This window comes from Oncorhynchus mykiss, chromosome 23 (genome assembly GCF_013265735.2).
Source record: "Oncorhynchus mykiss isolate Arlee chromosome 23, USDA_OmykA_1.1, whole genome shotgun sequence".
Classification (NCBI taxonomy): Eukaryota; Metazoa; Chordata; class Actinopteri; order Salmoniformes; family Salmonidae; genus Oncorhynchus; species Oncorhynchus mykiss.
This window is the reverse complement of record NC_048587.1, coordinates 47,797,957-47,942,135: the sequence shown is the minus strand read 5'-3', so window position 1 is coordinate 47,942,135 and position 144,179 is coordinate 47,797,957. Positions and strand designations below refer to the sequence as shown.

Here is a 144,179-nt window from a genome sequence, read left to right as displayed (position 1 = left end):
CCCATGATCACTCTGGATGAACTGCAGAGATCTACAGCTGAGGTGGGAGACTCTGTCCATAGGACAACAATCAGTTGAATATTTCACAAATCTGGCCTTTATGGAAGAGTGGCAAGAAGAAAGCCATTTCTTAAAGATATCCATAAAAAGTGTTGTTTAAAGTTTGCCACAAGCCACCTGGGAGACACACCAAACATGTGGAAGAAGGTGCTCTGGTCAGGTGAAACCAAAATTGAACTTTTTTTGGCAACAATGCAAACCGTTATGTTTGGCGTAAAAGCAACACAGCTGAACACACCATCCCCACTGTCAAACATGGTGGTGGCAGCATCATGGTTTGGGCCTGCTTTTCTTCAGCAGGGACAGGGAAGATGGTTAAAATTGATGGGAAGATGGATGGAGCCAAATACAGGACCATTCTGGAAGAAAACCTGATGGAGTCTGCAAAAGACCTGAGACTGGGACCGAGATTTGTCTTCCAACAAGACAATGATCCAAAACATAAAGCAAAATCTACATTGGAATGGTTCAAAAATAAACATATCCAGGTGTTAGAATGGCCAAGTCAAAGTCCAGACCTGAATCCAATCGAGAATCTGTGGAAAGAACTGAAAACTGCTGTTCACAAATGCTCTCCATCCAACCTCACTGAGCTCGAGCTGTTTTGCAAGGAGGAATGGGAAAAAATTTCAGTCTCTCGATGTGCAAAACTGATAGAGACATACCCCAAGCGACTTACAGCTGTAATCGCAGCAAAAGGTGGCGCTACAAAGTATTAACTTAAGGGGGCTGAGTAAATTTGCACGCCCAATTTTTCAGTTTTTGATTTGTTAAAAAAGTTTGAAATATCCAATAAATGTCGTTCCACTTCATGATTGTGTCCCACTTGTTGTTGATTCTTCACAAAAAAATACAGTTTTATATCTTTATGTTTGAAGCCTGAAATGTGGCAAAAGGTCGCAAAGTTCAAGGGGGCTGAATACTTTCGCAAGGCACTGTAAATCACCATTTTACCACTCTCTAAAATCGTTGACAGGTGGCACCATTGACTCATGGTGTCAAGATGTCTCTTAAACTAAATAAATATTATGTAAACAAAATATCTGTAAAATAATTTGCATACAGGGAAATCTGGTCTCAAAGCAGACGTGGCTAGCGGACAGATAAGAGGCAAACTTTAATATCATTTGTAAATGCAATGGCTAATAGGTGGGCACATTTAGAATGTGGACAAGACCTGGACAAAGGATTCCAGGTATAAAAAGGGCTTTATATAACAAATACTCAATGTGGTCAAGTTGATTGAAGACATAAAAAAAAGTAGTGGGGAACATCACGTTCACAGACGGGACGTTGCTGTAAACTGTACTGAAGAGTCTTGTTTATCCCATTACAGTGTTTTAATTGCAGAGGTCGTCATGAGTTGTTGCTGTTGGCCCACCTATCACCACCATCAGGCCTTTTCAACAAGGACAACGACTGTGTTTTTCCTCAGGTTGTCATGATGATTTCTTCCTAGATCAGCTCTCCTACTTTGAGATGCTTCAGCGTTCAGTTCACTTGAACGTTTGCTACGTTGTGGAACGTTTGAACTAAACAAAACATTATTGTACATTCTTGAAAAGACTTTCAGGTATGTTTGATCCTGCTCGGTGGGCGTGGCGAGGTGTGGTTTGAAGCAATGAGTGAAGTATTTAAAGGGCAGTGGCCATGCTGACAGCACTCCCCAAACCCTCCCTATTTTTCAACTGGGCTGCATTCAGTACATACCAACTTAATAGAATGTTCAATTGAATAAAAATGATGCTGTACTGAATGACCAGTTGAGAAAGAGGGAAAGGTTGGGGTGTGGTTATTTGCTTAAAGTCACACCCTGGCACACCCACTAAATGGAGCAAACGCATCTCAAAGTCTGTTCAAGAACATACAAGAACGTTTTGGGAAAACATATCGCTCAGTACAAACCTTTTCGCAATGTAGCGAACGTTCAAGCAAATCTCCAGAACGTAAAAACTTACTGAATGCAGCCCGTTGTTCTGGTCCTAAGCGTGTCCCCTCCTCTGATTGGCTCAGGTAAAACCTGCTTTGATGGTTTGGTCCAGTAATTCTTGCATTCTGGGTCCATTCTTGCAAACATTAGAAAAAGTTTATGTTTAAGCAATAACGCCAGAGGGGGTATGATAAAATGGCAGCAGTTTTACGGGTGCCCAACCAATTGTGCTATTATGTGTTTTTTGTCGCATTATTTGTAAATTATTTTGTACATAATGTTTCTGCAACCGTATCTTACGGCAAAAAAGAGCTTCTGTATATCAGGACAGTGATCACTCACCTCGGATTAGACAAAGATTTTTTCTTCAACAAGGAGGACACACAAGATATTCTCCAAACACCCCACAGGCCAACATCCCTGTTATTTGCAAGAGGAAGCGTCGCAGGTACGGAGGACAAAGAGCCGGATGCCTGGTCAGGACCCGGAGAAGGAGAGTGGGTAAGCTGCTGTTACCACCAATACTACTCGCCAACGTGCAATCATTGGACAATAAATTAGATGAGATTACGATCACGAATATCCTACCAACGGGACATCAAAAACTGTAATATCCTATGTTTCACGGAATCGTGGCTGAATGACGACATGGATATTCAGCTAGCAGGATATACACTGCACAGGCAAGATAGAACAGCACACTCCAGTAAGACGAGGCGGGGCGGTCTGTGCATATTTGTAAACAACAGCAGGTGCACAAAATCTAAGGAAGTCTCTAGATTTTGCTCGCCTGAAGTATATTGTGATAAATTGCAGGCCACACTACTTGCCTAGAGAGTTTTCAGCTATACTTTTCGTGACTGTTTATTTACCACCACAGACAGATGCTGGTACTAAGATCGCACTCAGACAGCTGTATAAGGAAATAAGCTAACAGGAAAACACTCACCCAGAGGCAGCGCTCCTAGTGGCCGGAGACTTTAATGCAGGGAAACTTAAATCACCTGTACTCCACACACAGAGATGCGTACAAAGCTCTCCCTCGCCCTCCATTTGGTAAATCCGACCACAACTCTATCCTCCTGATTCCTGCTTACAAGCAACAATTAAAGCAGGAAGCACCAGTGACTCGGTCTATAAAAAAGTGATCAGATGAAGAAGATGCTAAACTACAGGACTGTTTTGCTATCACAGACTGGAACATGTTCCGGGATTCTTCTGATGGCATTGGCTTTATCAATAAGTGCATCGAAGACGTCGTCCCCACAATGACTATACGTACAAACCCCAACCAGAAGCCATGGATTACAGGTAACATTCACACTGAGCTAAAGGGTAGAGCTGCCGCTTTCAAGGTGCGGGACTCCAACCTGGAAGCTTACAAGAAATCCTGCTATGCCCTGCGACGAACCATCACACAGGCAAAGCGTCAATATAGGTCTAAGATTGAATCATATTACAACAGCTCTGACGATTGTCTTATGCGGCAAGGCTTGCAAACTATTACAGACTACAAAGGGAAGCACAGCCGCGAGCTGCCCAGTGACACGAGCCTACCAGATGAGCTGAATCACTTTCATGCTCGCTTCGAGGCAAGCAACACTGAGGCATGCATGAGAGCATCAGCTGTTCCGGACGACTGTGTGATCATGCTCTCCGTAGCCGATGTGAGTAAGACCTTAAAAACAGGTCAACATACATAAAGATGCGGGGCCAGACGGATAACCAGGACGTGTGCTCCGAGCATGTGCTGACCAACTGGCAGGTGTCTTCGCTGACATTTTCAACATGTCCCAGATTGAGTCTGTAATACCAACATGTTTCAAGCAGACCACCATAGTCCCTGTGCCCAAGAACACAAAGGCAACCTGCCTAAATGACTACAGACCCAAAGCACTCACGTCTGTAGCAATGAAGTGCTTTGAAAGGTTGGTAATGGCTCACATCAGCACCATTATCCCAGAAACCCTAGACCCACTCCAATTTGCATACCGCCCCAAATAGATCCACAGATGACACAATCTCTATTGCACTCCACACTGCCCCTTCCCACCTGGACAAAAGGAACACTTATGTGAGAATGCTCTTTATTGACTACAGCTTAGTGTTCAACACCATAGTGCCCTCAAAGCTCATCACTAAGCTAAGGATCCTGGGGCTGAACACCTCCCTCTGCAACTGGATCCTGGACTTCCTGACGGGCCGCCCCCAGGTGGTGAGGGTAGGTAGCAACACATCTGCAACACTGATCCTCAACACTGGAGCTCCCCAGGGGTGCATGCTCAGTCCCCTCCTGTACTCCCTGTTCACCCACGACTGCATGGCCAGGCACGACTCCAACACCATCATTAAGTTTGCAGATGACATAACAGTGGTAGGCCTGATCACCGACAACGACGAGACAGCCTATAGGGAGGAGGTCAGAGACCTGGCCGGGTGGTGCCAGAAAACAACCTATCCCTCAACATAACCAAGACTAAGGAAATTATTGTGGACTACAGTACAAGGAGGACCGAGCACGCCCCCATTCTCATCGACGGGCTGTAGTGGAGCAGATTGAGAGCTTCAAGTTCCTTGGTGTCCACATCAACTGCAAACTAGAATGGTCCAAACACACCAAGACAGTCGGGCACGACAAAGCCTATTCCCTCTCAGGAAACCAAAAAGATTTGGCATGGGTCCTGAGATCCTCAAAAGGTTCTACAGCTGCAACATCGAGAGCAACACTGCCTGGTACGGAAACTGCTCGGCCTCTGACCGCAAGGCACTACAGAGGATAGTGTGTATGGCCCAGTACATCACTGGGGTTAAGCTGCCTGCCATCTAGGACCCCTGCACCAGGCGGTGTCAGAAGAAGGCCCTAAAAATTGTCAGACCCCAGCCACCCCAGTCATAGACTGTTCTCTCTACTACCGCATAGCAAGTGGTACCAGAGTGCCAAGTCTAGGACAAAAAGGCTTCTCAACAGTTTTACCCTGAAGCCATAAGACTCCTAAACAGGTAATCAAATGGCTACCCGGACTATTTGCATTGTGTGCCTCCCCCCAACCCCTCTTTTTACCCTGCTGCTACTCTCTGTTTATCATATATGCATAGTCACTTTAACTATACATTCATGTACATACTACCTCAATTGGGCCGACCAACAAGTGCTCCCGCACATTGGCTAACCGCGCTATCTGCATTGTGTCCCGCCACCCACCACCCGCCAACCCCTCTTTTACGCTACTGCTACTCTCTGTTCATCATATATGCATAATCACTTTAACCATATCTACATGTACATACTACCTCAATCAGCCTGACTAACCGGTGTCTGTATGTATCCTCACTACTTGTATAGCCTCGCTACTTTTATAGCCTCGCTACAGTATATAGCCTGTCTTTTTACTGTTGTTTTATTTATTTACTTACCTATTGTTCACCTAAAACCTTTTTTGCACTTTAGGTTAGAGCCTGTAAGTAAGCATTTCACTGTAAGGTCTACATCTCTTGTATTCAGTGCACGTGACAAATAAGATTTGATTTGATTTATACGGCCAGTATACCACGGCTAAGAGCTATTCTTATGCACGATGCAATGCGGAGTGCCGGAGTGCCGGAGTGCCAGCCCTTAGCCATGGTATATTGGCCATATATCACATCCCCCTTAGGTGCCTTATTGCTATTATAAACTGGTTACCAATGTAATTAGAGCAGTAAAAATAAATGTTTCGTCATACCCGTGATATAGCACAGCTGTCATCCAATCAGCATTCAGGGCTCGAATCACCCAGTTTATAATTCAAATTTGATCCATCTCAAAATGCGCATCAGCCAATTAAAATAGTTGACATAGTTGCACGTGATAAAACACTGCATGTTAGCTGTTACCATTACCTAAACTGGCACATTTAGTCCTATTCTAACCTGACCAGGTGGCAGTGATTTATATCCGGTAACAAATGCTGCATCAGCCAATTAAAAGAAACAAAGAGATCTTCTGTTGAATCTAACAATTAATCTTAATGGTTGTACAGTCGTCTCAAATAAAACTGTGAAGGACCTCGGCGTTACTCTGGACCCTGATCTCTCTTTTGAAGAACATATCAAGACCATTTCAAGGACAGCTTTTTTCCATCTACCTAACATTGCAAAAATCAGAAACTTTCTGTCCAAAAATGATGCAGAAAAATTAATCCATGCTTTTGTCACTTCTAGGTTAGACTACTGCAATGCTCTACTTTCCGGCTACCCGGATAAAGCACTAAATAAACTTCAGTTAGTGCTAAATACGGCTGCTAGAATCTTGACTAGAACCCCAAAATGTGATCATATTACTCCAGTGCTAGCCTCCCTACACTGGCTTCCTGTCAAAGCAAGGGCTGATTTCAAGGTTTTACTGCTAACCTACAAAGCATTACATGGGCTTGCTCCTACCTATCTCTCTGATTTGGTCTGACCGTACATACCTACACGTACGCTACGATCACAAGACGCAGGCCTCCTAATTGTCCCTAGAATTTCTAAGCAAACAGCTGGAGGCAGGGCTTTCTCCTATAGAGCTCCATTTTTATGGAACGGTCTGCCTACCCATGTCAGAGACGCAAACTCGGTCTCAACCTTTAAGTCTTTACTGAAGACTCATCTCTTCAGTGGGTCATATGATTGAGTGTAGTCTGGCCCAGGAGTGGGAAGGTGAACGGAAAGGCTCTGGAGCAACGAATCGCCCTTGCTGTCTCTTCCTGGCCGGTTCCCATCTTTCCACTGGGATTCTCTGCCTCTAACACTATTACAGGGGCTGAGTCACTGGCTTACTGGGGCTCTCTCATGCCGTCCCTTGAGGGGGTGCGTCACCTGAGTGGGTTGATTCACTGATGTGGTCATCCTGTCTGGGTTGGCGCCCCCCCCCCCCCCCTTGGGTTGTGCCGTGGCGGAGGTCTTTGTGGGCTATACTCAGCCTTGTCTCAGGATGGTAAGTTGGTGGTTGAAGATATCCCTCTACTGTTGTGTGGGCTGTGCTTTGGCAAAGTGGGTGGGGTTATATCCTTCCTGTTTGGCCCTGTCCGGGGGTGTCCTCGGATGGGGCCACAGTGTCTCCTGACCCCTCCTGTCTCAGCCTCCAGTATTTATGCTGCAGTAGTTCATGTGTCGGGGGGCTAGGGTCAGTTTGTAATATCTGGAGTACTTCTCCTGTCCTATTCGGTGTCCTGTGTGAATTTAAGTGTGCTCTCTCTAATTCTCTCTTTCTCTCTTTCTTTCTCTCTCTCGGAGGACCTGAGCCCTAGGACCATGCCCCAGGACTAACTGACATGATGACTCCTTGCTGTCCCCAGTCCACCTGGCCGTGCTGCTGCTCCAGTTTCAACTGACCTGAGCCCTAGGATCATGCCCCAGGACTACCTGACATGATGACTCCTTGCTGTCCCCAGTCCACCTGACTGTGCTGCTGCTCCAGTTTCAACTGTTCTGCCTTATTATTATTCGACCATGCTGGTCATTTATGAACATTTGAACATCTTGGCCATGTTCTGTTATAATCTCCACCCGGCACAGCCAGAAGAGGACTGGCAACCCCACATAGCCTGGTTCCTCTCTAGGTTTCTTCCTAGGTTTTGGCCTTTCTAGGGAGTTTTTCCTAGCCACCGTGCTTCTACACCTGCATTGCTTGCTGTTTGGGGTTTTAGGCTGGGTTTCTGTACAGCACTTTGAGATATCAGCTGATGTACGAAGGGCTATATAATACATTTGATTTGATTTGATTTGTCGTAGATGGACGTGATAGAACAGGCAGAAATACATCCGGTATGAAGGGTTTTGCTTCATACCGGCTGTATTTTTGCCTGCTTGAACGGCAATAGCTCAGATACACATGGAATTACCCCGGGAATAGATAGAACATCAGTCAGAGATGCACAAAAACGATATAACATTCTGAATTGATGAATCTCTCCTTTAACAGAAGTCATACTGCAACATCCGCTAATCAAAGTCACTAAAATACATGCACAATTACAACTGGACCAATATTCAGTAATAGTAATTTACTACCTTTGCGGAAAGTTCGAAACCCAGGTGAGATACGTTTGTTCCTCTGAAATGTAGAATTATATTTATTGTAGTGTTGCAAAGGGAAGTGCAGCCAAAACCTTGTAAATTAAGATTGCATATATTTAATTAGGAGCTTCTTTCAGTCCCTCTAGCAGACCTAGTGGGGTCCCCACTTCTCAGAATGGTGCTCATTTAATAAAGTTTATATCAAAGCTGAATCAATGTCTTACAAGATCACTTAATGATTCATTAGTATTCTACATAGGCCTAACATAGCGAATATGATAGCATAGTATAACATTACTGCTAGACCAAAAACACCACGTAATTTCTTATGTAGCCTACACTTACATGTACAACGTTTTATAGGAATTATTATAATCATCCACTCCGTCACATATACGTTTTTTGAATAGAGCATCGAGGACCAGCAGTGAACAGTTTTATCCTTAACAAAAAAGCTTGAAGGGGCCTCAAACCCACAGTTGCAGTACCCAGAAGATCCAGTCAACTACCTAGCAGCGATGGTACTAGATGTACATGACAGCTGTTTGACAAAATCATAAGGCTCTTCGACTTTTTGTTTTCACAATGTATGATCAAATTAAAATGTTGTATATACCTATCTTTTTCCGTGAACGTACGTGGATGTGTGTGAAACTGATAAGCAAAAACGTGTGATTTTGTCATATGCGAAAACATGCCTTATGAATTTTGTCTTAAAATCTTTGATAGGCTGATGTGGGATTTTTTACAGGAAATCATCACTGCCACCTTGTCAGGTTAGCATAGGGCTAAATGGGCTAGATTATGTGATGTGAACAGCTAACATGTAGCGTTGTATCACGTGCAACTAGAGTTGACAATTTTAATTGGCTAAGGCGCATTTTAAGATGCAGAAAAACTTGTTCGCAAGGATGGACCCGATGTGTTTAGGGGGTCTGGGACACAGACCGGCCTGATCAATAGACACACAGTATAAGACCTCTATTGGGAGGGGATGGGTAGGTGCACTGAGGAGAGGAAGGTGCAAAACAGTTTGTGTAGCTCTTATGGACAGATGATCAACAATTCAGCAACATCACTTACATAATCATTGCAATAGTTTAAATCAATGTTTATTCATTTAAAAAAAACAACAGAACATGACATTTAGTTGTAGTGCGACTAAAGAAACTAAACTAATGGAATCCTCCTGACCATACCCCAACTTAAGTACTAAATCAATTCACAAATCTAATATAACAAATTCTCAATGAGGTCAAGAAGATATCAAATACATAGTAGGGAACATCACATTCACAGACAGGATGTTGCTGTAAACTGAAGAGTTGTTGATCCCATTACAGTGTTTTCATTGCAGAGGTCATCATGTTGTTGTTGGCCCACCCATCACCACCATCAGGCCTGTTCAACGAGGACAACTGCTGTTGCCATGACAATTTGTTGCGTCAAGGATTGGGTGAGTGGGGTTGAAAATATTCATACAGGGCAACAGAGAGTCGTTTCAGGGCTATAGAGTCATACTAGTACCCGTTGTCAGTAAAGACATTCAGTGCTGCTGCAACTTGACTAGACAAACATTATTCCCCCCAAGCTTGATATAAAAAAGACATGACTAAAACAGGACATGCTCATTGGATTAGTTTGCACAATGAGTGTTACAGACAGTGTCTTTGTAGACCTTAGAGATAGTCATAACTAGGATATTCTTGACAAGAGTAACTTATGACAACAGCAGAACAGATGTTTTTCTTCTTCTCTGGAGTAAGGTAAATCCAGCACATTCTGCGACTGATGACCTTGTACAATACAATGGGTTGGTGCTTATTCACAGTAGACTACAGGTCTTAAGATGATTGACAGACTTCCTCTCCACCGTCTGGTGTTCTGAGCCTGTATTAAGAGTCAGAGTAGCAGTACTGATGTAGGATCAGTTTAGCCTTTTAAATCATAAGGAATAAAAAGAGGGACCTAGATCAGCACTTCTCTCCTGAGATGCTTCATGAATCAGGCCCTGGTATTCTGTTCCTGTGTGTCCCCTCTTCTCTGATTGGCTCAGGCCTGCAGTAGTTTCCTGAGGTCCTCGTCCATGCCCCGCCCACTGAGCTGCTCCAGGCTGTGGTAGCGATGGATGACCTGGTCGGCGGTCACTACCACCACCCTGACCCCGTGGGTGTCCTCTCCCAGCTGGCAGCCTATAGCGGAGCTCACCACCATGTCCAGGCCATTGTGGAACCCCCCCGCATTACGGTGGTAGTGGCCGGAGAACACCGCCTTCACTCCTACACAACACACAGCAAGAGAGAGAGTGTGAGGAGGAGGCTTACAACAACACAATACGAGAGAGAAGGAGTAAGAGGAGGAGTAAGAGGAGGAGTAAGAAGAGGAGTAAGAGGAGGAGAAAGAGGAGGAGTAAGAGGAGGAGTAAGAAGAGGAGTAAGAGGAGTAAGAGGAGGAGTAAGAGGAGGAGTAAGAAGAGGAGTAAGAGGAGGAGAAAGAGGAGGAGTAAGAGGAGGAGTAAGAAGAGGAGTAAGAGGAGTAAGAGGAGGAGTAAGAGGAGGAGTAAGAAGAGGAGTAAGAGGAGGAGTAAGAGGAGGAGTAAGAGGAGGAGTAAGAAGAGGGTTATCAAAGCTTTTTGACTCACCAGACCCATTACAGTGCCTTGCGAAAGTATTCGGCCCCCTTGAACTTTGCGACCTTTTGCCACATTTCAGGCTTCAAACATAAAGATATAAAACTGTATTTTTTTGTGAAGAATAAACAACAAGTGGGACACAATCATGAAATGGAACGACATTTATTGGATATTTCAAACTTTTTTAACAAATCAAAAACTGAAAAATTGGGCGTGCAAAATTATTCAGCCCCTTTACTTTCAGTGCAGCAAACTCTCTCCAGAAGTTCAGTGAGGATCTCTGAATGATCCAATGTTGACCTAAATGACTAATGATGATAAATACAATCCACCTGTGTGTAATCAAGTCTCCGTATAAATGCACCTGCACTGTGATAGTCTCAGAGGTCCGTCAAAAGCGCAGAGAGTATCATGAAGAACAAGGAACACACCAGGCAGGTCCGAGATACTGTTGTGAAGAAGTTTAAAGCCGGATTTGGATACAAAAAGATTTCCCAAGCTTTAAACATCCCAAGGAGCACTGTGCAAGCGATAATATTGAAATGGAAGGAGTATCAGACCACTGCAAATCTACCAAGACCTGGCCGTCCCTCTAAACTTTCAGCTCATACAAGGAGAAGACTGATCAGAGATGCAGCCAAGAGGCCCATGATCACTCTGGATGAACTGCAGAGATCTACAGCTGAGGTGGGAGACTCTGTCCATAGGACAACAATCAGTCGTATATTGCACAAATCTGGCCTTTATGGAAGAGTGGCAAGAAGAAAGCCATTTCTTAAAGATATCCATAAAAAGTGTTGTTTAAAGTTTGCCACAAGCCACCTGGGAGACACACCAAACATGTGGAAGAAGGTGCTCTGGTCAGATGAAACCAAAATTGAACTTTTTGGCAACAATGCAAACCGTTATGTTTGGCGTAAAAGCAACACAGCTGAACACACCATCCCCACTGTCAAACATGGTGGTGGCAGCATCATGGTTTGGGCCTGCTTTTCTTCAGCAGGGACAGGGAAGATGGTTAAAATTGATGGGAAGATGGATGGAGCCAAATACAGGACCATTCTGGAAGAAAACCTGATGGGGTCTGAAAAAGACTGAGATTGGGACGGAGATTTGTCTTCCAACAAGACAATGATCCAAAACATAAAGCAAAATCTACAATGGAATGGTTCAAAAATAAACATATCCAGGTGTTAGAATGGCCAAGTCAAAGTCCAGACCTGAATCCAATCGAGAATCTGTGGAAAGAACTGAAAACTGCTGTTCACAAATGCTCTCCATCCAACCTCACTGAGCTCGAGCTGTTTTGCAAGGAGGAATGGGAAAAAATGTCAGTCTCTCGATGTGCAAAACTGATAGAGACATACCCCAAGCGACTTACAGCTGTAATCGCAGCAAAAGGTGGCGCTACAAAGTATTAACTTACGGGGGCTGAATAATTTTGCACGCCCAATTTTTCAGTTTTTGATTTGTTAAAAAAGTTTGAAATATCCAATAAATGTCGTTCCACTTCATGATTGTGTCCCACTTGTTGTTGATTCTTCACAAGAAAATACAGTTTTATATCTTTATTTTTGAAGCCTGAAATGTGGCAAAAGGTCGCAAAGTTCAAGGGGGCCGAATACTTTCGCAAGGCACTGTATGTCCAGCCACAATATTGGGGTTTCGTCCCAAAAAACAGCAACCCCAGAAAGTGACGGTATTGTAATAATCAATTTGTATTGATTAACCTTAAGTGACATGTGACCATATGGTGTCGGTGTCTGTTGGGTTTGTTGGAGAAAGACGGTTCTGTTTTCTACACAGCTCCAGTCTGCATATACAGAGCTAAATGTAACATAGGCAAACTGTCCCTGATCTGCATACAACAGCAATATATTCATATTAGCTCAATATAATTGCATAATGAGATCATTGCCATATCTGTCAGATAGACTGAAAACAAAAGCCTGAGGGAGGGGGGAGGAGAGAAAAATGAGAGGGAGATAGATGGGAATGAGAGAAACTGAACTCATTTTTTGAATAGTTTGTAAAAATGTAGAAACTTTTCAGGGGCTTTTTACTTTTCAATTTCTTTTCCATCACAATCGTTGTGTAATAACATATTAACACATGTAATAACGCATTCACTGACTGTTGTCTGCCTGTGGCCTAACCATGCAATTTTTGCTTGAAATCTGTGTCCTAACCTCCCCCTCTCCCTGTTTCTTGTATATACTAACTGCACTGGAAACCGCCCCGCACAGGTGGCTGACTAAGATAACATACACACTGAAACTCATAAACAGACACACACTCAAACCATCTTTGGGATGGGCTCCAAAGACAAAGAACTCTGTCGAGAACCAATGGGATACTGACACCAGGCTGGAGGGGACTGTCTATCACCTACAAGCAACCTACCAGAAGCCAGGACTACCAGAATCTACCTACGTCATTTCAATGTATAAAATGAACTGCACATCATGTGTCAGGTCTCTTCTTCCGATAGTTCCCTAAGAGCTAGAGGAACGGGGCCGTGCAGCACGCTTTGCCAGATATCATTACTCTTGAATAAACGGCCTTTACTATACCTTATCCGCCTTGTCCAGAGTCTCAACTTGGTCACGTTTCTCATGTATCTATTCATCAACAATTGATTTCTATCGGTGTTTCTGCAGGGCTCGGTTTCTCCTGAGAAATAGAAGGCACTGAACTGATTTCACACTCACACTGGTTGGCCAAGCAAGCCCCTGAATGAGAAGTGCAAATTAGTAATTATCCTTTTGCGGATGTGTGTGCGTGTTCCACTGTGAGTTCACTCTAGGTTTTGGCAGACAGAGGAAGTAAGATGTTTCGTTTCTAACAGTAGCGGGGTAGTTAGACTTCTACCCGCTTGCTGCCATTCCTCAATACACAACACATGCCAAGGGTATAATTAAAACGGGCAAAAGCTGGCAACGAAGAAACTAAATTCCTGTCCACAGTACACATGAACACGACTCATGTCCTGGAAATCCATCCAATCCTCAACACTAAAATAACATCAAGAAACCCCTGGAGTTGCTTTTCAAGAAAACCCTTTTTCGCCCCCTGATCAGCAACATTCAGATTCTACACATAATGGGTGCACCATTGAATAATTAATCTAATATAGATGGAAGTTGATAAACATTTTTTTGCAGGCTAAATTAATTTGCTATCAAAACCCAGAGGCTATTCTACTAGCGTTACATAGTTATGCCAATGCACTCATCAACATATCAACCAGCAAACTCATTTTCACGTGGATACATTTTACACTTCATACTAACTATGTTATTTATTTAAAAGTTTAAATTCGTTAGTCCGTCGAGCCCTCTCCCGCTAGAATAAACGACATGCATCTTCTAGCGATCTATTGATCACAAAGTGAGCGATGACAGGGCAACGCAGCAAAGAGGAAGAGGCGAAGTGAGAAGTTTCACTCTCGCCAAAATCTGTCCAAAAACGCTCTATTAGTTTCTATTACGTATTTTAGACCTAAGCTTGTCGCCTGCCTTCCCGCCTTTGGGACGACTCCCATTGTAAGGGCGGATACATGAGTATCTTCTAATTATATACAGATCTCGGATTGCAGTGGAATTTCTTTTCGGAGGGAAAGAACATAATGCTCGTAAATTTGCACGTCCATGTAATGTAAAGAAAAACACAATTCCTAGGTTTCCTGTCGGGGCCAGGCAGTGATGCCAAAGTGAGTGACTCGTCTCATCAGTTAATAGGCAGGTTTCCATTGACTCAGGTTTTTTCAACATTTTTTGCAAACATTTTTTTTATTGCGACCGATGTAATGGAAACGACAGACATATGAGACATTTTCTAAAGATCCACAACATTTTTATCCATTGATTTGTCTTTTGTCAAATAATTGATTGTGATAAATGAAGATTGCTGAATAATTTTGAAAGTACGCAGCCAGGCACGTGATGTAATCACGTTCCAAATGTAATTACATTTTTTCCAACTATAATCATTGTTTCTTTGCAGGACAAGGACTTTCAAAAATTCCTGAATTGCTTCGCTGGTTGGCTGGTAAGTTTCATCATCCAAGTGGCGCAGCGGCCTAAAACACTGTATCTCGGTGCTTGAAGCGCCATTACAGACACCCTAGTTCGAATCCAGGCTGTATCACAACCGGCCATAATGGGAGTCCCATAGGGTGGTGCACAATTTGCCCTGCGTCGTCTGGGGTTGGCCGGTGTAGGCCGTCATTGTAAATAAGAATTTGTTCTTAACTGACTTGCCTAGTTAAATAAAAAAAACATCCGATCTACATGAGTGCAAATGTATGTAAATACAGTGCATTCAAAAAGTATTCAGACTTCTTCCACATTGTTACTTTACAGCCTTATTATAAAATTGATTAAATGACCCCCCCCCCCCCCCCCCCCCCCTCAATCTACACATAATGACAAAACAAAAACTGGTTTTTAGAAATGTTTGCAAATGTATAAAAAATATATATATAAAACTGAAATATTATATTTACATAGGTATTCAGACCCTTTACTCAGTACTTTGTTTAAGCACCTTCTTCAGGATGTCTTCTTCAGGATGACACTGCAAGCTTGGCACACCTGTATTTGGGGAGTTTCTCCCATTCTTCTCTGCGGATCCTCTCAAGCTCTGTCAGGTTGGATGGGGAGCGTCTCTGCACAACTATTTTCAGGTCTCTCCAGAGATGTTCAATCGGGTTCAAGTCTGGGCTCTGGCTGGGCCACTCAAGTACATGCACTTTCCCAGAAGTCACTCCTGCGTTGTCTTGGCTGTGTGCTTAGGCTCGTTGTCCTGTTGGAAGGTGAACTTTGCTCAGGAGCAGGTTTTCATCAAGGATCTCTCTGTACTTTGCTCCGTTCATCATTCCCTCAATCCAGACTAGTCTCACAGTCCCTACCGCTGAAAAACATCCCCACAGCATGATGCTGCCACCACCATGCTTCTCCGTAGGGATGGTGCCAGGTTTCCTCCAGACGTAACGCTTGGCATTCAGGCCAAAGAGTTCAATCTTGGTTTCTACAGACCAGAGAATCTGCCTTTCATGTGCCTTTTACTGAGGTGTGGCTTCCTTCTGGTCACTCTACTATAAAGGCCTGATTGGTGGAGTGCTGGAGAGATGGTTGTCCTTCTGGAAGGTTTTCCCATCTCCAGGGAGGAACTCTGGAGCTCTGTCAGAGTGACCATTGGGTTCTTGATCACCTCCCTGACCAAGGCTCTTCGCCACTGGTTGCTCAGTTTGGCCGGGCAGCCAGCTCTAGGAAGGGTCTTGGTGGTTCCATATTTCTTCCATTTAATAATGATGGAGGCCACCTTGTTCTTGGGGACCTTCAATGCTGAAGAAATGTTTTGGTACCTTCCCCAGATCTGTGCCGTGACATAATCCTGTCTCGGAGCTCGGCGGACAATTCCTTCGACCTCATGGATTGATTGTTGCTCTGACATGCACTGTCAACTGTGGTACCTTACATAGACAGGTGTGTGCCTTTCCAAATCATGTTTGATGTCATTATGGGGTAATGTGTGTAGATTGATGAGAGCAGGAAAAACAATTTAATCAATTTTAGAATAAGGCTAACATAACACAATGTGGAAAAAGTCAAGGAGTCGGAATACTTTCCGGTGTGTGTGTGTGTGTGTGTGTGTGTGTGTGTGTGTGTGTGTGTGTGTGAGAGAGCAAATGATGGAGTGAGTGTGTGTAGGACCCTGTGAGTGCATAGAGACAGTGCAAAAATAAGAATAAAATACAAGGGTCAACTTAGTCCGTGTAGCCATTTAGTTAGCTATTTAACAGTCTTATGGCATGGGGAAATGAAGCTGTTCAGGAGCCTGTTGGTGTCAGACTTGATGAACCGCTTGCCGTGCGGAAGCAGAGAGAACAGCTTGGGTGGGATTGTAGTCTAATGATTTTCTGGGCCTTCCTTTCACACCGATTGACCCCATTCTGAGGTCCTGGATGGCAGGGAGCTCGGTCCCAGTCATTCGAGGAAGATGGTGAATCATCACTGCAGGAACAGTAGGTAGTAGAGAGCCTCATTCTGTCTCAAATATGATAATTAGGGCCCTCACGGAATCCAGGCATTAAAACATAATTCAACAATATAAAAAACATTTGACTTTAGCAGGGAATCAACTAAATGATTTAATGAATTCAATTTGCAGAAGTTTATCATAAGACATGAACAGAATGCATCAGTGATTCGTATTTGCTGTGTGTGTGTGCAGTGTGGGAGTCTACCACTTTGTGTAGCCATTAGCGATGATGCTAATGAAAAGTCTTGTGGTAGATGGAAAGCTTTCCCAAAAACCTTCTCAATTAAATGTTAACTACGAAGTAGCCTATACTTATCTGGCAGAATAATATCATGATTATTTTAATCAATCAAGATGGTAGAGTTTGCAAAACAAATACCCTACAAATGTGGAGAAAAAAAAACACTTGCTAGATGCACACTAGAATTGAAGGGTAACTACTAACCTTTCTGCAAACCCTTAAAAGATTAAGAAAATACAAACCACAGCAACAATGACGTAAGCATCAGAGGGAAAAAACAGAATTATCAGGAGGAAAAATAAGAGGAAGTAAACCAACAAGACGAAAGAAAAGTTACTTTTTTAAACGAGTAGGTTTCCTCTGAGGACCATCACAGTAGAGAGAGAGAGAGAGAGAGAGAGAGAGAGAGAGAGAGAGAGAGAGAGAGAGAGAGAGAGAGAGAGAGAGAGAGAGAGAGAGAGAGAGAGAGAGAGAGAGAGAGAGAGAGAGAGAGAGAGAGAGAGAGAGAGAGAGAGAGAGAGAGAGAGAGAGAGAGAGAGAGAGAGAGAGAGAGCAGTAAGCTACTAATTACAGCTGGCAACCAGCCAGCCCAGTCTAAATCAGCCCTACATCTTTCTTTCTCCCGCTCCCATTTTGATGTCCTACCTCGGGGTTTATTCAGGAGAGTGAGACAGAGCAGTTCAGAATGTTCTGATTTAAATACATGTATTGTTTGACTCTTTGTTGTTAGGGAACCGAAGGACCTCTATCCAGTGCATGTCTATCTGCAGGGGGCACAGCAGGACAGGAACTGTGCCTAACCTGCCTAATGCTTGAAGGGTGAGGAGGGTGTCACAATCTGTGGGTTCTGCTATCAAACCGTACACAATCATCCTATCATTTCTGATAACACGAGTTGAGATCTCTACGTACCCCAGAATGAAAAGTAAAAGCTATTAATGTTATGATGAAATCATCCTAAATTCATTTGAATACATCAGTGTTACAGTCATGAAAAAAGCTCATGAAACCAAATGAGAATGATTTATCAAACAAACACAAATAACATAAAACAAGCCATGTCACTTAGCACTTTTGTTCTTCACCAATTGAGCTAAAACCATTTGTCAATGTTGAGGAGTAGTCAGCCTATTCTGCTCCTCTTGATAGCGTGGTGAAGCTTCAGGATTAATCGGTAGTGATCACTTAACAGCCAGTGTTACTGGCTCATTCATATCTCCAGCTAGAGTCAGGCCTGCTGGGAGTCCAAATGGAAAAATGAGATGAGAAACATCTACACACTCTGTCTGCACTCACAAGTGGTATCAGTCACTAGCTCTAATGTCCTAATGTAGTCTGTTTCCCTCAGAAGTTCTACCTGACCACACCATTAAAAGGATTGGATAAATAAGTGATCCAACCTGTTCAGTACTGCTCCAGAGCACTCAGGACCTCAGAATGGGGTGAAGGTTCTCTCTCTAGACTCTCCCTTAGCCTCCCACTCTCACTCCCAACAGAGCTGTCATTGACACATCTGTAAGACTGCGGTGTGCGTGTGAATGTGTGTGCATTTATACCCTTTGTGTGTGTGGTAGAGGCGGGTGTCAGAGTATTGGACTAGAAATAATTCATCATGAAAGCGTGTCTAGTTGTAGATAATTAGCATGACCGAGGGAAATAGAAAATTTAAGTAGCTAGCATGTGGATTTTCATCTATGGCCTGTGCCTGAAAGATCCATCACTCTCATCATATCTCTCTTATTGCGTCCCAACTGGCACCATAATCCCTATATAGAGCACTGCCTTGTACCATTTCATGATGAAATGTATTTCTATATATAGGGAATAGGGTGCCATTTGGAACGTGGCCTCTATCTCAGGATCCCGTTCCAATGTCCTCACCCTACACATACTACTACTGTGTTGTGTGTTACTGTGGTGTGGGGGTAGATCAGAGGTGCACAGCTTCAGTCCCGCTGTTTTCTGGTCTTTTATCCCGAGACTGATTCCTAGATGATTTCTGATTTCTACTCTTTAAATCGCTTGTTCTGTTATGTCTTAATTTCTTGCCCTTTTTAAAAATGGTGTGTTATTGTGTTGCTAGGTATTGCTGCACTGTTGGAGCTGGAAACACAAGCCTTTCGCTGCACCTGCAATTACATCTGCAAAACTGTGTATGCAAAAAATAAACTTTGATTTGACATCAGTAACATCCACGAAATGCTGGTGAAAAAGATTTCCACCTGCCTGGGAGACCAGATATGTACGTTCTCCACTCTCAGTAACATCAATAGAGCGCCAGAGAGAAATTAAAAACCAGTTAATATATCTGAAGGGGCAATATATCAATCATGAATACTAAATCATCAGACATGAATGGAAAAACACATGATTCATCTTGGTCGTAGTAGTATTCACATTGTCAATTCACATGCTTGACAATACAAAAGAAACATGGATACAACTAAAAGCTTACATCATATTATACACAGTTAAAGGGATACTGCGAGCAACGCTACCATACCTGTAGACTTCGTCATTGCGCTAAGGCTAATTAGCATTGGCTTGTGAAACTACCCCTAACTTCCTACACACTGCACGCAGAGACATAACAATGGTATCCATGAGTTCCTCGGACTCTGTGGAAGTAGAAGGGGCTACATGCCAGAATCTGGCATTATCCCTTTAAGTGTCCCCATTCTGAGAGCAGGAGGAACAACAATGCTCATGCATCTATAAATGCCCTTTCAATAGAAATTACTTCAGAGTCCGAAACAATACTGTAGAGACAACCTTCATCTTCACCGGTCCGTAAACACACAGAAACCTCCTTCACCTAAATTAAACAGTGAGGGTATATGGGCGTGCAACAAGTTACACATACAGATTGCAAAATAGTTGGGAAGAGATTTTTGATGTTCCGATTCCATGGTACAGGGTGTATGAGTTGATATATAAAACACAAGATTCAAGACTTTGTGCTTTTCAGCTAAAATTATTATACAGAATTCTTGCCACCAACAAAATGTTGAATATTCGGGGCATACAATCATCGAAGCTCTGTAGATTTTGTTGTGAGAATACAGAATCAATAGACCATTTATTTTGGTATTGCCCTCAGGTAGCCTGTTTCTGGTCTCAGGTTCAGGAATGGCTGAAAAGGCATAGCATTGATCTAAAATTGACCCTAGTATTAGTACTGTTAGGAGATCTCAAGAGACCTGGTCAGTCAATTACTAATACACTAATACTCTTAGTAAAATAATTTATATTCCACTCGCAATCTGTGGATCCTATTCGATTAGATTGATTGAAAATGTACGTTAAACATTACAGCATAGTTGAAAGATATGTGTTGCGTAGAAACCCGAAGTGGATGGCCAGCAGAGATAGATGGGATGGGCTGAGGGAAGCTGGGGGTTGGGATGTGGAATTGGAGAAAAGTGGGAGTGGAGTTGCTGTGCGGGAGATTGACCAACATTCTAAGATTTAAAAATGTTTTTTAAAGTCAAAATAAAACATAATAAAAAGTATGTTTGAATGACACTAAGTGGCAGTGTTTTTACAACTAATGCTGGTTTGCCTGAGGCTGATGCCGTGCAGGTCTTTGTACACATGCATATACATACACACTCATTCAAATAAACACATACAAGAACACACACATACATGTAATAGTGCCAGACATGCACACAAACATATACAGTTGGCATCGCTGCTATGATTTTAGTTGTCCGTGATGTCCTTTGTTTTAAATTATTGTTGTTTGCTGCTTTCTTGTCTTTTCCTTTTTTATCTTCAGTTCATTCTCTTGCTTGTTGGTGCATTGGGGGGTTCTTGGGGGTGGGGAATGGAATTGTATTTTCTAAAATGTTCTTCTTGAGGGGGGGGGACTGTTGGAGGGGTCTCGAATGGTTGAGGGATAGCTATTGGGGAACTGTGGGAGGGGGGGGGGGGGACTTGGAGGGTTCGGATTCACGTTTTTTTTGGCCTGGTGGGAGATCTGTCAACGTGCCCTTGAGCAGGGCTTGACCCTGGATGCTTCGGTGTGTCGCTCTGAATGGGAGTCTGTTGGATGAATGGTATGGTGTAGTTGTTGAGCGGCTTCACTGCAAGTATATTTTATCACCAACCGCCATCTCTGTTCCCAAGGCTTTACACCTCCTCACTCCTCTCAGGCTTAAAACAAGGGGGTTAAAGTCTTATCTCCTAATCAAATCCCTGGGGATAATAAAAGAGCTCTGCACACCTGGATTGTACAATATTTGCAATCTAAAATTCTTCAACAAACAACTTGACACAGAGCTTGATCATAGCTAGACAGTCATTTTTAAGCTAAGTAAAAACTGTAACTAGGCCACTCAGGAACATTCAATGTCTTCTTGATAAGCAACTCCGGTGTAGATTTGACCTTGTTTTAGGTTATTGTCCTACCTAAAGGTGAATTTGTCCCCCAGTGTCTTTTGGAGAGCAGACTGAACCAGGTTTTTCTCTAGGATTTTGCCTGTGCTTAGCTCCATTTAGTTTCTTTTGTATCTTGAAAAACTCCCGAGGCCATTCCGATGACAACCATACACATAACATGATGCAGCCGCCACTATGCTTGAAAATATGTAGAGTGGTACTCAGTAATGTGTTGTATTGGATTTGTCCCAAACATTACACTTTGTATTAGTTGGCTAATTGCTTTGCCACATTTTTCACAGTATTACTTTAGTGCCTTGTTTCAAACATGACGCATGTTTTGGAATATATGTATTCTGTAAAGGCTTCCTTTTCACTCAGTCAATTAGGTTAGTATTGTCGAGTAACTACAATGTTGATCCATCCTCTGTTTTCTCATATCACTGCTTGACTGAGGCACCTTACAGATAATTGTATGTGTGGGGTACAGAGATGAGGTATTGTGGCAGCCCAGGGGAGTCAGAGGTGAAACTCACAAAATAAGACAGCCGGAGACCATTTTGCGGCACTCAAACAAAAGTTGATCTTTAATAAAAGGTTTGGAGGCACGGGGAGAAATACAACTGAAAGGCCTCTCAGGTAGTGGGTGGGTCACTGTGTGGCAGCTTCTCAGACCGCCTGTGTTAATGAACAAGAGAGAGCAATGAGTCCGGGGCATGCTGCCCGGGAATGGGTCCTCTTCTCCAGTTCTTCTGAGGTCTAGGCATACCCACTTCCTGTCTGCCGACGCACCCGAGTGACTGCACCTCTACTTATACCCATTTGGAGTAACGAGGGACAGGTGGGACCATTTCCAGGTGCCAATTGGTTGCATCACCTGGACTGGGTAGTATTGGTGTCAAATCACCAGCCCCAGTTGGTGCCTATAAAGCTGTCCATGGTGCTGACTCACCTTGGAAACTATATAGCCCTTTGGAGCTGACAGAAGTCCTGCTCCTGGCTTTGTAGCTCCCTGCTGGCCCCCGGGTTGCCACAAAAATCATGTTAAACACTATTATTGCACACAGAGTGAGTCCATGCAACATCTTATTTGACTTGCTAAGCACATTTTTTCTCCTGAACTTATTTAGGCTTGCTATAACAAAGGGGTTGAATACTTAACTCTAGACATTTCAGCTTTTCATTTTTAATTAATTTGTAAAAAAACAACAACAATTACACTGACATTATGGAGCATTTTGTGTAGACCAGTCACAAAAAAAAATCTAAATTTAATACATTTTAAATTCAGACTAACGCAACATGTGGAACAAGTCAAGGGGTGTGAATATTTTCTAAAAGGCACTCTATTTTGAAATGTGTTTCGGTCGGTTGAGATATTTTTTACCAGATGTCAGCATCATGCCCTGCAGTGAAAAACACTTCATATACACATCGCCAGTTTTCCAATAAACAGGAACAAAGTGTCTCTAAAACGCAATATTTATTTTGGAGTCTTGGTACCAAAATACGCTGCAGCCAGTCTGCCTACTGCTGTATGATGCAAATAGAACAAAACAAGTAAAACACTAAACAATAGCTGAGAGACCGTAACCAGTATCTGACCCTGGTGATTAGGAATGATAGAAATAGCAGCACTTCTCCTGCTAACAGAGAGAGAGAGGATGCTGATCATAGCTTGCCGGACAAACCAGATTCAGAATAGATGAGCTCCCTCTGCAGAAAATATGTACAGTAGACAATATGGCAGCCTACTACATTACAGTAGACAATATGGTAGCCTTGTAAATTACAGTAGAGTGGACAATATGGCAGCCTTGTACATTACAGTAGACAATATGGTAGCCTTGTAAATTACAGTAGAGTGGACAATATGGCAGCCTTGTACATTACAGTAGACAATATGGTAGCCTTGTAAATTACAGTAGAGTGGACAATATGGTAGTCTCGTACATTGCAGTAATGTGACCAATATGGTAGCCTTGTGCATTACAGTAGAGTAGACAATTGTAGCCTCGTACATTACAGTAGACTGTGGTAGCCTCGTACACAGTAGAGTAGATAATATAGTAGCCTCGTATACAGTAGAGTAGGCGATATAGTAGCCTCATACATTACCATAGACTATAGTAGGCTCGTATATTACAGTAAAGTAGACAAAATGGTAGCCTTGTACATTACAGTAGACTAGGGTAGCCTCGTATATTACAGTAGTGTAGACAATATAGTAGCCTCGTACATTACAGTAAACAACATGGTAACCATGTACATTACAGCGGAGTAGACAATATGGTAACCATGTATATTACATTAAACGAAATGGTAACCTCGTACATTACAGTAGACAATGTGTTTTCGCTTTGTCATTATGGGGTATTGTGTGTAGATTGAGGATTTTTTTATTTATTTGATGAATTTTAGAATAAGGCTGTAACGTAACAAAATGTGGAGAAGTCAAGGGGTCTGAATACTTGCCAAATGCACTGTATATTACAGTAAACAATGGTAGCCTAGGACATTACAGTAGAGTAGACAAAATGGTAGCCTTGTATATTACAGTAGACAAATCAAATCAAATGTTTATTTGTCACATAGACATGGTTAGCAGATGTTAATGCGAGTGTAGCGAAATGCTTGTGCTTCTAGTTCCGACCATGCAGTAATATATAACAAGTAATCTAACCTAACATTTCACAACAACTACCTTATACACACACAAGTGTAAAGGAATGAAAAATAATATGTACGTAAAAATATATGAATGAGCGATGGCCGAACGCCATAGGCAAGATGCAGTAGATGGTGTGGAGTACAGTATATACACATATGAGATGAGAAATGTAGGGTGTGTAAACAATGTTGAGGATCAGCGGGGTGGAGATGTTACCTACCCTCACCACCTGGGGGGCGGACCCGTCAGGAAGTCCAGAACCCAGTTGCACAGGGCGTGGTCGAGACCCAGGGTCTCAAGCTTAATGACGAGTTTGGAGGGTACTATGGTGTTAAATGCTGAGCTGTAGTCAATGAACAGCATTCTTACATAGGTATTCCTCTTGTCCAGATGGGTTAGGGCAGTGCGCAGTGTGATTGCGTCGTCTGTGGATCTATTGGGGCGGAAAGCAAATTGGAGTGGGTCTAGGGTGTCAGGTAGGGTGGAGGTGATATGGTCCTTGACTAGCCTCTCAAAGCACTTCATGATGACGGAAGTGAGTGCTACAGGGCGATAGTCATTTAGCTCAGTTACCTTCGCTTTCTTGGGAACAGGAACAATGGTGGCCCTCTTGAAGCATGTGGGAACAGCAGACTGGGATAAGGATTGATTGAATATGTCCGTAAACACACCAGCCAGCTGGTCTGCACATGCTCTGAGGACGCGGCTGGGGATGCCGTCTGGGCCTGCAGCCTTACTCATGTTGGCTGCAGTGAAGGAGAGCCCGCAGATTTTGATTGCGGGCCGTGTCAATGGCACTGTGTTGTCCTCAAAGCGAGCAAAGAAGTTGTTTACTTTGTCTGGGAACAAGACATCGTGGTCCGCAACTGGGCTGGTTTTCCATTTGTAGTCTGTGATTGACTGTAGACCCTGCCACACACCTCTCGTGTCGGAGCCGTTGAATTGCGACTCTACTTTGTCTCTATACCGACGCCTAGCTTGTTTGATTGCCTTGCGGAGGGAATAGCTACACTGTTTGTATTCGGTCATGTTTCCGGTCACCTTGCCCTGATTAAAAGCAGTGGTTCGCACTTTCAGTTTTGGGCGATTGTTGCCATCATTCCACGGTTTCTGGTTTGGGAATGTTTTAAGACGCTGTGGGTACAACATCGCTGATTCACTTGCTAATAAACTCGCACACCGAATCAGCGTATTCATCAATGTTATTGTCCAACGCTATGCGGAACATATCCCAGTCCACGTTATCGAAGCAATCTTGAAGCGTGGAATCCGATCGGTCGGATCAACGTTGAACAGACCTGTGCTCGGGCGCTTACAATATGGTAGCCTTGTACATTACAGTAGAGTAGACAATATGGTAGCCTCGTACATTACAGTACACAATTTAGTAGCATCGTACATTACAGTAGAGAAAATTGTAGCATCATACATTACAGTAGAGTAGACAATGTTAGCCTCGTACATTACAGTAGACAATATGGTAACCTTGTACATTACAGTAGAGTAGACAATGTTAGCCTCGTACATTTCAGTAGACAATGTGGTAACCTTGTACATTACCAAATCAAACTGTCACATGCGCCGAATACAACAAGCGTACAAAACAAATGGGGTAGAAGCCCACAATATTATGGGCTTTCCTCTGACACCGCCCATTATATTACAATACATTAGACAACATAGCTTGCATCACTAAGAGAACATTGGCTATGTGTGTTATATTACTTTACTACAAGGGTATGAGTGCGATACTTAACACTCCCATGCCCTAGTCTATAGCTGTACTAGCATAACAGCTGGGGAAATATTAGTGTGGATGACTTGAACTTGATCTTCCTTTCATATGAGCTTGACATGTTGGTAAAAAAAAAACAGCAGATCCTGAAATCATAAAATAGAAGTGCTGCCTCCCGGGTGGCGCAGTGGTTAAGGGCGCTGTACTGCAGCGCCAGCTGTGCCATCAGAGTCCTGGGTTCGCGCCCAGGCTCTGTCGTAACCGGCCGCGACCGGGAGGTCCGTGGGGCGACGCACAATTGGCCTAGCGTCGCCCGGGTTAGGGAGGGCTTGGTCGGTAGGGGTGTCCTTGTCTCATCGCGCACCAGCGACTCCTGTGGCGGGCTGGGCGCAGTGTACGCTAGCCAAGGTGGCCAGGTGCACGGTGTTTCCTCCGGCGCATTGGTGCGGCTGGCTTCCGGGTTGGATGTGCGCTGTGTTAAAGAAGCAGCGGCTTGGTTGGTTGTGTACCTTCGTCTCTCCCGAGCCCGTACGGGAGTTGTAGCGATGAGACAAGATAGTAGCTACTACACAATTGGATACTACGAAATTGGGGAGAAAAAGGGGTAAAATTCAAAACAAAAAAAAAAAATAGAAGTGCTGAAATCCATTTTGAGAGTTTGCGTTTAGGCTAGAATGAATCTGTGCCTGAGAGTAAACATATCTGTAGAGTTAAAAACGTACTCACACTCAAGCTATGAGAAGGGGAAAAAACAAGGAGGCCGAGATTCTAAAATATTCTCAATCTATATTCTCAATCAAAAGAATACAAAAGTTGAAAGTGCTAAAAAGGGCTAAACCAAAAAAAAGGAGCATAGGTTTCAGCTTTCACATCTTCATCAGTCAACAGACTAACTAAAATGACACACTTAAGACATACAGGTGTCATTTTAATTAGTTTTACGTCTTCAGCTTTATACAGCACTAATGAAACGTATGCTCCTTTTTTTGTTCAGCACTATGCACTTTAACCTTTGTATACTTTTGAGCATGGATTAAATTAAGTACAGTGCCTTCAGAAAGTATTCATACCCCTTGACTTATTCCATATTTTGTTGTTACAGCCTAAATTCAAAATTGATTAAATATAAATTTCTCACCCATCTACACACAATACCGCATAACGACAAAGTGAAAACATGTTTTTAGAAATGTTTGCAAATTTATTGAAAATGAAATACAGAAATCTAATTTACATAAGTATTCACACCTCCGAGTCACTAATTTGTAAAAGCACCTTTGGTAGCGATTACAGCTGTGAGTCTTTCTGGGTAAGTCTCAAAGAACTTTCCACACCTGGATTGTGCAACATTTGCCCATTATTCTTTTCAAAATTCTTCAAGCTCTGTCAAATTGGTTGTTGATCATTGTTATACAACTATTTTCAGGTCTGGCCGTAGATTTAAAATAAAAACTAACTCAGCCACTCAGGAAGATTCACTGTCTTCTTTGTAAGCAACTCCAGTGTAGATTTGGCCTTGTGTTTTAAGTTGTTGTCCTGCTGAAAGGTGAATTCATCTTCCAGTGTCTGGTGGAAACCAGACTGAACCAGGTTTGACTGTGCTTAGCTTCATTCCGTTAATTTTTTATCCTGAAACTCGCCAGCCCTTGCCGATGACAAGCATATCAATAACATGATGCAGCCACTACTATGCTTGAAAATATGGAAAGTGGTACTCAGTAATATGTTGTATTGGATTTGCCCCAAACATAAGTTGTATTCAGGAGAAAAAGTGAGTTGCTTTGCAGTAATACTTAAGTGCCTTGTTGCGAACAGGATGCATGTTTTTGAATATTTTTATTCTTACAGGCTTCATTATTTTCACTCTCAAATGGGTTAATATGGTGGAGAAACTACAATGTTGATCCATCCTCAGTTTTCTCCTATCACAGCCATTCAACTCTGTAACTGTTTTAAAGTCACCATTGGCCTCCTGGTGAAATTCCTGATCTGTTTCCTTCCTCTCAGGCAACTGAGTTAGAAAGGACACCAGTATCTTTGTAGTGACTGGGTTTATTGATACACCATCCAAAAGTGTCATTAATAACTTCACCATGCTCAAAGGGATATTGAATGTCTGGTAAAAAAAATATATATCTACCAATATGTGCCCTTTGCAAGTCATTGCAAAATCTCAAAATTTGTGATTGAATCTACAATTATCTGTATGTGTGGGGTACAGAGATGAGATAGTCATTCAAAAATCCTGTTAAACACTATTATTGCACAAAGTGAGTCCATGCAACTTATTTGACATAAGCACATTACTCCTAGACATATTTAGGCTTGTCATAACAAAGGGGTTGAATACTGATTGACTCAAGACATTTCAGCTTTTTGTTTTTAATTTATTTGCAAAAAATATTGAAAAACATAATTCCACTGACATTATGGGGTACTGTGTGTAGGCCAGTGACAGAATCTCAACTTAATCCATTTTAAATTCAGGCTGTAAATGTGGGAGAAAAATTCAGGGGCTGTTCCTCCTTGGTCCTCCTCACTGTGACTTATCCTGTAGTAAACCTGTTGACACACTAATCCCATCTTTCCCTGGTGTGAGGGCTGTGTTGCACAGCTAAATCTGGGCTGTGTTCACTAAGCACAAAACAAGAGGAGACCACTTCCTAAATAAAGGTTGTGGGGTGAATCCTAATTTCCACTGAAATGTAATTTTCACTAAGTCTACCATTGACATCAATGCATGAAGTGAAAATAAGTCTAGTGGAAGTTAGATTCCTCCCTGAATAAAGGTTAAATCAAGTTAAATGACCTACCTGCCCGTTTGAACCTGCCTAGGAGGCTCTGCCTCGTGGCGGTCTGCAGGTTAAAGTAGTCGTCCTCCTCGTCGGGGGTCTTTAAGTACAGAGGGATGTGCTGGAACACCAGGATGTGTTTGGGGGTGACCCCGGGCCCCTGGGAGGCCCTCTGCAGCTGGCCCTCTAACCAGGCTTCCTGGGCATCTCTCAGGTCGGGGCAGGCCGACGCATCAAAGAACAGCTGGGAGTTCAGCACCAGACACAGCACCCCTCCAACCTAAACATCAGAGTGGCAGGTTTGGGATTACAGTATAGGTTATGGTTATTAAGATAATGTCATTATGGCATTGCCATGGTTCTCATTAATGCCTTTAAAGCAGCCACATTACAACTGACCTGGCTAGAGACAGTTGTCTCAGCATTATGACATCACTTTGCTTTCAGCTTGGGCCCCACAGAGTATACAATAACAGTAGTAATTAATGTTGGATAAAAAGGGGTGCCACTATGTTCCTACTGGTCAATTGTTCATATCCAGCTCCAAGGACCAGTGTTTATGTAAGGAACTTAAAGAGTTTTGTACAATCCACATCTACAGTAAGTTTTCATCTCACTCTAGTCACCCACCCAGAAGCTGAAGTAGTCGTCTCCCCAGGTGTTGCAGAACTGGGCTACAGTCTCTGGGGTGGGTGTGTTACCCAGGTCATGGTTACCACTGACAAACACCAGAGGGATGGAGGGGTCTGTGCCCCTCAGAGCCACCTTCAAGTCCCGCTCCTGCCCCTCCCGGTACTGGGTGCCTGTATGGGGGAGAGGACACAATCACTGGAACAGTGGTAACATTTAGTTTGAACTTCCCAGGGTTTTTTTTGCATTTAAAGTTTGGATGGACATTATTACCCCCTGCCTATTCACATTATTCATTACCGTCCACACAAAGAGGATACAGAATAAAACGGAGAAATGTAACCACTCTTAATAAAGTAACGAGAAAGAGTACAATGGGTCCATTTATAATTTACAATGTGTATCAAACAAACCCATTAATGCATAGCAAAGTATTTCATGCCTTCCTTTCTTCAGGTTTTTATTTTTTCATTTAAGTAATTATTTTACTGCCCTACTTTTGGAGATAGAAGTTTGGAGAGGGTTTGTTTCATAAGACGAGTATTTCTGACAAAACGAAGAACGAGAGAAAATAACACAAGATAAAAACCTAGTGGGGTGGGGAGCCCAATCAGCCCATATGTCCTGTATAAGGGACTGGACGAGCAAGCAATCCTCTGATGACTAGTGTGGGAGACTACACCAGATCAGAGAGCCATCTGGACTAATAGTTACAATACAATAACATTATTTAAAATCAGAGGAACGTTCAATCGTAAACAACAACCAAATCAATCAGGTAAAAAAGAATAACCATCAAGAGAGGTCAACTGACTACTGCTGTGAACAAATGGACAATAAATGGAGTCTGGTCTCAGGCTTTCATATGGGTTACACTTTTTAGAATATTAGCTACTGGTAAATCAATTTTTCATAAGTCCTCTTAAATCAATCTTTAAAACAATATTACAATTGTAAAAAAGGAGGCCTCGCCTACAGACACAGATAGGCTACTGTTGTTAGAGCCGCCACACAGGCTACTATTGTTAGATCAACCACACTACACCATACAGCAATTAGTTGCTATGACACTTCCATGAATCACCAGTCCCAACCATGCTCCAGCACAGCCCTGCTCCAGCACAGCCCTGCGCCAGCCCCATCTCCAGGCCCTGCTACCGTTATACCTCATCAATATGGATTTGGGACACTTAAACTGAGATGAATGAAACATGGCTATCTGTGATTTCTGTAGACACATTCCCATTAAAACACTGACTGCAGTTAAACTGTAACCTATAACCACGTCTCATTGCAATGCTGACTTTCATTCACCTAGCCTGCTACAATCTCTGACCTTAAAGTTATGATTTATTACAATGGTAAGGTCATTTTAGTTAGACAGCGAATGGGCTGAGCTAGACTGAGCTGGGTTCAGAACATAGCTGAGAAAGATTATTTTGACAGGTTTGGATGAACACATTCCCATGTGCCTCTGCTAAGGAGTCTATAGTCCGGTACTCAGCTGTATACCGCATCCTTGGCTCAAGCATTTAGGAGACGGAATGGTTCTCTAGCTTCAGTCTAGCTATGCATCCATATCAAATCAGACTGTATATAGGCTATGCATCCATATTCAGACTGTATATAGGCTATGCATCCATATTCAGACTGTATATAGGCTATGCATCCATATTCAGACTGTATATAGGCTATGCATCCATATTCAGACTGTATATAGGCTATGCATCCATATTCAGACTGTATATAGGCTATGCATCCATATTCAGACTGTATATAGGCTATGCATCCATATTCAGACTGTATATAGGCTATGCATCCATATCAGACTGTATATAGGCTATGCATCCATATCAGACTGTATATAGGCTATGAAACCATATTCAGACTGTATATTGGCTATGCATCCATATTCAGACTGTATATAGGCTATGCATCCATATTCAGACTGTATATAGGCTATGCATCCATATTCAGACTGTATATAGGCTATGCATCCATATCAGACTGTATAAAGTGCGGCAAAAAAAGTATTTAGTCAGCCACCAATTGTGCAAGTTCTCCCAATTAAAAAGATGAGGCCTGTAATTTTCATCATTAGGTACACTTCAACTATGATAGACAAAATGAGAGAAAAAAAAAATCCAGAAAATCACATTGTAGGATTCTTTATGAATTTATTTGCAAATTATGGCGGAAAATAAGTATTTGGTCACCTACAAACAAGCAAGATTTCTGGCTCTCACAGACCTGTAACTTCTTCTTTAAGAGGCTCCTCTGTCCACTCGTTACCTGTATTAATGGCACCTGTTTGAGCTTGTTATCAGTATAAAAGACACCTGTCCACAACCTCAAACAGTCACACTCCAACTCCACTATGGACAAGACCAAAGAGCTGTCAAAGGACACCAGAAACAATAGGTAAGCAGCTTGGTTTGAAGAAATCAACTGTGGGAGCAATTATTAGGAAATGGACGACATTCAAGACCACTGATAATCTCCCTCGATCTGGGGCTCCACGCAAGATCTCACCCCGTGGGGTCAAAATGATCACAAGAACGGTGAGCAAAAATCCCAGAACCACACGGGGGGACCTAGTGAATTACCTGCAGAGAGCTGGGACCAAAGTAACAAAGCCTACCATCAGTAACACACTACGCCGCCAGGGACTCAAATCCTGCAGTGCCAGACGTGTCCCCCTGCTTAAGCCAGTACATGTCCAGGCCCGTCTGAAGTTTGCTAGAGAGCATTTGGATGATCCAGAGGAAGATTGGGAGAATGTCATATGGTCAGATGTCATATGGTCAGATGAAACCAAAAGATAACTTTTTGGTAAAAACTCAACTCGTAGTGTTTGGAGGACAAAGAATGCTGAGTTGCATCAAAGAACACCATACCTACTGTGAAGCATGGGGGTGGAAACATCATGCTTTGGGGCTATTTTTCTGCAAAGGGACCAGGACGACTGATCCGTGTAAAGGAAAGAATGAATGGGGACATGTATCGTGAGATCTTGAGTGAAAACCTCTTTCCATCAGCAAGGGCATTGAAGATGAAACGTGGCTGGGTCTATCAGCATGACAATGATCCCAAACACACCGCCCGGGCAATGAAGGAGTGGCTTCATAAGAAGCATTTCAAGGTCCTGGAGTGGCCTAGCCAGTCTCCAGATCTCAACCTCATAGAAAATCTTTGGAGGGAGTTGAAAGTCCGTGTTGCCCAGCAACAGTCCCAAAACATCACTGCTCTAGAAGATATCTGCATGGAGGAATGGGCCAAAATACCAGCAACAGTGTGTGAAAACCTTGTGAAGACTTAGGGTATATACCAACAAAGGGTATATAACAAAGTATTGAGATACACTTTTGTTATTGACCAAATACTTATTTTCCACCATAATTTGCAAATAAATTCATTAAAAATCCTACAATGTGATTTTCTGGATTTTTTCTCTCTCATTTTGTCTGTCATAGTTGAAGTGTACCTATGATGAACATTACAGGCCTCATGATTTTAAGTGGGAGAACTTGCACAATTGGTGGCTGACTGAATACTTTTTTGCCCCACTGTATAGGCTATGCAGCCATATCAGACTGTATATAGGCTATGCATCCATATTCAGACTGCATATAGGCTATGCATCCATATTCAGACTGCATATAGGCTATGCATCCATATTCAGACTGCATATAGGCTATGCATCCATATTCAGACTGCATATAGGCTATGCTTCCATATTCAGACTGCATATAGGCTATGCATCCATATTCAGACTGCATATAGGCTATGCATCCATATTCAGACTGTATATAGGCTATGCATCCATATCAGACTGTATATAGGCTATGCATCCATATCAGTCTGTATATAGGCTATGCATCCATATCAGACTGTATATAGGCTATGCATCCATATCAGACTGTATATAGGCTATGCATCCATATCAGACTGTATATAGGCTATGCATCCATATCAGACTGTATATAGGCTATGCATCCATATCAGACTGTATATAGGCTATGTATCCATATCAGACTGTATATAGGCTATGCATCCATATCAGACTGTATATAGGCTAACTCTCCTTTCTGGTGGTGGTTCTGAAACATCTCCCCTACAGGGTCTCCTCTCTCCTGTCCCCAAACCCCTCACTTAACCCATTAGAAGCTTTTCCTATTGGAAGTCCCCATCAGCAAAACACACTCACACACAGTATACTACACTCACACACACACTATGCCTTCTCACAGAGCCTGATTTCTCCAATCTCTCTCCTCTCCAAATTGTGTTCTGCTGCTGCTCAATTCCACCCAGAGTCCCACTAACTGCCTTCAACAGAAATTAGGGGGCCTTCAGATGGGTGGAGGGGGACTTGGTGTTTTTCCACTAAGACATACCCCCACCCCAGTGTGTCACCAGTGTTTTATGTTAATGTAAGCTCTAGTGTTATTGTGCTTCCATCGGGCAGAATCAACAACCTCTGCATCATTCAAGGCTTTGTGGCAAGGTGTTAAAGTGTGCAATTAGCCGTTGTTATGTGTAGATGCCAGCCGAAAACTACCCAGGGCCTCGGCTTGGCTCCAAGCAGGTCCGCCAGAGCCATGGCCCAGTGCGGCATGGGTACCGGCCTGTGTAGATGGAAACAAAAAAGTCTGAGCCTTTTGGGTAAAACATTGTGGTAAATCCTCAATGGAAACTCAGCATAACCTCACTCTCACCTTCCCCTATTTGTTGGCTCTTCTCGCCCACAAACAAACCCCTGAGGACGTCCCTGGAATCCTTTGTAGTGCTCATTAGGAGTGTGTTAGGTCCATCACGTTGCTCTAATCATCTCTCCTCTGAACGTTTCGTGGCTCCTTGGTCTCTATGAGTCTCTGTGAAGGGGAAGTCCTCGTCAGTGGGATGGGATCACAGAGAGATCTGTCAATAACAGCAGCACGGATGGGATGGTGACAGCGTTCCATGGGAATATGTTCCCTCTGACAGCTGCTTTTTGTGGATTGTGGTCAGGGATGGGCATTTTAATTGGGCCCAGCATGGAGCCTTGTGGTTCACAACAGGTGGTTAACGAAGGTGATGGTCAATCAAACCGTCAGTTGCAGAGTCCTTCAAGGCCCTGTGTTATCCTGATCACTACAGTGATAATGTACAGGGTTGAAGGATACAAGTAGAGAATTTGAATTTATAATGTAGCCTCTCTCCTTCCATGATGATGGAGGTGTCAACAAATAGTCTGCACACTGCGATGCCTACCCATCGAATACCGGCCCACCCTTTTTACACAGCACCATCCTGCACCCTTTTTTATACAGCACAATTTTAAGTCATTATTTTGGACAAATTCATTTGGAGAGAAATAAGATATGTGTTTTCACACAATAGAGAGAGGGATCCAAACAAGTTGAGATGGGAGATGTTTACCACAAGAAGAACAAAGAGGCACCAGCCAAAACACAGTTGGGGCCAATATCTTGTCTGTCCCTGACAGCCCTGTTTGTTGACAATCCTCTGGCCAGCAACAGTTTTATACTCTTTGTAAATAAACACAAACAGTTTAGGTGTAAATCAAATGTCAGTTAGGCAGCGTTGCCTGGTGATACCCCCCTGGCAGTGGGCACTGTGGAAACGACTGTGCATCTGACAGACGTGGTGTGTAATGCGTCTGGCACACACAACCTGCTCAGGCTGCTTGACGGTAACGAGGAGAGATGGCAGGCCATTTAAAATGTTCCCAAACCCTGCGGTTAGACTATCACTGTGTGTTTGGTAGGGACCGCTGATCTCGCAGTGACCTATAAATGCAACTGATCAGGGAGGGAGGGACTAGGCGGAATGAGAGGGAATCGTGCCCGGATTAAACTGAGAAGAGACACTAGGCACTAAGGATTGTGCAGGTGTGGAATGCATTTTAATGTAGAAATGTGTCCATTATGGTGTTCATGAGCAGAACGCACAAGGCAAATTCGTAGTCATTATTACTAAGCATGGACGAAATGAGATAGGGAGTGGGCTGAGGACACCCCTGCTGTTTCAGTTTGGCACAACATGTGTTATGGAAGCAGAGGTAGGATTTGGCCCTCGTCATTAAGCTAAATGTGCATTGTGCAAAATACAATACAAATTATACCTTTTATATAGCCATAATAAAATCATGTTCATTATAACTAGGCTATATCAGACATAGCCTAGTGGTTAGAGCATTGGACTACTAACCGAAAGGTTGTAAGTTCGAATCCCACAGCTGACAAGGTACATATCTGTCGTTCCGCCCCTGAACAGGCAGTTAACCCTTCAGACCCCTTCACTATTTCCACATTTTGTTACGTTAAAGCATTATTCAAAAATGTACTGAATTCCCTCAATCTACACACACAATAATGACAAAGCGAAAACAGGTTGTTAGACATTTTTGCAAATGTATTAAAAATAAACAGAAAAACATTATTTACATAAGTATTCATACCCTTTGCTATGAGATAAAAAATTGAGCTCAGGTGCAACCTGTTTCCATTGAACATCCTTGAGATGTTTCTACAACTTGGAGTCATCCTGTGGTAAATTCAATTGATTGGACATGATTTGGAAAGGCACACACCTGTCTATATAAGGTCCCACAGTTGACAGTGCACGTCAGAGCAAAAACCAAGTCATGAGGTCGAAGGAATTGTCTGTAGAGCTCCAAGACAGGATTGTGTCGAGGCACAGATCTGGGGAATGGTACCAAAAAAATGTCTGCAGCATTGAAGGTCCCCCACAGTGGCCTCCATCATTCTTTTTTTTCCTTGGTCAGGGAGGTGGTGACAGCATCATGCTGTGGGGATGTTTTTCAGCAGCAGGGACTGGGAGACAAGTCAGCATTGAGGGAATGATGAAGGGAGCCAAGTACAGAGAAAGAGATCATTGATGAAAACCTTCTCCAGAGTGCTCAGCACTCCAGACTGGGGCGAAGGTTCACCTTCCAACAGGACAACGAGCCTAAGCACACAGCCAAGACAACGCAGGAGTGGCTTCGGGGAAAGTCTCTGAATGTCCTTGAGTGGCCCAGCCAGAGCCCAGAGTTGAACCCGATCTAACGTCTCTGGAGAGACCTGAAAATAGCTGTGCAGCAACGCTCCCCATCCAACCTGACAGAGCTTGTGAGGATCTGCAGAGAAGAATGGGGAAAAACTCCCCAAATACAGGTGTGCCAAGCTTGCAGCGTCATACTAAAGGCTGTCAAAGGTGCTTCAACAAAGTACTTCGTAAAGGGTCTGAATACAAAGTACTCAATAAGGGTCTGAACAGTTCGCAGTTGTAAATGAGAACGTGTTCTCAACTGGCCTACCTGGTTAAATAAAGGTGAAATAAAAAATTAAATACAAATTGTGATCTGTTCTATATATATATATATATATATATATATATATATATATATATATATATATATATATATATATATATATATATATATATATATATATATATATAAATACATTTGCTTTGTCATTAGGGTTGCAAAGGGTCAGAAACTTTCCAGGAAATATCCGGAAATGTTGCTTAAATTCCTCAAAACAAGTTAGCTTATAACAGTGAACCTTTTTTTATGGGATACACAAGGCAATTTTAGGTCTTGTGGCACATTTTGGTTAAACTATCCCCAATTCAATGGAATTGCAACCCTCTGCATGCACAGTGCATTTTTCCATCACATGTACAACTGATTCTCAAGATCTTGCACACTGATGAGATGTTATTGAGCCCACACAACTACACTGTCTGAGCCAAGGACTACATGCTTTCAGGTAAGTTTTGATTACAATACTGGGTGGGGTGAATATATTTTATGACATACATTATTTTTTTGTTAACTAGTAAATAGTAGCCTACAGCAAAGTGTGTTTAAATCATTTCTAACTTGTTAACAATCTCTGCTAGTTTGTTTTTGCTACCATATGGGTTTTAGCTTGCTTGAGCCTGCTAACTGCGGAGTGTTAATTCACCTGTTTCCATACATGTTTCATTTTAAAACCTTTATCTTACAAAGGAGTTGTTTAATCTAACTGCTTAACTATTCATCTGTACATGGATTGGTATTATTTTTTCTTCTAATTATTACAGGAAAATGACAAGGGCACTATCTGATGTGTGGAGACATTTCATTACAGCTAATGTAGAAGGAAAAGCTGTGTACATTTGCAAATACTGTGCCAAATCATATGGGAAAAATGCAACAAAGATGCAGAATCATCTGGCCAAGTGCATAAAGTTCTCTCAGGGCTCAAAACAAGCAACCTCTGACAAAAGTCCCTCTACTTCTATTTGAGGTGAAAATGATTAATCAAACACTATCGATAGCAACAGCTCATGTTCCTCCTGGAATCAGAAGGTTTTTTTTTACTCAATGGAGGAACGTAGTCAGAGAAATGCTGACGAGTGTCTTGCTCAAGCTGTGGATGCAACTAGTTCACCTCTGATGCTCACAGGCAATGTCTATTTCTGAATGTTCTTCGCCCAGCATACACCCCTCCAACCAGACATGCTTTATCTACTCATTTGCTGGATGCAGAGTACAACAGAGTTCAAGTGAAGGTCAAGCAAATCATAGCGAAAGCAGACAGTATTGCAATCATCTCTGATGGGTGGTCGAATGTTCGTGGTCAAAGAAAAATGAACTACATCATCTTCACCCCTCAACCAGTATTCTACAAGAGCACTGGCACAAGGCACAAGAGACACAACGGTCTCTACATTGCAGATGAGCTGAAGGTAGTCATTAATGACCTTGGACCACAGAAGGTATTTGCACTGGTGACAGAGAATGCTGCAAACATGAAGGCTGCTTGGTCTAAAGTGGAGGAGTCCTACCGTCACATCACACCCATTGGCTGTGCTGCTCATGCATTGAATCTGCTCCTCAAGGACATCATGACACTGAAAACAATGGATACACTATACAAGAGAGCCAAGGAAATGGTTAGGTATGTGAAAGGTCATCAAGTTATACCAGCAATCTACCTCACCAAGCAAAGTGAGAAGAATAAAAGCACCACATTGAAGCTGCCCAGCAACACCCATTGGGGTGGTGTTGTCATTATGTTTGACTGTCTCCTGGAGGGGAAGGAGTTTCTCCAAGAAAAAGGCCATATCACAGTCTGCCGATATGGACAGCCCCATCAAGAGGATCCTCCTGGATGATGTATTTTGGGAGAGAGTGGTAAGCAGCCTGAAACCTATAGCAGTAGCCATTGCACGGATTGAGGGAGAGAATGTAGGGCTGGTTGGTATACCTATATTTTACTATATACCGGTATTGATGCACGGACCGGTTTGGGTTTTTACTTTACCTTCTTTAAAAGGTATTTGAATGTTTGGTTTGTTAAATGTGATACTCCGTGTGTAACGTCCATTTGTATAGTTTACTCCGCTACTTGATTCATCCCTCTCCGTGCCACTTTACGCACTTTACGACCTAGTCCCACCCCGTCACTCAAGGAGCGCATATGTTCTTGCTTGACCACAAGACACTTTCGTTCAGTCTGCATGGTCAATGCAGCACATGCAACAATGTGGTTTCCAATTTGATCTTAATATATATCCACAAGGGTTCTATAATTACAATATTAGTTTGTGTTTCTTACTTCTGCAAACAGCTAGTTTGTATTTTCTTAGCAAGTTAAGATAAATCGGGTTAGCCACTAATGCTAATCGCTAGTTAACTGGCTAACTAAATCAAAGTACTGAGTCAGAGCAAACGTAGCTAGCTAATACAGCCTGATACCAGTGCTGGTGGAGGCCTAAATCAGCATGTTGTTTGTGTAACAGTATCTTCTAAATCAAAGAGGAATAAGCAAAGCATGAATATGTTGGCTACATGACTAAAGATTGTAATGTAGCCAAAGATTATAGGGTCCTCTAGGAAACACTGAACATCACTTGGTTCTTACCCTGTCACAATAACTCGTTCATGGCATTTTCATTCTTTGTCATGTAAAACAACACTGTATTCAAAGTGCCCACTATTATTTCTATTTTAACTATAGAATTATAATAAACATTCTATTTCTGTGATTCTAAAAGTTCACCCAAGTGTTTTGATCTAAATTGCAATTGAAACATTTGGTTAAAAATAAGGCCTAGTTTTTTCCCCCACATCGTGGCAGTGTGGAAATGATCTCAAATGAGTGCAGGAAATGCAGGAAGTTATTTTAGGTTTAAGTTGAATTGACAGTATAAAACAATCAGAATGGAGAAAGACCCATTGAAATAATGTAGAATACATGTGTTGCCATACTAGGGTCATGCACTACTCAAAGAAAATTAAGAACTTTTATCAAAAACATAAAATACGGTATGTTGAAAACATTTTTGGGAGATGCGATGGATCATTGGGGATCATTCAATGTTTCCTTTCTTTTGTTCAGTGAAATGATCCCATGTGAAGAGACAAATCATTTAAATAAAGTTCAATTCGTAACTAAATTGTTTGTGTTTTTTTCTATTGGAAGGATTTAATCATCATAAGTAGACATACTTGCAAATAAGGTAAAAGGTTTATGTTTCTGTCTCCATATATGGTAAATATATCCAATGAAAAAAACAGAGTGGGGAGAACAAGTATTTGATACACTGCCGATTTTACAGGTTTTCCTACTTACAAAGCATGTAGAGGTCTGTAATTTTTTTTAATCATAGGTACACTTCAACTGTGAGAGACAGAATCTCAAACAAAAATCCAGAAAATCACATTGTATGATTTTAAGTAATGAATTTGCATTTTATTGCATGACATAAGTATTTGATCACCTACCAACCAGTAAAAATTCCGGCACTCACAGACCTGTTAGTTTTTCTTTAAGAAGCCCTCCTGTTCTCCACTCATTACCTGTATTAACTGCACCCGTTTGAACTTGTTACCTGTATAAAAGACACCTGTCCACACACTCAATCAAACAGACTCCAACCTCTCCACAATGGCCAAGACTAGAGAGCTCTGTAAGGACATCAGGGATAAAATTGTAGACCTGCACAAGGCTGGGATTGGCTACAGGACAATAGGCAAGCAGCTTGGTGAGAAGTCAAGAACTGCTGGCGCAATTATTAGAAAATGGAAGAAGTTCAAGATGACGGTCAATCACCCTCGGTCTGGAGCTCCATGCAAGATCTCACCTCGTGGGGCATCAATGATCATGAGGAAGGTGAGGGATCAGGCCAGAACTACACGGCAGGACCTGGTCAATGACCTGAAGAGAGCTGGGACCACAGTCTCAAAGAAAACCATTAGTAACACACTACGCCGTCATGGATTAAAATCCTGCAGTGCACGCAAGATCACCCTGCTCAAGCCAGCGCATGTCCAGGTCCGTCTGAAGTTTGCCAATGACCATCTGGATGTTCCAGAGGAGGAATGGGAGAAGGTCATGTGGTCTGATGAGACAAAAATAAAAAATAGAGCTTTTTGGTCTGAACTCCACTCGCCGTGTTTGGAGGAAGAAGAAGGATGAGTGCAACCCCAAGAACACCATCCCAACCGTGAAGCATGGAGGTGGAAACATCATTCTTTGGGGATGCTTTTCTGCAAAGGGGACAGGACGACTGCACCGTATTGAGGGGAGGATGGATGGGGCCATGTATCGCGAGATCTTGGCCAACAACCTCCTTCCCTCAGTAAGAGCATTGATGATGGGTTGTGGCTGGGTCTTCCAGCATGACAACGACCCAAAACACACAGCCAGGGCAACTAAGGAATGGCTCTGTAAGAAGCATCTCAAGGGCCTGGAGTGGTCTAACCAGTCTCCAGACCTGAACCCAATAGAAAATCTTTGGAGGGAGCTGAAAGTCCGTATTGCACAGCGACAGCCCCGAAACCTGAAGGATCTGGAGAAGGTCTGTATGGAGGAGTGGGCCAAAATCCCTGCTGCAGTGTGTGCAAACCTGGTCAATAACTACAGGAAACGTATGATCTCTGTAATTGCAAACAAAGGTTTCTGTACCAAATATTAAGTTCTGCTTTTCCGATGTATCAAATACTTATGTCATGCAATAAAATGCTAATAAATTACTTAAAATCATACAATGTGATTTTCTGGATTTTTGTTTTAGATTCCGTCTCTCACAGTTGAAGTCTACCTATGATAAAAATAACAGACCTCTACATGCTTTGTAAGTAAGAAACACTGTCAATTTTGCAGGTTATCAAATACTTGGTCTGTATACACTGTATACATTTAAATGGTATTAATATTAATTTGCATATATTTCCATTAATTGCAACGGAAAGTTTCCACCTCTGAAAATTCCCCAAAATGTGCAACCCTATTTGGGTAATGTGTGTAGATTGGCTGTAACGTAACAAAATGTGGAAAAAGTCAAGGGGTCTGAATACTTTCCGAATGCACTGTATTCAGCACAGCTGGACAGACAGGCACGCCTGCTGTCTCCTGTAGATGCACGTCAGAGCCACGGACTCCACAGATATACCCCTGGAAGGCAAGGCCCCCCACGGCCCTTAATTGTAATGAAAAGGTAGTTCTGTTGTTAAGCACTTTGGCGCGCAACAATATTATCTCTGCAGTGGGTCTAGCCTGCCGATTCCTCTTACCGTTATCAAATTAGTCAGCTGGCTGTCAAACACTCACCAAGCTATAGCCCCTCACTGAAATTGCATTCACCACCAGCATCTGTTTCCAACTAACACCTTTCAGGCATACCTCTCCCACTTATCCTCCTCTTTAAAACCACACAGGAAAGGATGGGGTTTTAGGACTTTTTTCTTACACTGACAAATGGGAGGTACGTTTTCCTTAAGGCCTGACAAACCTCTGCTGTGCTAAGCCAGCCTCAGATCTATTTGAGTAGATAAAACTCAGTAATTTCCCTAGATCTACCATTGTGTGAAAAATGGCTTAGAGGCAAAAACTTCATTCATAGATTTTTGATAAAACATTGGACAGAGACGGGAGCGGGAGTTTACAAAGTCCGCCGGTATCAAGAGACGGCTCATTCTTCTGCATCTCATAGAACATTCTGTAACGATTCCAAACCCTCTAACGTTCTCAAGAGTGCATAAATTCAATCAGGAAAATCTATTTATCATTATATAAACAGTCATATTCCACTCCCTTTATAGACTCATAGAATATCAGAGACCTTCACACTGATCTATCAGTATGTCAATTACAGTGCATCTACATCGCTGTTTGACATTGAACTCTTATGGTCACACGGCTGCAATGAAATGTGCCGTAGCAAAACTATAGCACAGATAGAACAAAGAGACATATTTCACCGGATGTATAAATGTGAAGCATTTATACAAAATATGGTAGTGAGAGGAAGCCCAGTGGCCGGCAGTTGGAGAAGATGGAACGAGATGGATTCTGATAAACATTCTGTTAATTTACTCATCGATTAAACATTTGATCGCAATACAGTTCTCTGTTCCCAAAACTACAATCTGTTACAGAGTGGACAAAGTTTTGTAGACTTTACCCGTTGCATTGTTTAGAAGGAGTGAAAAGGTGATTTGAGTTATTGCACACGCGCACTTCACAGAGTAGCGTTCCCCAAAGGAAATATGCAAATTAACGCTAGAACGCGCCAATAGGATCTCTAGCTCCTGCTTGGCTCTGCCTTACTAATTGCTTGTTCAGCCCACTATGGCTCATTCGTTACCATTTGAAACGGCAGGCTGTGGTCTATCTTGGTTTAGTTATAAAAATCTTTGACTTTACTCTTCCACTCCCAGTTGTCGTTCTGAATACAAACGGCGGCATCACGTTGAGGACAGTACACAAAAAGGACCCCATCATTGGCAAAGTATGACTGGACTGCTCTCTTCCACATAGTATGTCTACCATTCGAATACAGGTAATATCCTTATGTTTACACCTGTTAAGGCTCAGGTGTATTTCTTTTGAACATTGTCTTACTTGGCATGGCATGGACCAGGTCCCCACACAGCACCATGAACTTGGGCCTGGGGCTCAGCTTGTTGACGGCCTCCACAGCCTGCTGGGTCAGCTGAACCTCATCGGTCCACTCGTCCCCTCCCCCGTCACAGTCCCCCTCCCTCCAGGTCTTCATCAGACCCAGCTGGGGGTCTGCAGCCTGGATGAAGCAGAACGGGCCTCTCCATTCCTTCTGTTCATCTGGGAAGGTAGGAGGAGTTCAGGGGAGAGAGTCATGCCAGGGACATGGGATAGAATATAGAATCAATATACAGTGGAAAGTATTCAGAACCCTTCACTTTTTCCAAATATTATGTTACAGCCTTATTCTAAAATGGATTCAATCGTTTTTTTCCTCATCAATCTACACACAAATGTGAAAAAAGTGAAGGGATCTGAATACTTTTCGAATGCACTATACTTTATTGCAACGGGTGTCTCTATAAAAGTCATGCTGAAGTTAGTCCTAAAAGCAGTATTCTTACAAATTGACCCTGGGGATGCAGGATTTTGTTCTAATCATCAAGCCCTTGACTAGTTGAATCTGGTGTTGGTATTGGGTCTGGAGAAAAAGCCTGCACTGATGTAATGGTTGTTGTCAGTCCTGTTTCCCTTCAGCAAAGAAAAAGTTTCAATATATTAACAGAACTATGGATGTTGATGCGTGCATTGCAAAGTGCTGAACATAATCCGGACATTGCGTAACTGGTGCCGTAAACCTACAATAATCACTCTCACATTCATAAAAAAATACAAGGCACTACTTGATGTGCCAGTGAGTAGCATGAAGGGACAGCTCTGACATAATTTAACGGATTGCCCTTGTTGCATGCAAATGGCCAGCAGAAACAGCCATCCACTATCCATACGATGTGTTAAGAGGAAAGACAAACAAATGCTCTCTCTACTCTGTTCTGCTTCACTCACTTTGTTCCAGCAGCTCAAAAAGTAGCTATATGCTTTATACACACACATTACAATATACTCACTCACACACACACACACACACACACACACACACAGCGGGACTTCCTTGTTCATCAGGATCTTCAATGTTTAACATGCTCTTCATGCATTTCTCTCCAAAATGAGTTTATGTTAATTTTCTCCTCCAGAGAAGCTTGTGCGGCAAATGAAAGCCTGAGAATCCCACTACTGGGAACAACAGTGCAAGAGCCTTTACTTTGCTCTTTGTATCTTCATTTAGAAAATAATGGGGAACATTCCCTGCTCCTATGATTAACATTAGATGTATTAAACACAACACAAATTAGACGCCTTACTTTATGGCTATAAATGCACAATCATGACATGGGAAGTAGCAGGCTATTTGGAAGGATCAAAGGTAAAGAAAATACAAACACATTTTCAGTCTAAGGTTATTCTGCAATATAACTTGCATCAGTCTTCTATACCAATCAATCAGTCAAATATATTTATAAAGCCTGTTTTACATCAGGAGATGTCCCAAATTGCTTATACAGAAACCCACCCTAAAACACCAAACTGCAAGCAATGCAGACGTAGAAGCATGGTGGCTAGGAACAACTCCCTAGAAAGGCAGGAATTTAGGAAGAAACCTAGAGAGGAACCAGGCTCTGAGGGGTGGCCAGTCCTCTTCTGTCCTGTGCTGAGTGGAGATTATTAGAGTACATGGCCATTAAGGCCAGATTGAACATCTTGAAGAACAAACATTCATAGATGACCAACAGGGTCAAATAATAATCCATACCATACCGTGAGAATATTGGTCTTAGTTCACTGATCTCTCCACCACCAATTAGAAACATGTATATTCTAACTAGGTTGCACACAAACTGTTTCCTCCCATAACTAGAAATGTAAAAAGGTTAAGTCCCCCCCCCCCTTTTTTTACTGACTCATGAGACATACATGATTTGTAAGGCTTTTACACCAGCCTAGCTTTGACTCTCTCTGAGAAAAAGCCTGGTATCTTTGTTTACACAAGCTTTACAGTAGTGTGATTGTCTAAGGAGTCGCTGCTGTGTGAACTATAAAAATAAAAAAAAGAATTGAAAAAGAGTAGCCAAAGCTCCCATGAAAGCCGATAAGTACACGCAGCTTTGTGTGGCTGCGCTGAGCGAGCTTCACTTCAAACATAAATCTGAGAGATTTCTCATCTGACAGACGGTGCATTCAAACAATACTAATCATAATTCACGATTAGAGTGGAGGGCCTTTAAAAAAATAATTTAAAAATGAAATTGGGAACTTTTGTTGAATTCTCATTTGAAGAGAAAAACCTATTCATTTCACCATCCGTTTGTGGTGCTGAAAATCAAAAAAAGTTTGTAGAGAGATGAGAATTGTGAGTTGCTCTCGAGAACCCAGGACAGTCTGCCTCATCCCAAGGATGCTCAGCTATAAACGCTGCTTACCGGGGGAGACCATGTGAACTACAATCCCGAAGCTATGTTTTAACATTTAGAAACGTCAATCATCGCTTGAAATACAGTTTAAAGAACCTAACTCTCATATCAGCGAGAAAGAATCTTTCAGGTTAAAAAGTTACACTTACTGTAGCAGGTTTGCACAGATCCATATGGCTGTGTGTGCCTCGAGCCAAGAACTACACTTTCCACCCAGTTACGCTTACACACGTGTGCGAGCACGCTAGATAGCGAATTAGTGCAGGTTTTCGCTTCTGTCTTCCATCTGTCTGTCTGTCTTCCGTAAACAAGTGCTGTAACATGGAGACATGGCAGTGTGGGAACACTAACCCTAACTTTATCAAGGTGTGTATCAATTTAACCTTTTCTTAATTATTATTTCTCTCTGATTTGAAAGACAAGGTCCTTATGCTTCCAAAACCATACAGCAAGAGACACGTTAATGTTCAGATTGCGCATCTGGGCTCTTAACAAAACACCCCCGTACAGAAGACGCCTTCGTCCAAATCAAAACCAAATGTTATACATGTAGGTAGAGTTATTAAAGTGACTATGCATAGATAACAGCAGAGAGTAGCAGCAGCATAAAAGTGGGGGGGGGGGGGTCAAATGCAAATAATCTGGGTAGCCATTTGATTAAATGTTCAGGAGTCTTATGGCTTGGGGCTAGAAGCTGTTTAGAAGCCTCTTGGACCTAGACTTGGTGCTCCGGTACTGCTTGCTGTGCGTTCCTCTGACACCGCCTGGTATATAGGTCCTGGATGGCAGGAAGCTAGGCCCCGGTGATGTACTGAGCCGTACTCACTACCCTCTGTAGTGCCTTGCGGTCAGAGGCCAAGCAGTTGCCATACCAGGCAGTGATGAAACCCGTCAGGATGCTCTCGATGGTGCAACTGTAGAACCTTCTGAGGATCTGAGGACCCATGCCAAATCTTTTCAGCCTCCTGAGGGGGAATAGGTTTTGTCGTGCCCTCATCACGACAGTCTTGGTGTGCTTGGACCATGTTAGTTTGTTGGGAATGTGGACGCCAAGGAACTTGAAGCTCTCAACCTGCTCCACTACAACCCCGTCGCTGAGAATAGGCGTTGTTTTGATCACGTTGAGGGAGAGGTTGTTGTCCTTGCACCAGACGGTCAGGTCTCTGACCTCCTCCCTATAGTCTGTCTCTTCATTGTCTGTGATCAAGCCTACCACTGTTGTGTCATCAGCAAACTTAATGATGGTGTTGGAGTCATTACACAATGACTTATGTGTAATGTATGGAACTGAGTGTCATGATCAAGGGCTATTAGTGTCTATGAATGGGCTAGGCTGTGAGAGGAAGAGACTGTCTGTGAATCTGATTAGTTGTTCAACAATAAAATTCCTCAGTCTGTAAGCTTGGGCAGAAATGGTGCCATTCAGCCTAGTCGGTTCACTGGTCAAAGGTCTACAGTAGACAGTGACTGACTTCCTATCACCAGCCAATCCGAAAATAGGCCTATAAAATAAATAAAAAAGACGGGAGGTATTCATAATGTGTTTACTTAGTCTTCCATACAACATAACACGTGTAATAGGCCATTGCATTTGGGCAGAGACCTGTTTTGGGGTTATGATAACGTAAACGGCAATAATGCAACTCACATTTACAGCTAACGTTACTGTAAATCAATCTTCAGAATCAAGGGCTAGCTATATTTCATGAGTTGAAAGTATTACTGACTGTGAATTGGTGAAAAGGCTAGTTTATAGCTGAGCAGATTCAAACAAATGAGAAGTATTGTTCTGGAACTCATCTCGGAAACGCAGAGTAAATGGCAAAAGGCTAAACAGCAACTTTTGTAAACAACATGACACGTCTCGAGAAAGTCGTTCACGTGTAGCACAGATAGCTAGCTCGTTAGGTTACTTGATGGGTTAATTTAGCATGCATATTCGTAACTATGTATCCTTTATATTAACCAGTCAGGAATATAAAATTGTAAAACAGATGGACGTTAGCCAGCCTGTACAGTTAACTAACTATAGCTAGCCAAACTAACTAACATTAGCTACCTTCGGTCAGTCCAGTGAAGGTCCGCTGTTTAGCTCTAAGAAAAATATCCTCGGCTTCAGCCATGGCTTCACTTGTCCCTCAAAGGTTAACGTTCGTATTCTTATGGCTTGATGTTGATCCTATTTTGTCAATAATTAACTGACTCTTGAGATTAGTCAGTGAAGCTAGTTACGTACAGTGAATACCAAACGTAAAGCCGGAAGCCCCGCCTAGTTCTAAAATGTCTACAACATCCCCTTGTTGCTGACGAGGGTGACTTCCAGACGGTGGCAAGGGGATCGTAATGGCATAATGGTTAGGTAAGCTCTACGATCCCTACAAGAGTATTGGGACTCGTCTGAAGTCGGTACAGCCGATCTGCCGATTTCTGTCTGTAGCGTCCAAACAGTTTGGGCTTAACACTAACATGACCCCTCTGTGTAAAGGTGAGACTCGTGTACGAACAGGTACATGTTTCTTTGCTCTAGGATGCACACAGGCCTCACAAGACTCGTCTGAAGGTCCCCCGGTACCAGTCGAACAAATTAATGGAAGTATATATGGAGACTGTTTAGTGACAAAAAAAATTATGTTTTCTTTAAAAAACGTCAAAATAAAAACATAACAAATATTTCCTGATGTTTCTTTAGATTTTTTTTTTTTTTTGTATCTGTTGTCCCATGTAGTGAATCTGTTATTCAATGCGTTTGTATGGGCTCATAGCAGTAAGGCCAAACAAAATGTTGAATCAAATCCTTTTTTTATATATATTTTTTGATACTTCAAGGGGTCTTACAATTCTAAATCAAATAGCAAATTGATCCTTTGTATGACATTCTTAAAACAATTCCATATAGCTTTGTAGAACCCCTCCCCTGGCTTAGACATGGCTTAAACTGTTAAGTGCCAAAAAATAAGGGGTTAAATACATGTAAAAAATGTTTCCTGATCTTTCTTATATCTTTCAGACAGTGGCGACCCGTCATTCAGAGCACGTGGGGCAGAGCTCCACCTGTTTGAGCCCCACATTTTTAGCAAAAATTTAAATAATTATATATTTTTTGGAGCTTGTCTGTTTTGCATGTTATTTTGGCATTAATACAGTGGGGCAAAAAAGTATTTAGTCAGCCACCAATTGTGCAAGTTCTACCACTTAAAAAGATGAGAGGCCTGTAATTTTCATCATAGGTACACTTCAACTATGACAGACAAAATGAGAAAAATAATGAATTTATTTGCAAATTATGGTGGAAAATAAGTATTTGGTCAATAACAAAAGTTTATCTCAATACTTTGTTGGCAATGACAGAGGTCAAACGTTTTCTGTAAGTCTTCACAAGGTTTTCACACACTGTTGCTGGTATTTTGGCCCATTCCTCCATGCAGATCTCCTCTAGAGCAGTGATGTTTTGGGGCTGTTGCTGGGCAACACAGACTTTCAACTCCCTCCAAAGATTTTCTATGGGGTTGAGATCTGGAGACTGGCTAGGCCACTCCAGGACCTTGAAATGCTTCTTAAGAAGCCACTCATTCGTTACCCGGGCGGTGTGTTTGGGATCATTGTCATGCTGAAAGACCCAGCCACGTTTCATCTTCAATGCCCTTGCTGATGGAAGGAGGTTTTCACTCAAAATCTCACGATACATGGCCCCATTCATTCTTTCCTTTACACGGATCAGTTGTCCTGGTCCCTTTGCAGAAAAACAGCCCCAAAGCATGATGTTTCCACCCCTATGCTTCACAGTAGGTATGGTGTCCTTTGGATGCAACTCAGCATTCTTTGTCCTCCAAACACTACGAGTTGAGTTTTTACCAAAAAGTTATATTTTGGTTTCATCTGACCATATGACATTCTCCCAATCTTCGTCTGGATCATCCAAATGCTCTCTAGCAAACTTCAGACGGGCCTGGACATGTACTGGCTTAAGCAGGGAGACACGTCTGGCACTGCAGGATTTGAGTCCCTGGCGGCGTAGTGTGTTACTGATGGTAGGCTTTGTTACTTTGGTCCCAGCTCTCTGCAGGTCATTCACTAGGTCTGTGTGGTTCTGGGATTTTTGCTCACCGTTCTTGTAATCGTTTTGACCCCACCGGGGTGAGATCTTGCATGGAGCCCCAGATCGAGGGAGATTATCAGTGGTCTTGTATGTCTTCCATTTCCAAATAACTTTCAGTGCAGCAAACTCTCTCCAGAGGTTCAGTGAGGATCTTTGAATGATCCAATGTTGACCTAAATGACTAATGATGATAAATACAATCCACCTGTGTGTAATCAAGTCTCCGTATAAATGCACCTGCTCTGTGATAGTCTCAGAGGTCCGTTAAAAGCGCAGAGAGCATCATGAAGAACAAAGAACACACCAGGCAGGTCCGAGATACTGTTGTGAAGAAGTTTAAAGCCGGATTTGGATCCAAAAAGATTTCCCAAGCTTTAAACATCCCAAGGAGCACTGTGCAAGCGATAATATTGAAATGGAAGGAGTATCAGACCACTGCAAATCTACCAAGACCTGGCCGTCCCTCTAAACTTTCAGCTCATACAAGGAGAAAACTGATCAGAGATGCAGCCAAGAGGCCCATGATCACTCTGGATGAACTGCAGAGATCTACAGCTGAGGTGGGAGACTCTGTCCATAGGACAACAATCAGTCGTATATTGCACAAATCTGGCCTTTATGGAAGAGTGGCAAGAAGAAAGACATTTCTTCAAGATATCCATAAAAAGTGTCGTTTAAAGTTTGCCACAAGCCACCTGGGAGACACACCAAACATGTGGAAGAAGGTGCTCTGGTCAGATGAAACCAAAATTGAACTTTTTGGCAACAATGCAAAACGTTATGTTTGGCGTAAAAGCAACACAGCTCATCACCCTGAACACACCATCCCCACTGTCAAACATGGTGGTGGCAGCATCATGGTTTGGGCCTGCTTTTCTTCAGCAGGGACAGGGAAGATGGTTAAAATTGATGGGAAGATGGATGGAGCCAAATACAGGACCATTCTGGAAGAAAACCTGATGGAGTCTGCAAAAGACCTGAGACTGGGACGGAGATTTGTCTTCCAACAAGACAATGATCCAAAACATAAAGCAACATTTACAATGGAATGGTTCAAAAATAAACATATCCAGGTGTTAGAATGGCCAAGTCAAAGTCCAGACCTGAATCCAATTGAGAAAACTGCTGTTCACAAATGCTCTCCATCCAACCTCACTTGAGCTCGAGCTGTTTTGCAAGGAGGAATGGGAAAAAATGTCAGTCTCTCGATGTGCAAAACTGATAGAGACATACCCTAAGCGACTTACAGCTGTAATCGCAGCAAAAGGTGGCGCTACAAAGTATTAACTTAAGGGGGCTGAATAATTTTGCACGCCCAATTTTTCAGTTTTTGATTTGTTAAAAAAGTTTGAAATATCCAATAAATGTCGTTCCACTTCATGATTGTGTCCCACTTGTTGTTGATTCTTCACAAAAAAATACAGTTTTACATCTTTATGTTTGAAGCCTGAAATGTGGCAAAAGGTCGCAAAGTTCAAGGGGGCCGAATACTTTCGCAAGGCACTGTAATTGATTACATTTAATAAAGCCACATACAAACATGGTCTCTTTTTTGTTTTCTTGAGTAAGGGAGCTCCAAAAGGCAGGTGTTTCAGTCTAGCTCAGTACTTTCTGTGGTGCTGTGGCAAGCCAGCAGAAAATACGGAGCGTTGTGCCGTGATTGTCTCAGTGTTCTGTCACTCATGGGGACACTACGTCACTGCCTAGTGTAGAGTGTAGAGCTCAAAAATTCAAGCCCCTTGGGTGCTGTCATAGAGTTACATTAGAAGTGCCCATCCAAGAAGTTTCAAGGTCATTGGACAAAGATAAAATGACATCAAATACATTATATATACAGTAGCTTTGACTGGACTGATCATGTCAACATCATACTTTCAAAATCATAGCTAGCAGTCATCATCATTAATCAAGTCGACAGTCTAGTGGCAAATCCTATATAATCCTTGTCATATGAAGATAAATAATTAAGAGAAATTATAAATAAAACGTATCGGTGCTCATTGACCATTGGACATAAAAATTACACAACAAGTTGGAAATCAGAAATTCAACATTGAGTGGTTTGGAATGAATCAGTGGCTAACTGCAAGCATTGCAAAACAATCATTAGCCTGCTATTCAGTGGAATGGCTGTGTGATCCCAAATCTAAGATTAAGGGTCTATATTCCTAGCTTAAAATTATAAACATTTAACATTGACCATGCTGTCAATGAAGCATGATTTGTGCCGTGCCCAAAACAACTGTTAAGTCAGAACTGCAAAATCTGACTTTAGTGAGTTCAAGACAACTGGGATCTCGGGAAAAAACGAGCTACGTCTGGGAAAATATGTTTTGAACTTTCATCCAACTCTGAATTGTAAATTGGGAACTCTGGCCTCTTTCTAGAGCTACGACCTGAAGATCACTTTTTTTCCCTCCAGGTTCCCAGTTGTCTTGAAATCACTATAAATCCAGAGAATCTCACTTTGACGAAGTTTGACGACAAAATGTGCCCACGAAGGACTGCCGCGCCACCTTTCTGTGAGCACAGCACAACAAGTTGAGTCCAAAAATGTATTTTATTCTGCTGCATTAATGATGTAACATGCCAGGGAGATATGTATACTGTAGCTAAGAAAGTGTATGTACTAAGTGTATGTTGTGTAGTAAACTGTTAGTAGCCCATGTGTCTAATAATTTGGTCTATTTTCACCTCTTAATTTTGCCTACTATTCTGACTTGATGGTGCACATGTAGCCCATAACCTGCTTTTGAGAAATGTAATCATCGAATATTGTAAAAGCTTTCATTGTCTGCTTATATGCCTCCTTTATTTATCCTACGGTTCTGCCTTGGTGTACATGGAGAACACTGTAAGAACGGCCCATGTTCTGAATTCTGTCATTGTACATTTCAAAAGTGCTGAACAAATAGTTATATTGACTACGCCCATCCTAGATCGCTCATTAGTGTCTTAATTCGAAATGACAGATTGCCTCTTATCCGCTTGTTGTCCCAGTATGGCATAGTTTGTCAATTGTCAGTAGAAACCACATTTGTTTAAGCAAGTCAGCCATATCAGCTATGTTTTTCAAAAGGCAGTAAATGAGCCTGAATGAATTGTTTCGCTGCCAGACAAGGCTCCACTGTTAGCCAGGTGTAGCAGTGGTAAGGTGTTGGGACTGCTGTTGGGACAGCTTTATGTAGGCCCTAACAGTTTGTGGACACCGTTTGTCACCATTATAGTGCAATTAATGTATTGTTTAGTGTTGTGTTGTGTAGTGGCTTTGCTGGCATGCATCCCAAACATTTATTTTTTCCCCCACCAAGATTTACATGCTAAAATCGCCACTGCTCTCAGATATAGGACAGACACTTCAGAACTAACTTCCTTTAGATGTTTTTAGTTGTTCCATGTCATTTACGTGTTATTCAATGCGTTTGTGTGAGCTAATAGCGGTAAAGCCAAAAATATTTTTTCAGAAAAAATATATTTGTAATACTTTAAGGAGTTAAAACGTTAAATAAAATAGCAAAATGATCCTTGGTATGACCTTCTATGGGTTAAGGCTAAGGTTAGGGTAGGGATGTCCCACGACCCGAGATAGGACTGACCATCATTTTTGTTTAGCAGCAGTAGTTACATCTGCGGATTAATCTTGACTTTCTCCGCATGTGTCCCAATGGCAATCACCACGAGAGCATGTATGAACTTCTACATTATAATTCTAAACTAGCTCTTGCACACGCTATTTCTGTCTCCCCCAGCTCTGTCGGTTTCTCCCATCGACTTATTTAGCCTGGTTTAGTGTTGGGGAGTTGGCAATCAGGTCCATGGACAGTGCGACTTGTTGAGCAAAATAATTTCAGCACCATGGACAGCTCGAGCAGAAAGACGCTAATTTGCCCTAATATAGACCTATCCATGGTTCTGCACAGTATTTTTTTTAAAGATGAGGTGAGCTTTAATCAGGTTTAAGACATTGCGTGGAATGTGATAGCATATGGTAAATATGCATTACATATAATATAAGGGAATGAATTCCTAAAGGAAAAAGACTACATCGGCAGAACTTTTCAGGCATAGAAAATAGCATTTAGTGATGAATATAAAAACGTCTCTGGGTATGATGACACTGTGCTTGGAACGACACCATTGTATGTGTGGACCATTATTCAGTCCAGTGAATAGAAGTATATACCCAACTTAATTTCATTAGCCTACCCATTTTTTGTCTTGCGTAGCCTATGCTTCTCATGCTGGAAAAACAACCACCCTATAACGCTCTCTCTAATCTCATTTGGAAGTTACCATAACCGGAATGTCTGCATCCGTGACCATATTTTGTCCGTGCACAAATTATGAGAAATAAATGAATTGCTCGGCAGCACAACTCGACCCATATTTCCTCATGTGCGTTTTGGGCTGTCACAGATTCACCGTCATTGTTTAACAATACATGAATCTCTCTCTTCGTCGGAATGCCTCCTCCCCTACTCGCTTTGCGCACCATGCTCTCTCCCATCTCAGGTCTGATTTGCTCACCCGCGCTCAAATAGCTTGTGCAGTTCTATCTCCACCGACTCCCATGCTTGCAACCGCGCTGATGGGTTTGAAAATTTAAGTAGCCTAGTTTTGATAACGTCATGGAGATAATTTTCTAAGAACACATGTAGAGAGATTGTGCTCTGAGGAACAATTCTGAGGAGGACAATATCTATATACATTCAACGTTTTATTTTGAAAAAAATAACCGAATGATTTTCTATACCTTCATGGATGACGAGAACATTCGTGAAAACTCTCACCAACACGGATGGTAGTGTTCTCTAAATTGGATATGTGTTTCTGGACTTTTATAATACCAAGACTGTGCGCTCTTCTTCTTCGAGTCTCTTCTTACATGCGCTAGAGAAGCTGAAATGAAGGGGTGGAAGGACAGCACAATGAGGGGCAAATACTTTATACTGGGTTACTTGTTGGTCAAAGTTATGGCGCTGGTCTGCAAGGCGGACGGAGAACCAGGACAACTGGAGGGCTTTGTCATGATGACGACGTGCAACGGATCCAGGGAGGATGAGGGTGCAGGCTTCTCGGAGCCCCCACACACGGAGGACAGGTGTCGGGGGTATTACGATGTGATGGGCCAGTGGGACCCGCCGTTCGTTTGTAAAACGGGCGATTATCTGTACTGCTGCGGCACCTGTGGCTTTCGGTTCTGCTGCTCCTACAAGACCTCGCGGTTGGATCAGAGCACCTGTAAAAACTACGACACTCCGGTGTGGATGATGACAGGTCAAACCCCGTTTAAGAAAAACGACCTTCGGCACGACCCCACCAAAGATAAAACTAATTTAATCGTGTATATCATCTGTGGAGTAGTGGCTATCATGGCACTTGTTGGGATATTCACCAAACTCGGCCTGGAAAAGGCGCACCGACCCCAGAGAGAGAATATGACTAGGTGGGTTTCTGGGGTCCTGCTACCGTTGAGCGTGCCGCGATCTTCTTTGTTGTGCATGTTTTCAAGGAGCTTGCTTGGTGCTCACATGTAGGCTAGAGCGCGCGCCACAATAATATTTGACTCTTGGGTTCTAGCCTCACGCTTGCAAGGTTTATATTGGCAAACTGCGATAGGCTAACTCATTCTAATAGCGTTGTCGCTGAAATAAGAAAGCTAGGATATCATCTAAACTTATTTTTTGTTAACATTATAATACATATAAACCAATCAATGACTTTTACGCGCACAATACACGCTTCTTCAATGGGTAGAAAGTAGCTGTCATCGATAGTTTATTAATTGGACTAGATTGCATAATGTCATCACCTGTGTGGGCTGCTTGCCTGATTCATTCGCAGAGAGCGCGGGGGCGTGTGTCTCTTGCAGTGGATAGCCACATGCTCTCCGCTCCGCAACATGCGCAGGCTATTCCTTTATTTGGAGACCTTTCTCTAACATTGAATCAATAGCTCCTATTCGTCTTCTTTATGAAAATGTCTTACTTATTCACTGAGATTTATATTTTTCTAATTAATGTGGAACCCGCTCACTCAATCAAACAGTTAAATTAACAAATTCATATGAAAATGTTGCTTTATATGGAAGCAGAGATGCAATATTTTATATTATGTGATCATCTTGAACTAGGTGCCCTGTGCACACAACTGTGCAGCGTTGAAATCAAGCGTTATGCACGGTTCTTCATAGACAACGAAAAATATGTCCTGTCTGGCTATTTCTTACATCTGGATAAATGGCAATCTCTCTCTCTTTTTCTATCTTTCTCACACAGGGCTGTCCAGAGTGTGTTACAGGTCGGTTGTCCAGGTGAGCAGTTCCAGGGGGAGGACACCCTCGCCATGCACGCACAGAACTATGACACAAGGGCCAACAACCTCCGTAAGTTTCACACTTTCTGCCCCTATAAGCAGAGGTTTTTGGTGGTATGGTTGTGGACTGAAGGGTTGGTCATGGAGGCCCCAAACAGACAATAGCAAACATAATGTGGGCAGGTTGCATATTGTACACAGACTCTCAATTAAGCATTTGGTCTCTGTAACGGTATAGGTTGTAGCCCTTGTATCAAAGCCAGGTTTATTTGTTTCAAATGTGGCATTCATTTTATAATCTTAGATGTATTCATGTGGAGGGAAACAAACTGCTTTCTGCTTTGTAAATCCAGTGATAATTTACTTTTATTTTTGTCCCATGCCTACATGATTCAAGATGTGTAAAAAGGAGGGGAGAGAGAGAAATAAAAAAAAGAGAGAGAAGAGGAGAGAGAACAACACAGCAGTGTGAATGGCATCTATTTCTGTTGCGTCCCGTGGGCTGCAACCACAGTTATAGGCTTTGTATTTGAACACAGATCAACCAACTCAGAAACACAGAAGAGTCTTAATCTGGAGTATTTAATACACATCTGTTGTACTACTGATTCTGATTCCAGTATGATTATATCACCCCAGTTTGTGACTGGATGTGTTTCGACCTAAAAATTAAAAAATGATCCCAACACAAAGCAAGTGGCACATCTAAGCCCCCTCCTACTTGAAAGGATGTATTTTAAGACATACTGACTGAGACCATGAGTGTAGCTGACAGTGCTGTTGTTAGTGGAATTTGTTCTATTTTCTTGATTCTATCAAACACAATCAGACTGACACACCTTATCATCCGGTTTGACGGTACTGGGCTCCTAACAGCTCTCCTTCTAATCACTTTAAAGTAGGGCCCTTTGTCTCTAATGTCTTCTGGGGTGCTAGTTTCGGCTGTCATCGATTTATATCTATAAATAACTGCCACTGATGCTTCGAAGAGGCAGATGTACCAGGTCTACCTGGCAATGAAAGTTTCAGCCTCAAGGGATCTTTCCTGGTTAAAAAATGGCTGTACACTGAGTGTATAAAACATTAGGAACTCCTACTCTTTCCATGACAGACTGACCGGGTGAATCAATGTGAAAGCTATAATCAGTTATTGATGTAAGTTGTTAAATCCACTTCAATCAGTGTAGATGAAGGGGAGGAGACAGGTTAAAGAAGGATTTTTAAGCCTTGAGACAATTGAGACATGGATTGTGTGTGTGTGTGCCATTTAGAGGGTGAACGGGCAAGACAAAAGATTGAAGTGCCTTTGAACAGGGTATGGTAGTAAGTTTGTGTTAAGAACTGCAATGCTGCTGGGATTTTCACTCTGAACAGCTTCCCGGATATATCAAGAATGGTCCACCACCCAAAGGACATCCAGCCAACTTGACTCAACTGTGGGAAGTATTGGAGTCAACATGGGTCAGCATCCCTGTGGAACGCATTCGACACCCTGTAGAGTCCATGACCCAACCAATTGTGGCTATTCTGAGGGCAAAAGAGAGGAAGGTGGAGGTGTGCTCAACTCAATACCTGGGAGTCCTGGCTGGGGAAATGGTGATTATTAGCAATGTGGAATCCTGCTCCCTGAACCCTTTAGTCTTAGGGCTTGTGGGTAACCATGTGGAATGTTATTAACCCCTGTGATCTGATTAGATCCCCAGAGAGGCCCCATATTGGTTTAGAGGTCTCTATCAGCCATGAGACGGATTTATCATAGAAAGAGGTATGGATGGAGGGATGATGGGGTGGGGGGTAAAAGTGGTGTGGTTCATGTGGAGTGTGGATGTATTACAGTATTTGTCGAAGATAAATTAAAGGGAGAAGCTAAATCTTGTGAGATGCCGATTGAGGTGAAACACACTACTGTTCAAAGTTCGACTGTGTACGTCTCTTGTTGATCACATTCTATTTTTAGAGCAGACCATCTATTGATTATAGCTTATGGCCAGATTGCCCTGTTACTGGCAACATCAATAGATCCCATCTTAGGTGTCCTCACCCAGCTTTGGAGAAAAATGCCCAGGGAAGTTTGTATGGCTGATACTCATAACAATCCCTGTTTCTACAGGGCAATGGCGGATAACAGCTTGGGATTAGCTACTTTCTCCACCAATCATTTTCTCCAAGCACCTCTTAGTGTAAGTTTAAGACAAGACTAGAACAAGAGTTTGTTCCTAACATCGTTTTGACAGCATGTGACAGCAGTTTTGACAGCATGTGGGATGTTTTAATGTGTAAAAAACATTTACCATGTATTGCACATGTGAGATGTCTCACAGAACACATCAACAAGTAGCTAATACATCAGATCTCATTATGTTAGACCCCATGAAGACTGGGGCCTCTGCTACAGTTTAGTCCTGAACCAAGCAGCCCTCCTATCCCCTGAACAAAGCTGCCCTCCTATCCCCTGAACAAAGCAGCCCTCCTGTCCCCTGAACCAAGCAGCCCTCCTGTCCCCTGAACCAAGCAGCCCTCCTGTCCCCTGAACCAAGCAGCCCTCCTGTCCCCTGAACCAAGCAGCCCTCCTGTCCCCTGAACCAAGCAGCCCTCCTATCCCTTGAACCAAGCAGCCCTCCTATCCCTTGAACCAAGCGGCCCTCCTATCCCTTGAACCAAGCGGCCCTCCTATCCCTTGAACCAAGCAGCCCTCCTGTCCCCTGAACCAAGCAGCCCTCCTGTCCCCTGAACCAAGCAGCCCTCCTGTCCCCTGAACCAAGCAGCCCTCCTATCCCCTGAACCAAGCAGCCCTCATATCCCCTGAACCAAGCAGCCCTTATATCCCCTGCTGGGCTGGTGATCACAATTTAATGTAATCTCAAAACTATATACTTTTTTAGAATTCTTAAAGAACTCAAAATCCTGTGTCTCTGAGACTTCAGCATCAAAGATGGAGTGAGAGATGGAAATAAAGTGGGAGAGAGACACAGAGAAGGGGAGAGGGAGAGAGAGAGAAAGGGAGAGAGAGAGAGAAAGGGAGAGAGGATGACATGTCAAGACTGCACTGATCCTCTTTGACAATGTTAACAGTTAAATATCTTTTGAGTGACAAAAGTTGACATACTGCAGGCAGAATTTAACCTCGTTTACATCTGTGAAGGGTAGAGTGTCATACAAACTATATGAAACCACTGCTGCTTCTGGTAGGATTGCAAAGAAAACGTTTTTTGTTTTGTCATATTGTCAATCAACCTGAACTCTTGAGGTGGGACATTGAGAGAAACAGAGGATAGAAATGTATTATTGAGAGCCCCAGAAAGAGGGCAGGGTAGACTTTCCATCCATTGGCTGACTGAGACAGTGATCTGTATTCACAACTCATGTTCACAAAGATAATTACCTGCCTAGCGGTTATAATCTTCCGCTATACATCTCCAGATATGCATTAAGCACTTATTATATTTAATAGGTAATTGCTTCGAGACCACACAGCATGAAGAAAGACTCTGTCTGCAAAACAATCTCCACTCTAGAATTACTCTAACCTCATCTACTGTTTATTAATTATGCCAAAATGGATCACCTGCAGTGGTGTGTGTGTGTGTGTGTGTGTGTTGCATGTTTGCGTATGTGTGTGGTGTATGTGTGCAAGTGGGGGTGCGAGTGTGTCTAAAATGTAACGCTACTGCTGGGTTTATCAGATCAGAGTTTTGCTGAGAGGCACAACTTCACCCTGACCTCTAAGTCACCCGTCACCGAAGACTCTTGTCAGTTCTTATCTGCAACTCTTCCATCCTGACCCCTTCACAGACAGGCATCCAGGAAGCGGCCACAGACAGGCATCCAGGAAGCGGCCACAGACAGGCATCCAGGAAGCGGCCACAGACAGGCATCCAGGAAGCGGCCACAGACAGGCATCCAGGAAGCGGCCACAGACAGGCATCCAGGAAGCGGCCACAGACAGGCATCCAGGAAGCGGCCACAGACAGGCATCCAGGAAGCGGCCACAGACAGGCATCCAGGAAGCGGCCACAGACAGGCATCCAGGAAGCGGCCACAGACAGGCATCCAGGAAGCGGCCACAGACAGGCATCCAGGAAGCGGCCACAGACAGGCATCCAGGAAGCGGCCACAGACAGGCATTCAGGAAGCAGCAACAAACAGGCATCCAGGAACCAGCCACAGAGAGGCACAAAGCAAATGAAAAGAAAGAACATTGTAATTTTCCAATCAAGGTGCAGGAACAGGAGCAAGCTAAGGATAAAACAAATATTCAGCGACTCTAGGGAGGACAATAAGAGTTCACATCAAAATAATTATTTATAATAGGCATAAAACATAATCAATAAAAAATATAATTATAATATGAAATTCCTTTGTCCTCCTAAGAGTTTCATAATGTTTTTGAATCTACAGACTGACCCAGGCCCAGACACGCTCCTCCCGGGCCTCGTTCCTGTGCCCTTGCTTAGGCTAATTACCCTAATGTGGGTCCTCTCAGCAGCACCGGAGATCGATTAGGCCTTGTTCATTAGGGCTGTGGGCCTCCCAGCCTCGTCAGATGGATCTGATTGACTAGACACAGTAATCAGCTCATTCAGACACACGGGGAGGTTGGGACTCACTGCTCCTTGGAAGAAATAGAAGTCAAGTAGAAAACCGAGAAAACAGAAGAGACAAAGTTGAGTAAGGGAAGTAGAATAGCCAAACTGTTGAAATGCTTTCAGAGATCTATCTAAGGATATTTACCATGAAGGTCCCATGTATGTCCTGATTGTCCTCCATCTGACTGATTACTGGACTTGGCCTTAATGTATGACTCGGTTCATATGTATAATTGTCCATCTTGTTGTCATGGTGTAATAATAAAATAAGCTGTAAGGAGTCTATATCTTAGTAGGGTATAATCAGCAAACTTCCCTCTCTCCTTGCACCACCCTGGGGAATACTAATCGGTTCATTTACAGCCAGAGACTCAAATCAAGTGTTTTACAGGTAATTACTTGTGTGTGTGGAGTGGGTCGAACTGAGTGCAAGTGAATAGCCTATCATGTCTTCAAGGTAGCGAGTCATCAGACATTTATACACTATATATATTGATCACACGCACTGGAATATGTTTCGGTCAGCCTCAGAGAACAACATCAACCTATACGCTGACTCAGTGAGTGCGTTTTATAAAGAAGTGCATTGGGGATGTTGTACCCACTGTGACTATTAAAACCTATCCTAACCAGAAACCGTGGATGGATGGCGGCATTCGTGCAAAACTGAGAGCACGATCCACCGCATTTAACCATGGAAAGAAGTCTGAGAATATGACTGAATATAAACAGTGTAGTTATTCCCTCGCAAGGCAATCAAACAAGCGAAATGCCAGTACAGGGACAAGGTGGAGTCGCATTTCAACAGCTCAGACACGATAAGTATGTGGCAGAGTCTACAGGAATTCACAGACTACAAAAAGAAAACCAGCCACGTCACGGACACCGACATCACGCTTACAGACAAACTAAACACCTTCTTTGCCCGCTTTGAGGATAATACAGTGCCACCTCCAATCTCTCTGTGGCTGACATGAGTAAAACATTTTAAGCGTTTTAACCTTCAAAAGGCTGCTGGCCCTGACGGCATCACCAGCCATGTCATCAGAGCATGCGCAGACCAGCTGGCTGGTGTGTTTATGGACATATTTAATCGCTCCCTATCCCAGTCTGCTGTCCCCACATGCTTCAAGATTGCTACCATTGTTCCTGTACCCAAGAAGGAAAAGATAACTGAACTAAATGACTATCGCCCCGTAGCACTCACTTCTGTCATCATGAAGTGCTTTGAGAGACTAATCAAGGATCAAATCACCTCCACCTTACCGGCCACCCTAGACCCACTTTAGTTTGCATACCGCCCCAACAGGTCCACAGACAACACAATCACCATCACACTGCACACTGCCCTATTCCATCTGGACAAAAGGAATACCTATGTAAGATTGCTGTTCATTGACTACAGCTCAATATTCAACACCATAGTACCCTCCAAGCTCATCATCAAGCTGAAGGACCTGGGCCTCAACCCCGCCCTGTGCAATTGGGTCCTTGACTTTCTGACGGGCTGCCCCCAGGTGGTGAAGGTAGGAAACCACATCTCCACTTCGCTGAACCTCAACACTGGGGCCTCACAAAGGTGCGTGCTCAGCCCCCTCCTGTACTCCCTGTTCACCCACGACGGCGTGGCCATGCATGCCTCCAACTCAATCATCAAGTTTGCAGACGGCACAACAGTAGTGGGCTTGATTTCCAACAACGACGACGCAGCCTACAGGGAGGAGGTGAGGACACTCGGAGTGTGGTGTCAGGAAATCAACGTCAACAAAACAAAGGAGAGGACCATGGACTTTAGGAAACAGCAGAGGAAGAACCCGCCTATGGTCCACCCACACAAATGGTCCACCCACACAGATAGTGTGGTGAAGAAGGCGCAACAGCGCCTCTTCAACCTCAGGAGGATGAAGAAATTTGGTTTGTCACCCAACATCCTGACAAACTTTTACAGATGCACAATCCAGAGCATCCTGTTGGGCTGTATCACCGCCTAGTACGGCAACTGCACCGCCCTCAACCGCAAGGCTCTCCAGAGGGTGGTGCGGTCTGCACAACACATCACCGGGGGCAAACTACCTGCCCTCCATGACACCTACAACACCCGATGTCACAGGAAGGCCAAAAAGATCATCAAAGACATCAACCACCCGAGCCACTGTCGGTTCACAACTACCATCCAGAAGTCAAGGTCAGTACAGGTGCATCAAAGCTGGAACCAAGCGATTGAGAACCAGCTTCTATCTCAAGGCAATCAGACTGCTAAACAGCAATCACTAACTCAGAGGCTGCTGCCTACATCGAGACCCAATCACTGGCCACTTTAATAAATGGATCACTAGTCACTTTACACAATGCCATCCTAATAATGTTTACATGTACAGTGGGGCAAAAAAGTATTTAGTCAGCCACCAATTGTGCAAGTTCTCCCACTTAAAAAGATGAGAGAGGCCTGTAATTTTCATCATAGGTACACTTCAACTATGACAGAAAAAATGAGAAAAATCCCGAAAATCACATTGTAGGATTTTAAATGAATTTATTTGCAAATTATGGTGGAAAATAAGTATTTGGTCAATAACAAAAGTGTATCTCAATACTTTGTTATATACCCTTTGTTGGCAATGACAGAGGTCAAACGTTTTCTGTAAGTCTTCACAAGGTTTTCACACACTGTTGCTGGTATTTTGGCCCATTCCTCCATGCAGATCTCCTCTAGAGCAGTGATGTTTTGGGACTGTTGCTGGGCAACACGGACTTTCAACTCCCTCCAAAGATTTTCTATGGGGTTGAGATCTGGAGACTGGCTAGGCCACTCCAGGACCTTGAAATGCTTCTTACGAAGCCACTCCTTCGTTGCCCGTGCGGTGTGTTTGGGATCATTGTCATGCTGAAAGACCCAGCCACGTTTCATCTTCAATGCCCTTGCTGATGGAAGGAGGTTTTCACTCAAAATCTCACGATACATGGCCCCATTCATTCTTTTCTTTACAGGGATCAGTCGTCCTGGTCCCTTTGCAGAAAAACAGCCCCAAAGCATGATGTTTCCACTCCCATGCTTCACAGTAGGTATGGCGTTCTTTGGATGCAACTCTTTGGATGTCCTCCAGGATTCTTTGTCCTCCAAACACGACGAGTTGAGTTTTTACCAAAAAGTTATATTTTGGTTTCATCTGACCAAATGACATTCTCCCAATCTTCCTCTGGATCATCCAAATGCTCTCTAGCAAACTTCAGACGGGCCTGGACATGTACTGGCTTAAGCAGGGGGACACGTCTGGCACTGCAGGATTTGAGTCCCTGGCGGCGTAGTGTGTTACTGATGGTAGGCTTTGTTACTTTGGTCCCAGCTCTCTGCAGGTAATTCACTAGGTCCCCCCGTGTGGTTCTGGGATTTTTGCTCATCGTTCTTGTGATCATTTTGACCCCACGGGGTGAGATCTTGCGTGGAGCCCCAGACCGAGGGAGATTATCAGTGGTCTTGTATGTCTTCCATTTCCTAATAATTGTTCCCACAGTTGATTTCTTCAAACCAAGCTGCTTACCTATTGCAGATTCAGTCTTCCCAGCCTGGTGCAGGTCTACGATTTTGTTTCTGGTGTCCTTTGACAGCTCTTTGGTCTTGTCCATAGTGGAGTTGGAGTGTGACTGTTTGAGGTTGTGGACAGGTGTCTTTTATACTGATAACAAGTTCAAACAGGTGCCATTAATACAGGTAACGAGTGGACAGAGGAGCCTCTTAAAGAAGAAGTTACAGGTCTGTGAGAGCCAGAAATCTTGCTTGTTTGTAGGTGACCAAATACTTATTTTCCAAAGAGCTCAGTGACTTTCAACATGGCATCATCATAGGATGCCACCTTTCCAACAAATCAGTTCTTCAAATGTATGCCTGCTAGAGCTGCCCCGGTCACCTGTAAGTGCTGTTATTGTAAAAAAAAATGTAAACGTCTAGGAGCAACAACGGCTCAGCCACAAACACACAGCAGAGTGCTGAAGAGCGTAGCACATAAAAAATTGTCTGTTTTCGATTGCAACACTCCCTACCGAGCTCCAACCTGCCTCTGGCAGCAACGTCAGCACAATAACTGTTTATCAGGAGCTTCATGAAATGGGTTTCCATGGTCGAACAACCGCACACAAGCCTAAGATCACCATGTGCAATGCCAAGCATCAGCTGGAGTGGTGTAAAGCTCGCCATCATTGGACTCTGGAGCAGTGGAAACACGTTCTCTGTTGTGATGAATCACGCTTCACCATCTGGCAGTCCGATGAACGAAGCTGGGTTTGGTGGATGCCAGGAGAATGCTACCTTCCCGAATGCATAGTGCCATCTGTAAAGTTTGGTGGAGGAGGAATAATGGTCTGGGGCTGTTTTTTTATGGTTCCATTGAAGGGAAATCTTAACGCTACAGCATACAATGACATTCTAGACAATTCTGTGCTTCCAACTTTGTGGCAACAGTTTGGGGATGACCCTTTCCTGTTTCAGCATGACAATGCCTCCGTGCACAAAGTGAGGTCCATCCAGAAATGGTTCTTTGAGATCGATGTGGAAGAACTTGACTGGCCTGCACAGAGCCCTGACCTCAACCCAATCGAACACCTTTGGGATGAATTGGAACACAGACTGCGAACCAGGCCTAATCACCCAACATCAGTGCTCGACCTCACTAATGCCCTTGTGGCTGAATGGAAGCCAGTCACAACAGCAATGCTCCAACATCTAGTGGAAAACATTCCCAAAAGAGTGGAGGCTGTTATAGCAGAAAAGGGGGGACCAACTTCATATTAATGCCCATGATTTTGGAATGAGATGTTCGACGAGCAGGTGTCCACATACTTTTGGTCATGTACTGTATTACTATGCCCATCTACTCTACATCCATGTCATTATGATACGTAGGGATAAAAATATGAGCATTCCTCCTTTTGTGTCTTTTGAGTAGGTGGGAATCCATAGAATTTTAATTGAATGTTACAGTGAGTATCATATTGTACAGTTTAATTCATTTGATTTCATTAAGATGTTCACAAACATTAGGATTATGTGTTTAATCTGCTAAAGGGAATTATTTTTTCCAGATGTCCTCTGATTTGAAATGTCTTAAGTTGTAATGTTGACAGCTACGTCACCTGATACTAATACTTAAGGAGGGAAATTATTATTGATTGAGACTCGGTGTTATGATGCATATGGAATACATCAATATAGCTCATACTGAAAAATACACTTGTCTTGATGACAAAATTCTCCTCTGTCAAAAAATATATTGTAATGAAGGGAGGAAAATTTGAGAGTCATTCTAACACTATTTAGCATCTGTATGTGGCTACACAGTAGTATTTAGCATCTGTATGTGGCTACACAGTAGTATTTAGCTTCCCAAACATGTGCCAGAGTTAGTATTTAGTTGCCCTAACATGTGGCTGTGCTACACAGTAGGAAATCCCCTGTAATCTCTTGTATTGTTAGAGGTTTCATCATATTTTCACTGAGAAAATTTAATTTGAATATTCTTTCTTTAAAATTATTACGTTGATAAACGCCTCTGTATGTAGGTTGGCATTGTAAAATTGTATTGTGAAGAAAGGCTATACAGAGTTTTCATGTTGGTTCAAATCTCTGACCCAACAGAACCTCCTGCGAATTATGGTACAATCTCTCTGTACACGGACGGAGATGTTTGGCTGAGAGAGCGAACAGGCTGTTTTGGGTGGGGGGCCCACAGCAACAGATCAGTCATGTCCCAAGGCAATAACCTTACACACACACACTCCCTCAGGACATGCCCTTGGGGCAGGCAGCAGATTCGTTTGGCTAACTGACTAGCGCCACCAGCAATGTCATATTACTGGCAGGGAGACCGCCAACTGAGAGCACATTTTGTGATGTACCACCACCTTCCCTCTCTCTTAATGCACCTCTCTATGGATCTCCCTGTCTGCCTCCTGGGCTCTGGCCCTGCCCAGGGAACTGGGACATGTGGTGGCTGTGAGAAGTGCATCACGGAGCTGGACACATTCACAGGTCTACTGCTGAACTGGTCTGATCTGGTCTATCTATTTAGGATTGCTGTTTACACATACTGAATCCTGCTGCTTTCTGGGTTTTGGTTTTGTCAGACTTTTATAATTAGCTTGCAATGGATTTGAGAAGCATTGATTGTAGGGATTATTTGTAAGTTATGCTTTACTTTGTTTTGAAGTTTGACCTTTTTGATTGATGTTTTCAATGAACAAGTTGTTTCTTTCATCAGTCGTGTATGATGATAATACCTGCCAGGAAACATGTTTTACAATTAACCCGCTAGAGTCTGACATGCTGACCAGACCACTCGCGCACCATCGCGCACGTCTTGATTTTGTCCACCCACACCAGGCGTGATCAAGACACAGGCTGAAATATCAAAACGTCGAAAAGCATCACACATTTATGGCAATTTAGTTGGCTAGCTGCTGTTGCTAACCAATTTTGTCCTGGGATATAAAAATTGGGTTGTTATTTTACCTGAAATGCACAAGGTCCTCTACTCCGACAATTAATACACAGATAAAAGGGTAAACCTAGTTAGTTTCTAGTAATCTCTCATCCTTCAGGCTTCTTCTTCTTTGTACTTTATATGGCGGTTGGCAACCAACTTTACGGTGCATTACCACTACCAACTGGACTGGAGTGTGGACCCCAGTTCATCTTTCAATCACCCACGTGGTTATATGCTCTTAAAAACCAATGAAGAGAGGGAAGAAACAGGACTTTCAGCGCATCAAGCGTCACAAATAGAACCAAGTTCTATTTTAGTGCCTGGCTACGCAGATGCTTGTTGACGCTCGCGAGCAGTGTGGGTGCAATGATTGAATAACATTTTACATTGCGAGTGGTGTGGTCAGCATGTAAGCCTGGTGTGGGTTCTGCTAAGCTAACGTATTGAATTGTTTTAAGATGGTCATACCAAGGATCATATATACAGGAAAAGGAGGACCGAGCATGCCCCCATTCTCATTGACATGGCTGTAGTGGAGCAGGTTGAGAGCTTCAACTTCCTTGGCGTCCACATCACCAACAAACTAACATGGTCCAAGCACACCAAGACAGTCGTGAAAAGGGCACGACAAAACCTATTCCCCCTCAGGAGACTGAAAAGATTTGGCATGGGTCCTCAGATCCTCAAAAGGTTTTACATCTGCACCATTGAGAGCATCCTGACGGGTTGCATCACTGCCTGGTATGGTGACTGCTCGGCCTCCGACCGCAAGGCACTACAGAGGGTAGTGCGTATGGCTCAGTACATCACTGGGGCCAAGCTTCCTGCCATCCAGGACCTCTATACCAGGTGGTGTCAGAGGAAGGCCCAAAAAATGGTCAAAGACTCCAGCCACCCTAGTCGTAGACTGTTCTCTCTGCTACCGCACGGCAAGCGGTACCAGAGCGCCAAGACTAGGTCCAAGAGGCTTCTAAACAGCTTCTACCCCCAAACCATAACACTTCTGAACAGCTAATCAAATGGATACCCAGACTTTTTGCACCCCCCTACGCTGCTGCTACTCTCTGTTATCATCTATGCATAGCCACTTTAATAACCCTACCTGCATGAACATAATTACCTCAACTACCTCGACACCAGTGCCCCCGCACATTGACACATTGACTCTGTACCGGTACCCCCTGTATATAGTCGCGCTACTGTTATTTACTGCTGCTCTTTAATGATTTGTATTTCTTAATTTATTGTTTTCTTTTTTAGGTATTTTCTTAACTGCATTGTTGGTTAAGGGCTTGTAAGTAAGCATTTCACTGTTGTATTCGGCGCATGTGACAAATAACATTTGATTTGATATTTGACTTGTAATTTTAGGAATCCTTTATTTATCCCCAATGAAACACTGAATCTGGCCTTACTGCTAATAGACCATCGAAACATGAAATAACATACATGGAAAAACAGTCAAACAAAACAGACCCAAAGGACGTTTGTTTTGAAGTGTCTGTCCTATATCTGACAGATCAGGATTTTTTTCTGTACACATATACCCCTTTTTTGGTCACTAAACTACTTCCAAATAGACTGAGTATACCAAACATTAGGAACACCTTCCTAATATTGAGTCGTCCCCCCCCCCCCCCCCACAAATTACATCAATAAGGGGTCATAGCTTTCATGACATCATAGAATGCATAATATCAAAGACTTCCATACAACCTTAGCCTTCAAAATAATCATCTCTCTACCTAGCTTGATCTGTTATAATATTTAGATAATATGATTATGATCTGTTATCATGTTTATCATTCCCTTCACTCTGTTCATACATTCTTAGCATTTTTTTGCTATCTAGAACCAAAAATGGTTATTCAGCTGTCCCCATAGGAGAACCCTATGAAGAACCCACTTTGGTTCCAGATATAACCCTTTTGGGTTCCATGTAGATCCCTTTCCACAAAGGGTTCTACCTAAAACCAAAAAGGGTTCTCCTATGGGGACAGCTGCAGAACCCTTTTGGAACCCTTTTTTCAAAGAATGTAGATGTGTCTGTGAACCTGGTGATTCTCATGGAAATGCTGCTAGTTTCTCTGCCCTTTTGTCATCCACTGTATTTTGTCTAATGCATATATGCAAATGCACCAGTTCAGGATCTCCACAGATGACACGGATCATGTGCACTCCGTCTGGGATCATGCAGAAAACCAAACAGTTATGAGTTTCTGTTTATTGGATCAGCCATCAAGTCAAGATTCAGTGTGATATGATTACAGGTGATTGATAACTGTATCTAACACTGTCACATCGTACTGTATCTAGCACTGTGACATATTGGCACTTTTTGACTCAGCCATTGTTTCTGTCTTGCCAGTATGTTAGTCTTTGCGACGTGACAGCAAGTTTCCCCTTGGGGATCAATCAAGTCTGAATCTGTCTGTCAGTATGGCACACTGCAGAATACTCCCTTCAAACCCTACTTTTAAAGGTGTTCAATATTTTTTCATAATCTCCTTTTCTTCAAAGTGAAACATGCATCATTCAACATTTCCATTGTCTGAACATGCACAGACTAAACTCATGCAGGCAATAAGTACCACTGACTGAAACAGAGAGGACAGACTGGACAGAGAGTGACTGAACCAGAGAGGACAGAGAGTGACTGAACCAGGGAGGACAGACTAGACAGAGAGTGACTGAACCAGGGAGGACATACTGGACAGAGAGTGACTGAACCAGAGAGGACAGACTGGACAGAGAGTGACTGAACCAGGGAGGACAGACTAGACAGAGAGTGACTGAACCAAGGAGGACAGACTGGACAGAGAGTGACTGAACCAGAGAGGACAGACTGGACAGAGAGTGACTGAACCAGGGAGGACAGACTAGACAGAGAGTGACTGAACCAGGGAGGACAGACTAGACAGAGATTGACTGAACCAAGGAGGACAGACTGGACAGAGAGTGACTGAACCAGAGAGGACAGACTGGACAGAGAGTGACTGAACCAGGGAGGTCAGACTGGACAGAGAGTGACTGAACCAGGGAGGTCAGACTGGACAGAGAGTGACTGAACCAGGGAGGACAGACTGGACAGAGAGTGACAGAACCAGGGAGGACAGACTGGACAGAGAGTGACTGAACCAGGGAGGACAGACTGGACAGAGAGTGACTGAACCAGGGAGGACAGACTGGACAGAGAGTGACTGAACCAGGGAGGACAGACTGGACAGAGAGTGACTGAACCAGGGAGGACAGACTGGACAGAGAGTGACTGAAACCATGCTCAAAGGGATATTCAATGGTATATTCAATGGGATATTCAATGTCTGCTTTTTTTTTGTTTTACCAGTCAACAAATAGGTGCCCTTCTTTGGAAAGCATTGTAAAACCTCCCTGGTCTTTGTGGTTGAATCTCATGTAACTTATTATGTGACTTGTTAAGCAAGTTTTTACTCCTGAATGTATTTAGGCTTACCATAACAAAATGGTTGAATACTTATTGACATTTCAGCTTTTAATTTTTTATATACATTTGTAAAAGTTTTGTAAAACAGAATTTCACTTTGACATTATGGGGTATTGTGTGTGTGTGTGTGTGTGTGTGTGTAGTCTAGTGACAAAAAAATATTTAATACATTTTAAATTCAGGCAGTAACACAACAAAATGTGGAAAGATTCGAGAGGTGTGAATACTTTCTGAATGCACTGTATCCTCCTGATGAAAAACAAGCACGCTAGTGTCTGTCTCCACTCTCTTCTCCCAGACCTCTGCAGACAGCCCCCCCTGGGCACAGATGCCAATTCAACATCTATTCCACGTTGGTTCAGCGTAATTTCATTGAAATGACGTGGAAACAATGTTGATTCAACCAGTACGCTGTGTTTGTTTATTTGTGTTCTAAAATGATTTGCTAGCAGAATGAGAAGGCCACAGGTTGTGGATGGTAATGAGTTGAGAGAGAGTCTTGCTGGTAAAACGGTGGCGGCGGATCATTTTCTCCCGAGGCAGTGATTGGCATTAATTACCTAACAGGTGTTAACTGGAATCTCATAATTAACTATTTTAAAATTGTAATTTAACTCTGTGCGTGTGTGCGTACACGCATGCTTGTGTGTGTAAGCATGCATGAAAACACGCATACCGTACATACAGTTCTCTTTGCTGAAGGCGCTGAGTTAGTTCTGCAGCCTTAAAGGCATTGTGCCCGAAACGAGCGGCCGGGGTTCCATATGGGGTTTCCTAGCGACCCACTTCTCCATCCATAACAAAGTAGTTCCTCCCTTGTGCTGCTTCATATTAGGCAGAAGATCCTTTGTCTTGGACCAACACATTTTTCTCCCTGTTGCCAAGACGCTGCAAGGCGAAGCACACCCAAACCTACCACTCATTCTGCTTGTGTCCTCATGAACAGTACCAGATAACTAGGTTACTTAACACAGCCTTTCTCTCTACGGTATGTGCTAGCTTTCATTTTTCTCCAAGGGAGTATAGATGTCTTCTTTGAACAGATCTACATCTCTCAGATCATCAATACGTTCCATGTTTAGTTTTATAATAGAAATCATGAGCATCCATCTAGAATATAGATGGATAGGCTGGTCCGATGCAGGGCAGAAATCACTGGTGAGCTAATGTGCCCTTCTCATTGCTCATTCATTTGGGATGCTCCTGCTCCTCCTGAAATATATGCCTCTGCATATTTTATGAGCTGTAGGAGAGGAAAGGTATCTGCTGCTGGAGTGTTGACCTAGTCTCTCTGTGTCAACAGACTTTGCAGCAACCCGTCAAACACAGAGAAATTAGAGCAAAGCAAACTAACAGACACTTTCCAAACACAGAGAGAAATTAGAGCAAAACCCAGACAGACAGAGACCCATCAAGCTCCCCAGCCCCATAAATAGTATGAGGTATATTGTCTTTTATTATGTCATTTTTCAGTAAGTACATTTTCTCTTAATAATGGAAAATTAACCTGTAAATAGAGCAGCTTAATCATGTTCTATTTCAGGTAATTATAGTTTCACTGCTGCCTTTCACAGACACTAAGCTCCATGCTGGGAAGACCTCTCCGGAAGAGTCTGGCTACCCTGCCTGGGCTGATTTACAAAAACACCAGCGTAACATTTCATGTGAAAACGTGACCAGCCGAAAATCATGTGGTTTTCTGAAAGGGTGAGGACCATGTTAGGGATGTATGTAAGATGTTCTCAAGACATTTGTTTTACCAGGAAGTCACAGGATGGTCTCAGATGGTCCCAACCCATTATAATGAAAGTAATGAAATGGTATGGTGGTTTAAAAGTTTGTGGTATGCTGTTCAGCCAAAATATGACCCCACAATGAGATTTGAACTCACAACTTCTGAATTTGGGGTATGCTTATCTTTCTGCCGCACCACAAAGTCTGTAGCATTCTCAGAAGTCCCCTACACATTCATGACCTATAGTACATCTCTGCACTGAGCAACAGAGTGCCATCTGACTGCTATTTTAGTTATCAGTTTTTCTTACTTAATTGATATACTTTACTTATCTCGTCAATTTGAGGATTTCTGTATAGTTGTCTAATGTTAGTGGGGCATATTATTCTGGTTTAATGAGTTTTATTTAAAAAAAATATTGACAAATTTGAGATTCACTTTGAAGTCTAAAGTGTAGGAATACAGGTGAAATCAGATATTAACACAGACATGGTGGCATAGCAGAAGTAATGGAATGCCATGAACCAAGAGGTTGTGAGTTCAAATCCCAGGTGAAGACGTGTTGAATAATAATTACTGTATAAATAAACATACAGTGCCTTCAGAAAGTATTCAGACCTTGACTTTGTCCACATTTTTTTACGTTACAGCCTTAAAAATGGATTTAATAAATAGAAATCCTCAGCAATCTAGACACACTACTCAATAACAACAATGCGAAAACAGGTTTTTAGAAATGTTTGTAAATGTATTAAAAAAACATACCTTATTTACATAGGTATTCAGACCCTTTGCTATAAGACACAACATTGAGTTCAGGTGCAACCTGTTTCTATTGATCATACTTGCGGTTTCTACAACTTGGAGTACACCCGTGGTAAATTAAATTGATTGAACATTATTTGGAAAGGCACACACCTGTCTATATAAGATCCCACAGTTGACAGAGCTAGAGCAAAAACCAAGCCATGAGGTCAAAGGAATTGTCCATAGAGTTCCCAGACAGGATTGTGTCAAGGCACAGATCTGTGGTAGGGTACCAAAAATATATCCAGCATTGAAGGTCCCCAAGACCACAGTGGCTTCCATCATTCTTAAATGGAAGAAGTTTGGAACCACCAAGACTCTTCCTAAAGCTGGCTGCCCGCCCAAACTGAGCAATTGGGGGAAAAGGGCCTTGGTTAGGGAGGTGACCAAGAACCCGATTGTCACTCTGACAGAGCTCTAGAGTTCCTCTGTGGAGATGGGAGAACTTTCCAGAAGGCCAACCATCTCTGCAGCCCTCCACCAATCAGGCTTTTATGGTAGAGTGGCCAGACAGATGCCACTACTCAGTAAAAGGCACATGACAGCCCTCTTGGAGTTTGCCAAAAGCACCTAAAGATTCTCTGGTCTGATGAAACCAAGATTGAACTCTTTGACCTGAATGCCAAGCGTCACGTCATCCCTACGGTGAAGAATGGTGGTGGCAGCATCATGCTGTGGGAATGTTTTTCAGCGGCAAAGACTTCGAGACTAGTCAGGATTGAGGCAAAGATGAAAACCTTGATGAAAATCTGCTCCAGAGCACTCAGGACCTCAGACTGAGGTGAACGTTCACCTTTCGACAGAACAACGACCCTAAGCACACTGCCAAGACAACTCATGAGTGGCTTCGGAAACAAGTGTCTGAATGTCCTTGATTGACCCAGCCAGAGCCCGGACTTGAACCTGCTCGAACATCTCTGGAGAGACCTGAAAGTGGCTGTGCAGCAACGCTCCCCAACCAACCTGACAGAGCTTGAGAGGATCTGCAGAGAAGAATGGGAGAAACTCCTCAAATACAAGTGTGCCAAGCTTGTAGTATCATACCCAAGAAGACTCGGTGCTGTAATCGCTGACAAAGGTGCTTCAACAAAGTACTGAGTGAACAATCTGAATACTTATGTAAATGCGGTAGTTATTTTTATTTTTTGTATAAATTAGACCGAACAAAGTTGAATTACTGTTTAACAGATGCCCTGCCTTACTTTTCTCCAGACCTCGCATATTTAAAAAAAAAATCAGATGTGTTATATTTTGGGCAATATATGCAGCGCCTTGTTTACAGTAGTTAAGGTACGCTTGGGTGCAACCGCAGCATGTGACATCCCATGGCTTTACTATGTACAGGAAGTCACATGTATGGAAACTTGCAGAAAGGAGCACATTATAGTGTTTGCTGTTGTGAATGCAGTTAGACGGTTGAGCCCTCAGGGTATCAACCTCATGCTATCTTAAAACTGCACAGACAACTAATTGCCTTTTGCAAAAATGGAGAATCAACCATCCACTCAACGAACAGTGTCGGTTCTCAGCTTTTACAGAGAAGCACATCCTTTTTGTATACGTGGCAGTCAGCAGATAGTGTGTAAATCTTATAATGAAGTGTTGTTTAAAAGAATCTGTAGTTTCTCTCTTCCTATAGAATTGCTACCACAATGCGCAAGAGACCAAACAGCCTGAGATCACGCTCTCAGATCATGTTTGAGCCTCGGATTGGACAGTGAAATACACGCTCTGTCACGATCATGATCGTTGGAATCATACTCAGACCAAAGTGCAGCGTGATTTGGGTTCCACATCTTTATTTATTTAAAGTAAGTGAACCACATAAAACCATAAAGAATAATGAAACATGATGACAATGGAGTGCTGACATACAACTACACATAAACAATATCCCACAAACACAGGTAGGAAAAACAGCTACTTAAATATGATCCCCAATTAGAGACAATGATTACCAGCTGCCTCTAATTGGGATCATACAAATCATCAACATAGAAAATAAACTAGAACACCACATAGAAATAAAATAACTAGAAAACCCCCCAGTCACACCCTGACCTACTCTACCATAGGAAATAAGGGCTCTCTGTGGTCAGGACGTGACACGCTCGCACCTGCAGGCGACATGCTGATGTTTAATTTCTCTCTTCTGCCGTCATGGCTGAAGCCAGCGCAAACTCCTACTATTTATGTGTCCAGGTTAAACTTGGGACGTCCCTCATTATAAACAAACAGTCAGTTAAATGTATGGTTAATGCATCATTTTCAGATCTATTATAATCGATTAATAGATGAAACAACGTCATTGAACCAATTGACTGGCCAGAGATCAGGGCATTCATCAGCAAAGACGCAGTGCAAGCAAGTATTTTGGACAACCAAATTGAAGTCAAAATGATTGATGAAATCGAAGTGTGTTAACACCTATAGGCTATAGAGATGCATGCAGGTAATGAACTTATTGTTGTACATCAACATTTTGAATTTGATTACAATTATTTATTGGCAATCATTCTTGAATAAGATTTTTTTGTCTACTCTATTACCCTATACATCACATTAAATTACGAGATTGGATTGCACTTTTTCCAGTGTTACATTAATTTGACCTAATTCGAATGATTGCCCTTTTTTAACAATGGCATATTTTTCCTAGAAAGGGTGGTCTATGATAGGCCTTTTATTTTTATTGTCTTCATTTGTTAAAGCCTTGTTAGGCTTTACAATTAAGTAGATTAATGAACTGATAATACATTCATACATTTTTTCTCCAATAATTGTTTAATATGATAGGATGTATAATAGATTGCAATATTCTATGTGAATAATGTTAATGTTGATTTGTGTATTAATAATAATCATCTGAAATGTAATATTTATCCTATTTTTCATGTCCATATAGCCTGTACATTCGTTACCCAATTATCAAAATCACTCTGGTATATGGACCCCATCTAGAGAAGTTCAAAGAGAGAGGCTTAGCCTTACCAGACAGATTCCTGCAATTACCACAAGGACTTGGATCCTACAACAGATACCAGGAAACACGACGCAAGGCACCAAAACTAAGTCAAGATCAGCTTCGGGATCATTGCAGTCAGCTTTCTATTGCAATATCCCAGCCCTGGGCACACCGGAATCACTTCGCCGGTATTTTAATGATTGTATTGTCATTTTTCTATATCAAATAAGTTTGTGGCACATTTTTATTCAGGAAATTGTAAACGTTTATTTTCAAAAGTAAGTGTATGCTTTGTTTTAAACCTCTCAACTAAAACTGCCTGTATTCCTTGTTCACATTAGCTCTCAGAGAAGATGTTTTGAGTCTAAAGAGTCCATAGCAGCTGATGCATCCCAATTACCAGACGTCACCAACAGTCCACTCCCCTACGTACACCAGAGTCTGATGTTTTATGCTACACTGTGAGAGTATCATGCTGACCGGTCAGCCCCCAGTACAGCACTCTGTTACAAGCTTTGGAGAAAGTGCCCCAATACCACCCCCTCTTTCTACTGGATTTTCTCCTGAAGATTGATTCCAGAGAAGGAAATGGATTGACAACTTGAAACTTTCATTGACTTTCACTTTGTACAAGTATTCCTGTGGTAACTACCTAGGCACTCTGACATTCATATGCAAGGTGTCCTCTCCTAGCAATGGCGTTCATGATACCAGGCTTCTGTCATCTCCACACTGAGAAAAGAAAACAACAATGTACCACACGAGAGCAATGCAAAAAGCTTTCCTTAACAAATACGCACATGCTGCCAATGTGAACAGCTACTTCCTGAGAGAAATGTATTGGTTTGTGACAGATGACAAGAGTTCAGCAAACGATGATGAACAGGGCCTATTTGATGAGAGTGTCCTTGTTCCTCCTTGATGGTGATGACCCAGACCTGATCCTGGATTTAAGGAAGCTGAATGGCAAACCACAATCCTCATTCCAGCCCTTTTGGGATGAAGTACAGAAGTATTTTAATGAATACACAGCTCAGGTCAACGATCGCAGACATGGGGAGTACTTGTATTTACCTTTTGCTATTTCAGTTGAGTACTTGCGTGACATAGTGGAAAAGTGGCTCCCACCAGAAACTAAAATCCCATCAATACAGTATCTAAGACTGCAGTTTACACCCAAGAATCCATGGTCCATGTCTGCTCTCCAGTACACAGGAAGGTTTGACCTCAAGTTCATGGTCCAGTCTCGGGTGATAAGAAAGGGACATCAAGATTCAAAGTTTGTTGCAGTACAGTGGAACTACATTAAAAAGTTTGCTTGCATGTGAAATGTTATGTGTGGATGATAAGGCAATCATCCCTGTCGGAGAACCTGGCCAGCCTATAGGGACCTGTAACAGAGGCAGACATCCAAGCATTGCTCCTGAAAGTGGGCCAGTTCTAGCAGCTGCCGACCATGATTACCACATCAGTACCATCTGTCATGTTGATCCCAGATATCCCAGCATCTCCATCTAGTTCATTCTATGATGGGAAAGTTCATATCACTGTCAAGGACAAGATTGTCCAGCCATCCATGCCCCTTCGACACACAGTTGAACATCTCAGCATTCTCAGAGGAGAGAACTACAGTGAAGATGTATTTCTCAACAAGTAAATCTTGATCATTCATGGTGGTGGGCCAGACCACAGAACCACATATGCCTCTGTTCAAGCATGCCACACACTCCTGTTTGTTCAACTGGATCTTGACATGCTTATCGCCTGTAGAACAGCACCAGGTGACAGCTGGGCCAACCCTGCCGAGGGAGTTAATTCCCTTCTAAACTTGGGGCTTCAGGGAACAGCCCTGGCTAGGAAGAAGAAGAAGAATCAAATGAGAAGTGTGTGAAGAAGTGAGGCACAATGACAAGCCTACGCGAAACAGCCACCAAACAACCAGATATGAAAGAGGCTTTTGAAAAGAGTATGCATCCTGTTGCAGCTCTTGTGATTGGTCGGTTTGAGCGCCTGAAGTGGAAAGGAACACGCGTAGAAGTACATCAGCTCGCAACACATTAAGAAATTGCCAATATTGCACAACAATTAAACATCATTGATACAGTTGATGTTGACATGATGCATGACCTCAGCAGAAAAGGCCTTGACAAGGAACAGTACAAGCAATTCCAGGACAGACATTTCAAGATGTCAAAATACACAGATCAAGAAATGCGAGGGAGAAGATCCATGCTGGTACTGCTTAATGAATCCTCCACGCTTGCCAGAAGAACAATTTAAGAAATGAAGGTTTGTGCCTGATCAAATCATGTTATTGGTCACATACACGTGTTTAGCAGATGTTATTGCGGGTGTAGAGAAATGCTTGATCCAACATTGACAGCAGACAGACGTGAGTACCAGAAATGGTATGATCTGTACAGCTTGGACACCACTGACATGGATAGGCCTTTTCTGACACCAAATATAGAACATGTAAAGAGGAGTGCTGCCATCATCAGTGCAAAGGTGAGAGCCACCATCAACTGTGTTGAATGTGAGAAGCCAAAGTGCTTGTATGCCAAAAGCAAGCTCTCTAAAAAGGATCAGTCCAACGCATTCAGGATGAGAACATTCTTACATGTGGTTCAGAGCTTTGCCAAGAAGACAATCCATATCACGAGCAGATAGTTGCTTTCAAGGGTCTAACCTGTGGAATGCAAGTAGAGACACAGTATTACTCAGCAATCACAGTGTCATTCCCAGATGTGTGTGTCCATTGTGGATGTCCAGATGTTCTTGAGGGTGAAGAGGTTGTGAGGCTCAAACGACAATTCCAACATGTCCGGCCAATGTGCCCAGTGTGTTAGCAAGAAGGAAAGCAGTTCATTATGAGAGCTCCAATAAATCTAAAAAAGAGATGAACACCCAAGAGACCAGAATAAACAACAAATAAAGGGCAAAACAGGTTAGTCTGATTATCTAAGTCATGGACAGATGGGTGAGCGGTTGCCTTTGACTCACTTGTTTGGGATTTCTCTGTGTTTTTAACAGAGAACTTGATGTGAGAGAGACTATGAGTTTTAGGGTTTTGATATGATGTGAGAACTTGATGTGAGAGAGACTATGAGTTTTAGGGTTTTGATATGATGTGAGAGAGACTATGAGTTTTAGGGTTTTGATATGATGTGAGAGAGACTATGAGTTTTAGGGTTTTGATATGATGTGAGAGAGACTATGAGTTTTAGGGTTTTGATATGATGTGAGAACTTGATGTGAGAGAGACTATGAGTTTTAGGGTTTTGATATGATGTGAGAGAGACTATGAGTTTTAGGGTTTTGATATGATGTGAGAACTTGATGTGAGAGAGACTATGAGTTTTAGGGTTTTGATATGATGTGAGAACTTGATGTGAGAGAGACTATGAGTTTTAGGGTTTTGATATGATGTGAGAGAGACTATGAGTTTTAGGGTTTTGATATGATGTGAGAGAGACTATGAGTTTTAGGGTTTTGATATGATGTGAGAGAGACTATGAGTTTTAGGGTTTTGATATGATGTGAGAACTTGATGTGAGAGAGACTATGAGTTTTAGGGTTTTGATATGATGTGAGAGAGACTATGAGTTTTAGGGTTTTGATATGATGTGAGAACTTGATGTGAGAGAGACTATGAGTTTTAGGGTTTTGATATGATGTGAGAACTTGATGTGAGAGAGACTATGAGTTTTAGGGTTTTGATATGATGTGAGGGAGACTATGAGTTTTAGGGTTTTGATATGATGTGAGAGAGACTATGAGTTTTAGGGTTTTGATATGATGTGAGAGACTATGAGTTTTAGGATTTTGATACCACCACAACAAAGTTCTAGATGTCACCGTTAATGAGCCCTATGTAGGTTCATTTGTTAATGGACCTCAAACTGTGTAATAAGAAACAATTTGTTCATCAATAGCTCTGAAATAAATCGAGTAATTTCTTTCAGAATACTACAGAGTTGTTTATTGCGTCCGGTAAGATATTAGTTTGCAGCGTTGCCGTGTGAACAGTGGGTCTGTAGATGAGTGATTACTGGTGTTTAGCCCCACCCCCACCAATAATCACCTGCCTCTCATCTGGCTGCTGTTGCTCAGGAAGGAACTGCAGAATTGCTGGCAATTGAACCGCTCCACTCAGTCTTCTCTTCTCAGGGCCAAGTAACCTCCCCAGAGAACGGGCTCTGCCTGGCTCTGTCTCTCACACCTGCCAAGGTCTACAACACAAGGGCATGCATGCTGAGGCTGGCTGTATAAGTTGTTTAACCGGCAGTCATTTCACTGGAGCCAGACTGCTACACTTTATGTCAGGGGTGGGCAACTTTGATTAGAAGGGAACCACAAAAAATCTGAATTCATTGTGAGGGGCCGCAGTGACTCACGCGTCTGTGTACCCACATCAAATCAGTCAACTGATTGTGCAATCAATCTATTTTTTCAATTGAAGTACTTAACTCTCAATTATCATACTACTCCTCCTCTGTTCCGCGGGTGATGTGGTGGTAAACCCAGGCCCTGCATGTCCCCAGGCGCCTTCATTTGTTGACTTCTGTGATCGAAAAAGCCTTGGTTTCATGCATGTCAACATCAGAAGCCTCCTCCCTAAGTTTGTTTTACTCACTGCTTTAGCACACTCTGCTAACCCTGATGTCCTTGCCGTGTCTGAATCCTGGCTCCGGAAGGCCACCAAAAATTCTGAGATTTCCATACCCAACTATAACATTTTCCGTCAAGATAGAACTGCCAAAGGGGGAGGAGTTGCAGTCTACTGCAGAGATAGCCTGCAAAGTAATGTCATACTTTCCAGGTCCATACCCAAACAGTTTGAACCACTAATTTAAAAAATTACTCTCTCCAGAAATAAGTCTATCACTGTTGCCGCCTGCTACCGACCCCCCTCAGCTCCTAGCTGTGCCCTGGACACCATTTGTGAATTGATCGCCCCCCATCTAGCTTCAGAGTTTGTTCTGTTAGGTGACCTAAACTGGGATATGCTTAACACCCGGCAGTCCTACAATCTAAGCTAGATGCCCTCAATCTCACACAAATCATCAAGGAACCCACCAGGTACAACCCTAAATCTGTAAACAAGGGCACCCTCATAGACGTCATCCTGACCAACTGGCCCTCCAAATACACCTCCGCTGTCTTCAACCAGGATCTCAGCGATCACTGCCTCATTGCCTGTATCCACTACGGATCCGCAGTCAAACGACCACCCTAAAACACTTCTGTGAGCAGGCCTTTCTAATCGACCTGGCCCGGGTATCCTGGAAGGATATTGACCTCATCCCGTCAGTTGAGGATGCCTGGTCATTCTTTAAAAGTAACTTCCTCACCATTTTAGATAAGCATGCTCCGTTCAAAAAATGCAGAACTAAGAACAGATATAGCCCTTGGTTCACTCCAGACCTGACTGCCCTCGACCAGCACAAAAACATCCTGTGGCGGACTGCAATAGCGTCGAATTGTCCCCGCGATATGCAACTGTTCAGGGAAGTCAGGAAACAATATACGCAGTCAGTCAGGAAAGCAAAGGCCAGCTTCTTCAGGCAGAAATCTGCATCCTGTAGCTCTAACTCCAAAAAGTTCTGGGACACTGTGAAGTCCATGGAGAACAAGAGCACCTCCTCCCAGCTGCCCACTGCACTGAGGCTAGGTAACACGGTCACAAGCGATAAATCCGAGTGACCCCCCCCCCCCCCACCCGCAGCTACTCGCCCAAGCCTCTCCAGGTTCTCCTTTACCCAGATCTAGATAGCAGATGTTCTGCAAGAGCTGCAAAACCTGGACCCGTACAAATCAGCTGGGCTTGACAATCTGGACCCTCTATTTCTGAAACTATCCGCCGCCATTGTCGCAACCCCTATTACCAGCCTGTTCAACCTCTCTTTCATATCGTCTGAGATCCCCAAGGATTGGAAAGCTGCCGCAGTCATCCCTCTCTTCAAAGGGGGAGACACCCTGGACCCAAACTGTTACAGACCTATTTCCATCCTGCCCTGCCTATCTAAGGTCTTCGAAAGCCAAGTCAACAAACAGGTCACTGACCATCTCAAATCCCCCGTACCTTCTCCGCTGTGCAATCTGGTTTCCGAGCCGGTCACGGGTGCACCTCAGCCACACTCAAGGTACTAAATGATATCATAACCGCCATCGATAAAAGACAGTACTGTGCAGCCGTCTTCATCGACCTTGCCAAGGCTTTCAACTCTGTCAATCACCATATTCTTATCGGCAGACTCAGTAGCCTCGGTTTTTCTGATGACTGCCTTGCCTGGTTCACCAACTACTTTGCAGATAGAGTTCAGTGTGTCAAATCGGAGGGCATGCTGTCCGGTCCTCTGGCAGTCTCTATGGGGGTGCCACAGGGTTCAATTCTCGGGCCGACTCTTTTCTCTGTATATATCAATGATGTTGCTCTTGCTGCAGGCGATTCCCTGATCCACCTCCACGCAGACGACACCATTCTGTATACTTCCGGCCCGTCCTTGGACACTGTGCTATCTAACCTCCAAACGAGCTTCAATGCCATACAACACTCCTTCCATGGCCTCCAACTGCTCTTAAACGCTAGTAAAACCAAATGCATGCTTTTCAACCGTTCGCTGCCTGCACCCACAGGCCCGACTAGCATCACCACCCTGGATGGTTCCGACCTAGAATATGTGGACATCTATAAGTACCTAGGTGTCTGGCTAGACTGTAAACTCTCCTTCCAGACTCATATCAAACATCTCCAATCTAAAATCAAATCTAGAGTCGGCTTTCTATTCCGCAACAAAGCCTCCTTCACTCACACCGCCAAACTTACCCTAGTAAAACTGACTATCCTACCGATCCTCGACTTCGGCGATGTCATCTACAAAATAGCTTCTAATACTCTACTCAGCAAACTGGATGCAGTTTATCACAGTGCCATCCGTTTTGTTACCAAAGCACCTTATACCACCCACCACTGCGACCTGTATGCTCTAGTCTGCTGGCCCTCGCTACATATTCGTCGCCAGACCCACTGGCTCCAGGTCATCTACAAGTCCATGCTAGGTAAAGCTCCGCCTTATCTCAGTTCACTGGTCACGATGGCAACACCCACCCGTAGCATGCGCTCCAGCAGGTGTATCTCACTGATCACCCCTAAAGCCAACACCTCATTTGGCCGCCTTTTGTTCCAGTTCTCTGCTGCCTGTGACTGGATTGACAAATTGCAAAACTCGCTGAAGTTGGAGACTTTTATCTCCCTCACCAACTTCAAACATCTGCTATCTGAGCAGCTAACCAATCACTGCAGCTGTACATAGTCTATCGGTAAATAGCCCACCCAATTTTACCTACCTCATCCCCATACTGTTTATATTTATTGACTTTTCTGCTCTTTTGCCCACCTCTATCTGTACATGACCCTCTGATCATTTATCACTCCAGTGTTAATCTGCAAAATTGTAATTATTCGCCTACCTCCTCATGCCTTTTGCACACAATGTATATAGACTCTCTTTTGTTTCTACTGTGTTATTGGCTTGTTTATTGTTTATTCCATATGTAACTCTGTGTTGTTGTTTGTGTCGCACTGTTTTGCTTTATCTTGGCCAGGTCGCAGTTGTAAATGAGAACTTGTTCTCAACTAGCCTACCTGGTTAAATAAAGGTGAAAAAAAGAGCATTATCCTGTTAAATGCAATGTCAAATTTAGATTTCCACCAAATAGACATACACAAAGGTAATTTGTTATCCTGAGAGGGCCATAAATCAAATAAAAGTTTATTTGTCACATGTGTAACCGATGTGAAATGGCTAGCTAGTTAGTGGTGGTTAGCAGTGGTACGCTTTTCAATCGGGTGACGTCACTCGCTCTGAGACCTGAAGTAGTTGTTCCCCTTGCTCTGCAAGGGCCCCAGATTTTGTGGAGCGATGAGTAACGATGCTTCGTGGGTGACTGTTGTTGATGTGTGCAGAGGGTCCCTGGTTCGAGCCCAGGTTGGGCGAGGGGACGGAAGCTAAACTGCTACACGTGCGCCAAATACAACAGGTGCACGTGTGAAATGCTTACTTACAGGCTCTAACCAATAGTGCAACAAAGGTATTAGGTGAACAATAGGTAGGTAAAGAAATAAAACAACAGTAAAAAGAGGCTATATACAGTAACAAGGCTATAAAAGTAGCGAGGCTACATACAGACACCGGTTCGCCAGGCTTATTGAGGTAGTATGTACATGTAGATATGGTTAAAGTGACTATGCATTTATGATGAACAGAGAGTAGCAGTAGCTTAAAAGAGGGGTTAGCGGGTGGCGGAACACAATGCAGATAACCCGGTTAGCCAATGTGTGGGAGCACTGGTTGGTCGGCCCAATTGAGGTAGTATGTACATGAATGTATAGTTAAAGTGACTATATGATAAACAGAGAGAAGCAGCAGGGTAAAAAGAGGGGTGGGGGGGCACATTACCTGTTCAGGAGTCTTATGGCTTGGGGGTAAAAACTGTTGAGAAGCCTTTTTGTCCTAGACTTGGCACTCTGGTACCGCTTGCCATGCGGTAGTAAAGAGAACAGTCTATGGCTGAGGTCTTTGACAATTTTTAGGGCCTTCCTCTGACACCGCCTGGTGTAGAGGTCATGAATGGCAGGCAGCTTAGCCCCAGTGATGTACTAAGCCGTACGCACTACCCTCTGTAGTGCCTTGCGGTCAGAGGCCGAGCAATTGCCGTACCAGGCAGTGATGCAACCAGTCAGTCATGCTCTCGATGTTGCAGCTGTAGAACCTTTTGAGGATCTCAGGACCCATGCCAAATCTTTTTAGTTTCCTTAGGGAGAATAGACTTTGTCGTGCTCTCTTCACAACTGTCTTGGTGTGTTTGGACCATTCTAGTTTGTTGTTGATACCAAGGATACCAGGATACCAAGGAACTTGAAGCTCTCAACCTGCTCCACTACAGCCCCGTCGATGAGAATGGGGGCGTGATTGGTCCTCCTTGTCCTGTAGTCCTTAGTCTTGGTTACATTGAGGGATAGGTTGTTATTCTGGCACCACCTGGTCAGGTCGCTAACGTCCTCCCTATAGGCTGTCTCATCATTGTCAGTGATCAGGCCTACCACTGTTGTGTCATCTGCAAACTTAATGATGGTGTTGGAGTCGTGCCTGGCCATGCAGTCGTTGGTGAACAGGGAGTACAGGAGAGGACTTAAGACTTAGCATGCACCCCTGGGGAGCTCCAGTGTTGAGGATCAGCGTGGCAGATGTGTTGCTACCTACCCTCACCACCTGGGGGCGGCCCATCAGGAAGTCCAGGATTCAGTTGCAGAGGTAGGTGTTTAGTCCCAGGATCCTTAGCTTAGTGATGAGCTTTGAGGGTACAATGGTGTTGAACGCTGAGCTGTAGTCAATGAATGGCATTCTCACATAAGTGTTCCTTTTGTCCCGGTGGGAAAGGGCAGTGTGGAGTGCAATAGAGATTGCATCATCTGTGGATCTGTTTTTTCGGCGGTATGCAAATTGGAGTGGGTCTATGGTTTCTAGGATAAAGTTGGTGATGTGAGCCATTACCAGCCTTTCAAAGCACTTCATGGCTACGGACGTGAGTGCTACAGGTCTGTAGTCATTTAGACAGGTTGCCTTTGTGTTCTTGGGCACAGGGACTATGGTGGTCTGCTTAAAACATGTTGGTATTACAGACTCAATCAGGGACATGTTGAAAATGTCAGTGAAGACACCTGCCAGTTGGTCAGCACATTCCCGGAGCACTAGTTCTGGTAATCCGTCTGGCCCCACATCCTTGTGTATGTTGACCTGTTTAAAGGTCTTACTCACGTCGGCTACGGAGAGCGTTATCAAACAGTCATCCCGAACAGCTGATGCTCTCATACATGCCTCAGTGTTGCTTGCCTCGAATTGAGCATAGAAGTGATTTAGCTCATTTGGTAGGCTCGTGTCACTGGGTAGCTTGCGGCTGTGCTTCTTTTTGTAGTCTGTAATAGTTTGCAAGCCCTGCCACATAAGACGAGCATCGGAACTGTTGTAGTATGATTCAATCTTAGCTCTGTATTGACGCTTTGCCTGTTTGATGGCTCGTCGCAGGGCATAGCAGGATTTCTTGTAAGCTTCCAGGTTAGAGTCCCGCACCTTGAAAGCGGCAGTTCTACACTTTAGCGCATTGCGAATGTTGCCTGTAATCGATGGCTTCTGGTTGGACTATGTACGTAAAGTAACTGTGGGGACAACATCCTCGATGCACTTATTGATAAAGCCAGTGACTGATGTGGTGTACTCCTCAATGCCATCGGAAGAATCCCGGAACATGTTCCAGTCTGTGATAGCAAAGCAGTCCTGTAGTTTAGCATCTGCTTCATCTGATCACTTTTTTATAGACCGAGTCACTGGTGCTTCCTGCTTTAATTTTTGCTTGTAAGCAGGGTTGTGGTCCGATTTACCAAATGGAGGGCGAGGGAGAGTGTTGTGTGTGTGTGTGGAGTACAGGTGATCTAGAATTTTTTTCCCTCTGGTTGCACATTTAACACGTTGATAGAAATTTGGTAGAACTGATTTAAGTTTCCCTGCATTAAAGTCTCCGGCCACTAGGAGCGCCGCCTCTGGGTGAGTGGTTTCCTGTTTGCTTATTTCCTTATACAGCTGACTGAGTGCGGTCTTAGTGCCAGCATCTGTCTGTGGTGGTAAATAAACAGCCACAAAAAGTATAGCTGAAATCTCTCTAGGCAAGTAGTGTGGCCTGCAATTTATCACAATATACTCTACTTCAGGCGAGCAAAATCTAGAGACTTCCTTAGATTTCGTGCACCAGCTGTTTTTTACAAATATGCACAGACCGCCCCCCCCGCATCTTACCGGGGTGTGCTGTCCTAACTGGCCGGTGCAGTGTATATCCCGCTAGCTGAATATCCATGTCGTCATTCAGCCACGATTCCGTGAAATATAGAATATTACAGTTTTTGATGTCCCGTTGGTAGGATATTCGTAATCGTACCTCGTCTAGTTTATTGTCCAATGATTGCACGTTGACGAGTAGTATTGACGGTAACAGCAGCTTTCCCACTCTCCTTCTTCGGGTCCTGACCAGGCATCCGGCTCTTTGTCCTCCGTACCTGTGTCGCTTCCTCTTGCAAATAACGGATTATGTTGGCCCTGTCGGATGTTTGGAGAATGTCCTGTGCGTCTTGCTTGTTGAAGAAAAAATATTTGTCTGATCCGAGGTGAGTGATCACTGTCCTGATATCCAGAAGCTCTTTTTTGCTGTAAGATACGGTTGCAGAAACATTATGTACAAAATAAGTTTTAAAAAATGTTAAAAAACCCCACATAATAGCATAATTGGTTGGGTGAGAGTAAAACTGCTGCCATTTCTTCCGGCGCCATTTCTTTCAGAAACAATAACTGGTTATGCTTATACTGACAGAAAGACAAAAAAATCTCACCTTTCTTGTATATATTTTTTTACATTTCTGAGAGACACTCACTTTTGAGGACACAAGCTCAAGTACACAGTACAAATATGATAAGAAAATATAATAATGATATATGATTTTTTTTCCTATTCAACAAAAGTCTGGCTTGAAATTATTGAAATGCTTCTAAATTTAGTAATAATACAAGTATAAATGACTTACTATAATATTTCACCTTTCTTATAACTGTAAAATAAATATGATCATACTTAGTGACAGTACAAAATTGACACCATTTCATATAACTGAGGACAGAGCATTTTCTGCCCGGCGTCCAAATGCCTGATGACTCGTTACAACTTCAGCTTTAAGCACAAGTTGATTTGGTCCCTCTGTGACCAAGCGAAAGTGGTCTTGTTTCAATTCTATTAAATTATTATGTATTTTTTTTTACGAGAAGAGCAGTCTCAGTTCAAATCAAATCAAATGTATTTATATAGCCCTTCGTACATCAGCTGATATCTCAAAGTGCTGTACAGAAACCCAGCCTAAAACCCCAAACAGCAAGCAATGCAGGTGTAGAAGCACGGTGGCTAGGAAAAACTACCTAGAAAGGCCAAAACCTAGGGAGAAACCTAGAGAGGAACCAGGCTATGTGGGGTGGCCAGTCCTCTTCTGGCTGTGCCGGGTGGAGATTATAACAGAACATGGCCAAGATGTTCAAATGTTCATAAATGACCAGCATGGTCGAATAATAATAAGGCAGAACAGTTGAAACTGGAACAGCAGCACGGCCAGGTGGACTGGGGACAGCAAGGAGTCATCATGTCAGGTAGTCCTGGGGCATGGTCCTAGGGCTAAGGTCCTCTGAGAGAGAGAAAGAAAGAGAGGAGGAGAGAATTAGAGAACGCACACTTAGATTCATACAGGACACCGAATAGGACAGGAGAAGTACTCCAGATATAACAAACTGACCCTAGCCCCCCGACACATAAACTACTGCAGCATAAATAGTGGAGGCTGAGACAGGAGGGGTCAGGAGACACTGTGGCCCCATCCGAGGACACCCCCGGACAGGGCCAAACAGGAAGGATATAACCCCACCCACTTTGCCAAAGCACAGCCCCCACACCACTAGAGGGATATCTTCAACCACCAACTTACCATCCTGAGACAGGGCTGAGTATAGCCCACAAAGACCTCCGCCACGGCACAACCCAAGGGGGGGGGGGGGGGGCGCCAACCCAGACAGGATGACCACATCAGTGAATCAACCCACTCAGGTGACGCACCCCCTCCAGGGACGGCATGAGAGAGCCCCAGTAAGCCAGTGACTCAGCCACTGTAATAGGGTTAGAGGCAGAGAATCCCAGTGGAAAGAGGGGAACCGGCCAGGCAGAGATAGCAAGGGCGGTTCGTTGCTCCAGAGCCTTTCCGTTCACCTTCCCACTCCTGGGCCAGACTACACTCAATCATATGACCCACTGAAGAGATGAGTCTTCAGTAGAGACTTAAAGGTTGAGACCGAGTTTGCGTCTCTGACATGGGTAGGCAGACCGTTCCATAAAAATGGAGCTCTATAGGAGATAGCCCTGCCTCCAGCTGTTTGCTTAGAAATTCTAGGGACAATTAGGAGGCCTGCGTCTTGTGACCGTAGCGTACGTGTAGGTATGTACGGCAGGACCAAATCAGAGAGATAGGTAGGAGCAAGCCCATGTAATGCTTTGTAGGTTAGCAGTAAAACCTTGAAATCAGACCTTGCTTTGACAGGAAGCCAGTGTAGAGAGGCTAGCACTGGAGTAATATGATCACATTTTTTGGTTCTAGTCAGGATTCTAGCAGCCGTATTTAGCACTAACTGAAGTTTATTTAGTGCTTTATCCGGGTAGCCGGAAAGTAGAGCATTGCAGTAGTCTAACCTAGAAGTGACAAAAGCATGGATTAATTTTTCTGCATCATTTTTGGACAGAAAGTTTCTGATTTTTGCAATGTTACGTAGATGGAAAAAAGCTGTCCTTGAAATGGTCTTGATATGTTCTTCAAAAGAGAGATCAGGGTCCAGAGTAACGCCGAGGTCCTTCACAGTTTTATTTGAGACGACTGTACAACCATTAAGATTAATTGTCAGGTTCAACAGAAGATCTCTTTGTTTCTTGGGACCTAGAACAAGCATCTCTGTTTTGTCCGAGTTTAAAAGTAGAAAGTTTGCAGCCATCCACTTCCTTATGTCTGAAACACATGCTTCAAGCAAGGGCAATTTTGGGGCTTCACCTTGTTTCATTGAAATGTACAGCTGTGTGTCATCCGCATAGCAGTGAAAGTTAACATTATGTTTTCGAATAACATCCCCAAGAGGTAAAATATATAGTGAAAACAATAGTGGTCCTAAAACGGAACCTTGAGGAACTCTGAAATTTACAGTTGATTTGTCAGAGGACAAACCATTCACAGAGACAAACTGATATCTTTCCGACAGATAAGATCTAAACCAGGCCAGAACTTGTCCGTGTAGACCAATCTCTCCAAAAGAATGTGGTGATCGATGGTATCAAAAGCAGCACTAAGGTCTAGGAGCACGAGGACAGATGCAGAGCCTCGGTCCGATGCCATTAAAATGTAATTTACCACCTTCACAAGTGCCGTCTCAGTGCTATGATGGGGTCTAAAACCAGACTGAAGCATTTCGTATACATTGTTTGTCTTCAGGAAGGCAGTGAGTTGTTGCGCATTTTTGAGAGGAATGGAAGATTCGATATAGGCCGATAGTTTCTTTTATTTTCTGGGTCAAGGTTTGGCTTTTTCAAGAGAGGCTTTATTACTGCCACTTTTAGTGAGTTTGGTACACATCCGGTGGATAGAGAGCCGTTTATTATGTTCAACATAGGAGGGCCAAGCACAGGAAGCAGCTCTTTCAGTAGTTTAGTTGGAATAGGGTCCAGTATGCAGCTTGAAGGTTTAGAGGCCATGATTATTTTCATCATTGTGTCAAGAGATATGGTACTAAAACACTTGAGCGTCTCTCTTGATCCTAGGTCCTGGCAGAGTTGTGCAGACTCAGGATAACTGAGCTTTGAAGGAATACACAGATTTAAGGAGGAGTCCGTAATTTGCTTTCTAATAATCATAATCTTTTCCTCAAAGAAGTTCATGAATTTATCACTGCTAAAGTGAAAGTAATCCTCTCTTGGGGAATGCTGCTTTTTAGTTAGCTTTGCGACAGTATCAAAAAGGAATTTCGGATTGTTCTTATTTTCCTCAATTAAGTTAGAAAAATAGGATGATCGAGCAGCAGTAAGGGCTCTTCGGTACTGCACAGTACTGGCTTTCCAAGCTAGTCGGAAGACTTCCAGTTTGGTGTGGCGCCATTTCCGTTCCTATTTTCTGGAAGCTTGCTTCAGAGCTCGGGTATTTTCTGTGTACCAGGGAGCTAGTTTCTTATGAGAAATGTTTTTAGTTTTTAGGGGTGCAACTGCATCTAGGGTATTGCGCAAGGTTAAATTGAGTTCCTCAGTTAGGTGGTTAACTGATTTTTGTCCTCTGGCGCCCTTGGGTAGACAGAGGGAATCTAGAAGGACATCAAGGAATCTTTGTGTTGTCTGTGAATTTATAGCACGACTTTTTATGATCCTTGGTTGGGGTCTGAGCAGATTATTTGTTGCAATTGCAAACGTACTAAAATGGTGGTCCGATAGTCCAGGATTATGAGGAAAAACATTAAGATCCACAACATTTATTCCATGGGACAAAACTAGGTCCAGCGTATGACTGTGACAGTGAGTGGGTCCAGAGACATGTTGGACAAAACCCACTGAGTCGATGATGGCTCCGAAAGCCTTTTGGAGTGGGTCTGTGAACTTTTCCATGTGAATATTAAAGTCACCAAAGATTAGAATATTATCTGCTATGACTACAAGGTCCGATGGGAATTCAGGGAACTCAGTGAGGAACGCTGTATATGGCCCAGGAGGCCTGTAAACAGTAGCTATAAAAAGTGATTGAGTAGGCTGCATAGATTTCATGACTAGAAGCTCAAAAGACGAAAACGTCATTTTTTTTTTTTTTTGTAAATTGAAATTTGCTATCGTAAATGTTAGCAACACCTCTGCCTTTGCGGGATGCACGGGGGATATGGTCACTAGTGTAGCCAGGAGGTGAGGCCTCATTTAACACAGTAAATTCATCAGGCTTAAGCCATGTTTCTGTCAGGCCAATCACATCAAGATTATGATCAGTGATTAGTTCATTGACTATAATTGCCTTTGAAGTAAGGGATCTAACATTAAGTAGCCCTATTTTGAGATGTGAGGTATCATGATCTCTTTCAATAATGACAGGAATGGAGGTGGTCTTTATCCTAGTGAGATTGCTAAGGCGAACACCGCCATGTTTAGTTTTGCCCAACCTAGGTCGAGGCACAGACACGGTCTCAATGGTGATAGCTGAGCTGACTACACTGACTGTGCTAGTGGCAGACTCCACTATGCTGGCAGGCTGGCTAACAGCCTGCTGCCTGGCCTGCACCCTATTTCATTGTGGAGCTAGAGGAGTTAGAGCCCTGTCTATGTTGGTAGATAAAATGAGAGCACCCCTCCAGCTAGGATGGAGTCCGTCACTCCTCAGCAGGTCAGGCTTGGTCCTGTTTGTGGGTGAGTCCCAGAAAGAGGGCCAATTATCTACAAATTCTATCTTTTGGTAGGGGCAGAAAACAGTTTTCAACCAGCGATTGAGTTGTGAGACTCTGCTGTAGAGCTCACCACTCCCCCTAACTGGGAGGGGGCCAGAGACAATTACTCGATGCCTACACATCTTTCTAGCTGATTTACACGCAGAAGCTATGTTGCGCTTGGTGATCTCTGACTGTTTCATCCTAACATCGTTGGTGCCGACGTGGATAAGAACATCTCTATACTCTCTACCCTCGCCAGTTTTAGCTTTAGCCAGCACCATCTTCAGATTAGCCTTAACGTCGGTAGCCCTGCCCCCCGGTAAACAGTGTATGATCGCTGGATGATTCGTTTTAAGTCTAATACTGCGGGTAATGGAGTCGCCAATGACTAGACTTTTCAATTTGTCAGAGCTAATGGTGGGAAGCTTCGGCGTCTCAGACCCCGTAACGGGAGGAGTAGAGACCAGAGAAGACTCAGCCTCTGACTCCGACCCGCTGCTTAATGGGGAAAACCGGTTGAAAGTTTCTGTCGGCTGAATGAGCGACACCGGTTGAGCGTTCCTACAACATTTCCTTCCAGAAACCGTGAGAAAGTTGTCCGGCTGCGGGGACTGTGCCAGGGGATTTATACTACTATCTGTACTTACTGGTGGCACAGACGCTGTTTCATCCTTTCCTACACTGAAATTACCCTTGCCTAGCGATTGCGTCTGAAGCTGGGCTTGTAGCACAGCTATCCTCGCCGTAAGGCGAGTACAGCGACTGCAATTAGAAGGCATCATGTTAATGTTACTACTTAGCTTCGGCTGTTGGAGGTCCTGACGAATCGTGTCCAGATAAAGCGTCCGGAGTGAAAAAGTTGAGGAAAAAAAAAAATATATATATATATATATATATATATATATATATATATATAAACGGTAATTAAAAAGTAAAAACCGTAAATTTGTCAGGTAGCAAAACAGGTTGGCAACAAAACGCACAGCAACTCGAAAACAAGTCTGCAAGTTGTGACCGGAAATGACGTCAACTCAATAACGTGATGACTAGCTGAGTGACCCGTCTTAAAGCCTGACTGGTTAGAGTCAAGAATATAATTCCAAGATAGATAATGAGAGAGTTGATCAGAGACAGCACACTCAAGTTTTGGAAAGAAAAGAAAGAAGGAATACAGCTCTACAATTTTTTGACGTCGAGTGTTGGTTTCTTGAGGAGGGGAGCAACTCTGGCCATTTTGAAGTCAGAGGGATGCAGCCAGTGGTCAGGGATGAGTTGATGAGGAATGGTAGAAGGTCTCCAGAGATGGTCTGGAGGAGGGGATGGGGTTGAGCGGGCAGGTTGTTGGTCGACCAGACCTGGAGAGAGAGGGGAGAATGGGGTCAAGGCGTCGGGTAGTTCTGTGGTACTGGGACCAGTGGACTCAATAGGCTGAGTGAATGAGGAGCGGATGTCGTCAACTTTTTGGTTGACAAAGTCATCTGCAGAGAGAGAGAAGAGGGAGGGGGATAGGGTGGAGGATTGCGGTAGGAGGAGGTGGAAAAGAGATTCCTAAGGTTAGAGGCAGAAAGCTTGGAATTTAGAGTGATAGAAAGTGGCGTTAACAGCGGATACAGAGGAATAAAGGTAGGTGCTCCGGAAGTTTTTGCTCAGCTGCCCGCAGCCCTGTTCTGTAAGTTCACAATGAGTCACTCAGCCATGGAGCAGGAATTGAGGGCCGAGCCAGCTGGAAGGAAAGAGGACAGTGTAAGTCATAGGATGCGGACAGGGAGGAAAGTAGGGTCGAAGAGGCAGAATAAAGAGAAGGGTTTAGCAGAAGGGATAGATGATAGGATAGGAGAAAGTAGTGGGAGAGAGAGAGCGAAGATTGTGATGGCGCATGACCATCTGGGTTGGGGCTGAGTGGTTAGGGTTGGTGGAAAGGGAGACAGAAAAGGAAACAAAGCAGTGATCAGAGACCTGGAGGGGGGTTGTAGTTAAATTAGTTGGCGAACAACCTCTAGTAAAGATGAGCTCAAGCGTATTGCCTGCATTGTGAGTTGGAGGTGAGGTCAAGGAGGGGAAATAAATAAATCGAAGGCAGATGTTGGGAGGTTGAAGTCGCCAGGTACGAAGAGCGGTGAGCCATCGTCAGTAAATGAATCTATCAAGGTGTCAAACTCATTGAGGAACTCTCCAAGGGCAGCTGGTAGGCGATAGATGACAATGTTAAGCTTGAATGGACAAGTGACAGTGACCGCATTGAATTCAAATGAACAGATGGACAGATGAGAGAGGGAGAAAAGAGAACTTCTCCAGTTAGGAGGAATTTGTAGCCCTGTGCCACTACCGCGACAACTAGATGCTCTTGGACTATAAGAGAAACGTAGTCAGCTGGAGTAGCAGTGTTCTCTGGGGTGATCCATGTCTCTGTCAGGGCCAAAAGTCAAGGGACTGAAAGGGAGCATAGGCTAAGATGAACCCTGCGTTCTTGTCTGCAGACCGGCACTTCCAAACGCTGCCAGAGACCCAGAATTCCACATGGGTTGTGCATGCAGGGTACACTAAATTAGAAGGGTTGCAGCCAAGGGGTTGGGAGCGTTTGTAAACCCTACAGGGAGAGGAGCAAACAAGTATAGAAAACGAGACCGCCACTGACACGATGGTACTGCTTGATGGTATGAGACAGAGTAGAGCTGTGAGTTGTTCCTGACCATGTGACCAGAGAAATATCCGGTCTTTATCTATGGCTCTGCATGTGACTTGTTAAGACACATCACATCCTGTCTGTCTGTCTCTCTGACAATGTTTCATCACCACCACCTCCTCTGTCTCTCTGAAGATGTTTTCATCACATCACATTCATTCCTGTTTGTCTCTCTGAGGATTTTTTCATCACATCCCTGCCTGTTGTTCTCTCTGAGGGAGAGGATGTTTTCATCACATCTCATCCCTCCGTTTCTCTCTCTGAGATGTGTAGAATGTTTTCATCAGCTGTTACTAAGAAGGGCTGCTGGCTGCTGGCTCATACAACCATCCAGTAACCATGAGCATGCAGGGAATATAATTCACCTGGTGGTGGCTCTTCAAGTAACACAGAGCTACTCATAAGGCAAAAACAAAACACTCTCAGCAGACCACTCAGGGACAACCAGAGAGTGAAAACTAAACGGGTGACTGTCAGCCAGGCTGGCCCGCTTTAAACTCCCAGAAATATTCCCAACAACCATGGATCTTTCCTGTGGGGCTTGGAGAGAACACTTTGAAACAATACGACCTGGACAGTTGTTGCTCTGGTCTCCGTGGTGCTGTGGTGGTGGTCCATCACTACGAGGAACGAGCTGCTCTTTGTCAATCCTATTCTTTAGTGGACCATCTGTCTGACTGATTAGGCTGTCAATGAGGAGACAGAAAGGCTAGTCACAGGGAAGACGAGATGGGGGTTCCTGTTCAGTCTCCTACCTGCCCTGAAACTAGAACAGAAAATCAAAGAGCAAGCTTGTGACTACCTAGCATGACAAAAACCACTGCATGTGTACATTTCATAACAAAATGCCTGTTGGAATTTATAAATATCCTTTTTGAGAGATGAGATGTCTGTTTTCCTCATTACTAGGTAAGGTCCTTTGAGACTTGAATCAAATTCATTATCCATGTTGTATTCACCAGAAAAGACAATACTGGAGAAGGCTGCTGTTTGTGAATCCATCTGGAAGACTGTTCTATTGTGAGTGAATAGAACAATGGATATCAATATGAGGTCTACAGTATAGGGATGGAATATTATGTCAAGAGCCAAGCACAATTCATAGCATGAGAGGTACAGACAACGTATCATAGCATGAGAGGTACAGACAACGTATCATAGCATGAGAGGCACAGACAATGTATCATAGCATGAAAATGTGTTATCATGTCACTCTAAGCAAATAGATAAAACCCTGCACATGTTGGATTATGTTTTGACCCATAATGATGATGATACCATTACACTATACCGAACAGATTTTCCTACAAAACAATAATGACTTCTTGAAGAGCATTCCTTCGAATATGAATGTTCTGTATGTGAGTGGTTTGGAATTGGAATACACTTAAGTAGGTTATGTCCCGCAACAGTATGGCGGCTCTGAATGCAGAGGCTTTTCCCAAATGGCACCCTGTTCCCTATATAGAGCACTACTTTTGACCAGAGCCCTACGGGCCCTGGTCATACGGTGTGCACTATATAGCGAATAGAGTGCCATTTGCGGCGCAGACAGGCTCTGCCCCCCTCTGAGTCCCCCTCCCTGTATTCTCCTAAATGGGAACATACTGTCTTGCTAATGAGAGATGATGAAGAGATGAACATATGGTGACAGTGTGAGAAGGTAGTGTGCAGCCAGAGATACGGAAAAGATGCATAAAAATGTATCCTGTTACAAGATACTCTGAAGACCAATGTATCAAACTAAGATACAAAATACTTCTGCAAAGTATTGTATTAATATAAAATACAGGTATATTGAGGTAAAATACATTTGCAAGTACACACCTTCACTACAACAACATTCTCAGTAACAGTAACAAAAAATGTTTTATTTGCTATTATTTTTATATGTGGTTGTTTATTTAACTTAGTTGAATCCACTGACTGTAAATCGCTCTGGAATAAATATTTGCTAAATGACCAAAATGTAAATGTAACATTTTAACAGAACACTGGATACTATTATTGGCCTTGTTTTGAGGCAGGGCTCATTCGAATAATACCCAGCATGCTTTGCAAGTGTTAATATCAACATTTTGGTAATTTAGCAGACATTGTTATCATACTATAGTGCCATCAGACTTCTGATATCAATACTGGGTGAAAGGGGGCCACAAAAGTGTGAAACACTATAGAAAAAGGTCTCAAGTACCTTGTTACAAAATACATTGGACTGTAGTTTAGGCCGGTGAAATAGAAATGACCAAATTCCTCACAAGTAACAGAAATACTGCCCATCTCTCTGCGGCGAATGGAAATGTTCTGTTTTGGATATAAAAATGTGTTATTTGCGGCTTCACCATATCATGGAGGAAAATGTAAATAGTTACACCTTTCCCATATTCAATTCAATTGACACTTTCTTATTAGCCTTATGAATATAGAAACTTGGTTGCAGTCTTGACAGGCTGCATCACCACCTGGTTCGGCCTCAACCAGAAGGCTCCGGAGACCAACAGGTTCTGAGACAGTTTCTACCACCAGGCCATCAGACTGCTGAACAGCTAACCCTAGCTCTCTCCCTACACAGACCTGCACCTAGAGACTATCTGTACCTTAGAGACTATTTGCACTGACTAAAGCTGGTGATATACCTTATATATACCGGTAATAATGCAGGAACCAGTTTTTACTTTACCTTCTATAATGGTATTTCAATGTTTGTTTTGTTAAATGTGATATGCACCTCCGGCTTGTGTAATGTCCGTTTTTATGGTTTACTCCTTTTGCAACTTGAGTCATCTTTGCATGCTATAGTAAAAATAAAGGAAAACCCTTGAATGAGTAGGTGTTCTAAAACTTTTGACCGTTAGGGTATATATATTTATTATTTAAAAATATATATGTTTTTAAATTCAATACAGCAATATGAGTATTGAGTAATGAGTAAATATATGTAAAATATTTACATTTTTGTCATTTAGCAGATGCTCTTATCCACAGCAACTTACAGTAAGTGCGTTCATCTTAAGATATTGTAACGTGTACGCTAATAATTGGGAAGCAGGTACAGGGAGTGAATTTAGTAAATAAACGAACATGGAACAAAACAAGAAACACGAGTAGCGTACAAACATGAAACACAGGAACAGAAACAATAACGCCTGAGGAAAGAACCAAAGGGAGTGACGGATATAGGGGAGACAATCAGGAAGGTGATGGAGTCCAGGTGAGTCTCATGAAGCGCAGGTGCGCGTAACGATGGTGGCAGGTGTGCTAATAAAACAACCGGCGACGTTGAGCACCGGAGAGGGGGAGCGGGAGTAAACATCACAGATACAGTATATTGGCAATATACCACAAACCCCCAAGGTGCATTATTACTGTTATAAACTGGTTACCATCGTAATTAGATCAGTAAAAATAAATGTTTTGTCAAACCCGTGGTATACGGTCTGATATACCATGGCTGTCAGTAAATCAACATCCAGGGCTCGAACCAGCCCGTTTTTAATAAAAAATAACTGCAATTTTTCTGGCTGGCAAATAGCTTTTGTGTCAGAGTGTGCGCAACTGGTCGAAGGAAGTCAGGTGCAGGAGAGCAGAGATGAGTGAACAGGCACACTTTATTCAGGCCGAGGAAAACAGCCGGACGCAACACTCTGGCCCAATGAAAAAAGCGAATGCGCACAAATTACACACGTAGGTACAAATAACAAACCCACGGGTTACAACAATACCCCGCGATGGCTAGAAGACCGGTGACTTCCACCGCTGAACACAGCCCGAGCAAGGAGAGGGACCGACTTCGGCGGGAGTCGTGACATTTTGACCAACAAATCAGTCCCCCAAAAGGTTGAAATCCCAATGTGGCCCTCGAGCCAAAATGATTTCCCAGCCCTGATCTATGTGGTGATTCAAATACCTTTACTATTGAAGGTAATTTCAAGTATTTTCAGTTATCCTTTTCATTCTGCTTCATTCACTTAAAAGAGCTGGTTCCGAACAGCTCCACTTTCAGTAGCCACGATTTTGTTAAATAGACATGAGGGGGGCTCTGATTGGTCTCTGCCTGGGGCCTCCAAGTCACTAATTCGGCCCTGCGATCACTCACCCTGACCTCACACATCTCAGAGGAAATGAAAAGACTTGGAGAGCAGGCACTGTGTATAAGCGATCAAGTTGCCTATACAGTTGCCTGTTGGTATGTGTGGGCGATGCGCACCGCAGAAGACAGAAAAGAGCTCTCTCACACACAGACACACACAGACACACACAGACAGACACACACACACACACACACCATGTTGTCATGACAAAGTGAAAGCGAGAGAACAGGAGAAAATAAAGGCAGCTGAATCCTGGAGAGGAGGACATGTTCCATGTTCCACTAGAAAGATATATAGATAATGACTCGGCTCATGAACACCAAACCAAACAAACAGTGAATAGCCCATCCAGATAGATATGAAGCCATGCCAAGCACTAAGCATGGGATACATGTATATCACTCCCACTTACATGCATCACATGTGTTCTGCTGCTACACTGTCTGTCTCTTCAGCACGTACTGTACATGTCCGTACTATAATGCTACTGTCTGTTTCTTCAGCACGTACAGTACCAGTCACAAGTTTGGACACACCTACTCATTGAAGGGTTTTCTTTATTTTTACTATTTTCTACATTGTAGAATAATAGTGAAGACATAAACTATGAAATAACACATATGGAATCATGTAGTAACCAAAAACGTGTTAAACAAATCAAAAACATTTTAGATTTTAGATTTCATCAAAGTAGCCACCCTTTGCCTTGATGACAACTTTTCACACTCTTGGCATTCTCTCAACCAGCTTCACGAGGAATGCTTTTCCAACATTCTTGAAGGATTCCCACATATGCTGAGCACTTGTTGGCTGCTTTTCCTACACTCTGACATCCAACTCATCCCGAACCATCCCAATTGGGTTGAGGTCGGGTGATTGTGGAGGCCAGGTCATGATGCAGCACTTCATCACTCTCTTTGTCAAATAGCCCTTACACAGCCTGGAGGTGTGTTTTAGGTCATTGTCTGGTTGAAAAACAAATGATAGTCCCACTAATTTCAAACCAGATGGGATGGCGTATTGCTGCAGAATCCTGTGGTAGCCATGCTAGTTAAGTGTGCCTTGAATTCTAAATAAATCACAGACCGTGTAACCAGCAAAGCACCCCCACACACCATCACACCTCCTCCTCCATGCTTCACGGTGGGAACCACACATGCAGAGATCATCTGTTCACTTACTCAGCGTCTCACAAAACATGCCATTTGGAGTCATCAGACAAAAGGTAACACGACTCAGGACAATACCCGGATGCGACACAGGAGGCAGACAGTTAGAATCTCAGATGTTTATTACAAATCAGGGGGCAGGCAAACGGCAGGTCCGGGGCAGGCAGAGGTCAGTATTCCAAGGCAGCGTCAAACAGGGACAGAATGGCAGGCAGGCTCAGGGTCAGGGCTGGCAGAGGTTAGTAATCTAAGACAGCATCAAACAGGGACAGAACGGCAGGCAGGCTCAGGGTCAGGGCTGGCAGAGGTCAGTATTCCAAGGCAGCGTCAAACAGGGACAGAATGGCAGGCAGGCTCAGGGTCAGGGCTGGCAGAGGTTGGTAATCTAAGACAGCATCAAACAGGGACAGAACGGCAGGCAGGCTCAGGGTCAGGGCTGGCAGAGGTCGGTAATCTAAGACAGCATCAAACAGGGACAGAACGGCAGGCAGGCTCACAGTCAGGACTGGCAGAGGTCAGTATTCCAAGGCAGCGTCAAACAGGGACAGAATGGCAGGCAGGCTCAGGGTCAGGGCTGGCAGAGGTTGGTAATCTAAGACAGCATCAAACAGGGAAAGAACGGCAGGCAGGCTCAGGGTCAGGGCTGGCAGAGGTCGGTAATCTAAGACAGCATCAAACAGGGACAGAACGGCAGGCAGGCTCAGGGTCAGGGAAGGCAGAATGGTCAGAATCTGGGGGGACTAGAAACCAGAAACTAGAGATACTGGAATACGGGAAAATACGCTGGTAATACTTGATCAGACGAACTGGCAACAGACCAACAGAAAACGCAGGTATAAGTACACAGGGAATAATACGTGAAAATGGGAGATACCTGGTGGGGGGTGGAGACAACCACAAGAACAGTGAAACAGATCAGGGTGTGACAAAAGGACAGATTTCCACCAGTCTAATGGCCCAAGCAAGTCTCTTCTTATTATTGGTGTCCATTAGTAGCGGTTTCATTGCAGCAAATCAACCATGAAGGCCTGATTCCCATAGTCTCCTCTGAACAGTAGATGTTGAGATGTGTCTGTTACTTGAACTCTGGGAAGCATTTATTTAGGCTGCAATCTGAGGCTGGTACCTCTAACTTATTCTCTGCAGCAGAGGTAACTCTGGCTCTTCCATTCCTGTGGCGGTCGTCATGAGAGCCTGTTTCATCATAGCACTTGATGGTTTTTGCGACTGTAGTGCTTGAAATTTCCGTATTGACTGACATTCATGTCTTAAAGTAATGATGGACTATCGTTTCTCTTATTTGAGCTGTTCTTGCCATAATATGGATTTGATCTTTTACCAAATAGGGCTATCTTCTGTATACCACCCCTACCTTGTCCCAACACAACTGACTGGCTCAAACGCATTAAGAAGGAAATAAATTCTACAGATTAACTTTAAACAAAGCACACCTGTTAATTGAAATGCATTCCAGGTGACTACCTCATGAAGCTGGTTGAGAGAAAGATGTCATCAAGGCAAAGGGTGGCTACTTTGAAGAATCTCAAATATATTTGTTTAACACTTTTTTGATTTCTACAAACTTTTGACTGATACTGTACATGTCTGTACTGTAATGCTACTGTCTGTCTCTTCAACACGTACATGTCAGTACTGTAATGCTACCGTCTGTCTCTTCAACACGTACATGTCTGTACTGTAATGCTACCGTCTGTCTCTTCAACACGTACATGTCTGTACTGTACTGCGATTGTTTCAGCAGAGGTGAAGCAAAAGTCCAGATAGAGTACTGTTGTATTTGTGCCATGATTTATGGCATTTACAAACAGTGTGGATGACTATAGACTCTAGACACAAACAGTAATTCTCTCACACTGTAGAATGCACTGTGCTGTTACTACCTATAGACCCTGTGTAGTGCTGTTACTACCTATAGACCATGTGTAGTGCTGTTACTACCTATAGACCATGTGTAGTGCTGTTACTACCATTAGACCATGTGAAGCACAGTTACTACCTATAGACCATGTGTAATGCTGTTACTACCTATAGACCATGTGTAGTGCTCTTATTATCATTAGACCATGTGAAGCACAGTTACTACCTATAGACCATGTGTAGTGCTGTTACTACCATTAGACCATGTGTAGTGCTGCTACTACCTATAGACCATGTGTAGTGCTGTTACTACCATTAGACCATGTGTAGTGCTGTTACTACCATTAGACCATGTGTAATGCTGTTACTACCTATAGACCACGTGTAGTGCTGTTACTACCTATAGACCATGTGTAGTGCTGTTACTACCTATAGACCATGTGTAGTGCTGTTACTAACATTAGACCATATGTAATGCTGTTACTACCTTATGACCATGTGTAATGCTGTTACTACCTATAGACCCTGTGTAGTGCTGTTACTACCTATAGACCCTGTGTAGTGCTGTTACTACCTATAGACCCTGTGTAGTGCTGTTACTACCTATAGATCCTGTGTAGTGCTCTTATTATCATTAGACCATGTGAAGCACAGTTACTACCTATAGACCATGTGTAATGCTGTTACTACCTATAGACCATGTGTAGTGCTGTTACTACCGTTAGACCATGTGTAGTGCTGCTACTACCTATAGACCATGTATAATGCTGTTACTACCTATAGACCACGTGTAGTCCTCTTATTATCATTAGACCATGTGAAGCACAGTTACTACCTATAGACCATGTGTAGTGCTGTTACTACCTATAGACCATGTGTAGTGCTCTTATTATCATTAGACCATGTGAAGCACAGTTACTACCTATAGACCATGTGTAGTGCTGTTACTACCTATAGACCATGTGTAGTGCTGTTACTACCATTAGACCATGTGTAGTGCTGCTACTACCTATAGACCACGTGTAGTGCTGCTACTACCTATAGACCATGTGTAGTGCTGTTACTACCTATAGACCATGTGTAGTGCTCTTATTATCATTAGACCATGTGAAGCACAGTTACTACCTATAGACCATGTGTAGTGCTGTTACTACCTATAGACCATGTGTAGTGCTGTTACTACCTATAGACCATGTGTAGTGCTCTTATTATCATTAGACCATGTGAAGCACAGTTACTACCTATAGACCATGTGTAGTGCTGTTACTAACTATAGACCATGTGTAATGCTGTTACTACCTATAGACCATGTGTAGTGCTGTTACTACCATTAGACCATGTGTAGTGCTGTTACTACCATTAGACCATGTGTAGTGCTGTTACTACCTATAGACCATGTGTAGTGCTGTTACTACCTATAGACCATGTGTAGTGCTGTTACTACCATTAGACCATGTGTAGTGCTGCTACTACCTATAGACCACGTGTAGTGCTGCTACTACCTATAGACCATGTGTAGTGCTGTTACTAACTATAGACCATGTGTAATGCTGTTACTAACGTTAGACCATATGTAATGCTGTTACTACCTATAGACCCTGTGTAATGCTGTTACTACCTATAGACCATGTGTAGTGCTGTTACTACCTATAGACCATGTGTAGTGCTTTTACTACCTATAGACCCTGTGTAATGCTGTTACTACCTATAGACCATGTGTAGTGCTGCTACTACCTATAGACCATGTGTAGTGCTTTTACTACCTATAGACCCTGTGTAATGCTGTTACTACCTATAGACCATGTGTAGTGCTGCTACTACCTATAGACCATGTGTAGTGCTGCTACTACCTATAGACCATATGTAATGCTGTTACTACCTATAGACCATATGTAATGCTGTTACTACCTATAGACCATGTGTAATGCTGCTACTACCTATAGACCATGTGTAGTGCTGCTACTACCTATAGACCATGTGTAGTGCTGTTACTACCATTAGACCATGTGTAATGCTGCTACTACCTATAGACCATGTGTAGTGCTGCTACTACCTATAGACCATGTGTAGTGCTGCTACTACCTATAGACCATGTGTAGTGCTGCTACTACCTATAGACCATGTGTAGTGCTGCTACTACCTATAGACCATATGTAATGCTGTTACTACCTATAGACCATGTGTAATGCTGCTACTACCTATAGACCATGTGTAGTGCTGCTACTACCTATAGACCATGTGTAGTGCTGCTACTACCTATAGACCATGTGTAGTGCTGCTACTACCTATAGACCATATGTAATGCTGTTACTACCTATAGACCATGTGTAGTGCTGTTACCTCCTTATGACTATGTGTAGTGCTGTTACTACCTATAGACCTTGTGTAGTGCTGTTACTACCTTATGACTATGTGTAGTGCTGTTACTACCTATAGACCATTTGTAATGCTGTTACTACCTATAGACCATGTGTAGTGCTGTTACTACCTATAGACCATGTGTAATGCTGTTACTACCTATAGACCATGTGTAATGCTGTTACTACCTATAGACCATGTGTAGTGCTGTTACTACCATTAGACCATGTGTAGCACAGTTACTACCTATAGACCATGTGTAATGCTGTTACTACCTATAGACCATGTGTAGTGCTGTTACTACCATTAGACCATGTGTAGTGCTGTTACTACCTATAGACCATGTGTAGTGCTGTTACTACCTATAGACCATGTGTAATGCTGCTACTACCTATAGACCACGTGTAGTGCTGTTACTACCTATAGACCATGTGTAATGCTGTTACTACCTATAGACCATGTGTAATGCTGTTACTACCTATAGACCATGTGTAGTGCTGTTACTACCTATAGACCATGTGTAATGCTGTTACTACCTATAGACCATGTGTAATGCTGTTACTACCTATAGACCATGTGTAGTGCTGTTACTACCTATAGACCATGTGTAATGCTGTTACTACCTATAGACCATGTGTAGTGCTGCTACTACCTATAGACCATGTGTAGTGCTTTTACTACCTATAGACCCTGTGTAATGCTGTTACTACCTATAGACCATGTGTAGTGCTGCTACTACCTATAGACCATGTGTAGTGCTGTTACTACCTATAGACCATGTGTAGTGCTCTTATTATCATTAGACCATGTGAAGCACAGTTACTACCTATAGACCATGTGTAGTGCTGTTACTACCTATAGACCATGTGTAGTGCTGTTACTACCTATAGACCATGTGTAGTGCTCTTATTATCATTAGACCATGTGAAGCACAGTTACTACCTATAGACCATGTGTAGTGCTGTTACTAACTATAGACCATGTGTAATGCTGTTACTACCTATAGACCATGTGTAGTGCTGTTACTACCATTAGACCATGTGTAGTGCTGTTACTACCATTAGACCATGTGTAGTGCTGTTACTACCTATAGACCATGTGTAGTGCTGTTACTACCTATAGACCATGTGTAGTGCTGTTACTACCATTAGACCATGTGTAGTGCTGCTACTACCTATAGACCACGTGTAGTGCTGCTACTACCTATAGACCATGTGTAGTGCTGTTACTAACTATAGACCATGTGTAATGCTGTTACTAACGTTAGACCATATGTAATGCTGTTACTACCTATAGACCCTGTGTAATGCTGTTACTACCTATAGACCATGTGTAGTGCTGTTACTACCTATAGACCATGTGTAGTGCTTTTACTACCTATAGACCCTGTGTAATGCTGTTACTACCTATAGACCATGTGTAGTGCTGCTACTACCTATAGACCATGTGTAGTGCTTTTACTACCTATAGACCCTGTGTAATGCTGTTACTACCTATAGACCATGTGTAGTGCTGCTACTACCTATAGACCATGTGTAGTGCTGCTACTACCTATAGACCATATGTAATGCTGTTACTACCTATAGACCATATGTAATGCTGTTACTACCTATAGACCATGTGTAATGCTGCTACTACCTATAGACCATGTGTAGTGCTGCTACTACCTATAGACCATGTGTAGTGCTGTTACTACCATTAGACCATGTGTAATGCTGCTACTACCTATAGACCATGTGTAGTGCTGCTACTACCTATAGACCATGTGTAGTGCTGCTACTACCTATAGACCATGTGTAGTGCTGCTACTACCTATAGACCATGTGTAGTGCTGCTACTACCTATAGACCATATGTAATGCTGTTACTACCTATAGACCATGTGTAATGCTGCTACTACCTATAGACCATGTGTAGTGCTGCTACTACCTATAGACCATGTGTAGTGCTGCTACTACCTATAGACCATGTGTAGTGCTGCTACTACCTATAGACCATATGTAATGCTGTTACTACCTATAGACCATGTGTAGTGCTGTTACCTCCTTATGACTATGTGTAGTGCTGTTACTACCTATAGACCTTGTGTAGTGCTGTTACTACCTTATGACTATGTGTAGTGCTGTTACTACCTATAGACCATTTGTAATGCTGTTACTACCTATAGACCATGTGTAGTGCTGTTACTACCTATAGACCATGTGTAATGCTGTTACTACCTATAGACCATGTGTAATGCTGTTACTACCTATAGACCATGTGTAGTGCTGTTACTACCATTAGACCATGTGTAGCACAGTTACTACCTATAGACCATGTGTAATGCTGTTACTACCTATAGACCATGTGTAGTGCTGTTACTACCATTAGACCATGTGTAGTGCTGTTACTACCTATAGACCATGTGTAGTGCTGTTACTACCTATAGACCATGTGTAATGCTGCTACTACCTATAGACCACGTGTAGTGCTGTTACTACCTATAGACCATGTGTAATGCTGTTACTACCTATAGACCATGTGTAATGCTGTTACTACCTATAGACCATGTGTAGTGCTGTTACTACCTATAGACCATGTGTAATGCTGTTACTACCTATAGACCATGTGTAATGCTGTTACTACCTATAGACCATGTGTAGTGCTGTTACTACCTATAGACCATGTGTAATGCTGTTACTACCTATAGACCATATGTAATGCTGTTACTACCTATAGACCATGTGTAGTGCTGTTACTACCTATAGACCATATGTAATTCTGTTACTACCTATACAGACCATGTGTTGTGCTGTTACTACCATTAGACCACGTGTGGTGCTTCTACTACCTATAGACCATGTGTAGTGCTGTTACTACCTATAGACCATGTGTAGTGCTGTTACTACCTATAGACCATGTGTTGTGCTGTTACTACCATTAGACCATGTGTAGTGCTGTTACTACCATTAGACCATGTGAAGCACAGTTACTACCTATAGACCATGTGTAGTGCTGTTACTACCTATCGACCATGTGTAGTGCTGTTACTACCTATAGACCATGTGTAGTGCTGTTACTACCTATAGACCATATGTAATGTAGCTACTACCTATAGACCATATGTAATGCTGTTACTAACTATAGACCATGTGTAGTGCTGTTACTACCTATAGACCATGTGTAATGCTGTTACTACCTATAGACCATGTGTAGTGCTGTTACTACCATTAGACCATGTGTAGTGCTGCTACTACCTATAGACCCTGTGTAGTGCTGTTACTACCTATAGACCATGTGTAGTGCTGTTACTACCTATAGACCATGTGTAGTGCTGTTACTACCTATAGACCATGTGTAGTGCTGTTACTACCTATAGACCATGTGTAATGTAGCTACTACCTATAGACCATGTGTAGTGCTGTTACTACCTATAGACCATGTGTAGTGCTGTTACTACCTATAGACCATGTGTAGTGCTGTTACTACCTATAGACCATGTGTAATGTAGCTACTACCTATAGACCATATGTAATGCTACTACAACCTATAGACCATATGCATGTGTAGTGCTTTTACTACCTATAGACCATGTGTAGTGCTGTTACTACCTATTGACCACATGAATATGTAGTGCTTTTAGTTGGAAGGCTTCCACTGGGCCAATTCATCATGCTGATTGACAGGCTGACAGCTGTCACTCTTACAGTTGATTCTCTCTCTGTGTGTTTGTGTGTGTGTGTGTGTGTGTGTGTGTGTGTGTGTGTGTGTGTGTGTGTGTGTGTGTGTGTGTGTGTGTGTGTGTGCGTGCTTGCGTGCGTGCGTGTGTGTGTGTGTGTACATTCATGTTCATCTCCTGGATTTTCTGCAATGTAGATTAGACACAGACCAGAAGTCATTATAGAACCATCCTATACAGTGGTACACAGTGGAAATGGAAGTCATTATTTAACCATCCTATACAGTGGTACACAGTGGAAATGGAAGTCATTATTTAACCATCCTATACAGTGGTACACAGTGGATATGGAAGTCATTATTGAACCATCCTATACAGTGGTACACAGTGGAAATGGAAGTCATTATTGAACCATCCTATACAGTGGTACACAGTGGAAATGGAAGTCATTATTGAACCATCCTATACAGTGGTACACAGTGGAAATGGAAGTCATTATTTAACCATCCTATACAGTGGTACACAGTGGATATGGAAGTCATTATTGAACCATTCTATACAGTGGTACACAGTGGAAATGGAAGTCATTATTTAACCATCCTATACAGTGGTACACAGTGGAAATGGAAGTCGTTATTGAACCATCCTATACAGTGGTACACAGTGGAAATGGAAGTCATTATTTAACCATCCTATACAGTGGTACACAGTGGAAATGGAAGTCATTATTTAACCATCCTATACAGTGGTACACAGTGGAAATGGAAGTCATTATTTAACCATCCTATACAGTGGTAAACAGTGGAAATGGAAGTCGTTATTGAACCATCCTATACAGTGGTACACAGTGGAAATGGAAGTCATTATTTAACCATCCTATACAGTGGTACACAGTGGAAATGGAAGTCATTATTTAACCATCCTATACAGTGGTACACAGTGGAAATGGAAGTCATTATTGAACCATCCTATATAGTGGTACACAGTGGATATGGAAGTCATTATTGAACCATCCTATACAGTGGTACACAGTGGATATGGAAGTCATATTGAACCATCCTATACAGTGGTACACAGTGGAAATGGAAGTCATTATTTAACCATCCTATACAGTGGTACACAGTGGAAATGGAAGTCATTATTGAACCATCCTATACAGTGGTACACAGTGGAAATGGAAGTCATTATTGAACCATCCTATACAGTGGTACACAGTGGAAATGGAAGTCATTATTGAACCATCCTATACAGTGGTACCCAGTGGATATGGAAGTCATTATTGAACCATCCTATACAGTGGTACACAGTGGAAATGGAAGTCATTATTTAACCATCCTATACAGTGGTACACAGTGGAAATGGAAGTAATTATTGAACCATCCTATACAGTGGTACACAGTGGATATGGAAGTCATTATTGAACCATCCTATACAGTGGTACACAGTGTATATGGAAGTCATTATTGAACCATCCTATACAGGTACACAGTGGATATGGAAGTCGTTATTGAACCATCCTATACAGTGGTACACAGTGGATATGGAAGTCATTATTGAACCATCCTATACAGTGGTACACAGTGGATATGGAAGTCGTTATTGAACCATCCTATACAGTGGTACACAGTGGATATGGAAGTCGTTACTGAACCATCCTATACAGTGGTACACAGTGGAAATGGAAGTCATTATTGTACCATCCTATACAGTGGTACACAGTGGATATGGAAGTCATTATTGAACCATCCTATACAGTGGTACACAGTGGATATGGAAGTCATTATTGAACCATCCTATACAGTGGTACACAGTGGATATGGAAGTCGTTATTGAACCATCCTATACAGTGGTACACAGTGGAAATGGAAGTCATTATTTAACCATCCTATACAGTGGTACACAGTGGAAATGGAAGTCATTATTTAACCATCCTATACAGTGGTACACAGTGGAAATGGAAGTCGTTATTGAACCATCCTATACAGTGGTACACAGTGGAAATGGAAGTCGTTATTGAACCATCCTATACAGTGGTACACAGTGGAAATGGAAGTCATTATTGAACCATCCTATACAGTGGTACACAGTGGAAATGGAAGTCATTATTGAACCATCCTATACAGTGGTACACAGTGGAAATGGAAGTCATTATTGAACCATCCTATACAGTGGTACACAGTGGAAATGGAAGTCATTATTGAACCATCCTATACAGTGGTACACAGTGGAAATGGAAGTCATTATTGAACCATCCTATACAGTGGTACACAGTGGAAATGGAAGTCATTATTTAACCATCCTATACAGTGGTACACAGTGGATATGGAAGTCGTTATTGAACCATCCTATACAGTGGTACACAGTGGATATGGAAGTCATTATTTAACCATCCTATACAGTGGTACACAGTGGAAATGGAAGTCATTATTTAACCATCCTATACAGTGGTACACAGTGGATATGGAAGTCGTTATTGAACCATCCTATACAGTGGTACACAGTGGATATGGAAGTCGTTACTGAACCATCCTATACAGTGGTACACAGTGGAAATGGAAGTCGTTATTGAACCATCCTATACAGTGCCGCTCCCCCTCCCTGGCACTCCACGGCGCCAGGCTCCCCTGCATTACGCACTCCTGCCACCATCAGTACGCATACCTGCCTTTCCCCGTCACGCGCATCAACGTTTATTACCTCCCCAATATTTGTCAGTTCCGCATCTCTGTTCCCCGCTTCTGCATTGATTGACGAATGTCGTTGTTTTGCCCGTGTGCTGATTCTGTGCCTGTCTTGTTTCATGTCTGTTCCTTATTAAATGTTGACTCCCTGTACCTGCTTCTCATCTCCAGCGTCGGTCCTTACAGCCGTAAGTAAATAAGACAACTTCTGTAAGTAAATAAAACAACTTCTGTAAGTAACTAAGACCGCTGCCGTGATTAAATAGGACCGCTGTCGTAAGTAAATAAGACCGCTGCCGTGATTAAATAGGACCGCTGTCATAAGTAAATAGGGGCGCTGCCATGAATAAATAAGACCGATGTCGTAAGTAAATAAGACCGCTGTCATGAATAAATAAGACCGCTCTCATAAGTAAATAAGGCCGCTGTCATAAATAAATAAGACCGCTCTCATAAGTAAATAAGACTGCTGCCGTAAGTGAAGAAGACTTTATAGAACAAGTTTGAAAACTGTATTTTGTTTTTAAATTATTTTGTAAATTGGAAACGGTAGAATTATGTTATGGATTTATCAGAATTGTATGGGATGGTCTGCTCAATCCAATATTACAACCAATTGATTACATTATTACCCCAAAAATCAAAGAGGCAGGTGGCAGCGGGAGGAGGCAGGGAACTGGTCTGTCTGCCCAATATAAAGGATCAAAACTGGCGGTGGAATAAAAATAGCATAAATAGGAAAGTATACCAGTTTCATTTGAGGACCAGGATGTTGACAACTGTGCCATACAGATTGAAAAATAGTTGGAAAGAGATATTTGATCTACCGATTCAATGGTACAGGGTGTGTGAGTTGATATATAAAACAACGCAAGATTCAAGACTTCTTGCTTTTCAGCTAAAATTATTGTGAAGAGTTCTTGCCACCAACAAAATGTTGAATGTTTGGGGCATTCAATCATCGCAGCTCTGTAGATTTTGTTGTGAGGATACAGCATCAATAGACCATTTGTTTTGGTATTGCCCTCAGGTAGCCTGTTTCTGGTCTCAGGTTCAGGAATGGCTGGAAAAGCATAACATTAATCTAAAATGTACCCTAGAAATAGTACTGTTAGGAGATCTGGAGAGACCTGGTCAGTCAATTACTAATACACGAATACTCCTAGTAAAATTATTTATTTTAAATTTGCAATCTGTGGATTCTATTAAATTAGATAGATTGAAATTGTATGTTAAACATCACAGCGCAGTTGAAAGATATATGGTGCATAGAAATCCGAAGAGGGTGGCCAGCAGAGATAGGTGGGACGGGCTGATGTTTGTACACATGCATATACACACACTCTCCTTCAAACACACACTTGTGCACTTACATGGACACACACACACACACACACACACATACTCATGCGTCTTGGGGATCCCGAGTGACGCAGCGGTCTAAGGTACTGCATGTCAGTGCTTGATGCGTCACTACAGACACCCTGGTTTGAATCCAGGCTGTATCACAACTGGCCGAGATTGGGATTCCCATAGGGCGGTGCACAATAGGTCGAGCATCATCCGGGTTTGGCCAGTGTAGGCCGTCATTGTAAATAAGAATTTGTTCTTTAAAAAAGTATGTATATTTTACCCCCTTTTTTACCCCAATTTCGTGGTATCCAATTGTTAGTAATTCTATCTTCTCTCATCGCTACAAGGCTCGGAAGGGACGAAGGTCGAAAGCCATGCGTCCTCGGTTGTGTTTCCGAGGACGCATGGCTTTCGACCTTCGTCCCTTCCGAGCCTTGTAGCGATGAGAGAAGATAGAATTACTAACAATTGGATACCACGAAATTGGGGTAAAAAAGGGGGTAAAATATACATACTTTTTTAAAGAACAAATTCTTATTTACAATGACGGCCTACACTGGCCAAACCCGGATGATGCTCGACCTAGCTGCACTGCTTCTTAACACAGCACGCATCCAACCCAGAAGCCAGCCACACCAATGTGTCGGAGGAAACACAGGAGTCACACCGGCCAAACCCTCCCTAACCCTGACGACGTTAGGCCAATTGTGCGTCGCCCCACAGACCTCCAGGTCGCGGCCGGCTGCGACAGAGCCTTGGCGCGAACCCAGAGTCTCTGGTGGCACAGCTAGCACTGCGATTCAGTGCCCTAGACCACTGTGCCACCCGGGAGGCTAAGAATTTGTTCTTAACTGACGTGCTAGTTAAATAAATGTAAAAATAATAATAATAATAGTCTTGGTGGTTGGGAGCTTGGGCTGATGGCTGGTTCGGGTTCCTGTTTTTGACCTTGTGGGAGATCTGTCGACGTGCCCTTGAGCAGTGGGTCACTCTGTGGGTCACTCTGGATGGGAGTCTGTTAGATGATTGAATGTAATGTAAATGTTGAACGGCTTCACTGCAAGTAGATTGTATGTTTTAAGTAAATAATACCACTGCAACAAATAAATAAGACCGCTGGTGTAAGTAAATAATACTGCTACCCTAGTAAAAAATTCTGCTGTAAGTAAATAAGACCGTTGCCGTAAGTAAATAAGACCACTGCCATAAGATATTATCACTGCTGCCGTAAGTTATTAAGACCGCTGCCGTAAGTAAATAAGACTGCTGGTTTAAGTAAATAAGACCGCTGCAGTAAGTAAATAAGACTGCTGCTGCGCGTAAATAAGTCCGCTGCTGCACGTAAATAGGACCGCCGCCGTACGCAAATAAGACCGCTGCTGTATGTAAATAAGACCGCTGCTGAATGTAAATCAGACTGCCACTGCACGTAAATAAGACCGCTGCTGCACGTAAATAAGACCGCTGCTGCACATAAATAGGACATACTGCCGTACGCAAATAAGACCGCTGCTGCACGTAAATAAGACCGCTGCTGCACATAAATAGGACATACTGCCGTACGCAAATAAGACCGCTGCTGCACGTAAATAAGACCGCTGCTGCACGTAAATAAGACCGCTGCTGTATGTAAATAAGACCGCTGCTGCACGTGAATTAGACCGCTGCTGCACGTGAATTAGACAGCTGCTGCACGTAAATAAGACCACTGCCGTATGTAAATAAGACCGCTGCTGCACGTAAATACGACCGCTGCTGCACGTGAATTAGACCGCTGCTGCACGTAAATAAGACCACTGCCGTATGTAAATAAGACCGCTGACGTAAGTAAATAAGACTGCTGCTGCACGTAAATAAGACCGCTGCTGTATGTAAATAAGACCACTGCCGTATGTAAATAAGACCGCTGACGTAAGTAAATAAGACTGCTGCTGCACGTAAATAAGACCGCTGCTGCACGTAAATAAGACCACTGCCGTATGTAAATAAGACCGCTGACGTAAGTAAATAAGACCGCTGCTGCACGTAAATAAGACCGCTGCTGTATGTAAATAAGACCGCTGCTGCACGTGAATTAGACCGCTGCTGCACGTGAATTAGACAGCTGCTGCACGTAAATAAGACCACTGCCGTATGTAAATAAGACCGCTGCTGCACGTAAATACGACCGCTGCTGCACGTGAATTAGACCGCTGCCATACGCAAATAAGACCGCTGACGTAAGTAAATAAGACTGCTGCTCTCTCCTCTCTATCGGGCAGCAGAGTGTTAAGTGCTCTGTAGAAGTCTCTGTTTGATTTTCTGACTGGCGTTTGACGAGGCTCCTGGGAGTCGGATGGGAATATGAATATGAGGACTGGGTAAATCCTCCCATCAGACAGACAAAGTTCTTTCCATACTGCTTTCTGTCTCATTCCCTCTTTCCCTCTTACTCTGTTATCTCTACTGTCTCTCTCTCTCCCCTACCTCTCTCAGTCTCTCTCTCAGTCTCTCTTTCAATCTCTTTCTCTCTATTTCAGTCTCTCTTGCACTCTCTCTCTCCCCTACCTCTCTCGGTCTCTCTCTTGGTCTCTCTCTATTTCGGTTTCCCTTTCGGTCACTCTCTCTCCCCTACCTCTCTCGTCTTTCTCTCGTCTCTCTCTCTCTAGGTCTCTCTCTCACTCAGCTCCTTCTCCCTCGCTTAATCGAGTAAGATGGAAATGCAATTAAAGTCAATCTCCAGTACAGTTTCAGGGTGAATTCAAATTAGTGCTTTCTCTTTTGTTTTTCTTCCTGTCTTTATCTCACAAGAAAAAAGTTACTACCATACCGGTCATGTACTTAGATGGCAAAAACATCAGTATTACCAATGGGTCATTATTTTGGCCCATGCTGGCTTGGTTATGATATAAGACGTGTATTGTAAAGTGAGAACAGCTGTCCATAGGTGTGTAATATGTCACCACAAGTGGCATAACTAATATTTTAGTGTTAGTGACGTGTAACTACAATGGACAAATGTCACTGTCTTGACGTATTCTAATGAGGCCATGTTGGAACCGAAGTCATCTAACATTACCCCATTTTGTGTTTTGTCTCTGCAGAAGGAGGTCAGATTAACAACAATGTGGGTCCAGGTCCCACCATGGGCCAACCACACCCCTACCCTGCTCTGAGCCAGCAACGACCTGGGAAGGAACTCAACAAGTACGCCTCTCTCAAGCTCGTGGGTGAGTGTCTGCTCAATCCGCTTTGTTCTGCTTTGTGTCTGTAGAGGCCTGGGTTCCAATAAGTAAGTTAGCCTTGTTCCAACCAGAACCAATGACTAAGCTTGATCAAATACCAATTCTATTTGTTATCATTGTGTACACATAACATTTCATGAAGGATTTCTGTATACTTCCCACATTCGCTGGAACTGAAGACCGATGGGTGTGATGGGTGTCATCAACCATAGTGCCCTTCCTTTTGTTACAGGTGACAGTTTTGATACTCATCACTGCATCCTGTATCAAAAGATTCGCTGGACTTCGCTAAAGACCCGTAGATCTCTACATTACTCCCTTTTTGTTCACAAGACCCTACTTCATAAACTTCTGTATAGACACGAGAGTTGCCTAACCCGTTCACAGGATTGGTTAACTCTTGATGTTCCTAGGGTCTCCCCTGAGCTACGTAAATATCCTTTTAGTTTTAATGCACCGTAGTGCTGGAACAAAATCCCAAATCAATTTCATCTTAATGTTGTGGTGCCGTTCGGGCAGTTTAAAGTGTTGATCGGGGAATTATTTGTGGACAAATGTAACTGCTGCTCTGGGTGATTTGTGATGTTTAACTTGTGCTTCCAATGACTGTTTTTTTGTATTTTTATGTGTAAATATGTGTATATTTTGTGTATGTTTGTGTGGTATTGTGCAGGGCATATCTGAAAAAGAAACCTAGGTCTTAATATGTCTTCCCTGTTCAAATACAGGACTAATAAAAAGTATATAGAACTCTCACAGTCCCAATCAAAAGTAGAATCAACTTGTTTTGACATTGACATTCTTTACATTCCTGATGTAAATACTGATGTCATATTTTATCTGAATAGAGTCTAGTCCACTCTATTTTGTTATGTTAATACCATAATATCATACAAGCAAAGCAAGTCTTCTTCTTAAGTATGCGAAAGGCAGTTCCTTCAGAAACAAAATTATGGTATCCGTCTGGCTCTCTGTACTGCATAATCATAGTCGCTACCTCTGGAATAACACAACATCACAGGAATGCAGAATACTCACACCTCTCATTGGGATGTTAAATGCAGGAGAAAGCTAATAATTTTCAAAGCAATTCCCAATCCATCACTTCACTATTCAGTCCCTGACTAATTTTCAGCTTGGAAACAGATTGCTGTCATTGTTTACACAAAAGCAGTCCATTATGCTGGGGCTGTAAGAGAGAAGAGGAAGTATTTTTCTGTTTTGTGTGAATGTCGCACAGTTTATATAACCACTAGCAAGCCATTCAATCTGAGACAATTAAGAATGGGAAATGTTGACTGATTTGGCCCATATCTCCTGTGTTTGACTAATAAAGTGAACCAGATCTATCCAGCTAGGTATTAATGAGGCTATCTGTACTGGAGGAGGTCCAATGATACTGGAAAATAGTTTTGAGAGATTAGATTTGGTTTATCTCCTCCTCCCCCTCCTCTTCCTCCCCTCCCCCCTACTCCTCCACCAATTTATCTTCCCCTTCCTCTTCCTCCCCTCCCCTCCTCTCCATCCCCCTCCACCTCAAAGCATTTTTTCTTCTTCTCATCTTCACCTACCTGCTCCCCAGGATATCTGATTTAATTTCTGTAATAGAGGATCTCCCACCCACTGTATTCAGAGCCTCAGTGAAATCTTGTCATTCTAGAGGCACTTATTTTAATCTGCTTTAGAGAGCAATAGCGACACAGTCCCAAGAGGCCATCTCAATTTTCTGGAGTCATGAACTGATGTTATGACCATGGAGACGCACAACAACGATATGACTGTGGAAACGAACAACTACAAGGACAGCTGAGATAGAGAGAGAGGGAGAGCCTTCATTTGAGCTGTGTTATTGCATTTATCTGAACTTTCACTGAGCATTTTTTCTTCTCTCCTCCATATTGCTCGGGCCTTATTCCACTTATCAAAAGCGGCTCTTAAACGACAGTGTTGTTCTTGACTTGACTTTGATTCAATTCAGGAATAACTTACAGATCTTAAAATACTGTTAAATACAAGTAAAACCAAGCTCATGCTGTTCTCAAGGTCATGAAATGTTGACCCTGAGGACCTGCATATTTGCTCTATAAATTGAGCCCAAATTGAGCTTGTTTCTCGAAGTTGTCCTTCGTAACGCATATAGAAAATCTGACTAAGAAGCTAAGTTCCAAGATAATTTGTTTTTTATATAGAAATAAATCATGCCTCAGTATTGAAAATAGGTGAGAGATTATTCAAACAACGCTTCTCCCTGTATTGAATTTTGGTGATATTGTTTACATGCATGCGGCAACCTCTGTTTTAAACCCGTGGACACAGTCTACCATGCAGCAACACGTTTTGTCACAGGGGACAATTTTAGGACTCATTGTAGTCTGTGTAAAATGTGTGATGTACCTCTGTCTTTAAGAAGAGAGCTGCATTCTCTTTGATTTATTTACAATCTGACAGAAACTCTCTCTGTATGTAACATCATTAATTAAGATAAAAATCACAAGTTACCAAACCCTTTCAATGGAATGGATAACACGAGAGATCCCTCCAGCTTCCACAGATTTGGGAAAATCTGCATTTTGTTTTTTGCCCCAAATTTGTGGAACAATCTGCTAAGTTTACTGCAGTTAGATGTGCTGGTGCCAATCAGGCAGTTTACCTGATTGATTGAGGACCTCTATGTAGTTGAATGTGATTGCTTTTATTAAATGTTTATTTATTTTGTATTTATTTTTTATTGTAGTGAATTGTATTGTTTTCTACACATATGAATGTTGTTTTAATATTCAGTTTTTATTGTAATGTGTACAGGGTTCTCTTGTAAAATATATGTTCATCTCAATGTGACTCCCTGTTTAAATAAAGGTTAAATAACATTTGTATAAAATAGCATTCCCAACGGTAGCTACAGAATCCTCAATCTGAGAGCTGATAAGCCACACTTCTGTTAATCAATACCTGTCTTCACTGTCCCTAAATGAATCTCTGTATAAGGTCACACTGTTGGATTTTACAACCAGACATGGGAAATCTAACTAATAAAAGGGACCCAGTACCCAAAACTTAACCCTGAAGAAGGTTTGGTTATCTCTATCGTTCACTGGTGCAAATTATATTGCAATGCAAATGCATTTGTGTCTCACAACTCCACTGCCCCCATGCCATAGAGACCGACATTCTCAGATAGTATTGTAGCGTAATTGGAGTTGACACATCATTTAGTCCCTACAGTCCCTACAGTCCCACCACCTCTGCCAAGCATCCACATTTAAATTGTTTCTGTCTGTGGCCTTTTGTGCCCGAGGAACTTACTCTGTCTGTCTATAGTCGTTCTGTTTCTCATCAGAACAACTACAGACAGAGTATTTTCCCTGTGAATGTATGTGTGCCATTGAGCTGACTGCTGCTAGATTGATTTACCTGTCGCCTGACTGAGTTTGCAGGCAGGCAGCTGCGAGGCAAACTCAGTGTTCACAGCGCCTCATCATGCTCGCTGGAAGGACAACAGAGTGATGAAATAGATGTATAATTACAGAGCAAACTTCCCCAGTGACTCTATCTTCAAGGACGTGAAAAGCAACAGGCCATCCACCATAACCTGATAGTCACACTAGGATGCTCAATAGCTAAGGATAAAGAGTAATGAATGAACCGGGGAACGTGGATCACCCGGTAAAAAGGACACATTTCTCAGTGGTAAGATAGATTTGCTGACATGAACGACAGAGAAATGAATGAGGGGAATTAAACGTGACTGCACTCAGCAAGGAAATCTGCTGGAGTGGTGTAGGCTAGCTGGAGGGAACAGGTCTTGGGAGACAGGAAGCCTCTGAGGCCGACCTAGACATCTCTCACCTGCCTGGAAGCATCCTCATATCAATTGATGGTTGTTTCCCTGATCAGCCAGTCCAATTTAAATTCTCCCCATTTATTTACCTGCGTAGAAGTAGTAGCCTGCAGTCTCTGTATGCTATCACATTCAACATGGTTTGACCTAATGCAGTCTGTTACATTGAGGGTTGGACCCTTACGGAAAAAAAACATGATTTCAAATGTGAAATCATAAGAAATCACGAGTTTTTGGAACACTTCACATGTTAAAACAAAAGTGAGTCATTATGATACACACACAGTGCTTTTAACATACAGTGTTTTTTAACACACATATTTGGTACACATGACTACATTGTGTATGTTAATTTATACAGTAATTATTATTCAACGTGTCTTCACCTGGGATTTAAACTCACAACCTCTTGGTTCATGGTATTCTGATCTTTCTGCTACGCCACCATGTCTATAGCCTGGGTACCAGTCTTTTTAGATAATCCACTCCCTGTACTCCATGTCAAATCAAATGTATTTGTCACATACACATGGTTAGCAGATGTTAATGCGAGTGTAGCGAAATACTTGTGCTTCTAGTTCCGACAATGCAGTAATAACCAACGAGCAATCTAACCTAACAATTCCAAAACTACTACCTTATACACATAAGTGTAAAGGGATAAAGAATATGTACATAAAGATATATGAATGAGTGATGGTACAGAACAGCATAGGCAAGATGCAGTAGATGGTATCGAGTACAGTATATACATATGAGATGAGTAATGTAGGGTATGTAAACAAAGTGGCATAGTTTAAAGTGGCTAGTGATACATGTATTACATAAAGATGCAGTAGATGATAGAGTACAGTATATACATATACATATGAGATGAATAATGTAGGGTATGTAAACATAATATTAAGTAGCATTGTTTAAAGTGGCTAGTGATATATTTTACATCAATTTCCATCAATTCCCATTATTACAGTTTACTGGAGTTGAGTCAGTGTGTTGGCAGCAGCCACTCAATGTTAGTGGTGGCTGTTTAACAGTCTGATGGCCTTGAGATAGAAGCTGTTTTTCAGTCTCTCAGTCCCAGCTTTGATGCACCTGTACTGACCTCGCCTTCTGGATGATAGCAGGGTGAACAGGCAGTTGCTCGGGTGGTTGTTGTCCTTGATGATCTTTATGGCCTTCCTGTGACATCGGGTGGTGTAGGTGTCCTGGAGGGCGGGTAGTTTGCCCCCGGTGATGCGTTGTGCAGACCTCACTACCCTCTGGAGAGCCTTACGGTTGTGGGCGGAGCAGTTGCCGTACCAGGTGGTGATACAGCCCGACAGAATGCTCTCGAATGTGTATCTGTAGAAGTTTGTGAGCGTTTTGGGTGACAAGCCAAATTTCTTCAGCCTCCTGAGGTTGTCTGTGTGGTTGGACCAATTCAGTTTGTCTGTGATGTGTACGCCGAGGAACTTAAAACTTACTACCCTCTCCACTACTGTCCCATCGATGTGGATAGGGGGGTGCTCCCTCTGCTGTTTCCTGAAGTCCACAATCATCTCCTTAGTTTTGTTGACGTTGAGTGTGAGGTTATTTTCCTGACACCACACTCCGAGGGCCCTCACCTCCTCCATGTAGGCTGTCTCGTCATTGTTGGTAATCAAGCCTACCACTGTAGTGTCGTCCGCAAACTTGATGATTGAGTTGGAGGCGTGCGTGGCCACGCAGTCGTGGGTGAACAGGGAGTACAGGAGAGGGCTCAGGAAGTCGGCCCGTCAGGAAGTCCAGTACCCAGTTGCACAGGGCGGGGCAAGACCCAGGGTCTCAAGCTTGATGACGAGTTTGGAGGGTACTATGGTGTTAAATGCTGAGCTGTAGTCGATGAACAGCATTCTCACATAGGTATTTCTCTGGTCCAGATGGTTTAGGGCAGTGTGCAGTGTGGTTGAGATTGCATCGTCTGTGGACCTATTTGGGCGGTAAGCAAATTGGAGTGGGTCTAGGGTGTCAGGTAGGGTGGAGGTGATATGGTCCTTGACTAGTCTCTCAAAGCACTTCATGATGAAGGAAGTGAGTGCTACGGGGCGGTAGTCGTTTAGCTCAGTTATCTTAGCTTTCTTGGGAACAGGAACAATGGTGGCCCTCTTGAAGCATGTGGGAACACCAGACTAGGATAAGGATTGATTGAATATGTCCGTAAACACACCAGCCAGCTGGTCTGCGCATGCTCTGAGGGCGCGGCTGGGGATGCCGTCTGGGCCTGCAGCCTTGCGAGGGTTAACACGTTTAAATGTTTAACTCACGTCGGCTGCAGCGAAGGAGAGTCCGCAGGTTTTGGTAGCGGGCCGTGTCAGTGGCACTGTATTGTCTTCAAAGCGGGCAAACAAGTTATTTAGTCTGCCTGGGAGCAAGACATCCTGGTCTGTGACGGGGCTGGTTTTCTTTTTGTAATCCGTGATTGACTGTAGACCCTGCCACATACCTCTTGTGTCTGAGCCGTTGAATTGCGACTCTACTTTGTCTCTATACTGACGCTTAGCTTGTTTGATTGCCTTGCGGAGGGAATAGTTACACTTTTTGTATTCGGTCATATTTCCGGTCACCTTGCCCTGATTAAAAGCAGTGGTTCGAGCTTTCAGTTTCACTCGAATGCTGCCATCAATCCACGGTTTCTGGTTTAGGAATGTTTTAATCGTTGCTATGGGAACGACATCTTCAATGCACCTTCTAATGAACTCGCACACCGAATTAGCGTATTCGTCAATGTTGTTGTTCGCCGCAATGTGGAACATATCCCAGTCTTGGAACGTGGAATCAGATTGGTCGGACCAGCGTTGAACAGACCTCAGCGCGGGAGCTTCTTGTTTTAGTTTCTGTCTGTAGGCAGGGAGCAACAAAATGGAGTCGTGGTCAGCTTTTCCGAAAGGAGGGTGGGGGAGGGCCTTATATGCGTCACGGAAGTTAGAATAGCAATGATCCAAGGTTTTACCAGCCCTGGTTGCGCAATCGATAATACTCCATGTCTATAGTATAGCCTGGGTACCAGCCTATTTAGATAATCCACTCCCTGTACTCCATGTCTATAGCCTGGGTACCAGTCTCTTTAGATAATCCACTCCCTGTACTCCATGTCTATAGCCTGGGTACCAGTCTCTTTAGATAATCCACTCCCTGTAATCCATGTCTATAGCCTGGGTACCAGTCTCTTTAGATAATCCACTCCTTGTACTCCATGTCTATAGCCTGGGTACCAGTCTCTTTAGATAATCCACTCCCTGTACTCCATGTCTATAGCCTGGGTACCAGTCTCTTTAAATAATCCACTCCCTGTACTCTATGTCTATAGCCTGGGTACCAGTCTCTTTAGATAATCCACTCCATGTACTCCATGTCTATAGCCTGGGTACCAGTCTCTTTAGATAATCCACTCCGTGTACTCCATGTCGATAGCCTGGGTACCAGTCTCTTTAGATAATCCACTCCCTGTACTCCATGTCTATAGCCTGGGTACCAGTCTCTTTAGATAATCCACTCACTGTACTCCATGTCTATAGCCTGGGTACCAGTCTCTTTAGATAATCCACTCCCTGTACTCCATGTCTATAGTATAGCCTGGGTACCAGCCTCTTTAGATAATCCACTCCCTGTACTCTATGTCTATAGCCTGAGACAGTAGTTTTGGAATTGTTAGTTAGATTACTTGTTGGTTATTACTGCATTGTCGGAACTAGAAGCACAAGCATTTCGCTACACTCGCATTAACATCTGCTAACCATGTGTATGTGACAAATAAAATTTGATTTGATTTGATTTGATTTGATGTCTATAGTATAGCCTGAGTACCAGCCTCTTTAGATAATCCACTCCCTGTACTCAATGTCTATAGCCTGGGTACCAGTCTCTTTAGATAATCTACTCCCTGTACTCCATGTCTATAGCCTGGGTTTAAGTCTCTTTTGATAATCCACTCCCTGTACTCCATGTCTATATCCTGGGTACCAGCCTCTTTAGCTAATCAACTCCCTGTACTCCATGTCTATAGCCTGGGTACCAGTCTCTTTAGATAATCCACTCCCTGTACTCCATGTCTATAGCCTCGGTGCCGGTCTCTTTAGATAATCCACTCCCTGTACTCCATGTCTATAGCCTGGGTACCAGTCCCTTTCGTTAATCCACTCCCTGTGCTCCATGTCTATAGTATAGCCTGGGTACCAGCCTCTTTAGATAATCCACTCCCTGTACTCCATGTCTATAGCCTGGGTACCAGTCTCTTTAGATAATCCACTCCCTGTAATCCATGTCTATATTATAGCCTGGGTACCAGCCTCTTTAGATAATCCACACCCTGTACTCCATGTCTATAGTATAGCCTGGGTACCAGCCTCTTTAGATAATCCACTCCCTGTACTCCATGTCTATAGCCTGGGTACCAGTCTCTTTAGATAATCCACTCCATGTCTATAGTATAGCCTGGGTACCAGCCTCTTTAGATAATCCACTCCCTGTACTCAATGTCTATTGCCTGGGTACCAGTCTCTTTAGATAATCTACTCCCTGTACTCCATGTCTATAGCCTGGGTATCAGTCTCTTTAGCTAATCCACTCCCTGTACTCCATGTATATAGCCTGGGTACCAGTCTCTTTAGATAATCCACTCCCTGTACTCCATGTATATAGCCTCGGTGCCGGTCTCTTTAGATAATCCACTCACTGTACTCCATGTCTATAGCCTGGGTACCAGTCTCTTTAGATAATCCACTCCCTGTACTCCATGTCTATAGTATAGCCTGGGTACCAGCCTATTTAGATAATCCACTCCCTGTACTCCATGTCTATAGCCTGGGTGCCGGTCTCTTTAGATAATCCACTCCCTGTACTCAATGTCTATAGCCTGGGTACCATTCTCTTTAGATAATCTACTCCCTGTACTCCATGTCTATAGCCTGGGTGTAAGTATCTTTTTATAATCCACTCCCTGTACTCCATGTCTATAGCCTGGGTACCAGTCCCTTTCGTTAATCCACTCCCTGTGCTCCATGTCTATAGTATAGCCTGGGTACCAGCCTCTTTAGATAATCCACTCCCTGAACTCCATGTCTATAGCCTGGGTACCAGTCTCTTTAGATAATCCACTCCCTGTACTCCATGTCTATATTATAGCCTGGGTACCAGCCTCTTTAGATAATCCACTCCCTGTACTCCATGTCTATAGTATAGCCTGGGTACCAGCCTCTTTAGATAATCCACTCCCTGTACTCCATGTCTATAGCCTGGGTACCAGTCTCTTTAGATAATCCACTCCATGTCTATAGTATAGCCTGGGTACCAGCCTCTTTAGATTATCCACTCGCTGTACTCAATGTCTATTGCCTGGGTACCAGTCTCTTTAGATAATCTACTCCCTGTACTCCATGTCTATAGCCTGGGTATCAGTCTCATTTGATAATCCACTCCCTGTACTCCATGTCTATATCCTGGGTACCAGCCTCTTTAGCTAATCCACTCCCTGACTGATGTCACCTGTATTCCTACACTTTGGACTTCAAAGTAAAAAATACACTCAAGAAAAACTATTATATTTATCACAGTGATTCAGGAGTATCATTAAAACAGAATAATATTTTCCCACCAACATTAGACAACTGTACCGAAAACCCTCAAATTGATGAGATAAGTCAATTATATCAATGTTGAGAGAATAATCAGATTAACTGATGAGTAAAACAGCAGTCAGATGGCACTCTGTTGCTAAGTGCAGAGATGAATTATAGGTAAGGAATGTTACAGACTTTGTGGTGCAGCAGAAAGGTCAGCCTCCCTCACATCCAGTGGTTATGAGTTAAAATCCCAGATGGGGTCATATTTTAACTGAACAGCGTACCACTGTCACATGTGAAGTGTTCCAAAAACATGTTTTCACATTTTAGTAGATGCTCTTATCCAGAGCAACTTACTCTGGGTTATGTGCCTTGTCCTATAGGGCACATCAACAGATTTTTTCACCTTGGGTGTTCGAACCATCAATCTTTCAGTTACTGGACTACCGCTCTTAAGGGCATGGGCTACCTGCCGCCGTCACATCTGACATGTTCCAAAAACATATTTTAACATGATTTGACATTACTGTGAATTACTGTGATCTTCCACATGTGAAATCATGTGATATTTCCATAAGAGGGATTCCAGCAACCTGAATTTATTGCTACGCCACCGGGTTTGACGCCAAGACAGAGATTGGACACATGTTTATCGGCATGGATACATTTCTGCACTGCTGAAAGTTGCCCAGACTCAAGTCAGTAATTGTGTGATTATCTGACAACACCAACATAAAAGTAGCGGAGCTCAGGGACACTTGACATTAAGTATGCATAAATGCTCTGGGGAGTAGAACCTGAAACCTTTTGGTCTGGAGTGCATTAATGTCTCAGCAGGGCCACCAGATGCTTATTTTTTAATCAAGAACATACTGTACAGTACCAGTCAAAAATGTGGACACACCTACACATTTCAGGATTTTTCTTTATTTCTACTATTTTCTACATTGTAGAATAATAGTGAAGACATCAAAACTATGAAATACCACATATGGAATCATGTAGTGACCAAAGAAGTGTTAAACAAATCAAAATATATTTATTTTGAGATTCTTCAAAGTAGCCACCCTTTGCCTTGATTTGCACACTCTTGGCAGTCTCTCAACCAGCTTCACCTGGAATGAAGGAAAAGCAAAAACCAAGCCATGAGGTTGAAGGAATTGTCGAGCTCTGAGACAGGATTGTGCTGAGACAGAGATATGGGGAAGGGTACCAAAACATTTCTGCAGCATTGAAGCTCCCCAAGAACACAGTGTCCTCCATCATTCTTAAATGGAAGAAGTTTGGAACCACCAAGACTCTTCCTAGAGCTGGCCGCCAGGGAAAACTGAGCAAACTGGGGGAGAAGGGCCTTGGTCAGGGAGGTGACCAAAAACCTGATTGTCACTCTGACAGAGCTCTAGAGTTCCTCTGTGGAGATGGGAGAACCTTCCAAAAAGACAACCATCTCTGCAGCACTCCACCAATTAGAGCTTTATGGTAGAGTGGCCAGATGGAAGCCACTTGTCAGTAATAGGCACATTACAGCCCGCTTGGAGTTTGCCAAAAGGCACCTAAAGACTCTAACTATGAGAAACAAGATTCTCTGGTCTGATGAAACCAAGATTGAACTCTTTGGCTTGAATACCAAGCGTCACGTCTGGAAGAAACCTGGCACCAAGGTGAAGCATGGTGGTGGCAGCATCATGCTGTGTTGATGTTTTTCAGCGGCAGGGACTGGGAGACTAGTCAGGATCAAGGCAAAGATGAATGGAGCAAAGTACAGAGAGATCCTTGATGAAAGCCTGCTCCAGAGCGCTCAGGACCTCAGACTGGGGGCGAAGGTTCACCTTCCAACAGGACAATGACCCTAAGCACACAACCAAGACACATGCAAACAGGCTGTTTGAAAGTACACTGTTTTTTTAAAACCTTTATTTAACCAGGCAAGTAAGTTAAGAACAAATTATTATTTACAATGACAGCCTAAGAACAGTGGGTTAACTGCCTTGTTCAGGGGGAGAACAACAGATCTTTACCTTGTCAGCTCAGGGATTTGATCTAGCAACCTTTCAGTTTCTGGCCCAGCGCTCTAACCACTAGGATACCTGCCGCCCCAGCTAGCCTAGTGGTTAGGTAGCCACTAGGACACCTGCCGCCTCATTGCTTATGATCAGTGTATTCATTGCGCCGATTCTGTTGAAAAAAATAAAAATAAACGGAAGCAAACGGAACAAAAACGGGGATTAACGTGCCTGAATTTGTTCAATAGAGACTCTCATTTGCAACTGTTGGACTGATGATTACACTCTAGATCAGCTAGATGCAAGCATGAGTGTGCAAAGCGGTATCGAATGTGTCACTGTCTGTCACCTTGATTACTCAAAATTCTTTCAACCTGTACTGTACTGTACGTTATAAACTTTCATTCGTAGGCTAGGTTGTAGCAACCTCATGATGGGTACAGGGAAAAATGTTGTATCATTTAGTAGCCTAAACCTATCGATGTTACATTGGGCTAGGTGAATGGAATATAAATGACAGTCATCCAATATGGTGTAATAGAAATAAGGCCACGCTCATTGAAAAAGTATATCATCCTCCCTCATCTTAAATGGCACCAACCGCCACAGATTCACACATATAACAACAGATGAAATAAATTAGGTATAGTATGATGGGGGAGAATGGGTGAGTTGATTACAGAAGGGAAGCGAACAATGCATAATTATGTAATCACAAATTGTGAACAGGGTGGACCATTCTAGTGTATCTATTCTAATTATAATCTCAAAACGGTGTACCCTGTATCATTCCACCGAATCCAAAAGTTCTTTATCAGTCTAATTTCGGCCTAGAGTAGGCTACACAGTGAGAGCATGCATCATTTCCATCTGCTAGACCAAGAGGAATGGATGCACATGTTGTGTTAGTGTTGCTACACGATCTGAATGAAAAATACTCAGCAGGAAAGAAATGGATCAAGACATCTCTAATGAGTATTATTCGGATTCATGCTGAACGGCTTTCCATATCTGGGAAAGGATCCATTACGGGCAGCAGGTGAGCGAGTATCGGCTAATGTTTTGGATCAGATGGCAAGTCTGTACTCAGTGGGAGGAGGAACCTGTTGCTGTGTTCTACAACATGCTTGACTTGGCTGCTATCAAGCAGTGCATGAACAACACCATGAGCAGGAGAGACTTCATCATGATGCCCCGTTTACATCGTGACATATTCCATTACACAGTTCGTCAATTTCATTCAGTCTTGTTCCGCTACTGGATGGAGAGCATAGGATAGGGTTACACACACTGAGGTATAATAAGAACTGTGGACTGCATCTTAGATGTCCGCCTGTTGTTGTCAAGGTAATCTACTCACGTTGCCTAATGAAGATCTAAAGGTCGAAACATTGTAAATAAATATCACCTGGGAGCAAGAGCAGCAGTGTGAGGCATTTTCCTTTGTTTTCCAATCTACTCACGTTCCCATGCGCCGATTCATGGTCCGTCTATATCCGTGTTGCATACGGTTTATAGGGACCAACATCCCTGACATCCAGGACCTCTGTACCAGGCGGGGGAAGGCCCTGGAGATTGTCAAGGACTCCAGCCGCCCAGGTCATGGACTGTTCTCTCTACTACCTCATGGCAAGTGGTACTGGAGCGCTAGGTTAGTCTACACCTGTTGTTTAAGAAGCATGTACAATTCAAATTTAATTTGATTTGAAAAATATTAATATCACATGTGGACTAGCACTCAGTGCACACAGGAAGCAGCGCAAGCAGCGACTACGTCATCACAAGGTTCAAAAACATGGCAGACATTGGATGACTATAAAATGCTAAAACTGTATCTTTGGCTGTGAGGGATGTAAAATAGGATTGACCTCAGCAACAATTATTTGACTAATTCAATGGATGTTTTGTGCACAAAGGTGATGATTAAAGTGTCTCGTTAGGAATTTTCTAATCTGATTTCTCTGTGTGGCGATGTATGGAAATTGTCTTTCTGGGCCGGGCGTCAGTTAAAACTGCAGTACCGACGCAATACTGTAGGAGCAGTCAAAGCTGTGCTTCTAGACCAGAATCCTGGCCCCTTGGTTTCACAACGCAAGACAAGATGGAGGAGAGCATAGTCTCTTGTCAGATATCACATTGATGTTGGGAGATTGAAAAATATGACATTTTCATTCAAAACAGAATCATAAAACAACGGGACGAGATGTTAAAAACCGTCAATTGTGCCAATAGATGGTATGTGCTCACATGAGATTTGCCGTGATGTTGACAGAGTGGCATGGGAGGTTTATTTCTTAGACTGGGTTAAGATGTCAATTTTGGGACACATCCTCAGTAGTGTGCCTTCGAATCAGTGGGTGTTTTGGCCTTTAATCACTAAACACCCTCATCAAAGGTGGCCAGCTAAAGGGTGATCAAGCCTTAGCTTGTGTCCTATGCCCAATTAAGATTTTCCACGGGACTATGCAAGGCAGGGGCGTCCTCTTCCCTGAGCCAGCCCTACAGCTGACCGCATACCTCATATGCCCTCCTCAAGTTGGAGGGATCTGAATTGGGTTCTCAGATGGGGGTGGGAAAGTTATATGAAGTTATAGCCCAGCAAGGGTCCTTCCTTTTGATCCAGATCCACTGGCTGCCTCTTTCAGCTGCTTGAGAAACTGCTCTGACGGTCTGCCGCAGAGCCTGTCCATGGATTCCAAGTTCTTTCAGCAACTTGATGGTGGAAGAAGCCACGAATCCTCTGCATCCCACTTCAACTGGCCAGACTTTTGCATTCCAGCCACGCTGAGTTGCGTCTGCTGCCAACTATGTGTAACTGTTACTGTAATTGAATTATAAGATTGTAAGATTCTTGTTTGCATAAAATAGACGGAGACCAGTCTTATCAATAATAGGTTACATAATTTATTCTCGGAGCGCGCTGCCACGTTACCACGAGCAACAGTTTATATTCAATAACATGACATCATTTCATTGCTTAACAGAATCCCCTCCTCTCGACCGGGACAAAGGGAACTTTACAAGTTCATTCAGACCCCCCTAGCACATACACAGGACACACAACACAACTGAATTAACTTTTGACTCCTCACCATTATCAATCACCACTTAGCTGACAGTTCTAATTAACAGAAAACCTAGGAATGCACTCACTGCCTTATCTAAAACACCCCAGAGCTCAGTTTCGTCGGTTCAGCCATAGGTTTCACTACCTTATCTGTTTACTTAATCCACAAACCATTCCTTTCTTCCTAGTTGGAATGGTGTTCATTAACTTGAATTACTCCTTGTCAGTGTCACACAATCCCTTCTTATGAACTCATATTGTTAATCAGATATAATAAAACAGAGCATAAGTTTACTTAGTTACAGTTCTATTTAAAATTAGAATATTGTTTATTAATTTATTCATAATATTTCTAACAGTAACGCAGTTTCTTACGCTCGTAGGCCTCTTCAACAGTAGTTTTCCCACGGGACTGTGAGCTCTATGATGTACACAGCCTTTCGTGAAGGGGACCAGAGTACCATGTCTGGCCTAAGGTTGGTAGAAGCAATCTCAGGTGGGAAAATGAGTTGCTGGCCAATATCGACAAGCATCTTCCAGTCCTGGGCCATGGCTAGGTGTCCAGTTTCTGGCTTCGTAGGAGGATGCTTGGAGATTTTCTGTCCCTACCGGATGAATGTTGTTGTTTTGACGGGATTGCTTGTTTTTGGAGGCAATGAATTGGTTGCACTCCTCTCAAATGCTGCAGCCAGGCTCTTGCGGACCTGATTGTGCCTCCAGGTGAAGCCTTGTGAGAGGCTGGTCTTGCAACCTGTCATTATATGCCTGAGAGTCGCTGGAGCTAGGCAGAGGGGGCAGGTCGGGTCCTCGCCATACCATTGATGTAGGTTTTTTGGTGATGGAAGCACATCATAAACAGCTCTTATGATGAAGCTGATGTTGCTTGCCTCCATTTGCCAAAGCTCACTCCAGGTGATCTTTCTGCCTTATGGAACGTTGCTTGCTGCCAGGCCAAAGCCTCCTTTTCCATGCTGGATATTCCCCACAATGTCTTGGTGTCTCAGGGCTGATGTTGCTTGCTGCACAGCCTTGGATGATGTTAATTTCCGTCCAGTTTGTAGGGGAGGTGCAGCTTTGCTAATGGTCTGGTCTTTGGAGTCCTTCAATGTCATCTGAAGTCTTACTTTAGAGCACTTGTACTCCTCCGTTAGACTTGTAAGAGGTAGTTCAAGGACCCCTTTGCCATAGAGGCCGATGTTACTCAGGCATCGTGGGACACCCAGCCATTTCTTCACGTATGAGGTAATGGTTCGCTCCATCTTCTCCACTGTTGTCATTGGGACCTCATAGACAGTGAGTGGCCCCATTACCCTGGGGAGAAGTCCAAACTGTAGGCACCAAAGCTTGAGCTTCCCAGTCAGTAGGGTCTTGTTGATGTTCTCAAGACCGTCAGTGATTTCCTGCCTTACTTGCTGCACTTGATCTTTATCCAGGAGGCTTTCGTTGTACCATCTACCCAGGCTCTTGACGGGTTGCTCAGACACCGTTGGTATCGGGTCATCTCCAATGCAGAACCTCACATCTTTAAGCTGTCCCTTGACTATGGAGATGTTTCGAGATTTGCTTGGCTTGATTTTCATCTGGGCCCGCCTGGTGCATGCTGCAGTGGTGGTCAGTGTAGTCATGTCATTCATGTATGCTCGGATAGGTGGGAGACGGGGCCCTTCCTTCTCTCACCGCCGACCACCCATCTCGATGCCCTGATGATGACTTCCATGGCCATAGTGAAGGCCAGAGGTGAAATTGTACAGCCTGCCATTATGCCTACTTCCAAGCGCTGCCATGTTGTTGTGAAGTCAGGTGTTGTGAAACACAATTGCAGGTCTTGGAAATAGACTGCAGGTCTTGGAAATAGAACTGAGCCAAAGGCATTGGCCAGGTCGAGAAAGATGACAGAGGTTTCTCTTGTCCTTCTTAGCTGTTTGGATCTGGTGCCAAATCATACTAGTATGTTCCAGGCAACCAGGAGAGACATATTGTTTAATTTGATAATAAATCTGTTTTGTTTAGTTACTTTTTCCTCAACTTGTTTCTATAACTTTCTAGCAAGTCAAGTTAGCTTGCACCACAGAGCAGCTAGCTATCTAGCTAAAAGCTAGGCTATGCTGAAGATACTGTAGCTAACGACAAATAATTATAATTTTAAAAAAGGTAATTACCAACACAATAAACTTAAACAGGAGGCAACAGTCAAATCAAATCAAATTTTATTGGTCACATCCACGTGATTAGCAAACGTGCTAATGTGCTAGTGATGGCTGTTTAACAGGCTGATGGCCTTGAGAGCTGTTTTTCAGTCTCTCAGTCATATAATATAATATAATTGTCTTAAATACCAATGTGTATTATTTAAACCCCTAGAGTTGATGTTAGCATAATAAAAAATTCCAGATCAAATTCTGTCTCTTTAAGCTAGAGTTTTTTTGCATTGGCTGCGTCTCAATCCACCGCATCTGGCATTGGCGGCTTGTACGTCGGAAGGTGGCCAAACTACAGTGAAAATGGCGCCGGCAGAAATGGCAGCAGTTTTACGGGTGCCCAACCAATTGTGCTATTATGTGTTTTTTTTTTTGCGTTATTTGTAACTTATTTTGTACAGAATGTTTCTGCAAAAGTATCTTACGGCAAAAAAAGAGCTTCAGGATATCAGGAGAGTGATCACTCACCTCGGATTAGACAAAACATTTTTCTTCAACAAGTAAGACGCACAAGACATTCTCCAAACACCCAACAGGGCCAACATCCCCGTTACTTGCAAGAGGAAGCAACACAGGTACAGAGGACAAAGAGCCGGATGCCTGGTCAAGACCCGGAAAAGGCGAGTGGGAGGAACGATCACAAATATCCTACCAAAGGGACATCAAAAACTGTAATATCCTATGTTTCATGGAATCGTGGCTGAATGACAACATGGATATTCAGCTAGCGGGATACAAGCTGCACCGGCAAGAAAGAACAGCACAAAATCTAAGGAAGTATCTAGATTTTGCTCGCCTGAAGTAGGGTATATTGTGATAAATTGCAGGCCACACTACTTGCCTAGAGAGTTTTCAGCTATACTTTTTGTGGCTGTTTATTTACCACCACAGACAGATGCTGGCACTAAGACCGCACTCAGTCAGCTGTAAAAGGAAGTTAGCAAATAGGAAACCACTCACCCAGAGGCAGTGCTCCTAGTGGCCAGAGACTTTAATGCAGGGAAACTTAAATCAGTTCTACCAAATTTCCATCAACATGTTAAATGTGCAACCAGAGGGAAAATTCTAGATCACCTGTACTCCACACACAGAGACGCGTACAACACTCTCCCTCGCCCTCCATTTGGTAAATCGGACCACAACCCTGCTTACAAGCAAAAATTAAAGCAGGAAGCACCAGTGACCCGGTCTATAAAAAAGTGGTCAGATGAAGTAGATGCTAAACTACAGGACTGCTTTGCTATCACAGACTGGAACAGGTTCCGGGATTCTTTCGATGGCATTGAGGAGTACACCACATCAGTCACTGGCTTTATCAATAAGTGCATTGAGGACGTCGTCCCCACAGTGACTGTACGTACATACCCCAACCAAAAGCCATGGATTGGCTTTCACGGTGCGAGACTCTAACCCGGAAGCTTACAAGGAATCCTGCTATGCCCTGCGACAAACCACTAAACAGGCAAAGCGTCAATGCAGGGCTAAGATTGAATCATACTACACCGGCTCCGACGCTCGTCTTATGTGGCAGGGCTTGCAAATTATTACAGACTACAAAGGGAAGCCTAGCCGCTAGCTGCCCAGTGACACGAGCCTACCAGATGAGCTAAATCACTTCTATGCTCACTTCGAGGCAAGCAACACTGAGGCATGCATGAGAGCATCAACTGTTTCGGACGACTGTATGATCACGATCTCCGTAGCCGACGTGAGTAAGACCTTTAAACAGGTCAACATACACAAGTCTGCGGGGCCAAACGGATTACCAGGACGTGTTCTCCGGGCATGTGCTGACCAACTGGCAGGTGTCTTCACTGACATTTTCAACATGAGTCTGTAATACCAACATGTTTCAAGCAGACCGCCATAGTCCCTGTGCCTAAGAACACAAAGGCAACCTGTCTAAATGACTACAGACCCGTAGCACAAACGTCCGTAGCCATGAAGTGTTTTGAAAGGTTGGTAATGGCTCACATCAACACCATTATCCCAGAAACCCTAGACCCACTCCAATTTGCATACCGTCTAAACAGATCCACAGATGACGCAATCTCTATTGCACTCCACACTGCCCTTTCCCACCTGGAAAAAAGGAACACTTATGTGAGAATGCTATTAATTACCGCTCAGCGTTCAACACCATTGTACCCTCAAAGCTCTTCACTAAGCTAAGGATCCTGGGACTAAACACCTCCCTCTGCAACTGGATCCTGGACTTCCTGACGGGCCGCCCCCAGGTGGTGAGGGTAGGTAGCAACACATCTGCCGCGTTGATCCTCAACACTGAAGCTGCCCAGGGTTGCGTGCTCAGTCCCCTCAGGTACTCCCTGTTCACCCACGACTGCATGGCCAGGCTCCAACACCATCATTAAGTTTGCAGACGACACAACAGTGGTAGGCCTGATCACTGACAACGACGAGACAGCCTATAGGGAGGAAGTCAGAGACCTGGCCAGGTGGTGCCAGAATAACAACCTATCCCTCAACCTAACCAAGACTAAGGAGATGATTGTGGACTACAGGAAAATGAGGACCAAGCATGCCCCCATTCTCATCAACGGGGCTGTAGTGGAGCAGGTTGAGTACCAAGTTCCTTGGTATCCACATCAACAACAAACTAGAATGGTCCAAACACACCAAGACAGTTGTAAAGAGGGCATGACAAAGCCTATTCCCCCTCAGGAAACTAAAAAGATTTGGCATGGGTCCTGAGATCCTCAAAAGGTTCTACAGCTGCAACGTCGAGAGCATCCAGACTGGTTGAGTCACTGCCTGGTACGGCAATTGCTCGGCCTCTGACCGCAAGGCATGTACAGAGGGTAGTGCGTATGGCCCAGTACATCACTGGGGCTAAGCTGCCTGCCATCCAGGACCTCTACACCAGGCGGTGTCAGAGGAAGGCCCTAAAAATTGTCAAAGACCCCAGCCATCCCAATCATAGACTGTTCTCTCCATTACCACATGGCAAGCGGTACCAGAGGGCCAAGTCTAGGACAAAAAGGCTTCTCAACAGTTTTTACCCCCAAGCCATTACACCACTGAACAGGTACTCAAATGGCTACCCAGACTATTTGCATTGCATGCCCCCCCACCCCTCTTTTTACACTGCTGCTGCTTATGTTTGTTTATCAGATATGTGTAGTCACTTTAACTATACATTCATGTACATACTACCTCAATTGGGCCGACCAACCAGTGCTCCCGCACATTGGCTAACCGGGCTATCTGCATTGTGTCCCACCCATCACCCGCCAACCCCTCTTTTACACTACTGCTACTCTCTGTTCATCATATATTCATCATAGTCACTTTAACCATATCTACATGTACATACTACCTCAATCAGCCTGACTAACCAGTGTCTGTATGTAGCCTCGCTACTTTTAAAGCCTCGCTACTGTATATATCCAGTCTTTTTACTGTTGTTTTATTTCTTTACTTACCTATTGTTCACCTAATACCTTATTGCACTATTGGTTAGAGCCTGTAAGTAAGCATTTCACTGTAAGGTCTACACCTCTTGTATTCGGCGCACGTGACAAATAAACATTGATTTGATTTGATTTGTTTGTCAGACCATGAGAAAATCGGTCTTTTCACGAAAACGCTGTTGCGGCCGAACGGATTGGCCTACAAGCTAATATGATCCCTCTATGATCCCTCTATGGACTCTCACAAACACGATGGTGTTCTCCGTCTACAACCCCCCAAGCGTCACGGGACTCGTCTGAAGTCAGTACCGCCGATCTGCCAACTTCTGTCTGTAGCGTCCAAATAGTTTGTTCTACACACCAAGACAACCTCTATGGAGAGGTTGTTTTGGTCTAGGATGCCCACAAGCCTCACAAGACTCGTCTGAAGGTAGCAAGGTTCCCGTTTAAAAAGTTAATGGAAGTATATATGGAAGTAGTTTATTGCCAAATTACTGCCAAATTGCCAAAGTAAAAAAAATATATATAAAAATACATACATACATCTCAGATATAGGGCAAACACTTTAAAACAAACTTCCTTTTTATGAATTTTTTACTATCTGTTTTTCCATATATAAAATGTTCAGCATCCCGGAGTTGCCTCTTCACTGTTGACGTTGAGACTGATGTTTTGTGGGTACTATTTAATGAAGCTGCCCGTTGAGGACTTGTGAGGAGTCTGTTTCTCAAACTAGACACTCTAATGTACTTGTCCTCTTGCTCAGTTGTGCACTGGGTCCTCCCACTCCTCTTTCTATTCTGGTTAGAGCCAGTTCGCACTGTTCTGTGAAGGGAGTAGTACACAGCGTTGTATAAGATCTTCAGTTTCTTGGCAATTTCTCGCATGGAATAGCCTTCATTTCTCAGGACAAGAATAGACTGACTAGTTTCAGAAAAAAGTTATTTGTTTCTGGCCATTTTGAGCCTGTAATCGAACACACAAATGCTGATGCTCCAGATACTCAACTAGTCTAAAAAAGCGTAGTTTTATTGCTTCAATAATCAGGACAACCGTTTTCAGCTGTGCTAACATAATTGCAAAAGGGTTTGCTAATGATCAATTAGGCTTTTAAAATTATAAACTTGGATTAGCTAACACAATGTGACAATGGAACACAGGAGTGATGGTTGCTGTTAATGGGCCTCTGTACGCCTATATAGATATTCCATGAAAAAATCAGCCGTTTCCAGCTACAATAGTAATTTACAACATTAATAATGTCTACACTGTATTTCTGATCAATTTTATGTTATTTTAATGGACAAAAAATTGCTTTATTTCAAAAGCATGGACATTTCTAAGTGAACCCAAACTTTTGAAGAGTAGTTTATGTATAGCCAATCTCCGTTATGTCCAGAGATCTGGTGGTGCAGCAGGAACTTCAGGTATCTAGCAACCAAGAGTTTGTGAATTCAAATTCCCAGCTGAGGTTGAGTTCCAAGTAATCAGCATACAGCAGCAACTAGACAAAAACTTCCAGCTGACCATGACACAACGTTCTAAGAACATCCTAAAAACTTTATTGGGATGTCCCTTGAACAAACCAGGAACAAGGCAACACCTGCAGGGACCATGACTGTTTAATTTGAATCATGTCAATTATGCCTTTTAAGATAAAATATCTCAATTGCATTTGACACCTGGGTTTTCACATGTGCTCAAATGTTGTCACGTGTAGGTTCGTGTTATCACGTCTTGCACATGTTATCACATTAACTTCACATAAAATCATATGTTTTTCCGTGAGGGGAGTCTTTCTGGATGAATCCAGGTCCGTTGGAAAGGTTGATCGAAATATAATATACGTTTCTCCTCCCACAGGGTGAAAGTGAAAACATATTTTCTTTTAGACTCGATAAAGGAAACTAATGTTCATAATAAAATTTGGCATTGATAATCTGAGATGCAGCATGAGAGAGAGAGTGGGTGTGATGAATGTAACCTGAATGACATGGCTGAAGGATGTGAATTCCTTATTATCTGAACAATGCTATATGTTTGTTATCGGTATGATATTACAGTAAGAACCAGCATGTATTAGAGTAACAACCAGTGTATTACAGTAAGAACCAGTGTATTACAGTAATAACCAGTGTATTACAGTAAGAACCTGCTTTTATTACAGTAAGAACCAGAGTGTATTACAGTAATGTTACGTCCGTCGTTAAATGAAGACCAAGGTGCAGCGTGGTAGCCGTACATTTTCTTTAATTTTAAATGTTCCACTAAAAACAATAAACAACTCAACAAACGTAAAGCTATGAATGCAACACAAAAAGACAAGATCCCACAACAGAAGGTGGGAAAAAGGGCTGTCTAAGTATGTTCCCCAATCAGAGACAATGATAGACAGCTGCCTCTGATTGGGAACCATACTCGGCCAACAAAGAAATATAGACATAGATTTCCCACCCTAGTCACACCCTGACCTACCAAACAGAGAATTTAAAGGATCTCTAAGGTCAGGGCGTGACAAGTAAGAACCAGAGTTGAAGGTAATTGTAAGTGCACAACCTGAAAAATAACTGATAATGATGTCCTTGTAAATAAAGATAATACTTTTTTCTACTTTTACAGTATATAGGATACCAAAAGTGCTTGAGGACCATAGTTGCCCATCTGTGTTATAAACTGGGAAACATATTTCCCTAACCTGTGCTTCTGCCTCTATCCCCATGCAGCGGCCAAGTCCAACGGTGACTTCTACAACAAACCGCGTCTGATGATGGAGCTGCCGTCTAAAGGAGGCCTCCCCCTCCAACACATGAATCCTATGCGACCTCTGAACCCCATGACCAACAACGCTATGTCCCACAACCTAATGAATAACCCCACCATGACCCACAATCCAATGAACAACCCCATGGCCCACAACAACCCCATGGCCTACAATAACCCCATGGCCCACAATAACCCCATGGCCCACAACAACCCCATGGCCCACAACAACCCCATGCCCCACAACAACCCCATGGCCCACAACAACCCCATGCCCCACAACAACCCCATGCCCCACATCAACCCCATGCCCCACATCAACCCCATGCCCCACATCAACCCCATGCCCCACATCAACCCCATGGTCCACAACAACCCTATGGTCCACAACAACCCCATGCCCCACAACAGCTCCATGCCCCACAACAGCTCCATGCCCCACAACAACCCCATGCCCCACATCAAACCCATGTCCCACACCAAACCCATGTCCCACAACAAAACTATGTCCCACATCAAGCCGATTTCCCACATCAACCCCATGAACCACAACAACCCCATGACCCACAACAACCCCATGGCGCACAACAACCCCATGGCCCACAATAACCCCATGGCCCACAATAACCCCATGGCCCACAACAACCCCATGGCCCACAACAACTCCATGGCCCACAACAACCCCATGGCCCACAACAACCCCATGGCCCACAACAACCCCATGGCCCACAACAACCCCATGGCGCACAACAACCCCATGGCCCACAACAACCCCATGGCCCACAACAACCCCATGGCGCACAACAACCCTTTGAGTCCCATCAGCACCCTGGGTTCCCTGGGCCCCAAGCCAGTGGCCACTTACATCACAGAGATGCCCAGCAGTTTGCCCATCCTATCCAGCACCTACCAGGGCTCCACCATGCTGACCGCACCCAAGCAGAACGGACAGAAGCCCCAAAGACTCAGCAACAGTGGTGACAGGCTCAGTAATAAAGGTCCAGGAGCCATGACCATGTACAGCATGACTAGAACAGGGACTTTCCCGGGGCCTCACCACCACACCAGGACGGTTCCTGGTCCTCACCACCAACAACACCACCACCAATATCAGCAGCAACAACACCACTCACTGGCCTACAGCTCCCACACCATCGCAGCCCCCAGGGGGATGGGGGGAGGAATGGGGCCAAAGGGCTGGGACGGGACTGAAACGATGGGTAGGAGGAAGGGTTACGGCTCCAAAAGGCCCCAGTGCACGGTGGAGCAGACCAACGAGCTGCACAGTCAGGCCCGCTCCCAGAGCCACAGTCAGCACTTCCTGCCCACTCAGCCTTACTTTGTGACCAACAGTAAGACGGAGGTGACTGTGTGAGAGAGTGGGAGAGGGGGACGATAGTCTCCAAAGCAGAGTCACCTATTAGGCAGAGCGGGAGAGGACAGAGATGGTGGTGTGTAAGGCCCTGGTTGTGGTGTGTCCTGGTAGTGGGGGCCAGAACAGAGCACCCTGGTGGTGTGGCAGTGTGCTTGCATTTGTCGTCCAGTATGAGTGGATCCCTGCACAAGTGACTGTCAGTCAATCCTACACAGACCCTCAGTCAGGAGAGGGGGGCGGGATGATATATCCATGAGAACATCCAACAGAAGTATCAAATTCCTTGTGTGTGTTATAATATCTTCCGTGTAATGGTAACATAATCAACCAATGACAGTGAATCGTGAATACAGCAACAGCAAAAGAAAGCATGAGATTGCCATGGATTGCGTTACCAAATCCGACAAGCAATATGAGATCTATGGACACCGCAATGGCTGGGGCTAAAACATTGAGCAGGGAAACATCAAACTGTGGGGAAGGAAAGGACATTCATTAAAGCGGCTCTCTCCTACAAAGCCATTTAATTGGTCACAGTTTTAGGGCTATGGGTTATGGGCTTTGGACTACGAACATTATGGGCTTTCTTCTGCTCTTGTAACCTTGAAACTCACTCGGTCGTCAACACATTCTGGAGATGATTGTCCTGTACATTTGAAGAACAGTACTTGATCACTGCTGGCCCGAAGGCAAGAAGGCAAAAGCATCATCTGGAGGATAGTACTGTACTCCTGAAAAACACATCCGTCCTAATGCTGTTCACACAGAGAATCTGTGATCCAATATTTAAAAATGTGACTACAGACCATGGCCAGTTGTAGTAATAGCCATCTTTTTACATGTCCCTTTTTCTCTCTCTTTCATTCTATCTATCCCTCTTAGAAAATACAAACTTCAGGTAAAGAAAATATAAAGAGAGAGCTAAATGTGGTTCTGAATCATTTCTGTTCTACGGTGTTTGGCGAGGCCCTGAAGTATCATCCCTCATGTGTATTATTGCTACAGAATATTGTGATTAATACAATGTGCCAAAAACATTTATTTCTTTTTGTATTTTTGTATGACTGTGTCCTCTTGAACTTTGGCGACCACTTCACTCTGGTGTTTGTGGAAAATACTGTTGCTAGGGCATCCAAATATGAAATGGTCTAAAAGTAGAAGACAAGACATCTTCAAGCAAATTGAACAGTAAAATCTATACAACCTGAATGTATAGTCAGTCTGCAGCCTATAGAAAGCACTCTGTACTGGTTGTAAACATCCCGGTAGTTGGTTTTCTTTCTCATTTCCTCCTTTTTGCTCAGCTCGTGGTTCCACTGTGAAAGACAGGATAAAAAAACAGGTACATGTTTTCAGGATGTGCATTATCACAACACTCAGTTGAATTAATCCAGCCATGCAGAAATTTGAACCCCATACTGTCATCCAGGCAGATAGGGAGGTAGGGAGGCAGGCAGGTAGTCAGGCAAGCATGGAGGCAGACAGGTAGGGAGGTAGGCAAGCAGGCAGGGAGGCAGGTAGGTGGACAGAAAGGCTGGAAGGCAAGCAAGCGGGCAGGCAGGGATGCAGGTAGGCAGAGAAAGCAGGCAGGGATGCAAGTAGGCAAAGAAACCAGGCAGAAAAAGCAGAACATACAGTGAGCTCCAAAAGTATTGGAACAGTGACACAATTGTTGTTGTTTTGGCTCTGCACTTAGGATTTTAAGTGATACAATGACTATGAGGTTAAAGTGCAGACTGTCAGCTTTAATTTGAGGGTATTTTCAGGTGAACCGTTTAGAAATACAGCACTTTTTGTACATAGTCCCCGCATTTTAGGGAACCAAGAGTATTGTGCCAAATCTACTTATACAGTGCCTTGCGAAAGTATTCGGCCCCCTTGAACTTTGCGACCTTTTGCCACATTTCAGGCTTCAAACATAAAGATATAAAACTGTATTTTTTTGTGAAGAATCAACAACAAGTGGGACACAATCATGAAGTGGAACGACATTTATTCAATATTTCAAACTTTTTTAACAAATCAAAAACTGAAAAATTGGGCGTGCAAAATTATTCAGCCCCCTTAAGTTAATACTTTGTAGCGCCACCTTTTGCTGCGATTACAGCTGTAAGTCGCTTGGGGTATGTCTCTATCAGTTTTGCACATTGAGAGACTGACATTTTTTCCCATTCCTCCTTGCAAAACAGCTCGAGCTCAGTGAGGTTGAATGGAGAGCATTTGTGAACAGCAGTTTTCAGTTCTTTCCACAGATTCTCGATTGGATTCAGGTCTGGACTTTGACTTGGTCATTCTAACACCTGGATATGTTTATTTTTGAACCATTCCATTGTAGATTTTGCTTTATGTTTTGGATCATTGTCTTGTTGGAAGACAAATCTCCGTCCCAGTCTCAGTTCTTTTGCAGACTCCATCAGGTTTTCTTCCAGAATGGTCCTGTATTTGGCTCCATCCATCTTCCCATCAATTTTAACCATCTTCCCTGTCCCTGCTGAAGAAAAGCAGGCCCAAACCATGATGCTGCCACCACCATGTTTGACAGTGGGGATGGTGTGTTCAGCTGTGTTGCTTTTACGCCAAACATAACGTTTTGCATTGTTGCCAAAAAGTTCAATTTTGGTTTCATCTGACCAGAGCACCTTCTTCCACATGTTTGGTGTGTCTCCCAGGTGGCTTGTGGCAAACTTTAAACGCCACTTTTTATGGATATCTTTAAGAAATGGCTTTCTTCTTGCCACTCTTCCATAAAGGCCAGATTTGTGCAATATACGACTGATTGTTGTCCTATGGACAGAGTCTCCCACCTCAGCTGTAGATCTCTGCAGTTCATCCAGAGTGATCATGGGCCTCTTGGCTGCATCTCTGATCAGTCTTCTCCTTGTATGATCTGAAAGTTTAGAGGGACGGCCAGGTCTTGGTAGATTTGCAGTGGTCTGATACTCCTTCCATTTCAATATTATCGCTTGCACAGTGCTCCTTGGGATGTTTAAAGCTTGGGAAATATTTTTGTATCCAAACTTCTTCACAACAGTATCTCGGACCTGCCTGGTGTGTTCCTTGTTCTTCATGATGCTCTCTGCGCTTTTAACGGACCTCTGAGACTATCACAGTGCAGGTGCATTTATACGGAGACTTGATTACACACAGGTGGATTGTATTTATCATCATTAGTCATTTAGGTCAACATTGGATCATTCAGAGATCCTCACTGAACTTCTGGAGAGAGTTTGCTGCACTGAAAGTAAAGGGGCTGAATAATTTTGCACGCCCAATTTTTCAGTTTTTGATTTGTTAAAAAAGTTTGAAATATCCAATAAATGTCGTTCCTCTTCATGATTGTGTCCCACTTGTTGTTGATTCTTCACAAAAAAATACAGTTTTATATCTTTATGTTTGAAGCCTGAAATGTGGCAAAAGGTCGCAAAGTTCAAGGGGGCCGAATACTTTCGCAAGGCACTGTATATGCACTATATACAGTGCCTTCGGAAATATTTTCCTCGTCAATCTACACCAATACCCCATCATGACAAAAAAAAACAGGTTTATAGAACTGTTAGAAAAACTTTCCATAAGTATTCAGACTCTTTACTCAGTACTTTGTTGAAGCACCTTTGGCAGTGATTACAGCCTTCAGTCTTCTTGGGTATGACGCTACAAGCTTGGCACACCTATATTTATGGTGTTTCTCTCATTCTTCTCTGCAGATCCTCTCAAGCTCTGTCAGGTTGGATGGGGAGGGTAGCTGCACAGCTATTTTCAGGACTCTCCAGAGATGTTCGATCAGGTTCAAGTTCAGAGACTTGTCCTGAAGCCACTCCTGCGTTGTTTTGGCTGTGTGCTTAGGGTCATTGTCCTGTTGGAAGGTGAACCTTCGCCCCAGTCTTAAGTCCTGAGCGCTGTGGAGCAGGCTTTCATCAAGGATCTCTCAGTACTGTGCTCCATTCATCTTTCCCTCGATCCTGACTAGTCTCCCAGCCCTACCGCTGAAAAACTTCCCCACAGCATGATGCTGCCACCACCATGCTTCACCTTGGTGCCAGGTTTCCTCCAGACGTGATGCTTGGCATTCAGGCCAAAGAGTTCAATCTTTGTTTCATCAGACCAGAGAATCTTGTTTCTCATGGTCTGAGAATCCTTTAGGTGCCTTTTGGAAAACTCCAAGCAGGCTGTCATGCATATTTTACTGAGAAAATAAATCCGTCTGGCCACTCCACCATAAAGGCCTGATTGGTGGAGTGCTGCAGAGATGGTTGTCATTCTGGAAGGATCTCCCATCTCCACAGAGGAACTCTAGAGCTCATTGGGTTCTTGGTCACCTCCCTGACCAAGGCCCTTCTCCCGGTGATTGCTCAGTTTGGCCGGCGGCCAGCTCTAGGAAGAGTCTTGCTGGTTCCAAACTTCTTCCATTTAAGAATGATGGAGGGCACTGTATTCTTGGGGACCTTCAGTGCTACATTTTTTGGTACCCTTCCCCAGATCTGTGCCTCGACACAATCCTCTGAGCTCTACGGACAATTCTTTCGACCTCAAGGCTTGGTTTTTGCTGTGACATGCACTGTCAACTGTGGGACCTTTTCTAGATAGTTGTGTACCTTTCCAAATCATGTCCAGTCAATTGAATTTACCACAGGTGGGACTCCAATCAAGTTGTAAGAACATGTCAAGGATGATCAATGGAAACAGGATGCACTTGAGCTCAGTTTTTAGTCTCATAGCAAAGGGTCTGAAATCTTAGGTAAATAAGGTGTTTCATTATTTTTATTTTTATATAAATTAGCAAGACTATCTAAAAACCTGTTTACGCTTTGTCATTATGGGATATTGTGTGTAGATTGCCAAGGAGT

At 43.2% G+C, this 144,179-nt stretch overlaps 2 protein-coding genes across 3 annotated transcripts; one reads left to right on the top strand and one right to left on the bottom strand.

The window, feature by feature from the left end:
- Positions 1-9,120: 9,120 nt before the first annotated feature.
- On the bottom strand, positions 9,121-47,801 carry LOC110502891 (calcineurin-like phosphoesterase domain containing 1). Of its 2 annotated transcripts, none has more exons than XM_021581238.2 (5): positions 47,530-47,801; positions 43,063-43,281; positions 29,156-29,328; positions 28,547-28,805; positions 9,121-10,305 (listed from the first exon to the last, which is right to left on the bottom strand). In XM_021581238.2, exons 1-5 carry the CDS (start codon positions 47,591-47,593, stop codon positions 10,079-10,081), a joined length of 942 nt encoding a protein of 313 aa, XP_021436913.1. In that variant the 5' UTR covers positions 47,594-47,801; the 3' UTR covers positions 9,121-10,078. The 2 variants fall into 2 exon arrangements, with proteins under 2 accessions (XP_021436913.1, XP_036816547.1); XM_036960652.1 differs by lacking the exon at positions 9,121-10,305 and adding an exon at positions 21,886-22,339.
- A 5,023-nt stretch (positions 47,802-52,824) lies between these two features.
- On the top strand, positions 52,825-141,034 carry LOC110502890 (protein shisa-9B-like). The gene is made up of 4 exons (XM_036959909.1): positions 52,825-55,012; positions 55,845-55,951; positions 114,943-115,068; positions 137,924-141,034. The coding sequence occupies exons 1-4, from the start codon at positions 54,471-54,473 to the stop codon at positions 139,333-139,335; spliced, it is 2,187 nt and encodes a 728-aa protein (XP_036815804.1). The 5' UTR covers positions 52,825-54,470; the 3' UTR covers positions 139,336-141,034.
- Positions 141,035-144,179: the final 3,145 nt, after the last annotated feature.

What these genes read in the sequence shown, in the direction of transcription:
- LOC110502890 (XM_036959909.1), top strand. Translation starts at nt 54,471, where the DNA reads ATGAAGGGGTGGAAGGACAGCACAATGAGGGGCAAATACTTTATACTG. An exon ending in CAGAGAGAGAATATGACTAG is followed by an intron (nt 55,013 to 55,844) that starts GTGGGTTTCTGG and finishes TTTCTCACACAG; the next exon opens with GGCTGTCCAGAGTGTGTTAC. An exon ending in CACAAGGGCCAACAACCTCC is followed by an intron (nt 55,952 to 114,942) that starts GTAAGTTTCACA and finishes TTGTCTCTGCAG; the next exon opens with AAGGAGGTCAGATTAACAAC.
- LOC110502891 (XM_021581238.2), bottom strand. Translation starts at nt 47,593, where the DNA reads ATGGCTGAAGCCGAGGATATTTTTCTTAGAGCTAAACAGCGGACCTTC. An exon ending in CCTGGTCCATGCCATGCCAA is followed by an intron (nt 29,329 to 43,062) that starts GTAAGACAATGT and finishes TCCCCCATACAG; the next exon opens with GCACCCAGTACCGGGAGGGG. An exon ending in AGGCAGGTTCAAACGGGCAG is followed by an intron (nt 10,306 to 28,546) that starts GTAGGTCATTTA and finishes TGTGTTGTGTAG; the next exon opens with GAGTGAAGGCGGTGTTCTCC.